Source organism: Condylostylus longicornis, unplaced genomic scaffold (assembly GCF_029603195.1).
Source record: "Condylostylus longicornis isolate FDR11 unplaced genomic scaffold, ASM2960319v2 ptg000153l, whole genome shotgun sequence".
Taxonomy (NCBI): domain Eukaryota; kingdom Metazoa; phylum Arthropoda; class Insecta; order Diptera; family Dolichopodidae; genus Condylostylus; species Condylostylus longicornis.
Window position 1 is genome coordinate 2,378,793 of NW_026578121.1, and position 144,179 is coordinate 2,522,971.

General features: G+C 26.3%; 2 protein-coding genes across 2 annotated transcripts; both read left to right on the forward strand.

Moving 5' to 3' along the window:
• The first annotated feature begins 7,824 nt into the window (after positions 1-7,824).
• On the forward strand, positions 7,825-91,669 carry LOC129615895 (transcription factor mef2A-like). Its single transcript, XM_055531304.1, has 4 exons — positions 7,825-7,961; positions 24,819-26,582; positions 90,245-90,454; positions 91,656-91,669. The coding sequence occupies exons 2-4, from the start codon at positions 25,307-25,309 to the stop codon at positions 91,667-91,669; spliced, it is 1,500 nt and encodes a 499-aa protein (XP_055387279.1). The 5' UTR covers positions 7,825-7,961; positions 24,819-25,306.
• A 14,547-nt stretch (positions 91,670-106,216) lies between these two features.
• Positions 106,217-137,881, forward strand: LOC129615912 (protein nubbin-like). The gene is made up of 5 exons (XM_055531329.1): positions 106,217-106,378; positions 122,584-122,634; positions 135,732-136,923; positions 137,046-137,545; positions 137,757-137,881. The coding sequence occupies exons 1-4, from the start codon at positions 106,261-106,263 to the stop codon at positions 137,344-137,346; spliced, it is 1,662 nt and encodes a 553-aa protein (XP_055387304.1). The 5' UTR covers positions 106,217-106,260; the 3' UTR covers positions 137,347-137,545; positions 137,757-137,881.
• The last annotated feature ends 6,298 nt before the right edge of the window (positions 137,882-144,179 follow it).

A 144,179-nucleotide genomic window follows, 5' to 3' on the forward strand; every position in this document is an offset into this window, starting at 1 on the left:
ATTAATAACATTTTTATTCTTATTTTTATTTTTTATTTTATTTAAAATCAATTTTTCAAATTTGATTATTTAAATAAGCGACCGCGCGATGTTACCTGTCAAGTAGACGTCAAACAATTTCAATTGTAATTTCAATACTCCAAATTAATATGTTCTATACGAATGTGCATACTGTAAGAGAATCAAATATAAACAAGAGAAAATACGTAATAAAAGAGTGTAAGCAGAGAAGGAGGAAGGAGAGAAAATCAATAAAGCCAATGAGGAATTCCTTTTCTCCATTGTTACGTCCGCTAAAAGAATTTTTTTGTTATTCAATTTTGTTTTTTTTTTTATTTAAATGCAGGAAATTCCTTTTCGGTTTAAATTTCAGGGTTTATAGGCGCCACTATAATATGCGCAAATGCTGAAATCCTTTCCGAAAGTTTTCGTTTCTATAGTCTAATTTTGATAATTACGGTATATTTAGTATGAATATTTCAATGCAAATTTCTTATATGTTTTTGTTTTTTTCTTTAATACACACAATATATTTAGTTTTTGGAAGTAAATTGAATGTTGCCATATATGGAATATACGAAACATAAATGCATAAAAAGTGTGTTATACTTTCAAACTGATAAAGAATCACGTGTTCATTTTAAGAGAGTAGAATAACTGAGGAAATTTTCTTGATGAGTAATTATTTAAAGTGAATTTTAAAATTAAAATAATAACAAACGAAATGACTTCAAAATTTAACAATAAATACAATTGCTCTATAAATTATGTAGTGTGTTTATTGCAGTGATGTGTATAACAGTGATATTAAAGAAAATGTGCATCTGTATCTTGATTTCTTTTTAGAATTAGTTTTAAAATTTAAATGAATTTTTCAATATAATATAAATTGATTTGTATACACTTTATAAATTATTGTTAATGACTACGCCGGTTTCATTAAAATTTACAAGATGATGAAAAGTTTAAATATTTTAAGAAAAGTGGAATTACAATTCCGGTATAATTATAAGTGAAATTATTTAAGAAATGCATTGTGCGCTAATCTAGAAAATCGTCCATTAAACGAAATAAAACCAACAAACAAAAAAAAAAATTCATTAGAATTGAACGTGTGTTGAAAACTTGTTAACGGTATCATTAATTGATTTCAAAAGTGCTTTACGATGACATGAATATTTAATTTAGTTTTCATGTGAAGATGAAGAAAATTATTTCACTTTCTGGCTGATTAAGATTGAAAAAAACCATTTTACTACGAAAATATTGATTGTTTTCATTTTAATTCTTTGAAAATGAAATTTTTTGTATAAATTTTAATTATTGCATTAATACCCTACATTAAAATCTGGGAGGCTATGTATAGATACTGCAGATTAATTTATATTTCAAATTATTTCTTAATTTTGGACTTGTTTTGAAAAACGAATTGTTTGTTATTAAACCTTTGTGTTGGTTGAACTTTCACCTGAAGTTCCAAAATTGGTCCAGAATAACAAAAGTCAAACTTTGATTAATTGGTGAAAAACAAGTTGTTTAATCAAAGAATCCCTAAGTTCGTAATTACTTCTGTCATTTAACTAATAAAATTACAGTTCAAAACGCTTATTAAAGAGATTTGCTGTATGCCCTTTCCAACCCTTAACAAACAAATGCCGCCATATTCGCGACCTTATAAATATTCTAAAAAAATCGAAGTCCGCCATACAAGTGGTATAACATAATATAATTTGTTTGGTTTGGCATTAATTATATATGCAACAATTAAGGGCAATCGGCAATTGTTTTCTATTGACCTATGTCTTCATATACTACCGTTTATTATTACTGTAATTTCAAAAAACCAATAAAATATTATTAATTATGCACCATTTACCGCTCTGGACATGAAGAAGCACTTAATTTTCTGAAAATCGGTTAACCTACTGGTCATAATTTTAGAAAAATGCGCTCGTTCGTTGAGGGTTAAGATAGGGTATAATTTACCTATGACATTTTCACTGACATAAATTATTTGTTTTAATTTGTATATGTTTTGAATGAAAATTATTTACAAATTAGCGGGAAATAAAGATTTAAAGTAAAGGAAACAATTTTTTTTTTTTTTTGATTTTCTTTTCAATTCCAACAATTCAACTAATTGAACATGTTATTATGTGTTGAGATATTGAGGGGGAAATAAATTAAGGAATAAAAATAATAATCGAGTAAGTGCCGACGAAGTGAGCAGAATTTATTAGAAATTTAAAATTTAAAATTTTGAATGTTTCTAGACAAAATATTAATAAAAGGTAGGATTTTCAAAAATTCCACAGAGAACACATAGTTGTCCTTCTTTCTCTTGTCGACCACATCGCTCCACATGCCAAAAGGGGGTATAACGAGTTCGCAGCCATCGCCCGCAAGGATTTACAGGTGATATCGCCCTCCAGATTTGAACCTCACAACTGCACCCCTCACGGGCGCCAATATGCGCTTAGTAATTACCAAATAACTTTTTGTATTTAAAATATTTGAATCATAATACATCATACACGCAGTTTAAGAACCTAATATTTTTGAAATAGTTGGCAATCGGTACATTAAATATTCCATTAATATTAAAATTGAAAATCATGTCGGCTGAATCTTTATAATTTTTAAAATTGAATTGATTATAGTGAATTATAACCAAGCCTATACTTTAAATAGGCAAGCGATTATCTATATATGACAATAATTATTTTGACCCTTCCAAGTTTATCGCGTATAACGTGATCGTCACAAATCATACGCGTATTATAAAAAATATTCAATTTTTTTTTTTTTGCATTTCTACTATTGTGTGACAACTCGCAGTATCCAATTGGATGATGGTTTTTTTTGAAATTTATTTCCATTTTATATTTTATAAACAAATAAATAATCGATTTCGATTATGTGAATGTATGTATATTATGTATGTATATTTGTACATATTGTATAAATGTGTGTAATATGTACATATAATCATTTTAATGCTTTTAAAGTCCCTCCCATCTATTTAAAAATTCAATTTTAACTTTAGTTTTCTTCTTTGCTTTATTTTTGCTTTGTTTCTTTTTTTTTTTCATCCCAAATGTATCTTTACATACCAAACAACATATTTTATTCAATATACATATTTTATACATACATACATACATACATTTAAATCTCTTTAAACAGGTTTTCATCATCTACTTTACATATTTTATAGTTGACTAATACAACTTTATATTTTTATATTTCCATAGGAATAAATAAGTAAAATAATAAAATAATAAAAAAAAAGAAATATCGAAAATCTTCTTAAGATATTCGAAAAACCAGCAAACAGAAAAATAAAATAATAAAATAAAAATACAAAAAAAAATATTCATTTTTAACGATCTAAGAATTCCATACTTGGAGCACATTATAATCACATGATATTCATACCTACTTACTTACATACTTACATACTAAGGGATACACACACGTTTGTAATATGCTAAATAGGCTCCGCTCATGTCAAATTATACAAAATTATTTTTTGTTGTTTCTTCTTTTTTTCTTTTCTTATTTTATGTAAAATAATTTTATGTTCGAATATATTTTTTTGTTTTGATTTTGTTATTATTTTTTCGTGAATTGAGGAGTTTGTTATGTGCCTCCCACTTAATAATTTAGTATAGATGTATTATAGATTCATTTACAAAAAAAAAAAAATAAAAATGAAAAGTTGGTTGATTGGCAAGTCATAGAAATTATGAAAAATGTGGGAATATTTTATTTGCTCAATTATTTTATTTACAGTTATTCCTCTATAGTAGCGGATAAAAAGGTTCCGACCATAATAAATATGAGTTCGTATAAATCAATGTTTCATTAGTTTTATATGATAGCATTGGATGAACATTCTATTTTCAAATATCAAACAAAGTTCATATGGACACTTGCAAATTAATTTTTCGGCAAACCAAAAGCCATGAACAATTTTTGGTGCAGAATGAGCTGAAATGGGTATAAAAAATTTTCAGTTGTTATTTCGTGAATGGTATATTTACTTTGATATGGTGTTTATTTAATCACTTGAAGGGGTCGCCTAAGGTATATACGTTTTTGCTTAACGTAAAATTCTGCGCTTATTTAGACATGTCCGTGCGATCGTCCGTCCGAACGAACGATAACTTAAAAACGAATAGAAAAAATTCACCAAACTCTCAAAAAAGAAATTTGTTTTTTGTCGGGGACGGATCTATGGCAATTGGAACGATTCGGACGAAGGATTCGGGTAAGTGCCACACAACCCTGAGAGATGATTTTAAATATTGAAAAAAATAATAAAGTTAAATTAATGAAACTTGGCAATTACGTGTCAGACCTGTTCTTGAAGCTTTTGTGGAAAGACTTAAAAGGTTCAAGTAAGTGCCATATAATTTCAAAAGCTAATTTGATATATTCAGGAAAATAATAAAGTTAGATTTATGAAACTGAACAGTCATGCGCCTAATTATTTGTCAGAAATTTTTAATATTGTCAAGGTGCAAGGCATAGGATATAATTCAGTCGGCTCAAATCGACTAAAACAGTTTAAAATGTTATTTTTCGAAAAATTTATTTGAAACGAACTTTCACTCAAAATCAAATTCGTATTCACTCAGAATTATTTTAATTAATTTGGTTCTTTGAACATTTTTCAACAAACTTGGGAATTTGTTTAGGAGCCTTAAATATTTTTGAACAAAAATTATGAATCTTTTCAGATAATGACAACGGGAAATCAATTTGAAAAGGTTTGTATGTAGATGAATATAAAAAATATATTGAACAGAAGTTCAAATTTTAATTAACAAAAGTTCGACTCAACTTTGACTATTTTTAAATTTAAAGAAACCGAATGAATTAGTGGACCACGCTCTTTATTTGCATAGTGAAAATTTTCGCTTTACTTTACATAAATTCGCCGCAAGTTCATAAGACATAAAAAACATAAGAAATGTGATTGGGTCACTATACTAATTACCCTATATGAGAAGCATAATATTTGCTTAATTTTAGTTTTGAATGGATTTCAAAGAATACTCCTGATTTTATTTTTATTTTCCACTATAATATCAATACATACTGTTGCCAACATCTTTAAATTAAAAAAAAATTTTTTCGAATTTTATTGCGTGTTTGTTTTTTTATGCCTGGTGCTGTGTTACTCGTTTTTTTAACTCTCGTTATTTTAATGAGACATTTTATTTGCTTTTGAATCGCAATCTTTTATACGAAACTATTAAAGTTTTATGGTATTGCTATATTGAATTTTTATTCGAAATTTTTTTTTTCTTCACATATTTTTATCTTATAGATATTACTTTTTGAGTTTACTTTTATTGTTTTTTTTTTTTTTGATCTATCATAATTGCTTTTATTTTATAAAAACAATAATAATAATTTCGATGATTATCAAAAGGTGAAAAATGTTCAATTAATCATGCAATTGTAATATTTATTGTTATACGATTTATTACTTATGCTATTTATTATTTGAATTTTTTAAATATATTCTTTTTCCATTTCAATTTTCATTCAAAATATTTAATATAAAAAAAAAAATAATAAATTTAAATTGGAAAATAAATAAAAATGGTGTTAATGATTTATTGACACACAATATATATATATATATACAGTGCATGTATATATATATTGGTTTTGTAAACAGAAAATGTCATAATTTTGAAATATAGCAAAGTCACGATAAAAATTTTTTCGAAATATTTCACGTGAAATTAAAATCGAATTTAGTTTTTTAAAAGAATTCATTTAAAATCTAATTTGCAGTTGAATCTAAAAATTGGAGGATTTAAGAATGAAATTCATATATACTTTTGATATTATACATACATTTTTATAAATTATTTCTCTTCTTTGTTCCAAATTATGCCCAAGTTTACATAATATTTAAGTTGCATGTCATTTCAAGAAACTTATTTCTGTCATACAACAATTTCCATTTCTTTCTTTTAGATTCAATTATTTTTTTCTTCAAGATGATTCAATTCAATTATTTATTTACAATTTAAATTATACATATTTGACTACCTGCTCTAAATAAGTTATTCCGTCGGATGAATTATATTGTAATCGAAATGAGGCATACACACCTAGTTTAGAGTCGGAAAATGTATACAATAAAAATAAAGTTATATGATTTACTCTTTTTATCTTCTATGCAGGCACTCTTAACATAAAAATAATTAATAATTTGCAAATATCATTGCATTTTATGTAACTCATGTGGAACTTAAATTTAAAAAAAAAACACTAATGAAAAAATTTATCTCACTAATACAAAGATCAATAATTAAATTTTAAAATCCATCATAATATATTTTAAAATTAAGTAATTTTATCAAAAATACTAAAGCAATGTCAAAAATCACTTGAGAGCATGAATGAAAAATGCACACAAAGCACATAAAAAGAAGAGAGAAAAACGATAAATAAAATTTTCCATATACACACTTTTTGCACCAGATTTCCCACTATAGAGTAAATGTGGATTTTCGAATATTTTTGATCTTTTATACTCTCACATGATCATTCGAATACCTTGATAATCTCTATTTAAATTCTCTTTTATATTAAATTTTTATTCCACTTTATTTCTCTCTTAATTTTCCACTGGATTTCAATGAATGAAAATCGTGTTTTCCTTTTGTACTCATCTCATGTTCTTATTCATCGCAATAATATTATTCGAGTAAATATTCGAAATTAATTCGAATTTCGAAGTGGGCTTGAAACTGTTTTTTTTTTTTTTTCGAATTACAATAACTTGCTTTGTTTTTTTTAATAAAAGTTTATTTTTTTTAATTTTCTTATTTTCCGTTTTATATTGTATTCGTTTGTAAATGTTGGCTTTTGGTTTGTTATTTCTTTTTGTAGTTTTGAGCCGGTGTTTGTTTCTGATATTTTATTTTCCACCATAAAAATCCAGTCTTACGGTAACTTTATGGCAATAAAGTATCATATTGATATTAAATACGCGAGTGTAATATTAAAATTTTTGTTTTTCTAATTATAGTTTGTATAGAATTAGGTATATGTAGATGGCGCGTGGATAATTTTTAATTATTAGAAAAATTATTTAAAAAAAATAAAAATATTAAAATTTAAAAAAAAAAAATTAATAAATTAAAATTTATTTCGGTTATTGAAAAACTCTTAACAATTTGATGTTTTATTAAAAGAGAAAGAAAAATTTTAATTTTAAAAAAAGAAATAAAATAAAATTTTCCGGCGGTATTTCGAAAATTTTCGAAAATTTGATTGTCAAATTTAATTGAATTTAAATATTATGTGGTGTGAAAAATTTTGTAAATTAAATAAAATTTAATATTAAATTAAAAAAATAAAACTTGAAATTTTTTTTAAAATTATTAAAAATAATAAAAATTTAAAAAAAAAAAATTATTTTAAATTTTTCCTAAAATGATGATAAAATTAAAGAAAAAAAATAAATAATATTATTTATAATATTAAATACATTGTTTTTTTATTAAATTAATGTGCAAATATAAATGTTACTTATATACACATACACCTATACTTATATAAATACTATATAATAGATATAATATAGGTGAATATATTTTATAAAATTCAATTTGATAAGGTTTTGATAAAATTGAATGATAAAGAATTTTTTTTTTTCAATAAATACCCCAAGTACTTGTCAAATAATTTCTATAAAGTACAGTAAAAGAAATTATACATACATATAATCATTATCACCACAAAATATTATTTTAAAATATATACCTACATAAAAACAAAAACAATGTACATATATAACTGTAATATTAAATTTTGTGTTAAAAAATATAAATAAAAAAATATGTTGAAATAATTTAGAGAAAAAATTTTGAAATACACCACACCAAATTTTTTTTGTGGAATAATAATCTAATTCAAATTGTTATAATGTAAGTTGTATTTAAATATTATATAAGGTCTAAATTTTAAAAATATTTTAATAATAAATTATTTAAAAATTTTCCTATTAGTAGAAATTTCTAAAATAAACAATAAATTAATTTTAATTAGGGGGAGGAAAGTACAATCTGCTAACACAAATTCAATTAGTCACAGTGGTGAATTTTGAAAAATGAGTTGGTTTTTAAGTATCAAGAATAGTAAAAATCCATTTTTTCATATGTTCAAATATTTAAGGGCTTGCGTTTGAATCAATTTAAAAGTTAATTTGTTTATTTAATGTTTAAATAGAGCTCGATTGAAATTGTGATTGTAGCGGCGGAGAGAAGATGTCTATAGTTATTCAAAATTACCATTAACTTAGTCTTTTTAAATAGTGCACTTATACCACTTTCAAAAAAACCAGCTCAAATATTACAAATTGTTAATAATTGAGCTGGTTACTATTAAAAATTCCAAAAAGAATATTTTAAATTATTTAAATAAATAATTAAAATTTTATATAAAATTAAATAAAATCACCTAAATTAAATTATGTAAACTAAAATGTAACAAACTTACATACTTGACATAAGTACTACAGGCTTGTACTACAAGTACGATATTTGATATATTTTCACTTGCCGAATGAATTAGGAGTAATTGTTACTATGCATATTTAAAAATGTATATAGTAACAATTACTCTTATATAGATCAATAGATATCGCACTTCTAGAATAGCACAAATATAATACAAAATATGGCAAAAAATGCAAGTATAACATACTGCTAATATAAACTATTCATAGTGAATTTACGATATTAAGTATTCAAGTTAATTTCGTTACAGTAAATTCTGCAAAAAGTTCTTAGAAATTAACATAGTAGATTGAAGATTACATAAGAATAATTTACATAGTGATTGTAAATTTGTAAAACCGAAATAACAGTGCACCGCGACCACTAAATTACGACATACTTTAAATACTTGAAACGTTAAGTCAATACTCTTTCAATATCATTAAAATTTCTTAAAACAAATATTTTGAGTCAATATAAACAGGTTCATTTCAAGATGAAAATGCGTCGAGTTTTCACAAATCAAAAACATTTTAGTAAAATCAAAAAATTACGAAATCAAAATTCTTGACGTTTACAATAGTCGGCCGGCCACACGGCATAATTTTTTTCTTAAAATAAATTTCTATGGAATTAAAAATTAAAAAAAAAAAGTGTTAAGCAAATTGTCACTTGTAAGTTAAATTTCCTATATCAAAACTCGATCGGGCCATAACTTTCATTTTTGATAAATCTATAAAAGTTTCGAACTTAATCAATAAACTTTTAAAAAATTCCATAATTAATCTTTGAATTTCTTTTAAATGCTCTGATAATGCAATAAAAAAAAAAATTTTTTATTTTTGAAAACCTGTTAAGATTACAAAAATTGTATTTTTTCTTCTTAGAATTTTGATTAAATTAAAAAATAGGCCTATCTTTTCCCCCCTATGGAATTCTATTAATACTTTAAATAAAAAATAGTACAATTTCGATTACGAAAACGTTCATGCGATCATATTTTACGATAACCGTTAGATAGACTTATTTCCGAAGACTTTATGACTGAGTTGAAGAACCTTACAAAAAGTGAGTGTATAATCATTTTCGATCCCGTGAATCATAAATACTATATTGTTTTTTTTTTTTTTTGGAAAGTATAGTGTTATTAAATAAGGTGATTTTATCAAATGTTTTCATTTCAAGGCTGAATTTAATTTTTTAAATCACAAATTTAATTTTATTTTATAAATTTTGATTATTTTTGATTAACATGTAATAAAATTTTTCTTCACACCTGCTAAATTATAAGATATCAAAGTGATGTTATAGATCGATTCCAATGAATTCCAATTATAATTCATTAAATACTCGTAATTCAAATTCAAAAATTACGGGGAAATATAAAAAAATGCGTATAGACCTATTTGTGTGCCTATATCGGAAGTAGATTCGGTATTTATTTGGAAATAATAAGGAATTTAAAAATGTAAGAAGGTTTTCTTAGAATTAGTATTCACTGTAAAAAATTTTCGTCGAATCGAAAAAGTTTAATCAATAAATAATCTTCATTAATTTTCAACAGTAACAAACAGTAACAAAAACTCTACGAGAATAAATAGTTAAGCGACCAAGTTGTCAATCAATATGATAGTAAATTTATTAAGAAAATAATGTTTCCCAATAAAAGAAGGCTGCCTCTTGAAAGAATGAGTTTATTGTATAGGGTAAATTTCACTCAATTGGCGAGTAGCTTTGAAGTAAGAAAATGAGAAGTTGTTGTGCTATAGGATTAGTTTTTGCTAAGAGAAAAAAAAATTATTTAATTAATTATAAACGTTGGGATTAATTGTAACAACTCTGTAGATAATTTATTAAAATTAAATGGAACTTTGGTAAATTTTATTAAAATAGAATTTTTAAGTGGTTTAAAATTGAAGGACGTTGTATTGTAGATGATAACGTTAAACATAAGTAATATATATGTATATGTGCAAATATAATTTCGAAAAAGATCTCCTGATCATTTTTATTTAGTGAAATTTTAATAAAAATTCTTTGAAATTTACTTGTAGAAAAAATTAACTTGGGGGCCTGACTAATTGTTTTTTGTTTTTTCTTTCAAGTTTTGAATAGTTTGTACAGCGTATCGAATGATTCTTAAGTGTTCAGGTGTTTTTCAGAAGTTGTTTTTTCGGAAATACATTATCGACAATTCTCTAATGTATGGTGTAAGTTTTATTTAATTTTGTTAAAAGAATTTTATCGAAATGTAGTAATATGCTTTTAGTAGCTATGATTAACAAAAATAAAAAAAAAAACCTTGAAGTCTAAGATTAAATTTAGACTGAATGTTGTCTTGAATATTTATTTTAGTATTTCGTGGAGTAGCCTAGGCTAAAAATAGTCTAAGCATTGGCTAAAAATTCGTACATTTTATCAATGGCATTTTATCAATTTATGTGTGCGCAATGGCGATTTTGTTTATTTGAATTAATTAAGATAAAACAAAACCCTCCTTGATACACTTTTATCAGTGCTGTTATTTATGTGGTAATTGCAGGTGATTTATGGCTTTTGGGAAACGTTTACTGCACTACTGCGGTTCGGCAATTTCAGAAAAATCTATTGGTTTTATTATTTTGTTGCTTTATCTGTGTAAAATCTTAAAAAATATTTCGTCGGATATCTACATAATAGGCTGCACATCCCATTCAATACATTTATGTTCGTCAGTAACTCAAAAACTTTCAGTATCAAGTCTTTAGAAACTCGCAAGGAAAATTTATACTTTTATTTCTCATAGTTCAAAAAAATTGTTAAAATTTAGTGTGGCTCAATGAAGAATGACTCAAGAAAACTGGCTCAACAAAAATAGCTCAATGAAGAAATGTTCTGAAAATTGAAACTTTTTCTATCAAGCCTATTAATCTTATTCCATAGTATAGTGCAACAGTTGAACGATTTTTTTTTTCCGCATAAAAATTTAATTAAAAACGAAAAAAGTGTTGTTACACCGAATACAATTAGGGCAGAAAAAGTGTTCTTAAATGAAACTTGTGATTCGGAATAATAAATGGAAACCACCGAAAACAATGTTATAATAACAAGCCCAAATAAAGTGTTATAGCAATTTATAAACATATTTTATATAAATAAAAAAATTGTTCTATTGTGATATTTACTGCAATTTGAATAAACTTGTTGCAACTCAAAAAAACCATTTATTGCAATTTAGAAAATGGAAACGACGGTACTGATCTAAATCTTTGAAAAACAGGTACATTACAGGTACATCTTGCTGTTAGACAACCGAAAAGAACATAAAGCCTCACCTAAATTCTTAGTCTTGAATGAGAAACCGCTTCGAATTGTGTAGGAGCTCAGATGTTTCATCCACTATCAACGAACAAACAACATTTCAGGTTTATTATGGAGGAAAAATGTCTATAGTAATAGATAAAAGCTGACAAATATTCTAATTTCCGGAAGTTCCAATGCCGGTAATATCCGTACCACTGATTTGGAGCGAAAAATATAATTTTTAGATTACTTAATTTTCACTTAATTTATTTATCACATCATGTGCTTAATTGAATATTGGAAACTTTTCCAGCAATACAAAAACGCTTTTCTAAAACTCTTAAATTGGGCCTTTATCACAACCATTTAGTTTAACAATAACGAAGGACAAAAGTATTGAAAGACCGATTTTTGTAACTGTATTACAGAATAGTACAGTTACTATAACTGTACTACAGAATAGAACAGTTACTGTAACTGTACTACAGAATAGTACAGTTACTGTAACTACTACAGAATAGTACAGTTACTATAACTGTACTACAGAATAGTACAGTTACTAAATCATTAGTTACTAATAGAACAGTCATCAGCTTTTTACAAATTTCATATGGTATATCCGTTCCGGTCATATTCAAGGTCATCGATTAACTTTCTTAACTTGTGTATTTATTCCAATAATAACACACACATTCACGTCATATTAATCAAATATAAAATTATTTAAAGTACATGTGTACACGATCGTAATGCCTAAACTAATAATGGGAATTTTTTTTTTTTAATTTTTTTACACACAACACGTACATAATTTTCTATTTATTTATTCATTTATTTGCATATTGATAATTATAGATAAATTAATAATAAAAAAAAAAAATAAAAATTGTTGGAATTATTGATAAGAAATTGAGAATTTCTTTTAAACTTATTACATGTGAACATCACAAGAAAATTTTTATAGAAAAGTATAAGAGTTTCTTGTAATTTTGTTATCTTCACCTGTAAATAAGGTGTATTCAAATATACGAGCTGTAAACTATAACGATTATGTAAGGTGAAATACAAACACATAAGAATTTGTATATATGAACTATAATTATGCATATCTTGATTTATAAGTAAATAAAAGATTATAAGTTAAAAAAAAAATTGAACTAGTTTAGAAATAGAATAACGAGAAAACGTGTCTAGTTCTTTAAGATTTTCTGGAAATATTGATTTTTGTAAAAAATAAAACAAAAATTCAATTCCACTTTCTCATATACAAAATTACAAATAGAAACCTTTTTTTTGTAAACCTTTTATAACAGTTTTTTAAGTGTACATTTAGTTGTTATACAAATACCGGTTCACTTTGGGAATATGCCGAATGTATTTACAAAATTTTTTACAATTGAAATTATTTTTATAAAATTTTTTAATATTTTCCCAAGAGGTCAATAATATTAAAGTATATGTATGTATGTGCAAGCATTACAACCAAATTTTAGTAATTTTAAAATCTCTTCGTTTAATTATTCGGCGAAATTCGGAAATGTAAGACGTTTGAAGTAGGGATTCCTTTAAACGGATTTTCTTTTTAGGTACGGAGCAGCGTTCCCACTTGGATACAATTGTATCCATTTGGATACATTTTTGCTTTAAAATTTAGCTTGGATACAAAGATACTCAAATCTGCTAAAATGTCAAAATTGGCTACATTTTAAAATTTTGCTGAAATATGGATACATTTCTTTCTCGAACACTAAATAAATATTAGAAAACTTTTAAAGTGCTGTAACTTTTAAGTGAAAAATCTTCCAAAAAATTTTATTTGCTGACTAAATAAAATTTGCCCGTTTTCATGCTGAATCGTTTTTACCGCATAGTTCAAAAGCTACAGAACATATATTTTCTGACCTTAAATTTTAAAATGTAATAAAAATTGCGTGTGATTTCTAAAAGAATTTACTACAAATAATGAAACTGACATTGTTGAATAAAGCAAATTAATATTATTTACGAGTTTATTGGTATAAAATAAGACGATTTAGTATAATAATTCTACTTTAGGAGGCTGGATACATTTTGGATACATTTTTTTCTCGAAATTGGATACATTTTGTTTTTATTGACTGGGAACACTGGTACGGAGGCTAAATTTTTTTATCGAAAAATTGTTGTAAAACATACACATACCATACTCGACATTATGTACATGGGGTTTTGGTAAAATGTCCGAGTTTTGGAACTACTCTTGCCTCTACTAAACAGCGTTAAAAAATTATGCCTAATTTTTAAGGGAAAGCGCATAGTAGTGCGTTTTTTCTGTCACTAATCGACTATTATTCAATGATACAAGTAAAAAAAAAGGGATTTCTAATTTTTGTCCCTCTATAAGTGAACAATTAAAGTTCAATTAGTAGTCAGATTACATCTGAAAATCCTACCGATTATTTTCTTATTGAAAGCGGCACATTTTTATGAAATTTTTAATTTTTTATTTTCTTGTTCCATTTACTATAAAATTAAAATCAAATTTGATTACAACACCTAACCTAATTTGTCTTTCTTTTTTCCCCCATTCTCAATGAATTAAAATCCCTCCAGAAAAAAAAACAATATTCAAAGTGGGATAGCAATGATGGAAAAAAAAAAATCTTATTATATGCACAATACGTAAATTTTCACCTCATCTAATTTCATTTTATTAAAATTAAGAAGCACAAAAAAAAAAAAGAAGAGAGAAAAGAAATTTGAACTGGATCCGAATATTAAGTGAATTGAAAATATTCATTTCATTCAAATCTACTATACTTACATAAAATAGAGAAATCATCACCGAATATACATAATTTGTATGTGCATATATATATATATATGCATGAGTATATATATATATGTCGTATATATGAAAAATTATTAAAATTCATCGCTTGTAATAATTCCTTTTTTGATTTACAACAATAATTATATTACATTTTTTGCTCTCATTGTTCAATGAAAATTTTTCAATTCAAATTTTAAAATTCTTATATACAAGTATACACGACACACACATACACTTTGATACCAACAAATGTACGTACATTATAATAATGATAATTCCTTTAGTGGTTTACCGCACTACCAAAAAAAAAAAATTATTATTATTATTATTGAAACCAATAAAGTCGCCGCCATTTATACCCATAGTATACCGCTGACAGTATTTGACTTAAAAATTTATAGATTTTGTTTCCATTTTTTTTTCTTTCTATTCAGATTTTTTGTCTCTTTCCACTTGTTTTTTTTCTTTTTGCTGTTTTTATTTTTGGTGGGCCATCTCAGCCAAAAAAATAACAAAAGAAAGTAGAGGAGAAAGAAAAAACAAATTAAAAATTTTGTGCTGCTGTGTAGGAAGTCTTGCTGACTTTATTTTCATTCATTCATCTCTAAAAAAAAAACAAAAAAAAAAAATTTATACCAAAGATGAAATGAAACGAAAAAGAGACAGATAGAATTGAATAATAATGAAAAGAAAATAACAGATCTTTTCATTAACTTAAACCAAATAATGTAGCATGTACCCTTCCATTACCATACCATAAAAATAATTATAATTAGAGGCAGTAGCAATAATTATTACGTATTTCACCTTGGTAAATGAACACCAGTTTCTGTCATAAAATTTTTTAAATACACCTGAACTATAGTTTACGGCTATCTTGTTGATAACTGAAATTTGTTGATATTCATAAAATTTTTAAATGTATTCCAATTGGATAGCATTACCCTAGATTGGTTCTGAAAATTACTTTGTCTAACTAAGAAAATTTGTTTTAATTTCCGTGCAGCTTTCTTCTTTTCATCAAGATTAGGAGGCAAAAAAAAATGTTTACACATTGTTTCCCTTATGGTTGTTCTTTCTTTTAAAATAAGTCATGTAAATTTCGTTCTAAAACTAGTTATCGGTTACCCTTTGTATGGTTAGAATTTTTTTGTCTCAAATAATTCTAGCAAATTTAAATTGGAGAATAATTGCAAAAGGTTATTAGCTTGTGCCTTGTTAATTATGATGTAAACTGTTGCAACGTAGAAAAGTTCCCATAGTTTTTTCATACATTCGTAGTCTATTTGATAAAATGTCTGTTTAGAAAACGGGAATATGTAATTAATTTAAAATCAGTTCGAAATGAAAATAAATATGCCGTCCGGTTGCATTCTTTCTTTCGCCATCTACATAACTGCACAGCCACAGTCATTCTTTCAAGGATATCTGAATTTTTCCGAATGTTCAGTTATTTTTCATTCTAATTGCGGCTGTTCTTAATCAAATTTTGTTCATATACTAAAATTTGTTGATACTTAGAAAATACAAATTAGAAGAATTAGAAGAGAAACACTGCGAAATTGTGATTCAATTTTTCCCCAAAAAAGAGGGGGCCATTTACCTGTTTATTGTGAATTTCGGGATTAGTTTCAAATTCATTTAGTATTACTGTCCTGCTAGTATTTGTATCGTATCACAGTAATGTTATTCGTGCAAAAAATAATTTTAATTTTAGCGATAATCGAGATTCAGGTGTACATTCAAGATAAAAGCGAAAAACATTAAAAAAAAAATAATTATTATAATAACAATCAATGGTATGACAGTGGTGCACTAAAAAAATAAAAAATAATAATGTCTACAAATATGACATGCTAGCAACTTACCAAATAAAAATAAAATAATAAAATTTCGTTGTCTTTTTATTCTCTTCATCCTTTTCTTCCCTACTCTTTGTTACAATATTATGTACAGTTAGTTTTTTTTTCACATTATTTATGAGTGTATGTGTGGTTAAGTTTTTTGACAGATCATCATCATCATCATTATTATTATCATCATCATCAGCATCTTAATAATACCTTTTGATGACGCTTAAAGTTTTTAACATTCAAATAACTGAATGACATGTAAATGTAAATGATTATTACAAAATCTCTGATATCGATGCTGATGATGATAATAATGACAGTAAATGGTAATAGTAGGTGCTACCACTATTTTTGATAATGCTTGATATTGTTGTGGTTGCTTTTGTTATTTTTGTTACCAATAAAATTTGTGGCCATAGTTTTGACTATTTTTGTATAGAAATAATTTGTCTAATCTTTTATGATTTTTTTATTTTCTTATGGTTTTAATATTTTTTTTTGACTATTGTAGATGGAGCCTTTGTGACTTTAACATTTTATTATTATTATTATCTTTTTTCATGTGTATTTAAATATGGACTTGTGATACGTATCTAATTTGAAAAAATGTTAAAAAAAGAATTCAAATTAAAAGTACAAGAGTGGTAAAGAAATCATTTATTTGTACAAAGGTAGCCATTTTTAAATTAACAAAAAAAGAGAGGAGAAAAAAAAGAGTACTAGATGGGTACATTATTCAAAAATTAAAATAATTTTTAAATATGAATTGAAATTTTATTGAAAGGTGTATTTTAATTGAGCAGGAGTTTTTTTTCCCCCGTTGGTCGTTTCCTTTTTCGGAGTTTTACAAAACAAAAATAAGAAATTGCTGTGAAATACCAAAAAAAAAATTCAAAGATCCATAAAAGATTTCATAATGAGTTTTTTTTTTTTTTGTAATTTAAATTTAAAGTCATTATAATAAAGAACGCGTTCAGGTGGGCAGCTATTATATTCATTTGTCAAAATTTAAAAATATTCAATAGAAAGTTGAAAATCGATTTGTTATCTTGCCAAATTTACTCTCAAGTTTTGTAATAGGGTTTATTTATCATTAATATTGTCGTTAATATGCGAAATTCGAAAATAGTTTTGAGAACGTTAGGTTAGGTAGATATAATGACAATGAAATGAATAAATCGAGCACATTAATTAAGTTCTCGAATTTAGTCGGTAATTAATAAGCAGATCAGTACTGTACTAGCCAAGTCGTTGAAAAAATTTAAGCCCTTTTTTGTCTTTAATTTAAGAGATGTCATGAAATGTCGCAATCTTAACTGTTATATTATGTAATTTTTGTATAACATTAAAACGCTAATTTTATAACTATTATACGCAAAGATACCATCACTCGAAATATTACATTCATCATCATTACCATCAATGGCTGGACAATCCTGTTTGGGTTTTGGCCTCCTGCAATTTTTGCTTCCATGTCGATTTATCCTTCGCTAAGATTCGCCAGTTTCGCACACCGATTGTTTCTGCGTCTTTTTGTTTACCGTCTATCCATCTTAATTTGGAAGGCACTTTCTTTTCTTGAAATCGCATTTCCCGTACACTGTTTGGTTTGGTGGGTACTCATTGGTAGCAGGTTCTATGTGGCTCGCCCAAAGTAATCTATCGATCTTTATTACTTGTATTATGTCGCTATGGTTATACATGTCGTACAGTTCTTTATAGTACCGTATTCTCTATATACTGTTCTCATTTATTGCTCCAAAAATTTTTCTGAGAATCTTTATTTCAAAAACTCCAAGTTTGATTTTGTCAGCTTTACTCAGTGTCCATGTCTCACTGGACTACGTCAGCACTGGTTTTATAGTGTTCGATAGATCTGTATTTTTGTTTTTCGATCGATAACATTGCTTTTTAAGAGTTTCCGTAAACCATAATAGCACCTATTTGCTGCCAAAATCCTTTGCGTGATTTCGGTGCTAATGTTATTTTCACTATTAATATCGACGCCTAGATATTTGAAATTTTTGACAATTTCGAAATTGTATTCCCCAATTGTAAGGTTTTGACCTAGACTACTAGCTCCTCATTCTCTGTATGATAGTACTAAAATTTTCGTTTTGCTTTCATTAATAATTAAACCCATATCGTTAGCCGCCCTCTCGATATTAATGAAGTTGTTTTTTACTTCTGCAATAGATTTTGTTACTATGTCAACATCATCAGCGTATGCTAGGACCTGTGTCGATTTATAAAGAATTATCCCTTTCACATTTATTTTTGAATCTCATATAACTTTTTCCAAGGCGAGATTAAAGAGTGTGGAAGATAGACCATCTCCTTACCTTAAGCCATTTATTGTTTCTAATTCTTGAGATATGTCCTTTTGTATCTTGATTCTATTCCTAACTTTGGCCATGGTGCACTTTACCAAACGCACAATTTTGCAGAAATATTGAATTGTTTCAAGTACATGACGTAAAATAAATATTTGATCTGATGTTGAATTTCCAGATAGGAAGCCGGTTTGGTAACTGCCTATAGCTTTGTCAGTAATTGGTCGTAGTTTTTCAAGTATGATGTTTGAAATAATTTTATAACTTAAATTTAAAAGTGTTATGCCAATCCTTTTTTATGGAATGGGCATGTAAGTCTAACTTCAATTGTTCTGGCGTGAGCTCATTGTTCCATACTTTAAGAATGAGATAACAAACACTTTGTAGAAAATTTCCTTCCATATTCTTAAAAAACTCAGCCTTTGTTCCTATATGAAGTCTTATTTGTTCCTATGAAGTTCTTTTATAGCGGCTTTAAAGTTGAAGTTCTTTATAGCGATCATCTAGTGTCGGTGGTTCAATTTCACTTACGTTTTCTGTTGTACTTTCTTGAATATTTATTACGGGCTGTACATCTTCATTTTTATTTAAAAATTCATCGAAATGCTGTACCCACCTCTCTAATCTGGGACTTATCTGTTAATACATTAAATACTAATAATTAATAACAATTTATAACAGTTTAATTATTTATAAAATATATAAGTACACATATGTATTTAAAATCAAATCAATTCAGTATTTCCCCGTTTTGCAACAATTAAAATTATTTTTATTTAATTTGAAAATATTTTAATAAAGTGACCGTATACACATTTATTTAAGAATATTGTAATATTACGTCAAACATGTATTTTATAACAGTTAATAAGCATATTTTAATAAGTACAGTTTACATATGCATATTAGATATATTTGTTAATTATATATCCGAATACATATTATACGGAAATTAAAATTCTCTTAAATATCATGAACGCGAGTATTTTATTCGGATCATTTTAATTACCATAAAAATTTTAATTATTTCAGAAAACAAAAACAGAAAAAAAAAAAAACAAAACTTATAATCTCAAAAACTTTTATAATTTCTATAGAAAATCTCATAGTGAAAAACTTTCCTATATATACTATGCCACTTTGGTTACGTACTTATACACTACATATATACATATATATAAATGTACAAGGTACATGGTACATTTTTTTTATGCAAGTCATTTTAATTAGAAAATTATTTTGTTGGGTGATCTTTCTAAAGCATCGCTAATAACGTAATTTGCGTTTCATCAGCCAGTTTAGTGCTTATTTTAATTTAAAATATTGTAAAAATGTTATGTAAATGTTATCTATACAATATATATGTATTACATAAATGTATTACATTTTGGTATGGAAATATAAGAAAAAATTATTCCATGTCCAAGCTGATTAGTTCAAGATGATTGTAATATGTAGATGAGTTGTTTATATATACACAAACATACATATATGTAACGTACTTATATGTAGAGAAAATTAAATTTAGTTTGAATTAAAAAGATAAGATGAGATTCAGATTTTTTCATTTTTGAAGAATTCCATTTAAATATTATTCATTGCGATGGTAGTATTTTTATCTACATACATATAGATACTGTATACTCTGACTGTGCATTGGATAGTTATTATACGGATAAAATCCCCATGATTACTGTAGGTTTAATGTTTCAATATTTTTCGGTTTTTTTTCTGTTCTTTCTTTCTGGCTGCTCTTTTCCTTTTCTCTTTTTTTTTTCTTCTTTTAAATTCATTGTAATAATTTCAAAGGTACATGCCGAAAGTTGTAAACTATATAAATAATATTAATCAACACACTCATATACCTATATGTATGTACACGCGTATATGAGTATTCAAAATCAATGTTTATTGAGATTTAATAGAAAATTGTGTTGACAATAAGAGTTGGCAATTGATTTTAAATTTTTTTTAAATATTGTCGCGTGTGAATTTTTCAATTAAAAAGAATTTTAATTATTTCTTGCAGAAATGTTGCAGAAATAATTGTATTCAAATTTTATTAGACTTTTATTTTGAACAATTATCATTTAGACGCACAAAATGTGGCTATCAGATTGCCTAGAAAAATTGTCATCATTTGATAAGATAGGAAGGAAAAGAATAGTGGTCAGATAGTAGGGACAGAAGTTATTTTACAATGGGTGATATAAAAAAATTTTTGGACTAAGTTTTACGAAACAACAGTTTAAAAAAACAAAAAAAAGCTGAGCCACAGTACCACTATTATATAACCCATAGTAAAATATATTTAAATTCCTGGAAAGCCAGAGAGAGAAGGATCTCGGTGCACCTTTTAAATGCCAAAATCAAAATAACTGGAGCTAGAATGACTACGCGAAACATGCTAATTCATTCCTACCATAATCGGTACTGTGTTGATAAATAGTGAAAAGCTCTCAAATCGTTCGAATTCTGTCTCAAAGGACGTCAGAACAAAACAACTTCAAGTTCAACAAGAGTAGTCCATCTTCATACGGCGGCCATCTAAGAGAATCGGACAAAACTAAATCATACAATGCTAAACAAAGAAATATCCTCTGGACGGATTCGATCCTAGAAATATCAATAGAACAATTGGGAACCTAAGCCTGACATGTGTACTCCCGAATCGGCCTAACATATGGTAATAGGCCTATGAACTTATGGGAAGCAAATTTATTACAACGTAGTCGTAAAATTAATTTGTTTCAGAGCTTTTTAATCCAAGCGCCTAAATTTATGCAATTTTCTTTAATTTGCAAACAATCTCATATTGATTTTCTTTTCTTTTGTAATTCAAAAATTTTCATTGGTTTACAACTTTCTTTAGTTTGGTATTTCTTTATTTCCTGCTCTAATTTTATACTTTTTGTTTTCTGTTCTTTTAATCTTGTAAAAGCAAATTTGAACAACTTGTAATTTTTTTGATGGAGTACGCTGTCGTCGTCAGTAGTTTTCATTGCTTTAAAAACTAATTTACGTACAACTAAAAAAAAACTCTTTGCTTGGAAAACATTTTTGCTTGGTCACTTTTTAAGAATTTCTGGCGTTTTTTTTTGTTCTTCTTTTTTGTTATTAGCTTTTTAGATGTATTTTACATTACCGAATGTTTTTCATCTCCCTTTTTTTGGGCATGTTCCTCTACATATTTGTATTTTTAGAAGAAAAATTATTCAAAAAGAAAAAAAATCATTCAAATTTTGAGTCTTTTTAATTGGAAAGTGATTTTTTATTGAGAGAAATTTTTTTTTATTAAAATAAAGAGGAGAAAAGTGAAAAAAAAATATTTTAGGGTTCCGAAATAATCAATGATGCTTTTTTTTTATTGTATGTATGTGTGAATAATTAATAATTGGCGACAAGAGATTTTATGTCTTAATTAAAAACATGTTTTTCATTTTTTTTTTTTCTTGAGTGTACCTGTAAGGTAATTATTTTAATTCTATTAAAGAAATTTCAAAAGTTCCTAATAAAAATGTTAATAAATTCAAATTTTGTTGATGGAATTGTCAATTTGGATTTCATACGAATTCGTGATAAACAATCGACATGTGGACTAGTTTCATTTTAGTGATAAACTATCGTGCCGTAAATACTTGCAAAACAAATTCTGTAAGTCTAATTTCCAAAACAAATTCTGTAAGTTTCTAAACATTGCTCTTAAATATCGGAAAAATTTCTGTATTGATGAGAATTGCGTAGCACATGTACTCTCTTTTAAATTCTGCAATATTCCAACTCAAAAATTCTAGATGAAATTCATTGTTGCTTGCCGTTTCAACATAGAATTTGTGTAATATTTAAAAATATTGAAATTTTCGCTCGAATTGATTAAAAAATTTTAATTTTGTTTTACATAATAAAAAAAAAACTTTAATTACTTTTTAAATTCAAATAATATTGAAAAAAAAGCCAATTTTTTTCCTCATTTTTCAATAAAAATTAAGTTAAAAGATTATGGCAGTTTAATAAAATATTTCAACAGGTGAACCAGCATGACATCTCACCTTTAAATAAAAAAAAAAACAAAAATTTTATAAAAAGTAGCAGAAATTATTTTACTAACACCATTCACTTGTCTGTTTTTTTTTATGTGCTACTATTAAATCGTATACAAAGATATTGAAATTTTTTTTAATAGTGAGATTAAAACTAAGAGAAGGTATGGAGCGCCGAATGAAGTTCATAAAATCAAAATTTACTTAATAAATGTTTAATTCAACAAAGGTTTTAACACAGTGCACCGATTATTTTAGTCCGGTATTGAAATTTTTTTCGTAAAAGTCAGCGGAACAAAGCTTTAGTCCATTACCCACACCTTCTCAATATACCAAAATCCATCATATGAATACATCTCGAAGAACTGGCGGCGGGAGGAGGAGGCCTTATTTGGTATGGTTAATATTTAAGTCAAATGATGGAACGTGTAAAATTTTGGAGGTTAAGTTGCACTCTCATTTCGATTTCCAACTTAATTTAATGTAGTTAAAAAAATGTATTCGTGTACTTTCAATGAAAACCTCTAAGTTGCTTACAAAAGCTTAAAAATCAAAAGAAAATGATCAAATTTATTTATCTGACAGTTCAAATCTAATGTTTCGTGGTGGCACTTTTCTGGAATTTGTGCGGCAACTTATTTCATTAAAGTTATTTAGAAAAGTAAGTTTGACATTAAATTTGACAGTTCATTATCAATAATAATTTTTTTAATGTCAATGATTTCTCAAGCTTCTGATCTTAAAATTGCCAATTTTCTTAATTATTCAATTAGAAAATTAAATTTTGTACTTATTTACAGCTTTTCGAAATAAAAATTATTTTAAAGAAATATTTTTTATTTAAATTTGTATGCCAAAAAAAAAAAAAAAAAGAACAACTGCAAAAAAAATAAAAAATTGCCTGCAGTTATTAACAATTTTACCCACCAGTCGGATTCAATTCGATTTCTCCTATGGTAAACGAAAATAATTGGTTTAATGTTCGCTAAAAATTAAAGTAAAAATAAGAGAATAAAAGTTGTTGAGATGTTAAAAAGCATAAAAAATACACAAAAAAATATTACTTAAACTGATCCATAAGAAATTGTGGGCGTTAGTAGTGTTATTGTTTAACATTACTTTTGTATATATAAAAAAAACGCAACAACAATAATTTACCATATTTTTTTTTTATTTCCTTTAAAATGCCTGCTAACTGGTTAATGATAATTTGGATTTTAATCTAGGAATCGTTAAAAAAAAAATGAGATAGGGAAAAATAAGAAGTAGAAAATGATTTTATATACGTACACATACACAGATGTGTATACAGATTCTAAAGAATCTTTATAAAGATCTAAAAAGAATTTCTTTTTATCTCTAGTTACGAATCTTAATTGTGTACCATATGAGTGTCTAAATTTATCTAATCACTAAATTAAAATTTAAAAGAATATACGTGGCGACTTCAATTCATTCATTTTTAAAGCTCATATCGTATAAACACTAGTATAGAAATTTTGGGCGGGAAATGCAATGTATATAATATAGCAAAGGAAGAATTATAGTAAAAATACGAAAATAAGAAGATATAACAAGTGACTATGATACCTTTGATTATATAAAACTATTAGAGATTAAAATAAAGATTTTGCTTTCATACAAAAGAAAATCTTGGTGTCTACATTTAAGAATGCATTTTTCGATGTCTTGTCTACTTATTGATTTCCTGTTCATGTCCATTAACTAAAGAACAAAAATATTGTTAACATTTTTAGAATAAATTAGGTATAGAATAAGTATACATGTACATAAAAATGTAGACACGTATAAAAATGTATAAAAATGCTCGGCTTGACTTCAATAAACTTTTCATCAAATTAAACAAAAAACAAACTTCACTAATTTTTTAAAATAAATTAATTTTAATACAATCTTCATTTTTTGCTTAATTTTCTTTCTAAATTAAATTTACTTTTAATTCACAGATCGCGTTCTTGTTGTGTTTGCTACTATAGAGAAATTTTCCTGGAGACAAAAAGCAGCAAAAAATTCAGGTTAATTAAATAAAATTTTACTTATACTTACCACACACAAAATTGAGAGAGAAACAGATAAACAAATAGCGGCCATTTAAAAAAAAAACTTAAGTATTTGTTTTTACTAACAATATCTTCCACGAGGGGGCCTGTGCAATAACTCAAAGCAAAACAAAAAAAAAAAGAAAACAATTCATTGAATTTTTAAGTGGATCGAATTAGTTAATGATGAAATTTCAACAACAAAAACTTAAACTCTCAATAAAAACTTTATTGAATAACACATAAAATTTTATACACATTTGTTTTTCAAAAAAAAAAATAAAAAACACAAGATTTCTTTTAAATATAAACCAAAAAAAAAAACTTTAACTTCACCATTCAACAACAATAAAACAACAACGAGTGAAAAAAAAAACTTTGCCATCATAATTATTATGCCATTACTGTTAACTAATTATCAAAATATCGTTTCATACGGAATGTTACTAGATCATAATAGTTTTAGAAGCAGAAATAGTTTCAACAATTTGGAACATCAACATCATCATTTACAGCAGCAGCATCATTCACATCGTAATCATTTATATCAGCAACCAATTGATTTTACAATGTCCAAATATAAAGAATCTTTAATTAATTTAACATCATCAGGAGTAGCATCAACATCAGCAGCATCGATATCATCAATAACATCAACCGGAACAACAACAAATACAACAACAGCAATTGCAGAAGCTGCAGCTGCAATTGCTGCTGCTGCTGCTGTCGCTTCTATAAATACAACAACAACAAATAATGGAAGATCAATTAATGATCAAACAAATTTTTTATTTCCAAATTCACATACAACTATGCAATTACAACCAACTGGCCATAATATACATCATTCACAACATCATCATTCTCATCATCATCATCAACATCAACAGCAGCATTATCATTCAAATCATCCATTAATACATCATCATTCACAAACATCAAATTTAAAACATAATATAACATCTCATTTAGCAGCAACAACACAACATCATAATTCAGCAACAAATAGTTTACAACAATTACAACATTTAACAAATTTACATAATACATTGCAATTGGAACAACAAAAATTAACTCATAGTCAATTGCATTCGAATATATCAAGGCATTATTTTAATCAACAACAACATCACCAAAAACAATTACAACATAAGAAACAACAACAAAATAATCAAGAACAACTAACACAACAACAACAACAACAAGAAGCATTTATTGAACAACATGGCCTTTCACATAATATGATCGGTTTAAGAACACAACAGTTACAGCAAATGTGCAATGAACTTTATGGGAATTTAAATGATTCAGTTACCGCAATTGGTAAAGATTCAATTCTACCATCTTTGGGTATCAATGTCGGCGGTAATATTACTGGAAATGTTACTTTAAATAGAAATCGTTTTAATAGTAGTGATAGTAGTGCAAGCAGTAATAAAAGTCGTAGAAGTAGTAGTGGTAGTATAACTGGCAATAATAGTAATAAAAACAATAATAACAATAGTAATAACAATAATAATAATAGTAATAATAATAATAATAGTGCCACGAAAAGTATTAATAGCAATTTTAATAATAAAATAACTAAAGAAGGGAATAAAACCGGTAAAAATGATTTAGTTCCTAGTAGTATAGCAACGTCGCCAGCTTTAATTATGGACGATGTCGAAGGTATGTTTTTATTATGTTTTTTAATGTTGTATTTTTTATTTAAAAAATATTTTAAATTCCTATTTTTTTTTAAATTTTTATAATCATAATATTTTCTGTATTTGTAATCTTTCCGATTAGCTTTAGTAATATTTTTGGTTTTATAGATATTTTTAAGGAAACAATGAAGTGAATCATCTTTAGCAATTATTGTTGTGCGGCATTTTTGATAATTCACTTTGATAATTTTGCACTGCTCGAACTGACAAAAAGTTTATGCCCTTGTACTAGTGAATTAAATTCAGAAATGGAGCGCAAATATATAACATTTCATTTTAAAGTTACATCATTGCTCTTTTTTTTACAAAAATCAAATTAGAAGTTCCGCTGAGGGTTGCTGTTAAAACTATTTAAGTTGAAGCTCTAAGTTAGAAAGGCAAAGTCTAACTGCATTATCAACCACAGCCATAATTTTAATTTATAGTAAGCTAGCCTTTGCAAATTGTATTGTATCAGAAAATTTTTAAGTGAACGGAATATTCACGATTAAGTACGCTAATAGTAAAGAATTTTTTAGCAAAATTCTTTTAATTATTGCATACCATAAAATTATATACGAACACGATATGTATAAAAACCAGTTTTTTTTTTTCTTTAGTCCACGTGGACAAGTAGGTGAAACCCTTCATGGGGAATGAGATGGTTCCGCACACCTCAATACTGTCGGTCCGTGCTGCTCTCTTTCATGATGAAACCTATCTTTATGTTTAATTCTCCTCTTTTTGATTTCTACGCATCCTAAATTATGTCGCTTCTATCTCGTCTGCTTCCTCCAGATATTTCAGCCTCTTCTTCTTGCGTAACAACATTTCTATGTATTTCGCTTTCTAGCACTCGTCTCACGATATTCTCTGGAGCCATTATTCCGATGGGCGTTTCTAAGCCTTGACGTTCAGTTTCTGCAATGCTGCATTCGAGAAAAGTGTGGAAGATAGTATCTTCCGCTCCGCCGCAGTGCCTGCATTCAGGGCTCCTCAACCTCCTCCTCCTGTGTAAGTAGCCGAAAAGATCCATGACCCGACAAAAACTGCGTAATGCAAAAATTAACTTTGCCAAGCCCACACCCAACCCACCGGGTTCAGGTATCAATCTAGCTGCCCATCTACCTGTGTGGTTGCTATCCATCGTTCCTCCCATATCTCCATCGTCTGTGCTCTCGCTTCCGCTGCCGCTTTTTTTTTGGTGATGTTTTGATATCTTGGTATAAGAATCAGTAGTCTTACCACAAACTGCAAAATTTCTTAGCTTATTGTTATTGGTTATTAGCTATTGACACTAATTCAAATTTTCATTCTGTGCTAACTGCAATATTGTACAGGAATTTTTCTAATTTTGAAAATTGGAAAGGAATATCGATTTCTAATGTGTTGAATTTTAATAATTTTCAGTTTATGTTGAACTGTAAGATTTTTCTATGTTATTGTATTTTGAAAAATAAATTTCATCATCCAGTCAGCCATTATTGTATATTTTCATTATGTTCCTTAAAAGCCTCAACGGAAATTAAAATTTTTGAAATGTAAATTTCTTGAATTACTTGTGTTTATTTTATTGTTATCGTGTTTGGTTATATAAAAACAACATAATATTTCTAATAAACACTTTACCGAGAGATGAAATCACTAAAAGAAAAATCATGTGTGTTTTATTCATTTTTACCTTATACAACAATATACCTTTAATAAAATCATTTCGCCTCAAGAAATAAAATTCATCGCGTGATAATAATCATTTTCAATAACTTTTCCGGTCAATTTATTGATAATTTATACCAACATATATACTCAACATATTCTATGAATTCTAATTATCATAAACACATATACTTACATATAAATACACATTTCCTATTTAAAATATACAAGATCTTGTCATATACATATTCATAAAAAAAGGGAGAAAAACACAAAAAAGCAAAAAAACAAAATAATTTTCATTCATCATTATAATGAGCACGAGTCATAATTTTAATAACTTACATAGTACCAAAAAAAAAAAAAACAAAAAAAAAAAAAAAAGGAATTAGAAAAAAAAATGCCCACAAGCTTCAAACTCAGAAAATTATTATAATGTATTAACAGTCGAAACAGATTTAATTTTCGAATCTTTAAAATTAACAATTTTAATTATATTATGTGTACAGTCGAATCCAGATAAAATGACGGTCATTATGAAATCTCTCAGATGTAAAAGATTATAAAACGAAATACAGCGTGGGTACAGCTGGCGTCATGTGTAGAGTAAAGTAGAGAGTTGAGTATAAGTTCAAGCAAAACTTCCGTACCACAAGTAAAATGAATTTCGGATTCTGTCTGCTTCTTCTATTTTATGATCAATATAATTATGATCCACTGAACAATTTGAACTATACTAGTAGACAAAGTTTCTTGCTAGTTTCGCAATATTCCATTTTACAAAAGGGAAACTAAACTTTATAATTTTTCATACACATTTGTGTTTTCCCTTCCTGAAAATATTTACAAAGTTTTCCCTTCCTTCGGAGCTGAAAACATAAATATCAAAAAATAAAATGTTAAATTGTTTTGAAATTAATATCATTTAAGCAAATACAATGTTCAGAAATAGAAAGTTATATAGAGATCACAGTGCCGACTTTTACCCACTTTTCCTTTGCTTCTTTTGGCGCTACATCCCTTGGTGAAATTTGGCCATCCTTACAATTTGCCCCCATTCTGTTCAATTTTCTGCATTTTTTTTCCATTCTCGAACCCCTAAACTTCGTAAATTACTCTTTACGCCATCTATTCCCCTGCCACTTCCCTTATTTAATAGCGACTTATACTCGAAGGTTCGTTTTTGTTTGCGGTCCCCAGGCATTCGTGCTAAGTGATCAGCCCATCCTATTCTTTGGGATTTGATGGTTTTTACAATATTCAACTCTTCGTTTGCACGTAGAAGTTATGTTCCATCTTCAAGTCGCTTGGCACCAAAAATCCTTCTTAATATTTCGAGTTCGAAAAGTTTTAAATTATGTCTATCACCCTGAGTTAAAGACCACCCCTGGCATCCATAAATCACTATTGGTCTGATGGCTGTTTTGTATAAAATGGTTTTTAAGTTTTTTGATAATAGTCGAGACAGGAATAATTTTTTATTTGCGTAATAGCTTCGATTTGTATTTTGAATTTTTTCGTTAATGCGACCAGTACGGTCATTATCATTATTAACTAAAAATGCCTAACTGCTCGAAATTATAGTCTCCTATGGTGATGCTATGTGGTGCTCTTCTTCTCTCATCTCGACTCATTTTCAAATACTTAATTTTTTTTGTTAACTAAATAACCTACTCCGAGTCCTATCTTAGTCAACCCGGCGAATGTTTCAACCATGGTTCGATAAGTTTTACCCATCTTTATATCACAAATATTATACCATCTTTCATTGTTATTAAAATTTTAAAGAATAGTGAACCGGAAGTTTATGCAAATTCTTAATTTTTAATTTACTAGTAGTTTTTAGAAATTTTCGACTGTATGAGTTGTTAAAGGTGAAAAGCTTTAATATAAAAATACCACAAATTACCTTGATCGTATTTCCGAAAAATAAAAATACAATCATTAAAAAATATGTTAGTCATAAGAAGAGCAAAAAAAAAAAACAAAAGGAACGACTTAAGAAATCATTAACTTTTTTTTTCTGAACGCTTTTTATACACTTTTAAAAATACAATGCGCCTCAACCTGAAATTAAAATAAAAAAATAAAAAACCGAAAAAACATATTTTTATTAAAAAATTTGTTAAAAAATGAAATAAAAATCACCAATTTCTGGATTTTTTTTCTCATTTTTCTTTTAGTTTTTTTCTTATTATTTTTTTTTTTTGTTTTGTGAGCTCGTCAAACGCCCCAAAAGTAATCAATCTTAAGTTAAAAGCAAAACATAAAAAAAAAATTTTTTATTGTTCCAAGATGCTCTGCATACATTTATCATATGCGGCTAATAATATGCAAATCACAATCGCTTGTTTTATACTATCGAACACATAAACATACAAATTTACTTATATTGGGAATGTACCAAAATAGCCGGAACATGTAAAACAAACTGGTGACTAATGAAAAATTTTTTATTCTAAGTTTTTTGATTTTATTCGTCCTATAGTTTTCTTTTCTTGATCTATAAATTTCGAGAAAACAGCGTATATGAACCTTTACTGCCCTTTTGACATTAAAAACACACGAATTTTTTAAGTTCAGCGAATGTAGGTACCTGGTATATTTCACAATTTTTCGTAAATATTAACTAATATTTATTTTGTTATTAAAAGAAATTCCTCTCTGAAAAATTGAAACTCTGCAGTCCTATTTATATTGTTGAGATGTGAAAGGTTCCTACATGTATATACCAGAATAATCGGAGTACTTACATATGTCAGAATAGCGAGAATATGAATATGCCAGAATACTTATAGATTCGATGTGGAGGTTTAAAAGATTTCCCCACACATTTGAGTTCTGTTCCAAAAGAGAAAATATTTGATTGCGTTATATCAGTCTCCAGAAAGTACTCGAGCATAACAGACGGTTATATTTGCATAATTTGATCACGAGGAAAAGGCGTGGTTCAATGCCTCGCCTTGAACCAAGCGTGGTTCAATGCCTCGCCTTTCCCAATGGCTCTCTTGCTCGAGTAAAGCGCAATAGTTGCCTTTCTCACTCGTTCCCTCACAGGTCGATACATATATAACAATTAAAAAATTTTAAAGATATATTGAATAACATTTCTCGATAAATTTAAAATTTAAAAGTTACGAGCCGCCTTATATTATTTTACAGCGCCGGTAACATTTCTTCTTATTATGTAAAGTTGTTTTTTAAACATCAAAGCGAACCAATAGATTGCAGTCGCCTGGTTTATAATCATTATTAAATTTATTTTTTTAAAATTAATTGAAACCTGATTTTCTGACCGACAACACTATAGTAGAAGATTGAAAGATAATTTGGCTACTTTTAATTGACATGTCTGTAATTTTCTTCTTTTTTTTTTGTTCTTGTATAATGAATTTGCTTAAAGCAATATAAATAATTTTTTGTTAATTATATTGAAAATATTTCTAAAAATTTGTAATTTATTTCTTAAACGTTTATAACACGTGTAAGTTTAAAAAATTCATATGACTTTTTATAATCTCTACTCATAGGATCTCTTATAAATTTAATGCTTGGGTCCTTCCTTGCACAATTTGTGTCTTTTCTTACACTTACGCTACAAAATCATATTGAAATTGACTCCTTTACTTGGTACCGGAAATTCAAGTTCGAACTGTATTGTAATGATTTATGGGACAATTTATATAAATATTACCCTATAGTTATCAGTTATAAATTAATTATATTTTGAATTAATTTAAATTTTTTCTCTTTGTTATGTGTTTGAGTTGCTTTAAGGTAATTTGAATTTGGCTTTTGGAGGAAAGTTAATGTTTATTACAAGATCGCGTTGAATGTGTTGATGAAAATTGAAAAAAGTTTAATTTTATCGGTTCATCGCAGGCTCAAAATTCATTCGATAAATTATACAAAATTTTTAGAAAAATTTTACGTGTTATGGACCAAAAATTTAATGTGTAATAGAAAGTAAATTTAATTTAACAATTATTTTTTGTTTTTGTCTTAAAATTTAAATCCTAAATTCTGAACACTTTTTGTCTTATACACACTTCGGTATTTAAAATTTTTAATGGATTTTTTTTTTATTTTTCAATTGATTATATTTTTTTTTTATATTTAATTGTTCATTTGTTTTTGTCAGTTGTTATTTAATTACTTGGAGTTTTAACTAATTTGTATAATAGATTATTATCTGGCTAATAAAACTGGTACTATGATAGTTTGTCGAAATTATCAACTCCATTCGGAATTCCCCGAATTATTACGAACAAAATTTTATTTAACTGTTCAACACAAGATCGCAAACTAAAATTCAGAAGTGTTATACTTTCGCCATAGTCAGATATGGAAACGCCATGCACAATTGAAGAGAAGCCAAATCAACGTCTACTTGGTTATTGTTAGGACTCCAGCCAAGTAATCGTCATATGTGACTTCCACCAAGTAACCAACTAACCACATTACTCTATTTGTTATAATATGTTATACAAATTAATCAAAACTCATAAAATTGTTACTGTTATACATATGAATATATAATATTAGTACGTACTTATACCAAAGATAATTGTTATAATCATTGACATTAAATTGTTTGCCTACCGTTTTAAAGAATAAAAGAGTTTAAACATTTTATAATCCGTCAAATACAATTGAATATAACACTTCAAATCAGAAAAGTATACCCAACAACTAAACGGAATAGCTTTAAAGTGTTATACACCCTTAAACTGGATGAAAGCATCATATTTTGTAATGCATTGGTCTGCCTGTGATTTAAGTGTTGGAATAATTTCAATTCGTGTGAAATATTTCTTTTATTATTGGTACTTTTGGGTATAGATCGAATATAGTATACAAAATCTTGATTTCGATATTTTAATCAGTTACTTAATGAAACAGATACCAAATTTATATTTGGGATGCAACAAAAAAATGGCAAAACTAATTTTCAATATGATTGACCAAAATTTTGCGGTGACTCTGTTATTGACTATGTTAATTTACTTATGATGTTTTTGTTATTTTGTTTTTTAATCAATTCTTTTAAGAATTTGAGGTGAAACCAAGGTCAAATTTAGTTAATACATATACTTATTATTAATATACATAAAATTATATTGTAAAAAATTTGAATTTCATTTAATTTTAATGACTTGACTGTTTTTTTCATTTTAAATTTGTTTTATATTTTTCTTCTTGTATCTGTTATACATACATATATGTATATAATTTGATATTGTAAGCATAAACATTAAAATACAGGAAGATTAACTCTATACATTAATATACCAGTATAACAATTATAACAATAACAATAATAATAATAATAATAAAACATAAAATAAAATCTATACCCGTATAATATTTTTGTTATGATTGAATAATACCATGTATATAAGATGAAAAATAAGGGGTAATTTGTTACACGGGGTATGTGGGGGGAATTTTTCTCTTTTGATTGTAATTTGCATGTTTAACCAAAAAAAAAAAACCAAAAGCGTTTAAGAATCACTCGTCATAGAAATATAAAAGAAGTTTAACAATAAAAATAAAAACAAGAAAAAATAACAAATAACTACTGTATAACAAGTATAAAGAAAATAATTGGAAAATAACCATTAAAAGAAAAAAAATGTAAAAAAAAAATTAAAAAAAAATTTTTTGTTAATTTAAACGAAAATACTTTTGTAATGAATGTACAAACATTTATCGTTGTTTTCAGAATTTTTCAAATCAAATGAGAAAAAAGTAATTATTAGTTTCAATTTATCCATCCGTCCGTCATTTCTCTCGTCCGTATGTCTATATTACACTTATTTCTCAAGAAGAATATTTTTCGCTACCTTCTCTCCTTTAAAAGACTTTTAAAATATTCTATAAATTCAGTTTCTTTCCACAAATGCAAGAAAGAAGCGGCTGCATGCTCTTACCGCAAAATGGCCGAGTCAATAATATAACAAGCTTTTTTCCAAATTTATGATATCGTTGTTCTTTTCAACGGTATGATCCGGAAGTGTAAAATTTTAGAAGCCGCAACAGTTTTTTGCTATTTTCCGAAATTTTTAAATATCGGGTTTCGGCGTCTTATATTTCTAGAACTGTAAGCTTTTCCGAATTTCTAAAAACATCGAAATCTAACTATGAAGGTTTCGTTTTCACCTATTCCATCTAATTTTTCGGATTCGGTCATTAGATTAACGCTTCTTTTAATTTTTTCTCTTTCTCCGTAAAATATGCAATAATTTAATATGTAAATTTGACATTAATTTCTTAAACGACTTCCAATTGCCCAAGTGAAATGTGCTATTTTACAAAACATTATTTTAATCCGAATTGGTTATAAAGTACCTATATATAAGTATAATTATACGCTTTGAAATATACATACATGGTTACATAGGAGAAACAAGTCACTAGATTTCTAGATCTTTAAGGTGATAATATTAAGAAAAAAAAAAGAAAAAATTTAATTAAGATAGAAAATATTTTTTTTTTTCTTTTTGGTATTTTAATGTGTTTGTTTCTCTTTACGAATTGAAAAAAAAAAATATTACGTCGCATCGAAAACTACAAAAATTCCCAAATGACTGGACAACTTTAAAACTTCTTCTGTTCTCTTTTTTTTTCAAATTTATATTTTAATTTTTATTTAATTGATTTCTTAAAAAATTTAAATGTGCCCTGACTATTTGGACTTTGAATATTATTTGGGGAACACTTGGTATATTTTTTAATGGTCATTATTAATTTTTTTTTTTCGTTTTTAAATAAAATGTTAGAGGAACAAGAAAAAAAATCAAATTTTTTTCGCAATTATTGATTAAAATGATTAAATCATACAAATGGAATCTTAATAATTTTTAGAAGAAGAAAAAGGTACTAAAATGAATAAATAAGATTATAAAAATTCTATTGAATTAAAATAAATTTATTTAAATATCAAAATAGGAATAATATAACAATTATACTTTGAAAAAATGCAATTGTAAACCAGAGGCGCGCCTATGTTTATGCAATAAATATTAAGTATAGCACAAAATTGAAATAATTTGCAAGAAAAGCCTAGAATTCTTCAGAGTTTTATTAAGAAATCATTATTGATTTTTTATTTATCCAGAACAGGCATCAATTGCGATAAGACACTCTTAAGTTTTCTCTTTAACGGGATATTATACTTAGAGAATCTTGAATTAAAATTATGTCGCATACGCGAAATGAAAAAATAAATCAAGAATTAATATTATGTTCCTTAAGTAATTTGTACTTAATTAAAAAAAAAAAACAAAAAATAAATAAAATCTAAGAATGAAATAGCGAATTACATTTAAAATACCCTCATTTATAAAACGTTTATAAAAATAAATTAATTTTCTACTCTTGTCAAAACAACATATTAAGGATGTAAAAACTTTATTAATTACTACAATTATCTTATATATCTATATATATATATGTTATCCTTAATCTGCATGGTCCTGTTCTTTTCTTCAGAATATACTGAAACACTTACATATAAACCTATTTATTATATAAGTTTTATTTTTATTATGATTGTTATCTTGTTATACTGTAATAAAAATTATATATATGTACTTAGTTTTTATGATTACATTTTAAGATTTAAACTCTTTATCTTTTATACTATATACTTCAAAATAAAAAAAAATTCAACTCTCATCTTTGTACATATAGACTCTGCAAAATGTCCAATTATTAACTTAACAATTATTCTAATAGTAGTCAATCATAGTTCGAAAGTGCGAACTAAATAAAAAATTAGTTTTTATATTCACACTGCGTTTTTAATTTTCATATATATTGTATATAGATTAGGTAGATATAAATTGCAGAAGATTTTTAAAATATACACACATATATACACATAAAAAAAATATATTATATAGAATGAGCAAAAAAAAAAAAAAATTGTTGTGGAATTGTACAAATGCGGGGTGAAAACATGAGATTAATAAATGTGTATAACTTTAATATTAACTTAACACCTTTAGTTACAACAATTATCTGGCATAAACAAGACTTAATATTTTTTTTTTCGTTTTATATTTTTTTTTTTGCTTTAAGTACCTATACCTATATTACAGAGATTTTACCTACACCTATGATTTTACGATAATGTTTGTATAATGTTTGATACACCATCACTTCTAATAAAGGGTGTTGCAATAGTGAGTCCGGTCTAAAATGTTATAAAAATATTTATAATGTAAGAAAATACCAAGACCTCAGTAGCTATTCTAGGACTAAGTTTTCGGGTTTTAGTATTGACTCCGGTATTGTTAAAAAATAATGGTTTCGGATGGTTTTGGCTCATGTTTGCTTCCGGGGCCGAATGGAATTGCTTCGCATCGCTGCCTGTCCCCTTGGCTTTCACTTTCAATAAATCACATTCGTCGGAAGTTTTTCCATCTCATTAGAAGGAATCGTTTACAAGGCCGATACATAAAAGGGAGTCTAGGGCTGAAGTAAAAAACTATAGTCCGATACCTAAGTTGTCTGCTATTCCCAAAGTTTTCGAATTGATATGTTATATGATTCCATTTACGATCATTGCACGGCTGTTATTGAAAAAAATCAATACGGTTTTGTCAAAAAAAAAATAAATTTGCGATTCCTAATCTGGTAGAGGAATATACAATTTTTACTTACCGCATGGAAGCTGGATTTGAACTGACGTAATTTATACTGATTTCGGTAAGGCTTTTGATATTCTTCCTCACGAAGTAATTATTTTAAAGTTAAGACTACTAGGTTTTCCTGACAATTTTATAAATTAGTTAAAATCGTACTTAGTGTGGAGGTTCTAAAAGGTAACTCTCGTCTCCATTTGTGGAGAGTTCGGGTGTGCCTCAAGTCTACCATTTGGGGTCATTGTTATTCATTATTTCTTTGAATGATGTGGTTTCGAAATTGGGAGCCAGTGTGGTCCTTATTTATGCTGATGATATGAAAATTTTTAAATAGATTTCTTCATTAATATTTAGGGTCTTTAAGAATTAATACTAGGTCTTTAGTAAATGGAAAATTTTCATATACTAAAGACCTAGCTCAAGTAAATGTATTAAGGCAAAAACCACTCCATGATCTTACGTGGTACATTAAAACTTTTCGGCGAAATCTCTTCTTTCTTTTTGAAAATCATATGATTCTCTGAGTAAATATTCGATAGATAAAAGTATTTCACGTATACCAGCTATGAACGTTGTACCAAACGACTGATACTATACAGTACACCTTTTACATATAAAATTTTAGTAATATTATTATAATAAACCTACTCACATAAATTTTTTTTATTTTTGTTTTTTTTTTTTTTTTTGTAAAAATAATAGCAAAAACGCAAAGAATAAAAATAAAAAATAAAAATTATGTCTACGTCAGTCACCTGTAGCGTTTATTCTGTTACATGTTTCATTTCTTATGAGTTATATGCATACACGTATAAGCGTCAATGGGTTTTATTTAATGATTATGTATAGTAAAAAAAAAAATGATGATGATATTGATTTATTATGATTATGATACTCGATGAAATTATTATATTTGTACATTTCGCCTCTATAGATTCTATTTTTTTTTTGTTTTTTTTAACACAATAAAAATTTTCCTTTTTTTTCGTGATTAAATGCTGTAAATGAGATTTTCTCACTTATTTTCTTGTGATTTTATCAGTTACATGTGCGTGTGTTTTTATATTATGACAATTATTATTTAATATAAAAACGTCTATTTTATTAGGATCGTCAAAATATTATAGTGATAGTAAGTATACTTAAATTGCACAGGAAAACTAAATACAAACGCTTACGTACATATCAAATCATAATGTACAAATATGTGTACTTTAATAGTGTCAGAAGTGTGTTTGATATTTAAGCACAAATCTCGCCTTATAATATTTTTTTTTAAATACTGAATTTTGTTATACTTATTTTGTATAAAATAAAAAAGTATAACAATAAAGTAGAGTTATTAAATATAACTTTTTATTAAGTACATTAACGTTATAACTGTACATATGAGTAGATTGAGGTGAAAAATATTTACACAAAACTTAACCAATTTGTAATTGTAATTACTGAGTTGAAAATGGTAAAATAAATAAACGAATTTATAATATCAGCACTTAAATATAATGATTTGGAGCACTAATCAGTAAGGAGATTTAAAGTTCCTCCTAGAAAAATAATGGTTGGGAGTCAAATTATATAATGTCGGAGGCCGGAATCAATACCTGCAAAATATGTGTTTTGAATGATTAGCTTATTAAACATTATACATTTTGAAGTATAATGTTCGGGCGCCAGTTTCTCGATAATGAAATCACTATTTAAAGCAATACAAATAATGCGTTTATTTGATATTTGTAACAAGTTTTTAGTAATTGTGTTAAAGATAATTGAGTTGAAATGTAAAATTTTTTTTATGAAAATTTAGAATATTTTTACTTTAATAAATAAGCTGAGATCTTCTCCGTAGTGTAAATCCTAAATAACTTTTCTTACATTTCTTTTTTCATAATTTTCTTATTATTTAATAAGTCATATTGTGTTCCGCTACCAAATATACTTAATGTTTATACGGCATTCAATTGTATCAATGAAAAAAAAAATAATCAAAAAAAGAGAAAACTTGTTTATTTTTTTATATTTAAAACCTACAACACTAACTTTACTGCAATTTTAATAAAACAAAAAAATAAGTTCAAAAATATAAAAATAAATTATAATTAAATAATACTTGTGTCTAATGATAAATTGAAAGGAATCACGTATCCACCAATATTGATGGTGATAATCAAAAGGTGATAGAAAAATTTTTCTGAGAACTGAGTATAACTAAATAGAGAGAGCTACAAGAAAAAAACAACAAAACAAATAATAATGAGAAGAAAACAATCATATTAAATTTTGAAGTTTAGTTCACAACTTTTCTGATATATGCAACATATACTTGCATACATATATTAGAGATTTTAATATTATATTTGTAAAAATAAAAATTCATTCATAAAAATTTTTATTTTAATAATAATAATTGGTTCAGGTCTGATGAATTTCTTTTATATATATACGAGTAGTACAAGAAAACTTCGCATTTTTTTTTAATAATTTTTCTGTGTGTTTTCTCTTTCTCTTAAATGTATTCTTCATATTATGATGACGATTATGATGGCCTCCGTACTACAATGCACTTCTGTTTTTTTTATATTTTTGTTTAAATATAATTTAATGTTATACAATATATTGGGTCTAGTCCATATATGATTATATAACAAAAAAAAAAAAATTAAAAAAAAAAATTTTATATAGCTATTTCATTCAATTTTAACACGTTCGTCTCATCTTCCAAGGCAATAAAAGAAAAAAATCAAATCAAATACAAGAAAAAAAAATGGAAAAAAAAAAATCGATTTAAATAAACACCATGTTTGAAAATGATTTTTTAATAACATTTGCGTGCCGAAGGTTACCTTTAGTCATATAGATGACTATGATGAACCGCCTCAGGATATTTTTAATATTATTATACTTTAAATAATAAAATATTCCAAAAAAAAAGAAAAAAATTATAAAATTAAAAAAATGAAAAATTGTGAATGAATTTTTTTTTTTTCTCTTTTAAAGGTTGCGTTCACTTACATACAATCATAATGCATTCAAATCAAATTTAATTGTGTTAAGAATAAAACATTATAAATTCATGTATTTATACATTTTTGATGGTTTTTTTCTTTATTTTTAAATAATTGTTAAGATTCAATGATAAACATCTAAAAATTAGTTTGCAACTGTGGCAATTTTATAAAATTAATTAATAATTTTATGATCATATACCCCTAAGTATAGGCTTTATAGGTAAACTTTCACATTTAGTCAATATTACGTATTATTTTATAGATTTATAATTTTTGGCCCCTCAGAAAATATGATGCTTACTATGAATTCCTAATAATGTTTAATTTTATTAACTCGAAATTTTTTGTAAAATATAATATTCTGGATCTGTACGGGTTGAAATTTTACTAATAAATTAATTTTTATGAAACATAAAATAAAATTGTTCCAAATAATATCTGCATTTCATAAATAAATTATCTTCACTTTAAAATCACTTCAATACTTTACAAATATTTGAGTACTTCACTAATGTGAAGGATAGACTTCATTTCGGACAACATCTTAAGATTGCATACAAATTTTATGTTAATGTAAAAATGTCAAAAATTTGGTTCTCACAGAGGAAAAGCAATCTCTTTTAAATAAATCAAACAAAAGAAAAAAACAAAATTTAAAACAAGAAAAAACAAAAATAATAATTTTCAATCGATCTTGGTAGTTATATAAAATTTTCAATCATGGTGATGGACTAACAATATACATACTTTATCAAATGATTTCTTCTGTTGTTCCTTTTTTATTTCTTTCTGCGTTTTTCCTTTGGTCAGTTCAATTTCAATTGCTGGAGCGCCTATACATAAAATGTATAAATTCGTATATCTAGAATATTATGTACAGCATACACACCATTTGGTATAATTTGACTAATATTAAAAACCTTTCAATTTGCATGGTAGAATGTACATTGTTATTTTTTAAAATTAAAACAAAAAAAAAAAAATTTCAATAAATATTTAAAAAAAAAAATCAAAATAACAAAAAAAATTTACTTACACTTTACATAACAGCAATAATATTTTATTTTGGGTTATTATGCAGAATAATAAAAAAATTGAATTGTGATAATGGGTAGAAAATCAAAATATGTAAACGTTAACCATATGGTGAATAAAAATTTAATATAAATAAGAGTGATCGATACTCAGAATGTGATATAAATGAATAAAAATACTCACCATGTGGTGAATAAAAAATACTCAACACATGTTGAATAAAAAATACTCACCATATGGTGAAAATATATTCTTCATACGTGCCTTTATAAATCCAATTTCTTACAGTTTGGTGAATAAAAATTAACTTTACTTTTTTTTATAAACACACTCTCTATTTGGAAAACAAATCATTTATGTGGTTCAATATAGTTTTCCTTATTCGATTTGCAACGTTATTTCAATAACTTTGCTGGTAAAAGCTCGACAACTTTGTAATTATGAGTGAAATAATTGAACTGACAATTAAATTCAATGATTCTTAACTAACCCATTTATATTGTAATGTGAAAGAAATCTAAATTATCTGAAAATATTTAAGGTAAAATATTTTTAATAGTTATTTTTTCTTTTTTACTCTCTCTCTCTCTCTCTCTGTTTCTATCTTTTTTCTTCTTTGTTTAATGTTTCCTTTTCCTTCTATTCTCTTCTTTTCCTAAATTTAATTTTATCATTATTATTATAATTTTTATTAAGCACAAAAAAAGGGGTTTTACTGCAGATTAATATCTAAAATGAATTTAATTTAAACATAAAAATAATGAAAAAAAAAAACAAAAAAAAAGTAAAGAGTATTTTTAACAAGGCAGACCAACAACAATAACACAAACGCTCAAATATCTATAAAACAAAACAAAATTAAATAGGAGAAAAATAAGAGATGAGCGAACAAGTGCTTTTTTTGTTATCGTTTTATTGCTAATTTTTGTTTATTGTTGATCATGTAATAAAAATGTACTCATGCATGTATATATATATACATATATATATACATATATATATAACAACATGTTGCTCAAGTAAATTTTAAAGATATTGTATATATATATATGCGATTTAACTGGACAATCTCTTTAAATTGCATAGAATTTATTTTGTTTTTCTTTTAATTTTTGACTTTATTTGGGATATTCATATTCCTTGAATGATTCTGCTTTATATATGCATTAATTTTCCCACAGGATTTCAAGTAAAAGAAACAAAATAAAAAAGAAAACAAAATTACAATAATGAAAAAAAAAAAATAGATCTTAACTAAATCGAAAATATCTTTTTGCAAAAAGTTAAAAATATTAGCGTGCATATTTAAAATTAAAACAAAAGTACAAGGAATAACGTATAAATTATACAAATCGAATAATGAAGAATCTTGAATAGATAATGTGAATACGAGATTATCTATTTTGATTGCCGTGGTTATTTCCTTTGTCGAAAGGGTAATTTATTAGACTCAAAACAATTGAAATGAGCAATATGACCGAATTATTTGCATAAGCGTTTTACAAACTTCAAATATGCTAAAGTCGTACAGAATTTTTATAATTACTCCTTACTGCTACCAAGATATCAGTGAATGTACTCTTTGATCTTTCCTCGTAATAAAAAATATATTTATATGGTAAAATTCGCAATTTTTATTTCACATGCAAAGCAGATCTTCAAGTAGAAATTTTAATCGCAAAATCTAAAGAAAAACAATAAAAACAAAAACTTGTACTCAGTATTTTTAAGAAAAAATAAAAGTAAATGGGTATTTTCACAAATAAAATATAAAATAAAATAAAAGAGAAAAAAAAAACACAAAAAGGTTCAAAGGGCGCAAATGGAGGAGGATACTCGAATGCAAAGTAATTTTATTAAAAACGGTTTCATTTGCGTGATACATTGAAACATTTTCTCTTATTTTGTTTTTTAATTTTTTTAATTTAGACTATACAATATAATATTATTTACCATTATATATCAATATTCTATTTGTATGTGTAGTTTTAAAATATATGCCACTTATACCACTTATATCCTTAATTATTAACAAAAAAAAAATTAAAAGGGAACACCATAAAAATAAAAAGTTACCCTTTTATAATTTAATTTTAATTTCACTCAATAATTTTTTCTTTTTATTTTTTTGGTTCATAAACTCTTTTGAATATTCAAAAGTCGAAACTCTATATAATATATAGAAAACAAAAAAAAAATAAAAGTAATTTGGCGCCATAATTTTAAGGAGTTACACGAAATATTCAAATTTTAATTATTATTATGAAGATCGGATCATAAAACCGTCAAAAAGAATAAAGAAATTTTAATATTATCCTTTCCAAGAATTGAAAATTTTAATTTTGAAAAAATTTTTTTTTTTGTATTAAAAAGACCTTGAAAAAAATTGTGCTTCTTATAATTAAATTCAAAGAAGATTAACATTAACTATATATATATATATATAGAGAAGATCAATCATTGTGTATAACCTTGTCAAATTACGTTTTCAATAATTAGCATGTTGTTTTCAGTGTAATTCCGGGAGAAATTTCAAGCTGTGACTTAAATTATTAGTTGTATAAATAAAAATTTTGACCTCACTTATTCAGACATCAAAATATAATTAAAATACATAAAAAAAATTTCGCTCACAAAATTTTAATTTTCGGCGAAAATTTTAATTTTTAGCGAAAATTTCAATTTTTAAGGAAAATTTGAATTTTTAGCGAAAATATTAATTTTTAGCGAAAATTTTAATTTTTAGCGAAAATTTCAATTTTTAGCGAAAATTTTAATTTTTAACGAAAATTTTAATTTTTAACGAAAATTTCAATTTTTAGCGAAAATTTTAATTTTTAACGAAAATTTCAGTTTTTAGCGAAAAATTAAATTTTTAGCGAAAATTTATAATTATGGCAAATTAATTCAAATTTTAAGCGTAAAGCAAAATAATGTTAAAATTAATAACGTTAAAAAATTTTAAGATCAGAGATCTGGTGCAAGTATTGAAAATGCCCTTAGAGTTTAAAAAGTTCAGCATTGCAAAGTAAAGTAATTGAGTATTATTTAAAAATTTTGCTATCCTAATAGTAGACAGGAAGATAATAATTTCCCAACGGAAAGAGACCTTTGGAAGTCGCAAGGTTAATACGATTGTACAAATTAATACTGCTGTAAAGATGAAACGTGTACAATATAATATTTTTATTTACGCCAATTACCCTACACATACAACAAGCACTGTACGGCTGTTACGAATATTATAAAACAAATACCATATTAAAATTTATGCATTCCAATTTATTTTAAATTTTTTCCTTATACATATATATTGAAATACATTTGCGTACTACATATTAAATATGCCATGATTACTGAAAATAAAACACTTGGTAACACCAAATTATTATAGCAATTTATATATAAAACAAATTTGAATATCATATACCATATTTTATTATATTTGAAATTTTAAAGTATATGGATGAAAATATCACGTAAATTAAATTAAAATTATAAAATAACATGCCTTTCAATTTTTAATGGTCCATATATATATATACTATATAGCATATGTATATATGAAATCAAGGATTTATTTACATATTATTATGTTATATATGCAATAATTGTATTATACATCCACTTTGATACACGTATGTCCTTCTTTTGGTCTTTTGTTTTATAACCATAATGATTTTAAAACTTAATAATATTCTTTAAATATAAGAAATATGATGGATAATATGGGCATCAGTGGACTCTTTCAACCTTATAAGAAAATTTTCTCTTCATTTCGTTTTATTGTTGTTTTGTATAGTCTTCATGAATAATAACTTGTATAATGTAAAAATATATCCAGCATCAAAGAAGTTAGTTAACATATTATATTCTTAAGAACAAGAAGATTTCAGGAACGGTCAAAATATATACAAAACAAAAGAATCAAAATAATTTGTTGTTTTTTTTTTTTTGCGAAAAAAAGAGGAAATGCTAATAACAGGTTGTAACATTAAAAAACAAAATAAATTCTCTCTTCGTATAAAATCCTCCGATCATTTGAATTATTATTAAATTTATGAATATAAAATGATTGGTAAGCGAAAAAGGGTAATTTTCGAGGATTTTTTTTCTCGTTTTACTTTTATCTTTTCAAAATTTTAAAGGTATGATAGTAAAATATGTTCAAAATATAGTAAGAAATAAAAGATATGTACAATATGGAGTCCAACAACTCCAAGATAAGACTATGGAGTCCAACAACTCCAAATACAATATCAAAAATTAAATTATGTAGACAGAGTCTACTCCATTTAATCTGACTCCGATTTAAAATGCCTTTACTGGTATTGAAATCACCTTTCTTCTGTTGGATTTTTTCATTTAGATTGTATTGACTACAAAGAAGAAAATAACAGTCATCATCTAATCATCTCGACCAGTACAAAAAGATATGTTGTGACTCCAATTAGATGTGGCATAAGCCTCTACAACACCCCCTCGAGATCCACACTCTTGTTAATTACTTGAGTAACTTGAAAGGTCCGACGAACAACAATTCCGCCGAAGTAAAAATAATTTTAGGCAAGTCGTTGGTTAACAGTTACATATTTAGACATATAGATAAGACTTCAAGCTATGTCATGAGTTAGTGTGAGTTATTTTGTGAATGGAATAATTTTAAATGAAACTTTGTCAGGACTAGCTTAAAAATTTAAAATATCAAGAATTTGATATTATTCTCCAGTATTAAAATAATGGAGCCATCTACTGGAAAAAAATTGAAATAACTGATATTTTATTGAATATACTCTGTGTTATAAATTGGAGTCTCGCTAGTCTAGTTAGTTTAGTATTCTTCAAGAACAAAAGAATGATAATGAAGTTTATAAACACAAGCTTTGGTTAACAATTAACGCATAGTTCACGTTATATAACATGCCTCATATATATATTTGTGCTTATATGAAACAAAATTAGTCAATACAATTAACTCGCTATGCTAATGACTTATAAACTAATCCCATAAATTATAATATAGTTCTTAATTTTAAAAGAATGAGAAGCAATATCATTATATAAGTAAAAACATAAAAAAGAGTGCTTGATCAACACTGAATCGAAATCAATCGTCATTATTTATTTGCACATCAGGCCCGGAACATTTTAATGTGTATAATTTAATTTGGATTGTGTGTCCTCTTTTTTTTTATTTTGACTCTTTAATCAATAATTGAAAGGATTTTTTCTTATTTTTTTTCTTTTGTTTTTATTTTAAATTATGAACTTAATGGATATTATGAGATGCAAAATTAGCTGAGGAGAAAAAAAAAATTTTTTACTGTGGCATATGTAAGAGGAAATTAAAAGATGTGACGTGACACGAAAAAAGAAATTTTTTGAAAATTATGTAAACAATTTGTGTGTTGTTCTTGATTTAAAAACTACATTCATTAAAATCTTTAATTTAAATGACTTTTTTTTGGGAATCAAAATTGACTTTATCCCGAGTAGTGTAAGTTTTTTTCTATAAATTCATAGGGTTTTAAATACTTTTGTTTTAGTAATTACAAATTCCGCATGTTCAAGTAATTTCAGCACATATCCTCCCGGGTGCATCTGATACGTGTATGTTAATATTACAGCATATCCCAGTCATCTAATCATCATCGTGACAAAATGTACATACAATCTTAGAAACAGTAAAGGGGCGCACTGTTTCTTTAAAAGAGGCTCTCTACTAATCTTAACTCTTGATTATGGTGATCAACTTCCAATTTTGTTATAGATACACCTGTAGTCGTGGTGACCCGCAATAGGACGCGTTTATACTTCGTTAGCAAGTTTCACCAGTGACCCTTTTATATTACAATTAAATTTTTTTTGTACAAATAAGGTGTGCGCATGACTGAAGTGTGAATGAAATGGATTCCTGCCAAACTATCTGATCACACTATAATGGTTTTATATGCATATCATCTACGTCATAAGTACTACAAGTATGATCTATATATGAGTACTATATATGTAAATACTACTTAAATACTAAAACTTGTAAAAAATGAATAAGAAATCATTTAGTTTCAAGTCATTTTCTTGACTACTGATGATCATTAGAAATTTATCATAGGAGCAGCAGTCTACATTATTAGTTAATATTTATTGTAAATATTTCACTAATTAATTAATAAACCTGTTCCTCAACCACATTGCAGAAATGAGAAACGGTTCAAAATTCATAAAAAATATTATTTTTAATACATACACATATACTCTTACCACAACCCACAACTTATATATTACCATATTATTAACTTATTTTAAAATCAAATCAGTAAATAGCTTAAGGCATAAAATCATTCCCATCATCATATTCAAGAATATTTGTATACATTTATAATTTATGTATAATATAGATCCTTTTACATAATATGTTAATAATTTTTAAAATTATTCATCTCTTTACCTGCATTCATATATATTTTCATATTATACTTTCTTCAGTTTCATTTCTAAGATCCCGAAATTTTCCTCAACTATGATGTTAAAATTTACAAATTTTTTTTTATGATCATTTAAAATATTAAAAATTAAATTTATATACATTCATACAATTGCATCAACGATGTACTCAATTTTATCCAGTAGATGGGGCAACCAGTAGATTCATAATACAAGTTGAAATTTAACCATAAAAATATTATTATGGTGATCACAACCACATCAACATACGCAGTCATGCATCTTTGGATGTGTGTATTGTATAGCGAATAATGAGTATGTAAACAAAATATACAATGAGAATTATATGAAAATTGACTTGGAACTGACTGGAAATTTATGAATTTCTCATCATTTCATTTTTGCAAAATTGTGATGGATCTATTGCTATGTATATATACATTGCATACTTATAAGAATAATGCGCTAATATAAATACTTTGGCTATAATGTTATTATGAATGTTACTGCTGCTAACTGATATTTTGATGGAATCAAAAATCAATGCGGGAATAACAAAAAAAAAAAATTGTGCACAAACTAAAATGAATGCAAAAGTGAAACAAAATGAAAACATGAATTAAAATACAACGAGCAGAAGAGATGCAGCAATGCAATGAATAACAATAATGAATGCTTTGTATACCTAAGTATGTGTGTATGTGAAAAAAAATATGAAATTTTCATTTGGTTTATGAGGCTTACGATTTTAAGTTCATCGGTTTTCGGCTTCTTTTCTTCTTGCATTTTCTTCTTCTTATATTTTTTTTCTTCGTTATATGCTTGTTTTCATTTTTCATTTCAATTTTAATAAAAATTTTTGCCTGTTGATGCTGTTGTTATTGAGGTTGTTGTTGTCGGCGGCAGTTACAGTGATTCACTTTGAGATGTGAATTTTCGTTTTTATTATTTTTTTTTTTTAAAGTTTGGAAAATGAATATTTTTTCGTCTCGAGATTTCTTATTCTTTTTTTTCTTTTAATTTTTTTTAATTTATTGTGAGGAATAAGTTGTTGGTTATGTTTAGAAATATGATGCACATTGTTACCATACAATATTATATAATATATATATATATATCTATATGAATTTGTTATATCTACATGTTGTTATCATTTTAATGTGATCCATTCAATTCGGAAGCTCCGCCCTAAGGGCTTTATGCTTTGGGAAGAATATTCTCAACACTGACGCTTTATTTTTTTTTTCTTCATTATTTTAATTTTTTGTATGATTTTATAGTTTTATGTACATTGGTTCCGTCTTTATTGTTTAAAGGCAAAATTAAAACTGATTTCTTGTATAAATATTGTTTGTTGAAAAAATTTGCAAATTGGTGAATAAATTCAGAGCGAAAACAAAACAAAAACAAGAATGAAAAAGTAGGTATAATGAGAGGATTAAAAGAAGAGAAGTGAGCATTTAACTTAGAAGTAATTTGGTTGTTGATGTTGTTTCAGGTAAAATTATGTGACTTAATTTTATTTGTTTTTTTTTTAATAATTTTTGCAGTGGTGAATAATTAATTATGTACAAAATTGTGTTTACTTGCAAATTTATTATATTTTTGTGATTTTTGGAAAATTTCATAAAATTTTTTATTGCACACATAGTTATAAAAATAATTTGAGGTTCTACCGTAATATTCGCATTTGGCAGCAGTGTTGTCAAGTAAACTCTTTTTTACTAAATTTACTACCTTTAGTTCAAAAATTCCCATTTTTGCCCATATAATTTCCCTTTGAGAAATTTTTTATTTATTTTAAGTTTAAGAGTTATCACTAAGACTGACTGATGGACGCGCGGAAGGACAGGTAAACAGACAAACCTAAATCGACTCAAAATTCGACGGTGATCAAAAACATATACTTGAGTCTATATCTCAGACCATTATTTCTTCGCGTTACAAACGGTAAGGTAAATTTAGTATACGCTTCGAACATACTTTCGTACGGGTATAAAAAATCAGATCTAATGTCAATTACTTGTCATTCAAGGCTAAACTATATTTAATATACAAGAAAAATATGCCTTACCTTATAAATATAGCTGAGTACATGTATATTCCGAAATTCTGAATGGAGTACACACTTTAAATTCCGTTGATTCAACGTAATCTCCTCAATATACGAAAACGTTTACAAATTTTATGCATTCTGGCAAATTTTCTTATTTGAATTGAAAATGAATTTAAATTTTTTCATTATTTTCATTAATTTTAATAAACTTGAATTTTTAATTTTTATCACTATTTTTAATTATCATCACTTTTTTTTTTTATTAAAAAAACACAATCACATATCTTTCTTAAAATCTATTTTAAGATTTGCACCTTTTCAAACTAATTTGTTTTCGCGGCATAATTCATTATTATTAATAATTTTATTGTTCTTTTGTTGTTGAATGAAAACGTAATAATTAAAACTGATGCACATTATATACTCTTTAATGAATGCAGTTCTTCTTAATGTATTCAATGTGAAATCTTTCTCATCATACTTACGTGTTTTAAAAATTTGATTTTGCATGTGTCTTAGACACTATAGTTATAGTTGTGTTTCTTTCCCTTCTTTTGATCCAATCATTACATTTAATAAATATCAATCCAATATTTTATTATATTTGTACTTGAAAGAAATTCTTAAAATCCTGAATTTGCCATTACATTTATACAATACTGTATACAATATTTATCCATATACCATTCAAATATGATTTTCAACGCAAATAAATAAAAATAATTCGCATATAACATTATTAAATATAGTTACTTGAAGTAGTAATTATCCTTCTGAAAGGCACTTAAAATTAAAGCAATTAGTTATGGCTACCTTTACAATAATGCACAAAAATCGCCCCCTAATGAGCTCACAAAAAGCTCATCATCATCACCATCAAAATTAAAGTGATGAAACAGAATGTATGATATAGCACGAGTAAATATACAAGTATGTACATCCATATAAAATTCATAAAGAATGACACACAAAAAATCTTTGTAAATGGAAAAGATACAAAAAGGAGAACAATATTGAATTATATTTTTTTATTTTTAAATGATCGGACCATGGTTTGCTCACAATGATTATCACCATCATCATCATAATAATGATTAATGATGATTATAACGATGTTACAATTATGTGAAATAAAGTTTGCAAATATTTTCAATTCAATTTTGCAAGTTGTCTTCTGATACCATTTTGCACAATGTTTGCATATTTGACAATGTTGTCAAAATTAATAGCAGTGATTTTGGTTTTAAATCAAGAAACGGTTAGATAAATACCAAATTTTTTTGAAATTTATCTATATTATACACTTATTAGCTCTAGTCCTAAATTCAGTTTTTGTTAAAATAATTTTCTCTTTAAGGGCCCTCGTAGATATACAATTTTTAGTTTTACAACTGTTTGATTGTTTATTTGTATTACTTGTACTCAAGCACATGGAACTGTATGATTGCATGCAACCCAGTTGTAGTTTTTTACAAACTGATTGCAATTTTTAGTTGACGCACTCGATTTGGATTGACGCAGTAGTTTAGCAACGATTTGACGTTCAGGTTGTAATAGCAATACTAAAAATTGCATGTCTGATATCTGAGCCCTAATTCTACTAAATGAAATTTTCTCATCCACCACTACTAAATCAAACTTTCTTGTTCTTGCTACTATCAAACATTAATTAATGTATTATGTTTGATTTAGGTAAAGTTTAATTAAAGTTTGATTGTTAAAAGTTTGTTCGAATCATGTTTGATGGACAAAGTGGAAAATCATTCTAATCAAAATGAAACCAAATCAATTGGTGAAGAATACTTTATCTGCCGATTGTGATACAGTTTAATTTTTAGAATTTTTGAATGAGGTTTTATGTGATAATAAACATAATGACAATAGCATGCATTCAACAATTCAAAATAGAATTCAGGTGGGTAACAAAACTAATTACGCTAATAGAAAATTTATGACTTCAAAGTTACTGTCAAGAAACTCAAAATTATCAATTCATAAAATATTAATATACGCCCAGTAGTATAGATACTTTGCCAATTTTTGATAAAAAAATACTACGGAAGATATTTAATGCAAGGAGACTAGCAAATGGTAAATATGAAAGGCAAAGCAACAGTGAACTTGAGCAGTTGATAGGGAGAGAAGATATAGTCAAATTTATTAAGTCCTAGAGGTTAAGATGAGCTGGTCATGTGGTTCACATGGGCGAGGAAAGGAATATAAAATATGACATTGTTGGATGACATTGAAAATGACGCAAAAATTACAGACACAAGCTCAAAAAATATCAGTATGGAGGAGAGTTATGACGAAGGCCCAGGCTCACTCCGGGCTGTAGCGCCAGGTGATGATGATGGTTTTATGTGATCTTCTATCTAAAATTTAGCTGTAAGTTGTACTAAAATTATGGTTTTACCGACGGTTTTTTTTATTATTGAAATGTATTAGAATTAAAGTTTGTTCTTTTCTTTAATTGATAAGCAATAAAAGTTTACTTTTGTAAAAGTATAATAGATATATGTAAATTAGCTATAAAATTGATTGCCATCTAGCACAACATCTTAAAATGTAAAAATTGAAAATATTAAACATTATGGCTAAACAGCCACGTGTACTGCTGTAAAATGGCCAATGAAACTCTTAATTGTTGCTAAATTTTTTCCTTTTTAGTTGTTAGTTGTGACAAAGATGTTGCTATAAATTCATCAATCCATTATTACTAATCTAATCATTATACTTAATATATGTATAACAGCTGCCTTTCATTAAGACTTTAAATGACATGTAAACTAATGTTAGTAGTATGAAACTTTTCTAGTAAGATTTAAATAAATACAATATTTTACATTGTATTTCATTCTTATGAATATCGTAAAAAGCCTAGTACTCTAGTGTATAATATTTTATGAGTGTGAGTATTTTACAAAATGAAAATAAGAAAAATTGAAGGTTAAAACTTGGTAATTCATAGTTTTATAATAATGTAATTGCAAAATACATACATATTATATGCAATTAAAAAAAATAATAATAATAAAAAAATTATACTAATATGAATTGTAATGGAACCATTTATGTGCGTCGGTGATAACTTTTTATATATGGTTAAAAATCATTGCAGTTATATACCATCAATGTCATCGTTATGCGGTTATTCCGTATTTCGCATTGTATGCCTATATACAAACATATAAGTATATATTTATATCAGAGGTTCTGAGCGATTAGTTAGCCTAAAGAATTAAAGAACAATTTAAAAAGGGAGAATTCTTTTGTATATATACGGAGTTTAAATAATGAGACCTGATTTTTCATGTATGTATACGCACATGTATTAGATATCTAGTTTGAGTTGCAGTTTACAGGGTTTTATATATTGAAATAAATGATATATTAGGAGGCCAGTATAACTTTAAATTTAAAAAAGATCAGCAATATCTGGAAAAAAAAATAAATGATCTCTTGTTAAAGAAAACGTTTTGTAAAAATTTTTTTTTTTTTTTATTGCCGGCAATTATTAAATTATCGTATACGTAACTTCTTTCTCCTTTGCATCATATACGACATAAGTAAAGCAAGAGTGGTAATTTTTTCAAGTGATTTTTATATTGTTGAGATTTCATCTTTTGATATTCCTGTTCTATATTAAGTGCGTATTCTAATGTGTCATTAACAATATATTCGATTGATGGTCACAGCAGATATGGCAGCAATTCTTTAATCGAACGGTCTCGGGTTCAATCACTGGACAGACCACTTTAAAGATTATGTTTAATATTACAGTGTAACTTGGAATACAATATTATAAAATAAAATATAATAAAAATGACCATATGTCCATTGCCCATAATATTCGATATTGAATACCAACGAAATTTCAAATTTTTAAATAACAGTTGAATGCACACGTACATTCCCTAAGCTGCCTGATATTATTATATCTGTCGTTAGTGTCTTTATCTGCGATCATATTATCTTTTGTATTTCTTTTGCCATTTCCACATAATTGTCCTTGAGTATAGCGTTTCCTTTCTTTCAGACCTATTTTTACTATATCGAAATCCTTTTGCTTCCGATGTAGATAGTTGAAGTATAGTAGGGAACCTTTTGCTTCTCCACTAACTTTTCTAAACGAAACCTGAACTGGTCTAACTTAATCTCCATCGTATACCTGTATAACAAATTACAAAGGTTAATTACAATAATATAATAGTTATAAAATTGTTTTTAATAATATAATAAATATTATAAACTTCAAATCAAAATGAGAACTCTAATCAAATTTTCATTGAAATACAGAAATTAAAACGAGTATAATGTGAATAACCAAAATAAAACATAGTTGTTATATTATATATAATTACATTTAATAGTGTTAGAAAACAACTACCATGTGAAATACAGAGATTACTTACCGGAAATATATCAAGAAGCGGAGAAGTTGCTGAAATAGGAAAACATTAATATTACTTTGTAATTTTGCATAAGTATTAAGATTTTTTCTAATCAAATACGGCTATTGAGTTACGGATTTTTCTCGTTTTAAAGATTTCATATAACAAGCAATAAGGAACAATATTAAATATTTTGCTTAAGCAACTGCAAAGTATATTATGTAACATTGTGGTATTGTTATACTGAATTAGAAATTGAGTATAGAATTTACATCATTATAATTAGAGACAGCGCTATCGTATTACTCTTAAAAAACTATTGCAAATAATTCACGAATATTCGGATTTTTTTTCTTTCTTATTTAAATTTCATACATGCACCTAAACACATAAAAACTGGGGTGATTTTTAGGAAAAAATATTATTAAAATCTCAAAATTTTTAATTTTCTTGTCAAAAATACCATAAACAATATTTTTAAATCTATAATTTTTCTTTCTAGAATTGATAAAGAAAATTTATTGTATTTAATTTTTAATATCATGTGGCTCCCTCTTTAACTGCATACGTGTATGCACATTGTTATTATAATTCATATGTATATGTATCATAACGTTATTGCGAAAGAAATTGCTTCAAACAGGGTTGCCGGGAAAGCTTTGATTTTTGATTCGGGTTTAATAGATTTTGCCACGGGTTGGATTATTTTATATGACTGTATTACACAAACATGTTTAATTATGATATTGAAAAAGGCAAATGCTTTTCCAGGTAAATTTTCGCATTTTACTGCTTGAATGCACTGGATTACAAAATTTTTACTACAAAAGAATTCACGTAAAATATATGAATTAAAAATATACTTAGGTATAAACACCGGGGCGATGCCGACGGCTCCGCTGCGTTGGAGGTGATGATTGGGCTGCCACCACTGCGCCTCTATATAGTGAAGTAAGCTCGGCTTGTGACTTTCCGACTTCTCTCTGACGAGGACAAGGCAGGGAGAATCGAGTTCGAGCGGGTGGTATGCAGACAGGTCCAAAACGGAGTCGGGTGTATACGGTGTCCGCCTGGAGACGCGTATATATGCGACCCTTGACCCGTATTACACCGTGCAATACCAAGCCTAAATACAGGCAATAGAGATCTGTCTGAGAGTCAATTTAGAAAGGGAGTATAAAAATCGTACTATCTATGTGTTCTCGGACAGCAGGGCTGTTCAGCATTGTCGGCTCAGGTTACATCCAAGCTGGTATGGGGCTGCCTTGCTACACTTGTGGAATTGGCATCGGAGAAAAGGGTCACGCTGATTTGGGTGCCGGGCCACAGTTGTCATGCGCGCAACGAGATTGCCGATGACTTTGTACAGCCGCTTCCGTTCTGTGATCTACTTTTTTCCGCTGTGGTGACCAGGTTTGCCTGCCTGCTCACGGAATGCCCCACTGGCGGCGTTCGGGAACTGCTGTTCAACTCCCTTAGGGATATCTCCGGCTTTATACTTGGGATAGGGATATTATAGGTGGCACCGTGGGGAGGCTACAATAAGTCAGGAATGGCTGCTGTGCCTCGGAGGTTACTCCTGCCACACTGTTCCCTTGAAATCTACAATCCGCAATTTACAAATCGGAGCTTTCTACGAAATAGTGGAGCACGGGAGCACACGGTTAACAGAAAAGGACGCCAAGCGCTCTAATCAGAGCTCAAAAGACAACCCTGGTTTCAATATTCATATTAAGTTCATATATGAACTTTCATTTACATATATATGTACATAAAAACACACTTACGGTTATGGTTAACGAAAACCAAAATTGCAATTACTTGTATGATACTTGTTGTATACCGTATATAGGTAAAACATACATGTAAAACATACATGTATAACATAACGTAACATATTGTATGTACTCGTAGTATGTACTTGAATACAGAAAAAATAATTTATAACATAAATTTAATATTTAAATTAAATCAATTATATTCATCGTATATTCGAATTGTGAATCAATCGATTTTGTGATATATGTAGAAATATATGTAATTATATTATACATATGTACATATATCGGTATATATGAGAAGAAAAAAAAATAACCTTTATAATGCGATCAATTTGATTTTTAGTTTTATACTTATAGTTGTAATATAAAAAATTCGGTAAAGAAGAAGAAAATGTTAATTTAAAAATGGAACCCCATTGTGAATATGATTCAGTGTACTCAGTAAGTAAAAAACTATTAACTTTTTAAAATTTTTTATAATATGCAAGAGATTTTCTTTTTTTTTTAAACAGTTGAATATTATAGTAAAAGATCAATTCAACATGGGTAACAATTGATCTGGATACAAAAAATGTGTAATTCCATAACACTTTTTTTAACTTGTCATGTATTCACAATCGACACAATAATGTTATAAAGTATATAGTAAACGAATAATAAGTATTTTTAAATATTTTGAGCAGTAGTATTTTTAAAAATGTTATATGAGTATGGGTATATGTATGTGAATATCTACATTATTATTATAACATCATCTATTTTAGAAAAATCTATAAAATTAAATTAAAAATTACATTCGATTTGATCGACTGACTATATATCAAAATATGTAATTATTAAGATGTCAAAGGTTTAAAACGTTGTTAAACAGTATTCAAACTGTAAAATTTGTAGAGTGGCAAAAGAATTTGAACTAGAACCGTTTTAAAATAAGTTTTACTTTCAAAATACATTCTGTAATATTTGGCTTGCTCCCTAGGTTTAGATTTTATAAAGACTATGCAAGTATATGAAAGTCAATGTTATTAGAAAATCTTATAAAACCATTCAAAAGTTGCTATATCAGCTTTTTCAAAAATATTATGCTGTTCCGGAAAGTATCACAGCTATAGTACTTATATCTTACAATAAACAAGAGAGCTTAATGAAAGCCTGTAAATGAACGTAATCAGACCTGTATTCCATTAGATTCTTGAAAGAAAATTTTCGTACAGGTACTAAATAGGGCTAGGTTAGCTATACATAGAACTTACAGTAAGCTTTATCTTTCTTCGTTTTTGAGTTAGAACCTTAACTTAATTAAATGACCTAAAGTATTAGTCTACTAACTAATTGAAATATATTTATATAACTGTAAAGGATGTCGTAATCAAAGGCTAATCCAGGCAGATGATCATGTAGATTATAGTATAAAACAGTACGAAGAAGAATTTGCAGGTAATTAATTTATACTACTCTAGCTCAGTTGTTACGGGTTCCGCCTAGAAAGCGGTAGGTCACTGGTTCGAATCCAGTTCGAGGAGAAAAATTTTTTAACAAATTTTTTTGTCTTAACTCTCGTTCCTTTGATTACGACATTCATCTGTTTTACACTATTGCACGCTAGTCTTGATAATTACAATAATTTTGTTGGTCTACGAGTACTATTGGATTTACATTTAACATTTTACAGATATGCAATCCAAATTGTGAATTTTCTTCTGTGACAATTTTTATATATTTACACTGTATATACCATTAAATATAAATCGATTTGAATTTTTTCTATTTTGGAAAAAGTAGATTTAAAAAATCAATAAAAAACAAGAAAAAGAAAAAATAGGAAAAATTATTGCATACTAAACTACTATTTTTCCCTTTTTCTTGATCTACATTTTTATAACGAATAGTCTTTCTTTGAGATCTTCAAGTTCCTCATCCTTAACTCTATTTGGTATACGTGCATAAAATAAAACGATTGTGAATGAAAAAAGAAAAAGAAAATCATTATTATTTCCGTGATAAATATTTCATCACCAATAATATATTGAATTACAATTACAATATATGCAAAATTAGTTTTTAATAATCACTTTAGAGTTTTTGTTTTAAAGTGATTTTCTTTATCATCTGAAATACTGTTGAATATACACGAATATCAAAGCGCTCAATATGAAAGTAAGTGACTGATTTTGTTTTCTTATTTTATTGATTTTATAAATTTTAAATGATCATCTCTGTTTTCTAAAAAATGAAAAAAATAAGTTATTGTATATAATCAATATTGGAAGACTTGTACTTTTTATTATTATTAAAAAAAATTCATAAAAGACAAAGAAAACTCCACGGGATAATGAAATCATATTTTAACGCTAAAACTTTAAAGACGAGAATATAAGAAAAAAAACGAGGAAATTTAGAGAAAAAAAATCAATTTGCTGAATAAATTTAAATTTCGTGTCCAGTAAATTTATAAAATAAAAAATAATAATAATAATGCGAAAATAAAAAAAAAGGAAAATCGATTTTTTACTTTGCTCATTGCTGCTTCATTTTACAAAATCGAATCAACAAAATAACTTGCATTGCAAATGGTAATGTTTCATATTTCTCTCTTTACTTATATGCACCATTCTTCTTCTTCTTCTCTTCTTCTCCTCCCTTGCATTGTTTTGCTGAGTTTTCGATTGTTACTCTTTTATCGGTTTTATTCGGAGCTTTAATATTTTTATGTAAAACAAAAATTATTGTTAAAAACAAGAATAACAATAATATAATATTCGATTAAAAAAAAATTCAAAAGATTTTACGTACTACTATTATGTGCAAAATTATTATTTTTATATATAAAAGAAAAATGTTTAGTTACATAACTTTATTAGTTACATATATGTATGTATTTGTGAACGCAAGCAGATATTTTATTTAATAATTGCATATACAGTCTGTTTTTTATATTGTCGGAGAACAATATTGTCGAATACTTATGTCAAATAATGTAGCAAAATGTCAGATATTTGCAGAATTGCGATATTTTTATAAGAATTTGAATAAATGCTGAAAAAACTACTCTTTTAACTGTAAAAATTGTAAAAAGAATGAAAGAAGTTAAAAATTCTCGGTTCATTTTCTTATATTCTGGTGAAATTTCTTAGTATTTTATTAAACTTATTTTGGAATTCATTCTATTTTATAATTTCAAAATTGTTAAAAAATTTTTCGAACATACTGTATTGTGTATAATTACAATACAAGTACAACGCCGTATTATGTGTACACTTAAATAATAATATTGGACATATTCGAGTACATATTGAATATTTTATGCAGTTACGCACATAATATTGAAATTTAAGACATGTGTTGCTGTTGTATTCAGATGTTGTTGATGAATTCAGTCAACTTCATGTTTGAAACAAAATAAAGCATCAATTGCATAATTTTTGGTCAAAACTACACTAGATAACTAGTCTACGATCTCATTTGGAAGAAATTAAAATTTTTTATTTAGTTATTCCAGCGCTTTTATAAAACGTTGGAATGCTTTAGATATTTACTCTTAATACACTCTTTAGGAATGCTTTAGATATTTACTCTTAATGGTCCCCTAATTATTTTCTTCTTAAATCTATCTACAAAATGTATCATAAAATTTGATTTTCGAAAAATTTTTCGAAACAAAAAATGTTGATTTAGCCCAAATATTTTCAAGATTACACCACACGATTGTATTTGTCGACTTTAAATTTTGGTATAAACGGGCTTGAAAAAGCTGAAAAAATTTCTCATAACTTTCGAAAACTATAATTTTTCGAACCAACTTTCGAAAACTGTCATTTTGATTATTCGAATTATCTTTCGAAAACTATCATTTTTCGAAACAACTTTCGAAAACTATCTAATTTTGATTATTTCTTTTCTATACTTGCAGAAAAATTATGTCACTTAAAAATTACATACGTTAGTCCCAATACTCAACAGATGGCAATAATCTATCACGCCATATTCTTTATTTTCGAAAAATTTTTATAAATTTTCAAGCTATTCTCAAATATTATTTTTCTTTTCTTTAAATATTACGCATACGAGTAGTTCCAATTAGAATCTATCGTTATTACTTAAGAATTTTTTCTAAGAAAAATTCTAATTGTTGTCTTCAGATTAGAATTTTTTATTATACCTACGTATGTATATCGTTAACGGTATATTCGAAGGTATTTATTAAAATAAATATTCCCACCTATAACTAATATTAATTGAATATTTTGTGATACCATGGTGTTATTATAAAACATAAATTAAAAATTTGATATTACGATTGACCTGTTTATATTAATTATATAAAAATTTATGAACGATGGATTAGTTTTTTTTTTTTTTGATAAAAATATCTGGTGATAGAGATCAGCCGATTCAATTTGAAAACATTTTTTTGAATTAAAAAAAAATATTAAATTTGATTGTGAATCGTGTAGTCTTTGATCACGTTATTGTAAAAAGCTAAATGTTCTTAAAATAATCAAAAAAATTTAAAAAAAACAAGGTCCTATTATGACATGTGCTTAGACTAACACAGAAAAAAAAACAATTTTTGTATTCTAAACCAATGAAAACCCATTAAAGTTTTATAGAATGGAAAAAACAAGTGTTATAGTTTTAAAAAGTTAGGTTCCCATAAGGCGTAATTTAATTGTGTTATACACATATTATATATGTAGGTACACTTATGTAGACGAATGTGGGCTTTCCAATACAGTTGGTATTTCCTCTGCTATTCTTGTTCATTGATATGAGTGCGTGTAACTCAAATTATATAGTTTTTTTTTAATCAAATATAAAATTTAATTAATAATTCCAAAACACGCCTTTTTCGATATGCATTTCCTATGGGTTTTTAACGGCGTAAATTGCCTTGATTTCAATATTTTCGGGGTGGGTATATTTTCTTTTACCGGCAAATTTCAAATCAGTAAAATTTTTAATACAACCCCTTCTCATTTATAAAAAGTATCAATTTGATTTATATAGATTTATTTACATGTTAAAGCTTTTTCAACTTCATCACATTATTTAATTTTATAATCTAGATTCTAGATTAAGATTTCTAAGAATTTCGAAATTATCAGAATAGTAAAAAAAAAAAACTTGCAAATAATATAAATACAAAAAAAAAATTCTCAGAATAACAAAGTTTTAGATCGAAAAACTTTCATTTCTAAGAAATTTAGTTTTATTTTTTAAAATATAAAAAAAAAAAAAGAAAATTTCTAGAAATTCTTTATCAAAAATTTTTTTATTAAATTCAAGGATTTTATTTGGTAAAATTAAAAAATAAATTAATATTTTTATCAATATTGAAAACATAAATTGTACATACATGTTCGACGTGGCGGTATGAAAGTATATTTATCAAATTATTAAAAAAGTTATTAACTAAAATATTTGTTGTACTAAGGTGAAAGTGTTATACATTAAATGTAACGAATTTTGGGACGTACACCATATGTTTAATACACATGATCAAATGTATGATTTGTTTCTGTACAATCTGAGTTGTTAGGCAGGGTTGAGATATCAAACATTGATAATAAATTTTGTTTGATTTGATATTTGGTGAGTTTGAATAGTGTTTGAATTTTTTTCATCAAACATATATTACGAACAATTACATACGAAAATTTAGGCAAATCAAATTAACGTTGTTCGAATCAATAAACTTTGACTTGTCTTCTTGTATAATAATATGCCTTTTAAGAAGATTTTAGGAGATTAAACTAAAATATTTAATATTAGAAAATATGTCATAAAATTATTGCTTTGTCACACGTTGAGAACGTCTTCAAAATGTTCTCCGATGTTGTTGTTTTGAATATACTGCTGGTTCTTATTCTCTGCCTTCGATTTGTTCTCCGAACCCTCTATAAATTTGTATAATAAGTATGTTAAATTAAATCTAGATTCTTTTATAAAATCTCTTTCAAATATTCCTTTTCATACTTGTGTTTGAACCATATACTTTAATACTTGTCTTTCAAACTTGTCTTTTCATACTTGTCTTTCAAACATGTCTTTTTCACAATTTATGAATGCATTTTTGATAATGTATGATTTATATAAAAAATTTTTATTAATTGTATGCACAAGTAAATTCGTATTTTATTGCACATCTCACTGTAAAAGAAGTATAATATATAATTTAATTATATTGCTATTATTCAAAAAAACACATAACAGTGCATTATTTTAAATTCAGTTTTTTAAATTATATATTAATATATATATACATAAGTGTGCATCAACATTATTATGAATATTTAAAATTTATATTAAAAATCCACTCTTTTTTTTTTATAATCGCAACTGAAACTTGCAACTCATATTATATTATGCATAAATGCATCTAGTTAAATATAAATTATAATTATTTTATTAGTACATTATGCACCTTCCAGTGTGAAATTTATAATAAAACGTTATATGCTATAACGTTTTACGTTCACTTTAATTAAAACTCAATAAGAGAAATATTCAAATTTTAATTATTACCTTATTATAATAAGGTAAATTTTACCCCATTTACCTAGTGAAAATTTATTGTTTGAATTATTGTAATAAGGAAGGTGTTATTTTTAAAATATAAAACATGTTTAACATATTATGAGTTTTTTAAAAGCATTATACAAACATACTTAATATATTCTTTGATATTTCTCTATAATTATTATAATTTTCATTGTTTTAACAATATTTACGTGTGTCTTAGAAATATTAAATTAAAATATTTAATTTTAATTATAAACTCACTAAGTTTTATTTAAAAAAAAATCGATCTGAAATTTATTTTAAGAGAATCTATTTTACAGGAGTGATGACCAACAGTAATGTTTTGTTGTGTGTTCATCCAACTCATAAGTCATTTACACTACATATAACACAGCTTTTTATGTTTTTCTACAAATAGAGTTCGATAAATTGTTTTTGTATATCTGGTGCTGTCATGTATTGGGCAATAGATTAACTGAAATTTCGGCAAAATTCTTGTTGTTTTCATTATTTTTTAGTTTTATCTGGAAATATAATTGTTCTATTGTGAAATTTACTGCAATTTGTGCAACACTAGGTATACTGTCCCCATATTAAAATTTTTATTTAAGTTGTTTCGGCATACACAAACATTTTGTTTTTAGTTTTGCAACTGTTTGATTACTTTTTTGTATTCCATAGGCTTATGTTCAAGCGCGTACACATGTAACTGTATGGTCACATGCAATTAAGCAATCAAACAGTTTTGTAATTTTATACTAAAAATTGCATGTTTGATATCTGAGCTCTATTAATTCTACAAAATGAAATTTTCTCATCCACCTCTACTAAATCAAACTTCCTTGTGCTTTCTACTATCAAACATTAATTAATGTATTATGTTTGATTTGAGTAAAATTTAATTAAAGTTTGATTGTTAGAAGTTCGTCCGAATCATGTTTAATTGTCAAAATGGAAAGTCATTTTAATCCAAATGAAACTAAATCAATAAAGAATATTTGATCTACCAATTACAGTTAAATTTTTCGAATTTGCATAACTAAAAATTGCATGTCCGCCCGCGTCATTACTTGTCTTAATATTTGGCCGGTAATACTCCAACAATTTGTTGAATATCAATTTGATATTGTTGTTACAACCTTAACTGTTCTGATATTGCAATAACTAACTTTGTCGAACTTATTTTATTTATTCGAAATTAAAAAAAATAATAAGGTAAAATCATAAGGACATTCTCTTCGTTCGTGTATACCTGTACAAAAAAAAGAACAAATAATCAAAAACTACCTTACACTTGGCATCTTTAGAAATTCATCTAAAAATGAGACAAAAGGATCAATCAAAAAAAGAAATTTCATGTAAATTAACAAAAAAAAAATTCTCACGATTTTTTATTCCAAAAAAATCTCATTTTATTTGATCCTATTTAAATACAAGATATTTTAATTCATTATTTGTTATTCAAGAAGGACCAAATAAAAATAATCAAAAAAAAACAAATCAAAAATTTTATTCAAAGATCCTTGTAAATTTCCATGAACCAAATTGCATTACCTAGAATATTTCTTTATAGTAGAAAAGAAAATATTTTTGTTCTCTCGCAATACTTCTGATTCTAATGATACGCTCTTCAAATTACATGTGCTATTGTAGACAATATTCACATTTTTATACTTAAAAGAGAATTCTTTTGAGTTCCTATTAGAAGAAAAGGCTGCAATGAATAGATTTACATATTATACTTTCAGTTTTAAAGAACCAAAAACAGGTATTAGGTTTGCATAATATGAAGAATTTTCTACAAACAAGCATAAAAGGTATTAATAAAAATGCAATCAAATCTATATGAGTCTGCATATTATATAAAAAAAATGGAACCCTTAACAAAAAAACAGGTGAATTTACCTGAATTTTTGGAAAAAAATTTAGTTAAAAATCGTGAGAAATTATGTACAATAATGTTTATGTAGAAATTTACAATAGATGATGATCTATTAATGTTAATTTGTCAAATTGATTTGCAAATAATTGCGATGTTCCTAAGAAAATTAGAAATTTTTGTTGCTTTTTTTTTTTGAAGAATGCAAATTGGTTCAGGTCTTACGCGTTAATTTTTGTGTATAAAATTATGTAATTAATACACAAGGCTGTTTTGAAGACACAAGAAATCTTAAATTCTAAAGTTAATTTTAATATTGTTCCAGAGGTAGACACATTTTTAAAGTTTAGTTATTTTTCAAATCCAAACAAATATATTTTCATATCTTAGTAATTTTTCAAATAAATATCGCTTCAGGCAGACAAATTTTTATAGTTAAAACTTTTTCACGTGAATTTCTGGACGTAGCCTCAAAAATAAATAAATTCAAGTATAGATTTTACAAACTGTTTGATTCCTTATTGATATTCAATTAGTTTATATTCAAACGCGCATACATGCACACTGTATGATCGCATCCAATTAAGCAATCAAACAAAAATAAATAAATTCAAGTATAGATTTTACAAACTGTTTGATTCCTTATTGATATTCAATTAGTTTATATTCAAACGCGCATACATGCACACTGTATGATCGCATCCAATTAAGCAATCAAACAATTTGAAATTTTTTCCTCCTTATATTTAAAAGAAAAAAAATTGCCAATGTATGAATAATTTAACTTAATGCTATATTCATACCTTTAAGTTTTGCAATTGTTTGATTGCTTATTGATATTCCATTGGTTTATATTCAAACGCGCATACATGCACACTGTATGATCGCATCTAATTAAGCAATCAAACAATTTTTTATAAACTGATTGCAATTATTATTTAACGTACTTGGTTTGAATTGACACAATAGTTTAGTTGGTTAGATGTGCGCGAAACTCTCTCAAATGCTGAACTAAAGCAAGGGTGTGTTTGTTAAGAAAAATGGAGCAATAAAATTCTTTATTTAAATTAAAAATTAATATTGTGTTCTATAGTACTCAGATGTTAGGCTGTTCTCAATAAGAATTAAATATTGAATTTATTTTTATTCAAATTTAATTTAAATTTAATATTTTTTTTTTGTTCTATACTCTTATAATATAATTGAAATATCATAATTAATGTACTTAAGCTCTCTGTTGGTTCTTAACCCCAGTTTAGTAGAAAAATATTCACTTGGAAAATTCATATGCGTAGTACAATACCAATTTTGTGTGTATATGAATTTATAATTTAATTTGTTTTTAAGTATTCCCATTATTTATTTAAAGTGAACCATAAATTTTTAAAAAATGCTTTTCATTATTAAAATATCGATTTCAAAAGGCATCAAATTTATGAATTTTTTATATACACTTTTTATTATATTTCCATAATTTCATTTAAAATTTTATAATATAAAAATTTTATTGTTATATCACAGGAAGTTTCCTTACGCACAACATTTTTTATAAAAAGGATGTTGGGAAAAAAAAAATATTCAAAGAATAAAAGTGAAATCATCTAAAAGGATATCGAATATTATTTTCTCATTTTTTATTTAAAAAAAAAAAATTTATAAAAAAAATTCAATTTAAATTTTTCTTTGACCAGTCAATCAAATTATTAAAAAAAATATTTTATTTGACGCTTTGAACACGTCATTATAAACCATTAGTTTTGTTATATAATGAATTTGTGTATATTAATGTAATGGAAGTGTAGTGGAGGAAGTCCTTCTTTTTTAAATTTTTTTATTCTTTCTAATAAAATTTTAATATTATTTTTATAAAGAATGGTATTTATTTTGTTATTCAATATTTAGTTTTGAAATATTATAATTGTTATATGGAAATAATTCAATAGAATTAGGACAGTAAAGTTTATAGTATTAAAACTTAAAAATGAAGAGAAAAATCGAATTTGACAGTCGGAACTGAAGCTATAGAACCCATTAAACAAAGTACAAAACTGAGCCCTTAGATGTGATAAAAGGTAATCGTTTTAATTCACTTTGACTTATGTGAATCACAGCGCTTGATCGTCTACAATTATGTGCAGAATCTGCTAGTCAATTGAATATACTGATGACTCTCAGAAAATTTTCTGACATTTATTTTAATCTCTCATTTATATGAGCATATTATTTGTTCATAATGCAGAATTTTCATAATTATCTTCTAACATGTTTCCCGAAAATCATATAATAGGCAACTTTTAGTTCATATCTACTAATTGTATTTATCAAATTGTACAAAAAAAACATCATGAAAGCTATTTATTCCAGAATCATAACATTTTAATTTTACGAGAAATGTATTTAATAAGGTCAGTGCTGAGTGACACATTTCTGTGTTCATTGTTATTAAAAATCTCAACTAAAAATTGATAAGCAAATCTGAATATCAGCTATTAACTGAAAATCTATACAAAAATTGCTTTTGGGTCTAGTTGTGCACAAAGTTTTTGTATTGATTGTTTTTGTTTTTGTTCGATGCAACTTCAAACTTTGTCCCAACATTTTGGTAAATTAAAAGTATTCAAGGTGTTAAAATATAATTATTTTTCTTAAATTTAAGTATTGCTTTCAATTTTCAATTCTAATATTTTAAATTCTGAGGAACGAAAACTAATCAAAGTTAAATTTTTAAAAATATATTTTTTATGACACGGCATTATTGTAAAACGATTCCTATAACTTTACAATTTGAAAACAAAAAAAAAAAAATATGTTGAAAACTTCTCTCAGCAAAATTTTCACATTTTCTCAAATCCAAAATGAATAGTGCATAATATTTATATATTTTTGTAGTTATATTACAATACATACGAGATATACTCGTATGTATAGTGACTAGTCGAACAGGGTATAAGAGTATATCTATATATACATATGTAAAACAAACATTCAAATGCGTTAATTAGTCGTCTATCGTTGAACAAAAAATTTTAATTGAATTCAACTGCTGTGTGGATATGTACAAATCATATAATATTAAAATAATAATATGTAATTGTAACTTTTGCATAATAAATTAACCGCTATATACGTCGCAAATGTATATACATATGTGCATATAAATTCGTTTAGATTTTATGAATGATAAATGAGAATAATGAAAAAATTACAGTGATTATAAGTATAATATGGACATTTGGTATGATTGATTTTAAAACGAGCATATCAAATAAGATTTATGTAAAAATTGAGCAGTTTATTTGCAAACGTTTATTAGAGTAGATTGTAGATTTCAAGGTAACCGAGTGGGCCTTGAGCCAGCGCAGCAATTTCTGACTTATTGTAGCCTCCCCACTCTGAAACCTATAATATCCCCGTTCCAACTATAAAACCGGAGATATCCCTAAGGGAGTTGGACAGCAATTCCCGAACGCTTAGGAACCCATGTTTAAAAAAATTGGGACACCGAACATCCAGTGCCTGTTTATTCCCAACAACTCTACGGTGAATCCACCGAAGCACGCCGAAAGAAACATCTTCACATGTCGACACCCTTTCGTGTCTCTTCAGTAAGGGTCAGTGAAGCGCTGTCCGAGAACACATAGATGGTACGATTTTTATACCCGCTTTCTAAATTGTCTCTCAGACAGATCTCTACTGCATGTATTTCGGCTTGGAACACCGTGCAATATATGGGTGTCCGGGCAGACAACGTATACACCCGAACCCACACGCGACTCCGTTTTGGACCCGTTTGCACACCACACGCTCGAACCCGATCCAAGTGCCGGGCCACTTCGATTCCACGTCCATGGATCGACAAACACAACTTCTACCTGAAGTACAAGTTGTACCGCGGCAGACAGGCATCCAACATGGTTATTCTTAGAATCAGATCGCTCTCAATGAAGTCTCTGTGAGTCCTGTGGGCCAGCTTTCCACGTCCTGTGGACCTTGTCCACGTTAGAAAGAAGTCGGTAAGTAACTAGCCGAGGTGCTAGTTCACTTACTATATGGAGGTGCAGTGGTGGTAACGCAATCGTCACCTCCAGCGCAGCGGTAGGAGCCATCTTCATTGCCAATCACTGGGTCACTCCCAGGCAGGCCAACCTCAGCACCTTTAACAGCTTGACCCGCACACCCGCACCATACAATCGACGCGTAGATGACGATGGGCCTAGCAAGAGTCGTATATAGCCACAGTGCTATCCTTCGACCGATCCCACAGGTCCTACCGATGAAACTCCTACACGTCCATAAGGCCGCTGGAGCCCTCCCGATAACTTTATCTATTTGGGTATTCCGGGAGAGGCGATAATCCAGGGTTACCCCCAAATAGTTCACCTCCCTAGAGTAACTAATACGTTTACCAAACAGAATTGCGCTTTTAGTTGAACAGAAATTGTAAATCAAACTTCTATTTAAATTACTTTGCAAAAATATTATTTTTTCTTCTTTACTCCTGGGATAAGCACAGGGCTATGACATCGGAGATAGTCACATCACAGTTTCATTGTGTCATAGAGTTTTAACTAGGTAGGTTGACTAACCTGCCGTAACTTGTTCTTTATATTATAAATATTTAAGGTTACTATTTTTTGTTCATTTTTCTTAGTTTTTTAATATCAATTATACTCGTATTAAAAAGCTAAGAAAAATGAATATTATGAATATATGAAAATTACTTGTATACTAATTTGTTATTATTTATAAGTATTGTATATTAAGGTACAATAATATTGAATATAATTTTTATAGTGACTTGACCAGGGTTTGCACTCGAGACCCGATCTCGGTTTATAGACCGGTGCCATAACCACTGCACCAATAGTGTTCTGGTATTTTGTAAAATCACTGTCTATTTATATTTTTACACAAACAATCTTAAAAACGAAAAAAAATTCTCATCTCACAATATTTAAATAAAAGTTGCCTTCAAGTCTTTTTACAGCTTTTTACAATTTTACTTATACAATTTGAGAAAAAAAAACTTATTATTTATGAAGTGAATTTACATGATACTCAAAACACAATTTTTATGCAATTGACTTTTTAAAATTTTGTAATGATTGAGAACAATTATTTTTTTTTTCAAGTTTTAATTATATACCTATATATATATGTAGAATAAAAAGAACAATTCTTAAAAAAACTCATAATTAAAATGTGATTTTAATGTAGCTACAGTCATTTGCATAGATTTTATAACATCGTGGCGGGTATGAGAAATTCTACATGATTTAAATTTAAATAGTCAGCGTGTGTATATATTTAAGAATGAAAATTTACTTTATAGATATATATAGAGAATTTTCTTATGTGTATCTATTTTGTATTTAATTAGCCTTTATATTTATATTATTGTATATAAAATTATTTTATTGCCAATAATGTATTCGTTTATCTCTGTTTTATTTAACTTTAAGCATATATTTATGTTTGTAAGAATATTAAATGACACTGATGTTGTAAGGTATATTAAATACAGGTATATGGGCATGCATATAATATGAAAAATTTTGAAAAAAAAAAATAATATATAGCTGTAATTTAACATCACGACAGAATTAATTTACAAATGTTATAGAAGAAGATCTACAATTTTGAATATAATTAATGTTTGGTATCATTAATTTAATAATTTATTTGTGTAAATACTCGTACAATTTAAATGAAATAATATCAAAACAATAATTAAATTTTGTTTTATAATAGTTTAAATATATGTAGACGTATCTACATTATGTTTAAGTTTAAATTACAAAATACGAATAAGCATAATGTTAAAAAAGATAAGATGTGGTCAGTACATAACCGACTGCAACGTATATTATGCAGTTTGTTGAAAATGCTAGAGAAGATTATGAAAATGCCTCCTAAACACTTTTTTCCAAATTTAAGGTCGTTAGTAAGATTTTTGTTAACATGCCTAGAAAAATGTAAATTTGTCTCTTAGTAGAGTTACTCTTTGTGCCATCTCAATGGCCAGTTAATTTCGGTAACAACCAAAACTCAAATATTAAATTTCAAGAAATTTCGTCAATTAGTTCCGTAGATATGGAAAAAAAGTAAAATTGGCCCTGATTTATCTAAAAAATTTACAGCATAACTTTCTTAACACCCCGAATTTAAACATTAAACTTCACGGTAATTGGTTTATTTTTTCTCTTTATATACGCAAAAATGTGAAACCGCACAGCAAACAAGTCCTGTTCCAGAAGCCTGATATATCCCAAACAGTATGGGACATATCCAAAACAAAGTCGATTCAGCCGAACATGAGCTACACCTAATACACATAAGACTGACGGACATACTTCAAAAAATTTTTTATTTACGCTTCCTGACCATGGGGCAGTTCAGTGGAATTTGTTGCCATCATATAACCTCCCTTATTGTATGCCATGCGATCGGTAATTAATCGTTTAAATTAGTATATTAGTCGATATATGGAAATTATAGTTGAAAATTGAAAAATATGAAATTGGCGTATGCAATATTATAAATTATAATTTTAATTAAACAATAAATTTATAGTACAAAATTAATAATTAATAAATAAGCTTATAAATTAGAAATTTTGGCAGTTTTTGTTAAAATTTGACATAGAAGGTTGAATTCAAATGTAACATGTTCGTGAATTAAAACCAAACGATTGAATTTGATTAAATTATAAAAAAATTTAAACAATTTTTAATAGGAGGCGATCTTATCTCAAAAAATTGAATTTGTTTAGTCATTTCAAGTGGTCGACTCATCAGACACTTATTCGTATAAAACTTTTATGAGTTTTAAGAAAGTAAAAGAAGACTTACTCCTTGTGCGTACAAGCCACACTATGCATAAATTTTACATTTTCTTTAAACAAAATTGTATTTAAATAATAATACACCCAAGTGATTACACTTATTGAAAAAAAAAAAAATTTAATACCAGTATAGGGTTAAAAATGAAAACATGTATAATGAAATAATGTGGTTTTTCCTATATATTTTCCTGTATTCAATCACCATAATAATATACATAACATCTTCATTGATATTGAAAACTCGTTACTTATGTAACATTTATAATGATTGTAATTTCATCTATATGTACAATATATTTAATGATCGATCATAATATTATTTTACAATTCAACAAAGTATAATTATCGGCATAAGATATGGTATTAACTAGTTGATTTTATTTATAATTATATATTATTTATGCAAATATATTTACAATAAAAATACAAGAGTAATAATTTACCGTGATGTGAAATGCAAATTAACTACTAATGTTATTTATTTGTGACAATCATGCAAAGCTGTATTAAATCAGAATTATGTCGAGTAAGTTTGGTTCAAAAACTTAGATACTTACTTTTGCTAAAATTTACAAAAACTCGAGGATTTATATTAATTTTCCCGAAAAAATAATATTATAAAATTTAATTGAGGGGCATTGCCCTCATTTGTCACTTGAATTTTCCGAAACGACTGAATATAATTAAATATTCTTGGATTATAGAATTAAATACAGAGAATTTACATATTTGTAAATTGCTTGGGCGAGATATTCTCAGTGTTAGGGGGCTCTCATCCAGCACATCGACGAATATCTCCGGGTATTTACTTGAAACTGGGATGGGGAGGATTGCTTTGCCCATATCTCTCTCCAGTAATCTAGAAACTACAATCTGCATAATTGTAATAATCCCGATTTTGTACCATGTCGACATAGGCATTTTCATGATATTGTCGCAATATTTTTTACCAGATATTATCAGTGAATTAATGAATTCATGACACCATTCACATATTGCTTGATTCAGTGTATAACAAAATATATAATTAATTTTATTATTATTTTTATAATGTTATTAACAACCATAATTTAACTGAAATGCATATGCAAATTTTTATTTTATTTTAATATGAAATAATCATGATCTCATTAAAAATTTTTTTTTTCGTCTGTTTATATGCAAATATATACGGTTAATATTTTGTATGAAGTTTTAGTAATAAATTTTAAAAATATGTCAGACATTTGAATAAGAACTAATCATTATAATTTACTTAAGAAATCTCTTACATCGTGAACTTGTGAAATTTTAAAATTTTTTATTTTTGAATAATAAATCGATTTTTAACATGTCAAAGTGACATTTAAATACTGTTTAGTTTATAATGGTGAGATTTGGTACAGAACGTAGACTATTTTTTGTGTTGTGAAAACAAATAGTTTCAGTCAGTAATCTTAGTCAAAGGTAGTCTGCATTCTCTTTGCTTCTGAGGACTTCAGAAAAATGAATCTTTCACCTAACGTGTGAAATGTGCATCGCCATTTCCCTTCAATGTTCTGCAATTTCTACAATAAATTTATCAAGTAACATGAGGAATAGCAACTGTGACCGGAAGTATTCTTTTTTTTAACTTTCTCTGCTAATAGGGTTAAGTCGATATAAACGATTAAGTTGAAAACTAAGTCTATATATACAATCTTTTGTCATATCTATGATTTCACAGTGGTTCTTTACTTATTAAATGTAGTCCGAATCAAATTACATTTAATGATATGTCAAAGGCACGGTCGAAATATGGAAATATGTGCATATGTGAGTGTTATATACCGGAAACTGCATTTTTCTATTTTTTCGATTGTTAGCGTTAACAAGTGCGTCAAATGTTCGTTAAAAAAATTTTTTGACGGAAGCATTAAAAACCCAACTATCATAAATAAGTCGGGTCTGTCAAATGACCAGCATAACTACCTAAGAGGGGGATCTGTGAAGACGGCGTTGCACGCAGTGGTCACGCAGGTGGAGGTGTCTCTGCAGTACAAGGAGTATACATTGGCTGCTTTCTTGGATGTTGAGGGTGCTTTCAATAATATAAAGGTTGAGGCCAACGTGGGGGCTCTCGAAAATGTAGGAGTAGAGGAAGGCATAATCAATGGACAGAGCAAATGCTTATTACTAGGGTGATTGTGGGCCAGTTGGGCCCAAGTAAGGTGAGAATGCTGTCGGTGAGAGGCACTCGGTGAGAGTTTTCTGACATAGGCACTTGAAATGTTAATGGATACGGAATTGGTTATAAGCACCCAAAAATTGAATGAACAAAAATCTAAATTTATAATTAATATACACTGTGGGACTTAATTTTAATATATTTTGAATATTTTTTTAATTAACATAAATAATTTTTCTCTCTTTTTTTTTTTTAAATTAAATTAATAAATTTGATTCTGTGAAAATAAATATAAAAAATATAGGTTTACAAAAAGAAAAGAAAAAATGAAAATGTCTTTTAAAATTAAAATTTTCCAAGCGCGGTATAAAAAGAAATCACACACAAGAATAATTATAAATTCATAAACTCAAAAACTGCATATAAATTTTATTTAACATTCACACAAATACATACATTCATCATAATGTTATAACAAAATTTTCGTATTAATTAAAAAAGCCTGAAAAAAAAAGTAAGCGAAAAAAAAAATATTCGCGATGGTTTGAAATTTTGATGGATTTATTTTCGTGAATTTAATTAAGACAATTGCGATGTAAATGTGAACGAACGAATCTACCGTTTTTTCTTTTTACTCTTTTTTGAGATTTTCTTGTTGTTTATTGTTTTTCTTTTAATGTAAATGATACGTAAAATACATATACAAATCATATATGAGTTCGCATAACGATTATTTTTTGATTAGATTACGGTCATTCATCTTATTTTGTTTTCTGAATTTAAACTAAAAATAATAATTCTCTTTTTCCAGCTACTGAATCATAATATTATGTGTATGTATGTATGTATATATTTTTGAAAAAGTTTTAATGGGAATTAGAATATAACTTGGGGGGCAATCATTTGTTAGTTCAATGATCATTTCTCCAATGCCTTAATGATACCTTAATGACCGTAGAAGTTGTGGCTTTATCCGAAAAGCAATTCGTTTGGACTATGGCTTCATGTTTTCTCATAAAACATAGTTAACATTTTTAATGAGTCTTGAAATAAGAATAATTCGCCGCTCACTTAAATCAATTCGCCGTATTCATCTAAATGCATCGGAGAAAATTTATCATTTACGAAATTATACTGTATACATATTTTCATAAAAGGGTAATCTTTTTTTCATAAAAGTGGCGAAAACTAGAATATTCGCCGCCGAAATCAATTCGCCCATAATAATTTTAAATATATTGAATATTTTCCGTTCATTCAAATTATTTTTCCGCGAAAATTAAATCATAAGTGTGCTGTAAATATAAGTTCATATAGGATTCCATGCTTATTCCCTGCTTATAAAATATTGGTTGTCCTTATTTTAGGAATCTCAGAATAAAGAATATTCGCCTCTTCACAAAATTGTTTTTGCCGAAATGGCAAAGTAATTTGCTTTTGAGCTAAAATTTTTCAAAAATAATTTATTATAGAAAACCTTTATAAATTTTGTTAACAACACTAAAAATTTGAATTAATTTGTTTTTCTAAAAACAAACAAAATATCACTTAAATCTCTTTTTAATGTGAGAATCGACTAACTAACTCGCAGTTTGTGTTCTACATAAAATTCACAACGATATAAAAATTTTATTTATTATCATAATTATTACAATATTTTTATATATTAAGAGTAAATATTGTAATAATCAACAACAAATTCATAATATTAAGTAATTTGAATATTCAAAAGAAAAATTCAAATAAGTTATACAAACAATTAAAAAAAAATTATAAATGTAAAAAATGTTGTTATATTTTTCATGGAAAACTCATATGAAAAAGAAAATTATATTTTTCCTAAATCATAAATCAGATTTACAATTTGAAAAACTTGTATGCATTCATACTTTTAATATGTTGCTCATTGCTATAATAATGTAAGATTTATAATATTCATTCGCATTCGAATACATTTTGAGCTCATTTCGGATATTAAAAATTAAATTTTTTTTAGAATATGAAATTTTTTTTCCGGCTTTAAATTTTCCAAGAAAAAAAAAAGATTTTTTTTGCTTATAAATTATGAATAAATTACGTGGAAATCAACTCATATTTTTAATTTTATAATGAAAAAAAATAGAGGTAAAATATAATGAGATTGTTTGATTTGCTACTCGTAACTATAAGGTAAAATTTTATGGATCATTGACGTGATATCGAAATTCTGTAGTTGAAATTAAAATTTCTACGATGACAAATTTTTCTCTATGAAAAAATTTCAGTATGCAAATAAGTAAGTGACAATGAAACAACGCTTGACAATCTAGCTAGTCTAGAGCAAATTTAATTTTAAAAGTGTATTTTTTTTTAATTAAGCTATTTAAGTTTTTAATGAAGATGAAATGACTTTGTTCTTTACATTATTCCTCTTCCGAAACACCAAACTATGCCTTTAATTATTCAGATTTTTTAATCATTCTAATAAGAATCTAGACTGTTGCACAATTTAGAGTGTTTCTCTCTTCACAGATGTCTAGTGTTTGATTCTAACATTTTTAATTATTCAGTATTTGAGAAAGGAATGCAAATAGGTATGTCTTACCTAAATTGTAGATTGTAGATTCTTTTTTAGGTGCCTACTCTTCCGCCGCGAGTAGGCACCTAAAAAAGCATGTCTTACCTAAAAAAATTCATATTGTGGTTTTATGACGCACTTTTGTTACACATTATCATTGTTACGTGCTTCTTCACTTGTAGAACATGATATAAGCCATTTTTTGAAAGATGTCACTGATCTAGATTTGCCAAAAGATGTCGCTGGTGTTGTTTTTTTAAATAATTCACTTTAAACATTTCAAACTTGAAATGAAATTCATAATATAATTTTTTAAATTGTTGATTCAACTAAAAACAAAAATTAAAAACAAGTTAAACAGTAGTAAAAATAAAAATAAAAAATAATAATAATAATTATAATAAAATAAATTATTAGGATTGTTAAAAAGTAGAGTATAAGTATAAAATGTATAAAGTTGGAATTGAATAATGAGAAAAAGAAATCAATTTACTTATATTTTTATTGTGAAAGAAAAAAACAAAAAAAATTTTGCAAAATATAATTTGAATAATAAAAAAAAATAATATGGATTTAAATAATTTAATAAATTTTGCAGAAATATGAAAAAAAATTCATAAAATATGGAATCGAAATTGTATAAAAACTTTTTTCTTTGAATTTTAATTTTGTTGTAAAGTAGACTAATCTCTAAAATCACAAAAGCTTTCAACTTTTTATAATTTAAAAGCAACTAAAATGGAACAAAATTTTTATTTTAATTCCAATATTATTATTATTAGAAATTATGAATTAAAAGAGAAATCTTAAAATAGAATCAATCCGAAATCGGAATGATTAATAGTTGTGATACCCTTTGTTTCAAAGCAATTTCCAAAGGCACGACAAAATAATAGTTAAGCAATTTGGAAATTTATACATTAACTTCCTGTTCCTATATTTTCTAAAATATTTTGGTAACTAATGGCCTATAAAATAAAATTGTACATACGTTATATTATAAGCGGTCTTTAAAAATAGAGAACATAAAAACAACGAATTACAATTTTGGATAATTGATTTCTTTTATGCTTCTGTGGTTTGGTGGAGGAAGACGTCCTAAAAAACGGCCAAGGAAAAGCTCCCACAACTATAAAGAATCGCGTGCCTGGGTATCACTACTACAATGACCACGACGTCGATGGCTGCAATGAAGGTTCTGTTAAATTTTCCTCAAACGCATCTTCAGGTTAGCGCCCAGGCTAGTATTACGGTGCAATCGGACATGTGACGAGATGGCGAACCATCCCGCCGTGAGGGGGGCCCTGATAGACTCGGGCTTCCCTGGTATGCCCTTGGACGAATGTGAGCTAAGATTTAATTTCGACAACCCATTCAAGATGTTGAAGGCTGGGAGAGGGAAAAGTCGGGACGGACAGAGATCGAATGTTGTACAGACTGATCCAAAACTGAAGAAGGGGCTGGATCAGGTATCTTTGGGTTGAGGCCGCGTCTTAAGCTATTCAGAAGTTTAGGGCCAGAGACGACTGAGCACATTCTCTTCTTTTGTCAGGCACTGGCGAGAAGGCGATTGGTTCACTTAAAGGGTTCACTTGAAGAACTTCGCACTTGTGGGATGTGGCGCTTGAATGAATCTATAATAACATGAGATTGGCACAACAAGTCTTTGGCACAATCTATGAGTCTAATCTATGGTGCTGGAAAATTATCCCGCTATTGATGAAAATTCAGGCTACATTCGCCGTAGGTGGGAATCAATCATTAAGGATTGTTCTTCCATGTCGACACTTATTTATATGGAAACGTAACCGAAGAAGTTGTAAAAACTGATTAGTGTACTGAGAGATCAAAGCATTTTCATTGTATTTAACATGAGAAAAACGGAGATGACATAGACTTTTTAAATTATGGGACGTTATATTAAGCCTTTATAACTTAAGTAATTTTGCTGGATCTTTTCAATCTACAATTTAAACCAGTGAATTTTTAATTATGTGAAGTTTTTGAATCATTTTTTTTTTTTGCTAAGGAATACGCTAGAAATTCTAATCTTAATCATCTATATTAGCTGAATTTCAATACACAAATATTTATCGAAAAATCGCAATTATTCTAAGGAAATTTAAAACATCTTGGCTATTAATTTCTCACGAATCTTAAGAATTTTTTTACAAAATTTATAAATTGCTAGCAAACAATTTTTTCATTGCACCTTAAACATTTATTCTTCTAATAAAAATTAACCTTTTCCCTTTTTTTTCTTAAGTATTAAAAGAAAGGTAAAGATTTTTCAAATTTTTAAAGAAATTACGTAAACTCGTAAAAAATTCATAAGGCAAATCTTTTATAGACTGCAATTGCAAAAATAAGAGGAAAAGTAAAATAAAAATTTTATAAATTAATTTTTGCCAAAAACCTGGGCCTCATTATCGAAAATCTTTATCGTATTAAAAAAATTTTTTTTTCTGTGCCTATTAAAAGAAGAGAGAACCTTTTCTGTTTTTTTTTTATTAATTTTTATTATTTTTTAGTGATGGTTAGACTGAAAAATTGTGCACATTTATTCAAACTTACAATTTATGTTGGTGTTTGCAAGTATAATAATTGTCAAGAATAAATTATTTATTATTTTGTGGACTCACCTGAGTATACGATTTTATGCACCTGGAAACCTTTTTTTTTTTTACCTTATATTATCATTATTTTTTTTTTTTCACTTTTATTGTCTTCTAATGATTTTTCTTGTATAATAATTGAAATTTAGAATTTTATTATTTTTTATTTATTCTTATTTTGTTTGCTAACCTTACATTTAATATTTTACCGGTTTAAAGTGTGGGAAAACCTTGCAAAATAGGGTCAATATATAATAGATTAGATGTGTGTAGGAAGGATATAAAATTTTTAAAAAATTGTGCATAATATACTCAACATACTATACAGGTATTAGGACATAATAAATTTTTTTTAGCAATGAATGTTAAGTATAGGTGTGTGTAAATATTCATGCACTGCTTATAATTCATATAAATGTTTATTAAAATCTTGCATAAATTGACATACGTACATAAATATTCGTAAACATAATATATATGTAGATAATTAAAGGAAAAGAGCATTACAATTTCTTTTTTGGATGTGTGATTACTTAACAATAAAAGAACATTAATTTTCATCTAGAATATTGCCTATATATGAAATCCTTTTGATTTTGAAAAGATGTATATGTGCAAAGTATTCATGAGATAATTAAACATCCGTTTGCTATTATCCTCGAAAATAATTTTTAATAATATATTGGACTATATGTATATATCGTAGTATGTGGAATATAAAAAATAATTATGTAAGTAATTTTTATTTATTATTAATGCTCATCTATTCTGCAGACTGTAATATGCTCGAACTATACAATATTAAATTGAAAGGCTATTTGAAATTAAAAAACTATTATATAAATACAATAATATACTCCGAAATTTTAATATGAAGAACACAAATAGTTTGAAAGATTAGTCGGTCTACTCCATTGACTATTGATTTTTTATATTTAATTACGTATATTACATAGTCTAACTCCCCCCTATTGGAACATTTTATAAATTTAATTTCTAATAATTTATTCGATTTTAATGATTCCAATTTAAGAAGAATTAACTTAAAGGAATAATATTCGTTTCGATAAAAAATTTCGAACTTGTCCCTTGCATTAAGAACAATTGCCAATCATCTTTGGAATACTCGGTTACAGTAAAAAATTGATTCTTGCGTAAGAGATACGTGAGCAGCTTAGTTTACATAAATATATATATATAAAAAAATAAATTTGTAATTCTAAATATGTAATGTATAATCTATAAAATATAAAAGGGTCAATGAAGCTCAACAACCTTTAATTAAGCATAATATATTTTGGGAAGCCAATTTGATAGGGGGAGAAGCCCTATTCCCGAAATAGTGCTGGCATTTAAAAAATCCAAATTCTTTCAAAGTTTTCTCATTTTGGAATATTTTTTTGATTTTGAATACCATTCGGGCACTGTGCAACAAGTCAACTCTGTGTTTTTATTTTTGAATTCCAAAATTAAACTATTGTAAGTGTCTTACGTATTCCTAATTTTTCTTTCGTAACAGGCATTTACTATTATCTTATTCTTCTTATATATATGTAGTAGATTAATAAAAGTATTATCGTTTAATGTATAACGATACCTGTCCACAAATCACATTGTTATTACAGTATCGCACTATTTTATATCAAAGAGCAGGTAAACAAAAGGAACATATCTCCATTCACATAATATATGAAAACAACAGTATCCTGCAAATTCTTTTGTAAGCCTATATACAACCAGTTTCTATGTTAAAGAAACTCAAAATTTGTATAATAGTGCGAATGGTTCTTTGATCTTTGATTCACTATATTAACTTTTATTCTTTTATACCTTTACATGTCAGAATCTTATATGTAAGGTTGAAAAATAATCAACAAATATATTTTATTGAATTCGGCCGAATCCTATTGGTCATAAAATATAAAAAATTTTTTGATTGTTTAATTTTACAATTTTAGTTGCGATATAATTGCCTGCTATAAAGAACCATTCTTTGGATAACCTATATTATATTCGTATGTGTGAATGTTCGTTATTATAAAGACAATATAAAAATTTTAATAAAAGCAATTTTAAAGGTGAATTCAATGTTGGATTAATTTAGAAAAAAAAAAATATTGTTTGGGTATATTAAAAATTTGGCAGATGCATTTTTTCTGTTATTTTTAATAAAAGAAAATTATTTTAATTTGAAAATTTGGATTTTTGCAAGTGAATCGTATAAGAAATCCAAAAAATAAATGTTATAATTGCAGATTATTGGGTGTTCAAATATGAAGTTTTGCTGAATTATTTTGTTCGGTATTGGTACATTGTTTGGTAAGGTCTTTGAATGCATTTAAAATTCATTGACACTATAAGATATTTTACATTCTTCAATATTTTGGAAGTTACAGTTAGCATAATGTCCGATTTTGTGTAATGAAAAAGAACAGAACGCCATCATAAAAATCTCACAAAAGAAAATACATGAACAGCAATGTTTGATATCTAAGCCTCTCTCTCTTTCTCCCTCCTACATAATATTGCAGGCGAGCTATCGTCCGGTATTCGCAAAAAAGTGCTATGCTCTTCGGATCCTCTTCAAATGGATTATTTAGAAAAATGGCAACGTCCAAAGGGTGTACTTACTAAAAACTTCAATTCTAGACGACACAACGTCGTCAGTGCCTGTCTCTGCGATCTTAAAGATGGTAATGGTAATGGTCGATCCTAAATCACTTTTCACTGTGAACAGGACCGTCGTTTTTGGCATCTCAAAGCGTGGCTCCGGGCCTTTAAATGAAATTATTCCTATCTTCTACGAATGTTCTAGTATATTCACATCAAATTAACATTTGTTGCATTTAGCCAGCACGTTAACAACTTGAACACATTGCGTTAGTAATTTAGACCCAACCACATCATACGAGAGGGCGCAAAACACTGGTCTGCTGCTCGACATACATATACCGATACTAACCAGCACTTTTTTTATTCGAAAGATTGGGATGAATTCCCGCATAGTATCTATGACTTGTGGAGTATTGAGTTTTTAAAATTCTTAAAAATGATAATTTTTTTATCAATTGAAATTGTAATATTGTTTTATCAAAAATTTTAAAGTCTCAAATATTATACCTTCCCTCCATAGCTATTTTCGTTCCCTTTATTCAAATTCGAATATTCAAGTAAAATATCGCAACATTTCAATTTCAATTAAAAGTAAATTTTTTTTTTCCGTACACAATATACAAATAATTTAATTTTATATTATTATTTTTTTTTCATACCGTACAATTAAAGTTATAAAGTGAATTTGATAACGTAATAGACAATAAAATTAATTTAAAAAGAGAAAAAAAAACAATGAATTCGCGTGTTAAAACAAATAAATTTGCATTTGTTCTTCATATTTAAAACTAAGGTTTTACGGTAACAACCAGAATAGTTGCAATTTAACCAACAAAAGGTTTTAATTTCAATTCATTTGTTTCAACGTCATTACAAGATGAGTACAATGGAAGAATGAATGATATTTGAATTTTTTATTCCATTTGTAATGTCTAAAACTAGTAAGTCTCGGAAGGTCACATTCTTTTCCCCAGTAATCCCTGTCTCTTTCTCACTATTCCCACAAAATTTTCATGTTCCCTCATTTTCAAAATTGAGTTTTATGAGGTACGAGTATTCCCTGAGCCTGAGTTTCAAGAGGCTGGTGTCCGAAAAAACCCCTGTGAGAATGTTGACCAGACATCATAAAAACGTACCGTAACATTTTTTTAAAGAAAAATTAAGGCCAACCGTCTCGAAATCGATGCTTCAACGCATAGAGCTGCCTTGTCCAAGTAACAAAATTTGATTTTTCACTGAGACTCACCTGTCGCATGTTAATCGTTATAGTTTACAATAATACATAATAAGGTAACACTTTACTGTATTAGGGTGTTAAAATTGTACAGTACAATTGAAAATTATTACCCTAATATTAACTGAGACAAAACATTTAATTTTATTTGCATTTCTTTCCTGCTTAAAAATATAATTCAAAATTTATCATAAAATATGATCATCTTACAATCATATTTTATTCAAATTAATTCATAACTCTTCGGATATATGTACAAAAAAAAAAAAATAATAAGGAGAGGTGACCAAACAATGTTGCATGTTTAACACTCTTTGATTATTTATAAAAAGCACCATAACAAAAGAATAAAGAATATTTTCAATTTTAGATCATAAATAAAAAATATAACATAATTTAAAGTATACTCTTGTATTATGTACTCGTAAATATATTTAAAAACTCATTTAAGAAATTATTAAATAGCCGCGTTAAGAATGAATTAGATATAGATTCATATACAAACACCCAATCATATTTTCATACAGACCGAATGTAAGAATAAATATTAAAGGTAATATTGTTAAAGAAGCTTATGCATAAAATTACAAAAAAAAAAAAATGTAAAAATAAGTAAAGGATTAACGTACATGTCTGAACAGATAAAATTTATAATTAACTTTTATTCCAACCAATTTTTAATTTTGAATTTTATTTTCTGCGAAATTTTCCCTTATATCATGTTTTGCATGAATTATAATGCAATTAAGAAAAAGATTATCACAATTTAGATTAAATATTAATGAAAATTAATTGTTATTACAAAACAACCCGATTTTTCTCTTAACAGAAAAAGATGATGAGTTTAACAAGGGGTTTAGAAATCATTTGTAACGGTAATAATTTTCTTTATTTTTAAAATGAATGCCTCACTGTTATAAGTATCTCAATCGATCTTAGGTTTTCTCACAAAGTAACAGATCTGCTGAAGCGTCATCACCCACAATTCCAGAGGAAGCAGTACACATTCCCCAATCTACAACAGATATTTCAGTTTTCTTGTTTGTAAAAGATCTACTAATAATTTCAATAAGACTATAATGATACCTAATCTTAAAGTGGCTTACTTCCTGATAAATCAAAATCATATACTTATCTTTTAATGATTTGAACCAGGAACTAAGAGTATTGCCTGCCTTACTTCCTATTTTTTCATTCCATATATCAACCGGTCGATGTAAAATCTTGAAAGTAAACACAGATGATCCAGTTGGCTTTTTCATTTCTATTAAAGCTGATATCGAACATATATAAAAAGTCACTGTAATACAACATTATTCTTCCAACCAAGTTCTATTCAAAGATTAGCATTTTCATAGTCACTACCCGCGTTCATTGTGATAAAATCAAATATGGGAATTGCCGCTTTTTTGTACCAGTATCTGTTTCCGCAACCATTCATTTATATAAGGTATAGTCTAGGCCTACATAGTCTGCAGAGCAAAACCTTCCAAACCATTATAAAAAAAAGCAATTCTCTGGAGTTTTGCAAGTTGTAATCTTCATTTAAATGCACAAAATCGAAAGTGAAATTAAAACCGTTTTTTTAATAAAAAAAAAACAAAAAACTCAAGTAAATTTTTTTTTAGAATGCGCGCAATTTACACCTTTTCAAATAAAACCGAAAAATCCTTTCAATTTCGTTTACATACTTTTATTATACAACAACTAGAATCAGACATACATACATGTATTTAATAATGGCAATACGCCAAAAATTTTTTAAAATAAAGGGGTCCTAATGATAACCGAAATTCGAAAAATTTTAAATCATCTTCATACTACAAATAAAGTAAAAGTGTTATACTATCTGCCATATAAATAATATGCCATTATATTCTAAAATTTTTGATATATTTATGTAACGGTAATGAACATCATGCATGCCGTCATTGTAAAACGTAGAAAAAATAGTTATATAACACTGATCACATAACTATGTACACAACATAAATATATTATTATGTATAACAAATATATTAAAAAATATATGAAGAGTTATTTATGTCAGTTATTACACTTTTTTACATACATATTTTTTTCATTTAATTCAACATACCCGAATGTAATAGGGTTGCCCTATTGAAAATTTTGAGTAAACAATTGGTTATCATGTGACTTCAAGTTTAAATTCATTAATGTATGCAACTTAAATGGAATACCGGTACAATATTAAAATAAAACGATCGACAACCGAGAATATACGAAGGTAATTTTACATTATATTCGTGTTTTATATGATGTAGATAGGGGGAAATTACGTCAAGGTGCAGATTTTTATAAAATATCATTGCAGTTTTTTTTTTTTTGTTGTAACCAACCATATCTACTTATATAGTGAATGCAAGAATATGAGAAAGAATAAACAAAAGAAATAAACTAGATATATAGAGGAATGTTATACACACACGTCAAAAATAATAAAAAATATCCTTTTTTTTTTTTGGATTCCAACATCTACTCGACATTTACTCGATTCTAATATTGTATATAGTTTTTTTGTTTATACAAGGTACACAAAATAGGGTTGAAATGAAATTAGTTATGTAAGGTAAAGGTGTAGAATCACGGTTTCACTTTTTTATAGTTTTTTTTTTCTGCTTAGTTTTTGTTTCTTCCTTGTTTCTACTAAATAACTGATTTTAAAAACTGATGACGGTGAAATCAATTTTGAATATACCTTTTTTTCGTTATTGTTATTGTTCATTCACTCTTTCGTTATTTGTTTCATCCGCTCTCACTCTTTAATACCACCGGTTTTAATGCAAAAATCTGAAACATTTTATTCCTTTCTTTTTGGTTTTTGTTTTATAAATCCGGAAATGATTTCTATACATTCGATATTATATAGGTATATAACTTGAATCCTTATTATTAAAGGATGTCTAATGTTAATTTCATATATTATGTATTTGTACGATGAAAGGATAAAGGAATTCATTTTGGAATAAGAAATTTTTTATTGTTAAAAATGAAAAATTAAAAAATTAAAAGATAAATTAAGAAAAGGTTTCAAAATTTCTTGGTTCAGCTTTTAACGATATGTAAAATTACAAGATTTTATGTTTTGTTAGAGTATAACATTGAGGTTTTATGTGCTCGTCTATAAATAAAAAGGGTTAAAAAGGGTTGTTCATATTGATAAAAGTGTGCTACGCTCATGTTTAATGTTTTAACATAAAAAATATATTCAGGTAAAAGTGAGATCTTTTTCTTGATGGCGGCATTATGCCCGGAAATATGGTTTTATATAATTTGATAAATGAAAATTTTTATAATAAGAAAAGTTTAAACCAATCGTAAAATTAATTCGATAATTTTTTAGCACGTGTTAATTGAAAGCTAGTTTTCTATTTTTTAATAATGAGATTTTTATTAATTAATTTTTTTAATTGTAATTTGGGAATTTTGGTTATACTATGTATTTATGCTGATTGTAGCTGAGGGGTTGTAAGTTGGACAAGTAACCTCATTGGAAAAAATTTCATAAAATGAGAATTAGCAGAGGTATTACTTAGGTTATACTGTACAATGTCTCTCATAATAACCCTGTATTTATTAGAGAATCGCAATTCAATCAGAAAAGAAGTGTGGTATATATTTTAGGCATTGTCAGTGTATGGAACATGTGAACTTATTAAAATTATTGCTTGAATAATTAATGAAATGGAATAAATAACTGTATCCAAGATGCAAACACTTAGAGTGGAAGCCGAAGTTGAGAAGAGGAAAAAGTTTTTTACTATTCTACTTATTCAATTTTCGGATTTATATTTCGGCTTAACAGAGTTATAACTTTTGTGTTGAAAACATAAATCATCCAAAATGTCATACCGCAATTTATTTTTTAATATTTAATTATTATAATATTTTGATATCCTAACACTATCTCTTCCCATTCGGCCTAAAATATAAAATTTGTCCGCCATATTATTTTTTGTTCTAAATCTAATGCTACGTCTTCAGGGCATCTTCATTTCCTACCGGGAAACTATCATTATGATATACCCGGAACTCCGGGTATATCATAATGATAGTTGTGTAGATTTCTAAATGTAGACCGCAGAATGTCAAAGGGAAGTGGTGATTTTAAAAGATGTAATCAAAAATTTTGTAGTTACTATAAATAGTATAAAAAATGAAGACTTAAGAGACCTTAAAATAAATAATACGAAATCAAATAATAATACGAAAACACTATAAATGTTCCTGAATAGGTGTCTGAGAATAACATGTCCCATATATTCAGTTAAAGAATAAAAATTAATAAGCAATTGTGGGTAATATCAAAAACAAACACAATATCATTGCCGTGCTAAGGTGATCTACAACACTATTGGAGCGCTAAACTTTGGAGTAGAAGAATTCTTAATAAAAAAATAAATAAATTGGGAGATCAAAAATAATTCAGAGTAAAATTATTAGAGCCAAATGGGTGGGAAAATATAAGGTTAGAAATAAGACGAACGGCTGAAAATACAGAAATTTAGAAAAACATATACAAACCTTATATTTTGTAAGAAAATAATTATTTCTAAAATTTTAACTATTTATCATTAATATAATTGGAAAATCTAACCATTTATTTAAAAATTCAATTTAATTCGAAATTATAACACACAGTTTTCATTACTATTACAAATATTTTAATTCATAAAATTAAAAATTATAAAATTAAATATCAATAAATTATTAAATTTGATTTCACATCAGAATTACAAAAAAAAATAATTTCTTGATATTCAAATCTGTTATAATTTTCTCATAATAACAATATAACAATTTATTTTTCATCATTGAGGGATGCAAAATTCTTATAAAAATATGAAGAATTTTTGCAAGAATCAAGGAAACATAAATTATTATTAAAAAATTTTATTGCAATATTGAGCCATTTACATTGAGCTATTGAGCTCTGCCTGCAAATACAAGCTTATTCGTAAAATTCAATTAAAATACCTTAACATACAAAAGAGAGATATTATTAAAGAGTATACGAACAAATTATAGTATTCACCGGGTTTTGTTAACACATACATAAGTGAGTATACTATAATAAACCTAATACCTAAAACCATGGTGGGAATTTCAATTAAAATTCCTGCATTATCGTTATTTGTATACGTACCTATGTAATATAAAAAATCATTAAATTTTTATTCCAATATTCTACCCTGTCTTATATACAATCATTCAATACCAGTTTGTTTGCATAACGATCTAATTTTTTTATATTTTTCATTTTCAATATTCGTTTTTTACATACATTATGAAAAGAAAAAAGCAAACCAAAAAAAAAAACGTATAAATGTCCTTTTTAATATCCTTTGATTTGCGTTTGCTCAGCGCATATCCCACTGAGTTGATGTTATGCATACGTTTCCTTTTTTTTTTTTTTTTAACATTCTCGTTGTAGCTCGTTTTTTATAAAATATAAAATTCAGGATCCTTAAATTGTTTTTTTTTTTATTCCTCTATATTTACATGTGTGTTTGTGTATATAGAATTTGTATATTATTCTTCTGATTTTTTTTTTTCCAAATTCACGATTTTTTTTTGTTATATGCTTATTTAGGGGTGAAAAAAAATTTTTTTGTTTGTATATATGTATGTGCGTTTTATTTTTATGATTTCATCGTGCCGTGAATACTGGTAGATATTATATAATATAAAAATAAGCATATTAAAAAAATGAGAGTTGGAAAAAAAAAAAAAAAATAGTCTTAAAAAATAAAGGATAACAAAAAAATGTTTATTCTTTTTTTTGTTCATTTTTTTCATTTTCTTGGCTCTCGAACCAATCCCCTAAGGGGAAAATTTATATTGTTATATTGTTATTCACATAATACTCATAATATGTATATTACAATCCTTCATAATATCCTTTTTTATACAAAAATTTTGTATACCAAATTTGTATACAGACCTAAATGCCTATGTTTGTTTGTATGAGTTTAGAATAAATAGAAATCCTTTCGACTCCTTTTTTTTTTTGATTATTATTTTCTTCGTTTATCGTTTTAATATGCAAAATTGTTTTTTTTTTTATTCAAAAATCCTTTCATTTTGAATTTTTATTTTATATTTGTGCCTATATGTATGAGAGAGATGGGCTTATAAAAATTATTGTAGAGATTTTTTTTTTGTTTTATTAATGCTTATTAGAATATTAAAGGGTTTAGAATAAGGGGAGCGAATTTAATTTTTTTTTGTATAACAAATGAGTACAATATGAATACAAATATGTAGAATGAAATAAAATGAGAGAGAAAACTATAATATTGAATAAAAAATGAAAGAGTTGAATTAGTTATTGTTGTTTTGTTTTCTGTTTTGTTACTCCTATTATGTAGTAAGTTGTAAGTATAGCAATTTGGATTTGAATTTAAAAAAAAAAAACTTTACTCTCTCAAATTGTTATAAAAAAAAACAAAAAATTTTTTTTTATTTAACACTTTCACTCATCAATCCGTCGTGAGTATTTTATGTGAGAAATTTTTAGTAAGGCATATAATATTTGTAAATGTGTGTACATGTATGTAGATTTATGTATGGCGTGAATATATGAGGAGACTTGATGTGAATCAATTGGTTGGAATTTGTATAATATATTTTTGGTAGAGAAAGGATTATGCTAATTTGAAAATATTTTTTTTTTATGTTTGTATTTTATGATTGCATGATTTTTTGTTTTTTACAAAATGGTGATTTGTAAATTTTTTAATAGGCATATTATACACACATATGTATGTACATAATGTGCATGTAAGAGGTGATTGTGTTAGCAGAAATTTTAAAGTGATAAATAAATTTTCAAATTTATTTCATGAATTATAAATTATGGAAATGAAATTAATTGAAATATTGCAATCCTTGATAATAAAAATGGGCAAATGAATATGAGAATTTGGAAAATTTAGAATAAAAGAAATGAAGATCTTATTGTATTTTTTCAATGTTTTCGTTCATCGGGCGAGAAAAAAAAAGTGATTTATTTTAAATAATACACAGATGAGAATTATTTTTTTAAGCTTCTCGATCTTTACATGTTATAGAGGTGTAACGATGTGAATAAAAATATCAAAAAATTCAATCAGTCTAGAAAACGATATTGTAGCATTAGTCGACATATTAAAATTCTTGAGCTACTTATAACACAGAGTAGTAGAGGTGGTAGTAAGAGAGGGGGGCTCCATCCGTACATCCGCGCGAAACCCATGCACTAGGCCAACAGAAAGGTCCCCAAAACCAACACCCAACAACCCCCATGCAATCCGATCCACCAGACTCCCTATCCAAACCAAGCCATCTGGGATAGGTCCCCCAGGCCATCATAAAAATAAGCCTCCAAGACGCGTTTTCTCTTCCACATTAAAAACGGACAGGCACAGCGAATATGCTCTACACCATCAACCTCTGCCACATACTGACATCCAAGACATACATCCGTCGTAGCGATTCCGAGTTTCCTGGCTATTTTCCCCAAAAGGCAATGCTCCACAAGACCCCACTCCTCCTCCTACAGTCACCATCTATGACGTCAAGATACACTCCTAGCGGCAGACGCACCGACTCATCCACAATGTCAGCACCCCCGCCTGCCCCAGCTCTCGCAAGACGATCTGCCATCTCATTACCCCGTATCACCCTGCACATATTGCAAAGTGCCCCCGCATCAACCCACCAAAGCCGACCCAAACGAATAGGACGCGAAGGTCCCAATCGCCGCCCTACTATCCACAAAAATAACCAGCTCGCATCCCTCATAGGTTAAGCGGCAGACAATTCCGCCGCCATGAGCACCGTCAAAATCTCTGCCTGGAAAATCCCACAGCCATCAGGCAGCTCAATCGGCAGCTCTATTCTCAACTCCTCGGAGAAGACCCCTGCCCCGAACCATCCATGGTCCTAGAACCATGCGTATAAATGAACCACCCCTTATGCATGCATAACCCTTCAGCACTCATTTTTATCGAAAATCTAGGCTGCTGCGCGCTTTAAGTTAAATTCACGTTCAATATGCTTTTTGAATCAATTCTCTCCCTTGAGAACCAACTTGAGACCAACTTGTGTTACACTAAAAAAAAAAAATTATTACTAAAAATAATTTTAAAAAAAAAATTATGAGAAATTTCATACATAATTTTTTCTTTTTTTTTTAATATTTTCAGCTCTTGAAAAATCACCATCAAATAACACTAATAATAATAATTGGATTGAAAGTGCTTCAATTAAATCAAATTCACCACATGATGATTATTTTAAGAATGAAGAAAATCAGCCAAATGAGTCTTTAAAACTAAATAATGATGATGAAATGTCATCGATAAAACAAGATAAAAATGATAGAAAAAATTCATGTGATCATAAATCAATATCAAGTATTAATGATGAAGATCCAATAAATGAAATAAAGGATAAAATTTATGTTAAAAATATTAAATTATTGGATAATAATAATGAAATTAAAAATGAAAGTAAATTGGGAAAAATTCGTGTTGCTGGTAAGTTTTTGTTTTGTTGTAATATTTAAAATATCTATAAAATTTTATAATTAACTGCGACCGTATCATATATTTCTATAATAACAGTGATATAATCTGGTTAATTTACTCTTACAATATTAGCCTAATTGATAGAAATATCAGAAAAATTCTGTAATAGTTCATAATAGTCGAATGTACCTCAAATTGAAATTAATTTATTAAATTTAATATACAAAAAATAGTTATGATTATTATGAATTATGATTAATAAGGAGTCCCCCACCCTACACGCCAACTGAGATTTAAAAGTTCACAAGCCGAGTGATAGTTTAACAGTAGAATTTGGGAAGTAGTTTATTTGTGTTCTCCTAGCATCGAAAACAGCATTCCTGTTAAAAGGGAGCACAATGATTCTTCTCAAAATTGTAAAATATTGGATCTATTCGGGTGCATCTCTGATTCTCAAACTCATCAATTGGGTCCTTTAAAGAAATATCTCAAATCTTTTAGGCTATACGATGCCTGGTAATCCCGAAAATCCATTAAAATCAATGTAACAACACTCCCGCCGACCCTTACTATATGAACTAATTAAATAACCAATATAATTTTAAATGAGTTAGACGAAAAAAATAATATATTTTATGTAATCACCCATAATTCATTTCATAATTTCGCTATAAACTTCATAAATGTAGGGCACTAGAACTCATCAATTTATTCTTATTTTTTATACATACTTATTATACTCTTAATAGAATACATACAATTATAGGTGGCATGACATCAAATCATTTACATTTTATACAAGTATTCTCTCCCCTTATCAATATAAAAAAAGAGAATTTCATTTAAAATATTTTATAAATGCACTATTTTGTAATTACAACTAATTATTCCCCTGGTTTTTATAGAGTTGCAATAAAATACGTTTATTTATTTTTATCACTCAACTGATTATAAGATTATGAATTTATCATTCACTGAATAAACAATAAAATTCAATGAATTCCAAAAAATATAAAAATTCAACTTCGGGAAAAAAAAACTACGGTCATTTTTTTTTTACGGTCATTTTTTTTTTGCCTTCTTTTAGAAGTTGATCTATAAAACGGACCCTTCATTAGTTGTAAATTTTATTTAATTTTTTTTTCTCATTTATTTTGGTTATCGGGGTCATGTAATAATTTTTATACCTTGAATTTAGAAAAAATTCTCGGATTCCCATGCAAATATATATGTACTTTCTCTCTTTGGAATTTAATTATAATATATATATGGGTATATATATGGAATGTGCAGGTAGATATTATATATAGGGTGATTCTTTAAGTGTTTGATTTGTAGTTGTAAAAAAAAACTCCGAGCCTATGTAAATTTGTACGTTATTTTTATTTGAGCCAATGAATCAGTAGAATTTCATGTTAAACACTGTTTTTAATCCATTTTTTAAATATAGTTTAACAAAGATTACGGTCAACATTATACATTTTAAATGGGGTACTTGAAATGTTTAAGTTTTCGCTTACATTTCGGCAGAAATATCAGCGGCTATCTAATATTCTTCTCTAAAACTGTAATTAATGCCAAATAATTGATTCAAACAAGCGATTTGACGTTCCCCAGAAAAAAAAATAATCAAAAGGTGTCAAACCATATGACTTTGACAGGCCAAATAACAGTTTCAAAATGTAAAATTAACTGGTCACTGAATATATTCCAAATCCTAAATTTTAATAAAACTTGAAAATGTTGCTCAGGCGCCAGCATCCTCATTATAAAATATCAAAACTAAATAGAATATATTTGATTGTTTGAATCAGGAAGTGTCAAAAAACGAAAATCGCAAATATAAAGAGAAAAAAATCACCCATTATAATTAAATTATAACAGCGCACAAACTGCATATAATGTAAGCGTTTACTAAAATACGAGTAGTTATGCAATTTGTTATTTATCGTTTTTTTCATTTTTGCCCTTCTCATACTCAATATACACACATAATCACTAGATTCGGACAATGCAAATTTATCTGATTTGAAACTGATATAACGTAAATAGGGATATAATGATATTTATGGGGTGAAAAAGAATGTTCTTGTATACAAATTAATATACAGGTATATAAAATATGATTTAGGTATAGTGAAATATTACCATGTTAAAAAAAAAGGTATAAAATATTATAAAATTTAAAAAAAAAAGGAACAAGAAAAAAGTGTCAGGTTTTAAAGGTTAATTTTCAAATGTAGTTTCAAATGACCAGAATGGTCAGTCATGTAAAAAATGAGAGAATGGGAAAACAAAAAAAAGAAAATAAAATAATTATAATAATTACAATGAAAGAAAGACAAACAAAAAAAACCAACAAGAAAAAAAAAGAGCAGAATTTCAAAAAGAGGGTGAAATTTTGTGTGATGCAAGTGCATTGTAACTGCCAATTTAAAAAATGCTGCTATATTAAAAGATTAATAATAGATTATTGAAGGGAATAGTGTGAGAGAGACTGAGAACACAATATTAAATTGAGAAAATTTGAATTTTTACACAAGTGCCTTAAAAGATCATTATGGAAAAATTCTTGTTTTTAATATCCTTATTTATTATTTGCGGTTATTCTTTTAATAATCGTTGTTTACTATGTAAACAGTTCCCATACGAATAACGTTCTGTATCTCAATAAAGAGGAGTCTAGAACAGTCTTGATTTGCATAAGCATATGAGCATTGTTCGAAATCAAAGAATCAATTCTCTTTAGATGACGCCATATTTCCGAGAGTTTTTCTTTGGTAAGAAAGGGATCCTGTCAGTGTTATGGTTTTATTACTTTCAAGATTATAGATTCCTGGATTTAAATATGAAATCATACGGTATCTAGTGTAAATTCATTAATAAATCTGAACTGTCCTACTAATCCTTTCGAAGCTTGTTATTGAAGACATTCATTTTTCTTATTTTTATAGAGAAATTTCCATAGATTTGTTCACTATTTTATTGAATCAATAATGAATTCAACCGGAATCCTTTTACGCAATTTTGTAAATGCATTATGGGGTCTTTTAAAAAATTTTTCCCGAAATTTAAGCTAACATCAAATTTTGCAACTGGAATCAAATTACTTGCTTATTGTGTTTCATATAAAAAAAAATAAAAAATCAGTGACTTTACAGTTTCTTAACAAAGTTTAATTGATGACATCTGCTGGTATACAAAAATTTAAAGTTACAGTTATTTTCCATTTTCTTTTTTTTTTCCAAAAAGTTTCAAATTTTTTATTGAAAGGGGTTTTTTTTGAATTCTTAAAGAATATAGAGAAAATTCAATGAAAAAGACAAAACGCGATATTATTATTTTGTAACGGTTTTTAAAACCTCCAAAATTCTTCTTTTTTACACACAATGTGCTCATAAATCCCTTCTTAATAAAAATTGTACTCCTTTTTTTTATCGCTCTTCACTAAATCTATCAATAATAAATCTAAAATATCAGTTATGGATTAGTGATTTTATTCTTTTCATTTATAACTTAACGGTTTCCTTCAATATACAAGAAATCTTTGCAATAACAAAAAAAAAAACAACAATCAAAAAAATTTTCAATTTTTTTTGAAAATTTTTGGAAAAATTATACAATTTAACTCGTTTTTTTTCTATTGTTTTTTATTTTTCATACAACAATAGCTTAACTAAAATGAACAGTTACTTTATCGTAAAAAAAAAAAAATATCCTTTCAAAAGAAAAATCCTTTCATGACCTAATGACCTTATTCTTAACGAACAATGCAATTTTTTTTGCAATCGATCGCATATTTTTCTGATAAATTCCAGAAAAATGAAAAAAATCCAACCAATTTGAAATTTTTTTCCATAACTTCTAATTTTTCTTAATGTTTCCAGACAATCTTTACAAAAAAAAAAAAATGATTAAATTTTTTATCGCATATTTCGCGTGAGAAAGTCCGTTAAAAATCTTAAAAATCCAAAAATACAGAAAAAATATCAAGGATTTTTTGTTTTTTGATTGAAAATTCTTCAATTTTTTGAAAATTGAAGCCTTAAAAAAACCCGCCAAAAAATCTTTATTAACTAAAAATCCTTGTATAACATTAAAAAAATAGGGATTTCAATTTCTTAAAATTTAAGATAAGAAAAAACAAAAATAAAAAAAAAACTTCTTTTTTTTTTGTTAAAAAACATAAAAAATTAAAAACACAAACATAAGAGAAAAAAAAAAATCAACCCCAACAAAGGAAAAAAAAATCAATAAAAATTACCAAATTCTTTAGAAAAAAAAAATAAAGCAATTGAAATTATATGAAAATTGGCAATTTTTTTGTTCGATTATATTTATGTACATGAGATGAAAAGAGAAAGATAATGTTCTAAAGAAAGAGACGAGACAATAAAATTTACTGTATTCATTAAAAAAAAATGGCAAATTATGCATTTTTATTAATGAAATTCATATAATATTCATTTACATTTTTATTTTCTATCGTTAAACTATATTTATATGCTATTCAGCTTATTAATAATAATTGCTGAATTGTAAAGCAACATCATACTATTATAATTTTGAAGTCAGTGTATTGTTGGGATTGACGCTTACAAAGTTTTATAACATAAATGTATTAAAATTAAAGAAATTTGTACGAAATTTTAAAAAATAAAACTTGTTATTTTATTTTTAAGCGTATCATAATTGCTTTCTTGGAACGGATAAAAATTCGTCTGTTGAGAAATGAAACAGTGTATATGTATACAAACTATATCGATCATACCCTATTTTATTTCTCAATAGAGAAATTATAAAATAAATATAATTCATTTTATTCATACAAATAAATTAAAACTATTACTTTAATCGAGATATAATGTTTATCTGAACTATTCAGCAAATATAATTATATTGCTGAATAATTTCATTTGTCATATTTAATCAGTATTCAAGAAATTAAAAACAAGATTCTATTGTATTAGGCAGAAATAAGACTCATATACTATATTTAGAAATAAAATGCCGAAAAAATGCATTAAATTGTTGTTTCGGTACAAAATTACAATCTTCTCTAACTCCCATTTCAATTAGACCTTCGTGCTATTAATCAAAATTCCAATTTTTTTGTATATTTTTTTATAAACGTGAATTATAATTAAAAATCTTTGAATATATTATGTAAAAAAAAATTATATTACACCATCCTACTAGGGTGATTCGATTTTAGTTTCCAAAAATATGTAAAAAAAAATCTTCAAATATCTTTGTACAATTTCAAAAGCACTTCATCAGCAATCAGTAAAAAATTACGTGTACCCATGCATTTTCTATTATAAAAAACGATTCGTTTTTTTTCTTCTATTACAAAAAAAGAATGTAATAAAAATCGTCCTTATCCAGGATAAATGCGTTTTTTACCTTATCTTACCGGTGTTATTTATTTCTTTCTTATTATTTTTTCTCCTTTTCTTCTTCTTATTTTTCTTCTGTTTTTTTTTTTTATGTTCGTTATTTATGTTCAATCGGGTAATAAAATATGCGTCTTTACATTGAAATTTTTAATGTTTTACCTGAAAATTTGGAAAAAAAATAAAAAAATAACAAAAAAAAAAAATGTAAGCAAAAAATTTATTTTTTCTCTTTTTTTACCAAAAATCTAAAAAAAATCAAGTCATTGTTTGCTGTTGCTCCTATTATGGTGTACTAAAATTGAATTCAAGTCGATAATATTTTTCGGAATTTGAGTAGACTCACAATTTATATTGGGAAACATCAGATCGTAAGAATTGAAATTGTTTTTGAAGAGCATATTTTTATGCCGAACAAATCAATCCGGAAAACAATATAGATTTAAAATCAACATAACAACATAGTATGGAAATTATATTACAAAACTGTTCCTGTGATGCATAAATGAAATTCAGCTCATATTCAGCTCTTAATTATAATATAATACGCTGAATATCTCTATAAATGCAAATTTCCGACTTTATTTATTCAGCAATGCAATTTTAATTGCTGAATTAGTAAAAAATTTAAGATTTTGAATTTAATTATACTATATTTAAAAATGAGAACCACAACTATTACTAAAGTGAGTACTGAACTGAGTACCTATTCCAAATGCCTCCTCCATATAAAAGTAATTAATTTATTTGTTCGAGGTACAATTTTGAATGCAATTAGAGACTTGATAGAAAAGAACAATCAAGGATCAAAATATACATGGAGAGAGAGAAAGAGACAGGATTGTTTATTAACAATAACAAGATTAATATAATTTTATGATATGGTTGTGGTTAAAGCATTTAACGCTCGTTTATCTTATAGAGTTCAGTAATAACTCTGATTGAAATTCTAATTTTTTTCATAAATTATTTCTTTTTTTTTTCTTAATTTCATACTATTATTTTGCGATTTTTTTTTTTTTTTATTTTCTTTGCATTTGAGATCCTTTTCACGTTCATTAGAAATAAAAAAGAACAGAAAAAAACAAGAAAAAATTGAACGATCCTTAAGAAATCTGTTCGCGTCTCACATTATCCTGCGAGTAATAGAAAATTTTATGTACAATTGTGTGTGTATTTACATAAGTGTATAGATAAAACATTTATTTATTATTTTTGTTTTTTTTTTTTTTTTTGTAAAATTTACTTCTGTTTACCTTTTTTTGTTAATGTAACGTTACTCTCTGCTCTGCATGATTAATGATTTACGGTGTGTGCGCTCTTTACGTATTCTTTGGTTCTTGAGTTTTTCTCTTCTTAATTTATTTTATGTACAAAAAATTTTTTTTTTTTCTTAAAATATTTAAAAAAATTCAATTTTTTAAGGTTAAAAAACTGTTTTTCGTTTTTTACGTTTTCTTTTTCTTTGAAAATTGTTCAAATATTAAGCATGAGATTGCGGTGTTAAACGGTGAAAAAAAAACCAGACTAAAATGCATAAATTTTTGAATTTTTTTTTGTTTTTTGAATTTTATAAGGATATCAAATATTTGGAAAAAAAGAGGTTGATTTTTTTTATTATTGCGCATTACAACAACAATTACAAAAGGCTTTTTTTGACAGTATACCGCGTTTATTCAAATTTTCAAGGTTAAGGACAAAAAATACCCTCTTTGTAGCCTAAATTTAAAGATGCGTTTTTTACTTTTTTTTTTAAATGCAAATTCAAAAGAATAATTGGAATCTCATTTTTTAATCTCAAGCAATAAAATAAGTTGAACAAAAAAATATTTTTTTTTTATGATTTTATTGCACTCTCGAGTATTTTTTTTTTTTTTTGTTCTAAAATATTTTAAAATTTAATTGCATTGACTTGATAATATTAAGAAAACAAAAATATTTTTTGTTAAAAGTAAATATTTGCATATTTGCATAAATTAAATGAAAAGTTACGCTGAATATGGGGAAATTTACCCTTAAATGTATTCCCGATATATTTTGGATTAGAAAGTAAATAAGAGCCTTCAAAAATTTATAGTCATAGTTGTTTATTGAGTCTTTTTACTTAAACGTTCTGAAAATACTGCATACTTATTAAGATTCCAAAATAAAGATTGCCGTTTTACGAGGTGCTTTATTGGCATCGAATCTTATCACTACGTGACGTGGACAAGACATTGTGACATGCCATTACCGAACGTACACCGAGGTTTGCTGTCAAAGTCAAATAAATTTACTGTTATTCTACGCCTAGGCAAGTTCAGTGTGAAACTAATTGTACAAAACAATTAATATTGCCATGTGTTCAAGAGAAAAACGATCATATATTTGACAAATGGCTATAAATTTGGCTTTGGAAATAATAAAATTAAACGCGCCCGGTTTACGACTGGTTCCCAAAACAAGTTAAACTAATGTGTTCAACAGAATCAAAATCTCATTATTTTTCGTAATTTACTCTTTACCTCACTCCTATAAAAATCGGTTGTGTAAACCAATTTTTAAAATTTACATAAAATGCATAAAATCCAGAAGTCAAAAATATTTTCATTTTATACAAAATTTTTTTTAATTTTGAATTTCTAATTTAAATTTTAAAACCATAGTTAGGTGATTGTAATTTCATTTTTTAACATACTGGTGTTTTTTGGTCCTTTTTAGTTTTTATTGCATTTCCGAAAAATGAATACAAAATTATTTTATTAGTTTATTAGTTTATTTAGTTGTGATTACAGTAAATTTTTTACCACAAGGTTAAAAAATTTTAACTTTAAAAAATTCATTAAAAAAAATAACCAAATAAAAAATTTTTTTTTTACTGTTTATGATCTAGGATAAAAAACAAAATTTTATTAAGAGTTAAAAATTTTCTGGTTAACAAATTCAATACGGTCCTATTCAAAATAGTCTAAAAATTAAGAATTCTAAAGGTCAAAATTTATTTTATTTTTTTATTTGTTCATAAAATTTTTTGTGTAAATTTTTAAATTCTTTGTTATCCTTTTTAAAAAGATAACTAGAATGCCTTAAAGGATAATTTTTTTAATTCCAAGAAATTTAGAGTAATTTTTTTTTTTAAATTTTCGTCACAACCAAAATTATACCGAAATTCAACCATGCAAATTAGTTACAAAATAAGAGCAAAAAATAAAATTTTTTAGCATATTTTTTATTGCTATAAACAATCATTTTTTTTTTATGACCATAGATTGTAAAAAAATGAAATGCATTTGAGTAAAATATGAAGTTTTATAAAAAAAAAACGAAAATAATTGCATAAATTTTTATGGTATTTTTGTAAGGGTTTTTGTTTCCTAATTTGATAATTTTAAATTTATGGAGGGCAATATGCAAAAATTTCAATTTTTTATTACGTATCTGCCCCAAAATTTCCAAGAAAAAAAAAATTTTATTAATTCTTTATTATTTTTTATGCAATATTGTAATAATTGAAAGGGAGTAATAAAAAATATTGCGGGGAATAAAAAATGAAATGTTTTGCATATCAAAATGTAAATTTTACTCACACTCATAATGCGCTCAATTTTGTAATCCAGAGTTCTATTGAATTTTATGAAAATTTATGAGGAATATTATTAAAGGCATAGCGTATAACGTAATTTTTCCAAAGCACCATAAATTCAAAAACTTCTTCTTTTACTACAATTCGAGCTGAAATTCTAAAATTTTTCAAAAAATTTTTCCAAATACATGAATTAATTCTCCAAAATACCTTAATTTCTCCAAAATACATGAAATTTTCGGACTATACACTCAAAATATTTTATATGGTAATATTGGCTCCAATTTACGGTTTAATTCAGAAAAATTTCGAAACCAAAATTTTTTAATATTCAATCAGTTGTTCCTTGAGCTTATCTATAAAAAATTTAGAGTTCCAGTTTTTGTCTGATTCAAATTGAAAACTTGTAACATGAATCTACAAAGAGTGCGATTTAATATTATAAATTTGTAGGCATTGTAATTTTGTTATACGTTACATATATGTATATAAAAACAATTATATTTGTGTACGTTATACGCTTGTAAACTTCATACCACCTATACAAAAATAATAAAAATCTGTTTATGTATTTTGTAATAAAAACATACTCTTGTGTCTATATAGTCTATAACCTCATTCTCCCGACAAATATGAAATTTATGTATACAAATTATATACTTATATTGTAATTTACATATTATATTTTATCTTATATAATATTCTTATACATTTAGACAAAATTCTATTCAAATATTATATATAGCTATAGAATATTATTAATATGATTTGAAAATAATCAAAATCACAGACAACATGGCACTCAACTTGAATAAAATATTTAGAATACTTTATTATGCATATTGACATACAAATTTTGTTTTTATAAATAAAATATAATATGAAAATAATATTATACCTATACTATTATTTCAAGAAATCATAAAATTTCGCTAAATATATTTATGTATACAAAACAGTGAAATCTTTATATTGCGAACACACAAAATGCTATACATTGTCTTCTCAGTACAGAAATTTTATAAGAATAGAGTGTTATCAGAGTCATCAGAGAGTAGGAATAGAGAAATGTTACTGTCAAGAAAATTTTTTTTACAAATATAGGCATTTTTATGATATGTGGATAATTCAGTATATAGAGATTCGACTGCATATATATTGGAAATAACGTTACTATATATATGTATATTATGTATATTATTACTTTATAATAACATTGTTATTATCATACTATTTTTTTTCTCCACGGGGACCGAGACCCTTAGGCCCCTCTCACATCGTCCTATAGGATCTTTTGTGATTCCCATCCCCCTACATTAGCTCTATTCCTAGGCCCCTGACAAGCCGCAGTATGGCAGCTATCATACTATTTACATTTGTGTAAATTTGTATATAATATAAAAATATCCCTGTATAATACACCAATGTCTATAAGTGTACAGTATGTATATGAAAAATATAGTAATGTTGTTTATAATTTTAACAAATATCGAGTCCGTGGAGGCCTAATTTACTATTTGTATGCAATGATATTTGTTTTATTATAAACTACATGCATATAAATATAAAAATAATAATTGTATATATAAAAATTTAGCATATGTATGTATTATATAAAAATTAAATATTATGCAGATATTATACGTCAAAATGATATTGTATAAAGGCGATGCATAAACTAACATTTTATTAGATCGAATATGTATAACAAATATAATATTATGAATATAAATAACAGTAATAATTGAATCCACCCTCCTAATAATCACTTTCATCTCCACCACAATACCAACGAATTATTATCTTATATGATTGTCTTAACAGTATATTTTGCAACAGTAGATTTTCAACAACAAATCTTATATTATTATCACAGAGTAGTATAATGTATAACACCCATCATATACCCATCAACAATATAAAAAATAGCAATAATAATAAAAATATAATGACAATAACAATTTCAATAACCCTTTTATTTTTTTGTTTTTCTCTTCATATTTTTATATTATCTCGTTCTCCCGCACGAGTACAATAAACAAAATAATAAAAATGAAATCTTAATATACAATTTTATATTTGTTATACAAGGAAGTAGTATTATGGGATAATATTAATTTGTATATCAAAAGTGTATATTGTCCTCTTTTTTTTGTTAACTTTGTTTATAACTGTATGTTATGGGTATGTAGGTTTGAAAATATGTGGATATTTATTATGTGTTTCCATTTTGGTCACATTTTAATAGTAATTTTATCCACCACATTAATATTATAACCTCAATAATTCATATTAAAATTGTGTGTTTAAATAACAATATTAAAAGTGTTATTTTGTGTAGATTTGGAAAATATGTCCTACTATCTTATGATATTTTAATTAAAAGTGCAAATTTATTTATAAGTACAGATTCGCGTACACAATGCTAAAAGGACGAGAAATTTTTCTTTTAACTATGCTAGATAGTGCTACTGTTATACCAATATACTGTACATAATATAATATAGGAACTTTCAAATTATACTTTCTTAGTGACATACATACCTATACTACATAAATATGATTTTTACTATGTACAAGTACTAATATGGTTTACATTGAGAAAAACAACAAACCAGCTAACTCGAAAAATCGAATTCTTCAATTTTATCCATATAGCATTTAAGGTACTTATGGAATTATTAAGGAATCATAAGCTATTAAACGCTATAGTGCTATCCTACAATAAATGTATTATTTAATTGACAAGAAAGTCTTATTTTTATGTATATAGTAAAAAAATAATTAAAGCGAATTTGTAACTCTAATTTGGGGCTTGTGACGTAATTCTCGCAAATGTATACGATTTCAGGTACTATAATGCCATACAAAAAAAATTATATGTAAGTTTTTGAAAGCATTCTTATCTTTTGCAACATTCTAATTCTATTTACGTTTGCATACGTAATTGTATGAACATTAATGTAAGCAACATTTGCATTCAATATTTTTTACGTTCTCCGAGTGCACATTACTCAACTCTTCCACCTTATTGCTCCTTCTTTAATTTTTCACAATTCTCTGTATATACATTGTAAATGCAAATAGTAAGTCACTGAATTTCTTCTTCTCTCCCTTCGCCGTCTCTTTCTGTAAATATATTTCTATATATAAGTATACATGTGTATACGTATATACATATGTATGTACGTATATTTATGTTAGATATTGTTCGAGAGAAATATGTACAGTTATATATTATATGTATATTAGTTCATATTATTTGCATAAAGAATATTCAATTCGATTCCATAAGCTCCACAAATATTTTCTCTTTCTTTCACACTTACTTCATGTCTCTGTTGCTCTTCATCTTTTATAACAAAAAAAAAATTTCCATATACAATTTACTGTTATTTTTTTTTCAAACTCAATTTTATCGTTTTTTCTGTTTTCTTTTTTATTATTTTCTTAGTTTTATTGCTTTTCTATGCTAAAATCATATTACGTTCCACATCTCATATTCTCTCCTTCTAAACAAAATCGAATTTTAAATTAAAGAAATTTGTGTATGCAAGAGAATTTTAAAAATAAAAGGAAAAAAAAATGAATTAATTTTAAAATAGCAATAAAAAATTTAAAAAAAAAACGTACAATTTTTATAGCCACACCCACTCATGTTGAATGAATAAAAAATGAAATAAAAAAAAAGTAAAGAATGACTTCGTTTGTTTTTTTTCGTTTTAAAATGAGAATTGAAAGAAATTGAAATTGCGATTTCGCTCAAACAGTAGTTGCTCCAAAACTCTCAAAATTTCATCTAAGCAACAAAATAAGAAAATAAAACCGGTCACATAAGAAAACAATACGCAACAGTAACCGTTGCTTTTTTAAAGTATTTTATTTTATTTTATAAAATTTTAAATGTGGAATCTAAAAGAGAAGAAGAGATAAAACAGACGAATTTAATGTAGCATTTAAAAAATTTGCAAACCGAATCATTGCAAATGTGATGATTTCGTGTTCATTCAAACGTGAAAATCTATTGCATAAGTTTTGTTCCAACATGCATAAGTTTCATTATGACAAATGTTGTATAGTGGAATTTACATTCATAGTGTTGCTAACTGAAATAAATTTAGAAAATATACATACGTAAAACTATTTGTAATACTAGTTGCCGTAGCTTCGAATTCGAATTCAAATTCTAATATTATGTTTAACATTTTATTCTTATTTTTCAAAAGTAATCTTCAATTAAAACCATTCCACAGCAGAGAAAGTTCTTCAACAATTTGTTTATTTTTTTTTCAAAAATTTTTAAATTAAAAATTAGATTCCACATTTTCTCTCCAAATTATTTTAATAAATAAAAAAAAATTTAACTCTTTCAATATCCTAACAGTAACAGTATTATAATTTTATTGAAAATGCGAAATTGATGGAGTAATGAAAAATAAAGTCAATCCACAAATCACATTCCACAAAATAAAAACCAATATTATATAAACTAACCCATACATTACCTATATGAATGAATGTGAAAAAGAAAATGGAAATAGATGATAAATAAATTAATAGAAAATTCAAAATTTTCCCCTCAATTTTATATACTCGTAAAATTTCAAATCAAAGAGAGAACTGATTAAAAAAAAATGTATATAAAATCAACAATGTGGATTTCATTTTATTTAGTTTACATATTTTCTCTTTTATGTTTTCTTTAAATGAAAAATGAGATATTCAATTGGAATTTTTAAATCCATTCCATATTGGAATCAATTGAAAAATTGAGATATAAAGAGAATTTCTCTTTAAATTTTTTTTTTTTTTTGTAATTCTTGCAATTTATATGCTACTCTCGTAGTTTCATCTCTTTTCATTATATTTTTATTCTGTTCTTCCCCTCAATTAAATAAAAAATTTTTTAGTGAGTATTTGTGTGTGTGTCATTTGTTGTGATATCAATATGTTTACATACCTTTATACATATACATATACATATTTTGTTATTATATTGAGTAATTTATTGTTATTGAGAAATCAGAATAGAAAATGAAGTAAGTAGAAGAGCACAGTAGAACAGAGAGATCAAAAGAATATTTTTATTATTTTTTATTTATTATTTTTCTTGTTATTCTATTTAACATTTTACTGTTTATATTATACTGTTACCTTTATGACAGTATTTGTATAAAATTTGAATTGTATGCTTGTGTTTAAAAAGCATTTTGTAATAGTATTCTTATTGTGTGGAAAAATAAAATGTCATGTAAATGAATGCCATAATAATTCTCATGGTATGCTAAAATTTTTTTATACATAAATATATATGCAAAGAAGGGCGAAAAACTAGTAGAATATTATTTTTTTTGAATAAATTTTTATATACACACACATGCACTTATATTAAGTATATTATATTATTACATTATCTACGTTCTACAGTGTTATTATAATTGTATGTATATGGGTATTAAAATTTGATTTTGTGGAACATAAAATTTTTTTTTCGAAATTCTATTTTTGTTTACTCATTTTCATATTCTTATTTTTTTATTGTTGTCTTCGTTTTTATTCAATGATTTTTGATAAGTTTTTTTCTCTGCTTTTTTTTTTTTGAAGTTAAACAAAAAAAAATTTTTTCATATATTCCTTTTTGCATCCTTATTTTTTAGCTCAGAGTATAATACGACATATACGTGTGCACACATAAAATATAAGCTAAGAAAGAAAAGAATTTTTTGTTTTTTGTTAAAAATAAAAAAAAATATATAAAAAATATTTTGTAATTTTGCGAGTGTAATCCGCCTTTGATATTTTTTTTTTTTATTTTTTATAATAAAAAAATTTTTTACATTTTTCGTACTTACTTTTAAAATTTATGGTGGACAGTAAAGTTCGATTACACAAAGCAATAATAAACGTATGTACATAAATAGTAAAAAAAAATAATAATAAAAACGTAAAAAGAGAGAAAAAAAAAGGATACGTGAATTTTTGTTTTTTTATTCTCTTTGATTTTTTTATTCAAAAATTTGTTAAAAAAATAAAAAGAAGACGGCAGCAATAAAAAAATAACAAGAAATTTTTGTAATTTTTTCTCTTTTCTTCTTGTTTTTTTTTTGCTTTCATTATTTGAAATCTGCTTTTTTACTATGTAAAAATTTTTATCTGAATATTATAATATGATTTTGGTTACCCTGTGTCGGAAAAGGTATCCTATCGGTATTTTAAATTTGAATTTTTTAGTTTCATATGAAACACGACACTGATAACATTTAAACCATAGTTATAGCCTGTATATGCAAAGCACATAACAGTTTTATATATAAGAACCATAATATATGCAAAAAAAAAAACTTCATAATTTGAATATTAAAAAAAAAAAAAATATTTTGAATATTTAAAATTAATAAAGTGAAAATTATTAAAATAAGAGAGAGAGAAAAAAACATTTTTACGGGAATTTTAATAAAAAACAAAAACACACAAACTATAATCAGCAGCAAATTATAAAAAATAATTAAAATAATTTTTATTTTTCCTAATATTTTACAAAATTTAAATTTAAATTCATAATTTTTTTAAGTGACTCATATGTGTATATAAAATAATTAATAATAACGTAAATATATTTTTAATTACAAATTTATAATTTATATAAAAAATAAAAAATTATTTTATTAATGAATTGAAAATTTAAAAAAAAAAAAAAAAAAAGAACAGAAAATTAAAAAATTAATATTGAAAAAATGGTGATGTCGGAAGTACGATGGAACAGTAGCCGAACTGAAGATAATAATAATTCTTTTAAAAGAAATTTATTAAAAACTTCACATCAAACTAGTTCACATTTATTACCGAATCGATGTAAGAAATTGCATTTTTTTTTTCCAAAATTTATTTTTAATTTTTAATAAGTTTTAAAATATTTTTTGAAATAAAAATATAATTAAAAAAGTGAATTTATTGAATTCTATATTATTATTATTATTGTTACGATATTATTACGATATTATGTTCGTTCAGTCCTTGGAATTTATTGCTATTCTGGAATTTTTTTGAAATTTTTTTTTTTGAAATTATTTTAAATTACATGATATGCATTTATTATAATTTAAATTTTATGTTAAATTGGCTCAATTTTCATATAATGTACGGTACGTGTTTGTATACACTGAAAAAAAAAAATACGGATATCTACTCGTAAAATTGTTATAAACGTTATTAACTCAATAGAAATTTTTTCATATAATATTGTAGAACAGATGGGTGATATAATCAAATGAATGAGTTTAAGACGAAAAAATTTTTTTTTCTTCGAATTGTACTCGAACCAATGACCTACCGGTTTCAAGATGGATGATTTACCAAATGAGTTATAAAAGTATGAAGAAATTTCCGATAAATTGATTATTTATAGTATAATAGGCACAATATACTTATTAATTAAACAACTAAGCGTTGTATTATTAATTTAGTAATCTTCATAAATAATTTTAAAGACTTTAATATTTACTCAATTTTAAAGACATTAATATTTCTACTCAAAGTTGAAATAATTTTTTATCGTTTTTATAACATTAACATTATTTCAATATACCTCTTACAAACGAGCTAAAATTTTTCTAATTATATGGATTATATGGAAATTATATTAGGAAATCGTGTATAACAATTTTATTGACAATCGAATTTTTTTTATAATGAATGTTGTAAAAATACGGTAGGCTCGTCATCTACCTAGTAAATTTAATGACGTGCAAGAAACTATGTGTTCATAATTATCTATTATTTCATGCACTAGCCCTAAGCTAGCTATCAGGAGCGAAGTAGGATAAAAAATATATTAAAAAATGTAATAAAGATATATAAATAGTTCTTTTAACAATAACCACTTTCTTGTTTTTCAAAAATAAAATTTAACTGAATTAAAAAATATTTTGATGGACACAAGTTTATCTGTATTCAAAACATTACCAAACAATAAGAAATAATTTATTTTATTTGTAATATGCTATAAAAATGCCTCAATTCCTTAAAAAAATGTTTTAAATTTGGCTAAAAAACATATACAAAATTATTGTAGCTTATTCAGAAATTAATTAGATAAATTATTTTCATAAACGGATCAAAAGTATAACTAATTTGACAATACTATATTTCTAAAACTGTTAGGAAATGCATTTATGTGAAAATTAGTGTGGTTTTCGGATTGTGTCTATTATGTTTATAAAAAACATCTAATTTAGATAAAATTTCGTATATTCTCAGTATACGATATTGTGTTCATTCAACTCTTATAACCTTATTTAAATTCTACTAAGGCTAGTAAATGTAGACCACAGTACAACTGTACAAATAATTCACTTAAGAGATTGACACTTGCAGAATTTATTAGCTTGAATAATAGCACGGTATATTACGATATATACTTAATATCCTAGCAACGAGGTAACGGTAACACAAAATTTGTGCTTTATTTTGAGATCATTACGATATTTTACTTTTTAGTCTACAGTTAATTACGTTTTATTATTTTTGTCAATAATAAACGTAATATTTTTGAACGAAGAATTCTAAGAAAATGATTAACGATATACGAATTTAATAAAATAATTTCAATATAAATTTGCATATATATCTATAACAGTAAACCCATAATAAGCACCTTAATCTATCCACAAATTTATGACTAATCTTAGTAATCTTAAATAAATTATTTTATTTAAACTTTTTTTTTTTTCTTTCAAAATTTATTGATTATCTTGAAATCATTATTTTTGTAATTGTTAAAATTTCATTATCTTTGACATACTCCAGTCACACCTCCTTTCACCCCACGTATACAATATTATTGTTCTTATCATTTCACTTATAAGACCTTAAAATAAGACCTAAATTATTTTGAAGTAATTTTCTATAATTAAAAAATAACTTACAATCAGATTTAATCATCATACTAGTTTTCTCCCACATCAATGTAGGTATGCCCCTCTAAGTACTCTTCGAATTGATAAACTTCCAAGAATTTAATATACATAAAAAAAAATTTGATAATTGAATTGAGGTTCTTTAAATTAATTATAATAAAAAAATTTTTTTTTTATTAAATTTTAAGATTAATAGATTTTACTTAACCGGTTTTAATTTTTATTATTTAATTGCGTCTAAAATGTTATTTCGAACTTTATTAAAATGTACTTGACATTTGAATATAATTTATATTCATGTCATATTATGTATAACAGATAATGTATATATATAACAGAATTTTTGATTGATATAAAAAATTTTTTTGATAATTGGTTATCAAAATTTGATTAATTCTGGGAGGAATAAAAAAAAGATAAAATAAAATTTCTTACACTTTTTTCTTTAAAAACCAGGGTAGGATTAAGTGAGTATGGCATAATTCGATATTATATTTGTTACATATTCTAATATGCGTTATATTTCATTTGATTGTGAAAATTTAAGGCTGATCAGGAAGGTATTAAGAAAATATTGAAATTGGTGCTCTAAAACATATTTTTCTGCAGAGAATGGGAAAAATAGAAAGCGAAACAATGAAGAGGGTATCGACAATCTAGAGAGCGAGACCGTGACTTCGATACAATGACTCAATTTAGATTTTCGAAAAGTGATTTTCCTAGACTGTTATATGATGCCTGACTTTATCTATATGTGGTCCCTAATATAACGAGTACTCCGTATAAGTTTCAGAAAATTTTATAGATAATACCAAGTTTTCGTATTATAGACAGCCTTTATATACTTACAAAAAAATTTCCGTCTAGAAGTAAAGATGTTCCTTTTATATGGAGTTCTCCTTATATTTAGCACATATCGTTGTTGTTGATTCCATTTAAAATTAATTGCCATTTAAATTATTTTAAATTTTTTAATTAAATTTTACAATTATCATTTTCATATAAGTATGTCACAAAATATATTCACAATATCATTTGGATCTTAATAAAATAATTTTCTAATCATTTAATTAAAAAAAATTTTATAATTTTTTTTTAATCCTAATTTTCGAATATACCAGAACTATTTTCCTATAGAAATTATTATTTTATTTTATTAATGTACGAATTTTTAGGGGACTTCCCATTCTTGTTTCACTTTATTTTATCAGTACATAGTTTTTATAAGTACATAATTTATTTTAATTACAGGAAATTGAAAAAAAAATTATTTTAATTAATCAATGATATTTGTTAATACAACATCACATGCCTTCATACATATCTGATTATATACAGGCTGTTTCTCATAATTTCTGGGATAAATCTTTGATCAATTTTCAGCTCCAAAAATTGTAAAAATTTAAAAAAACAAAAATAAACAAAAATTTTAATTTCGAGGAGCTCTATCTAGAAAACTGTGACTTATATAAAATTGATTGTCAGACTAAAAATAAAGAAAAATTAATTGCCTGTGAAGCAAGTCCCGTTAAATACTATATTTCCCGGGATTTCGAAGTTATAACAATTTATTTATACACAGAAAAAATCTGGTATCTTTTTTTTCAACAGACTGTAGCTCGAAAACGAGTATATCTGCCACCTCCGCCCATGCAATTGTTTACTGGAAATTGATCAAAGAATCATTCCTAAAATTATTTGCCAATTTATTCGAACACACCCTGTTTATGTTTATAGAAATACAATTTTCAATTTATTTAATTTGTTTAAAATGATTCACAATAATATTTTAATCATTTTTAATATTTTATCAGTGTTTTAATTACACAATCGTTTCTGAATGACTAATTTTTGTTTTTTAATTATGATCTAAGAATATTTTTTATTTGCTAGCATAAAAAAAAAATTTTTCATTTGACTATTGAGTTACGGGAGATAGTAAAGATAGTGGGGCCAGGAAAGGACTTTGTATTTAAACATATGAAATGTTATCAATTTAGGTTAATCGAATTTTTATAAATTTTAATTTTTTAACTATATGCTTATAATAATAATTTTCATAAATTTTTTTTCAATTTGATTTCATAAATTTTTTTTTTTTTATCAGTAAGCAAAGTCAATACTTTTAAATTCTTTATTTACGTATAGAAAGTGTGTGTACTGAAAAAAAAAATTATTTATGATTTTGAACACATTATATAATAAATACCTATATTACCGGAAATACTTATGAAGCATGTCACTTTGGAAATTTTAATAACTCTTAAGTGTTTATTATATGATAAAACCGGGATTTCGAATTTTAAATCTTAATTAAATAAATTCATTTATAACACTATTAATTTTAATAAACTACTATGAAATGTAATTCCGAAATTCCTTTCGATATTAATAGCCAGAGTTGGAGTAATTATTGGCATTCACACTATTTCTATTGTTTCGTCAGTTTACACTTTACATAACAATCAGTGACTTCAATAATGCCCTTACGACATAAACTTTGGAAAGTATCACATTCCAAAAGTTCTTGACATTATACACATTTCCCAAATGCATTCTATACGTAATGGATACGTAAAATAAAAGTAAATTGGGTAACGAAAAAATCGATTACGCTTTTCTTCTACATGTCATATGAATATTGCCAGAAATAACCAATTAAATAAACTAGCATATATTTTCAGCAATAAAGTGCTGAAGTTATTAAATTTTTTTCTTAAACTGCACCATAAAAATGCTATGTTTTTAATGATGTGGTAACAACGTTTGTTAAAAACTAACATTTATATAGAACTTTCAATTGAAATTTTTAAACAAACGTCAAAGTATATAATAATATTGTTAAAATTGTGTTCCAAAATGTATCAAAATCTTAAGCAGTTTTTTTTACAATGTAAGGGTATTGAAAGCTCTGAGCCGGTACTACAATCGTATTAATACCGTACTCAAACTTTTTATAAAGCATTATTGAAGTCACGGAATACTTACATATATTGAGAAAGTTTTGATCAGTTATTTGTATTTTATTCTCTTATTATACCACTCTCAATTGAGCATTTATCTATAATGTTCTATTCTCATCTCTTGTAAACGTGTTACAAGAGTACATGATATATATGCAGTATTTCTTAAATTTTAAAATTTCACAAAGTGTTTTTTTAAATTATAAAACTAAATAATTAATTAATTAATAAATAAAAACTAATTCTTTTAAAAATTTATAATTACATTGTATACTACTTCTACGCTTAAAATCGAGTGTCAAATGTTGAAGAACCTTTTAAAATAATCTTTAGTATATTTTAATTAAATTCACACTTAAAAAATATAATATTGAAATACATATGTACATATATGTAATTATCAGTGAATCACTTGAAATTAATTGATTTTGTAATTTTAATAAATAATTAAAATATTTTATTTATTATAAGAAATTTGAGAAATTTCTCAGATTTCAGCGTTCCACTATCCAATTGATATCCGAAAATGATATGATTTTCGAATATATTGCTCAGGAAATTCACATATACCACCTTATCCAGAAGTATCCCTAAAGTACAAAATGTACCAACGTTTTTTCATATGAATTCCTCTTCCAATTAATATTCAAATTTACCACATTTACATTTAGATATACTAAAAAAATCCAAATAAAGGTTATTACTTAGCTTTATTAAGTGATTTGGGAGAAGTTAAATTTTCCAAAAAAATTGATAAAAAAAAATTTTCGAGGAAAATTGTCTGGTACATTTTGGACTAGTTGGAAAAATGTTTGGTACACTTTAAATTTGTACAAACAGATTTTGAACTTAAACCATTTTTCAACTCCTAAAATGCATGATTATGCGCAGATACTGGCAGAGATTACGTGATATCTTCAAATCAATTCGAAATAAATTTTAAGAATTTGAAAATTTATCACTCGTTTCAAATTTATAATCGAGTGATTTTACACATTAATGATAATAATCAATTGAACTCATTTTAATTTTAATAAATAAAATTTTTAATAAAAATTAATTTTAATAATAATTAATTACAAATATAGAAATTACGTGATAAAATAGATAAGAAAATTTTATTATTGTTTTTTTTATATGGAAATTTTATACTTTTCACCTTCATTTCATAATATTTAAATATAAAATCACCACTTAAGGTCGCAATATTATGGCGTACGTGTGTTCAACTTCTTTTTGTTTTGTTGTTGTAAATTGTCATAATTTTTTTTTTTTTTGTTTAATGATTATTTACGCGGTTATCGATTTTTTATCTAAATTCATTATTTACGTTAATTTTTTCAATTTTTTTACCTGTATCTGAAAACAATTGCGCATTTTTAATTTAAATGAAAAAAAAAATTCAAATTATTGAATAATTAATATTTAACGGGAAATTTTTTTTGTCATATTATGAAATAATTTGAATAAAGATAAAGAGTGTCAGAAAATATTTTATTCACAGATATTAAGTGAAATTTCGGTAAATTCAGTGAATTTAGACCTTTACTTATTAAAATTTATGAAAATTTAGATTGACTCATTTCTAGAGGGGTCTGAGCCTCGTACAGGGTAGTACTTGTCATTTTGATCTTTGCTCTCTCTAATTTCTTTAATTTTTCTCACTCTTACCAATTAAAAGGTTATGTTTAGGCGTTAAATGAAAATACACGGTATTAAAGTTATTTAAAGGTAGGAGGCATCCTCAAAATGAGCGCAAAACTATTAAAACCTTTTCTAATTTACTTTATTTGAATCATAATTATCGTTAAACGAACAATCTTCTAGCACTTGAATGGTAGATGTTAAGTTGTTTCATTTTCTTCTAAACACAACAGTTAAATCTCGTTCTTTATCTCGATTATTCTTTCTCAGTTGGCATTTGGTAACAGGCTGAATTGTATCGTTCTTTCTCATTTTCTGGTATGTTTCAGGTTTAGTTGTACGTCATTGAGTTTTGTGTGCAGTTCAATCTTGAATATGTCAAATGGCAATTTAAGGAGAATATAATTGTTTCGGAAAGCCGTGCTGCAATTTGAAGCGCTGAATATATTTTCAGTATCCTCTGGAGTAGTTTGAGGCTGTCTTGCGAAACTCAATTAATTGAGTATAGGTACAATCAGGTCACGTTCACAATGTTCTAGAAAAAAACGAATCAGTTGACATGTTGGCGAGGATAAGAACTATAACATTTCTTCATGGTTCAAAACCCTTCTACAGGATCCGGCCACATATTGTTTTTTGGGAAACAAACGAATTAATTTTCATTTCATTTTAAATTCCAATTTTGATTAAATTTTCTTCTTCATCAAAATCTTTTTTACCTAATTTATTTGTTTTGATTTTTACACATTCTTACCTATGAACATTTTATTAAAGTATTTTTACTATTATTGTTTATTACAACAAAATTACTATTTTATGTTGTCTATACTAATAACATTTATACTTGTACTATACAATAGAATTGATGGCCAAATCAATACAAATAAAAAAAAAAAGAAAAGTAGCCAGAAATGATGCCAGATTTGAGTGTGTGCGTGTGTGTATTTTCAGACTAAAAATAAATAAATCTTTATATATGCTATCCTTTTCTTTACATTGAACTTTTATACTGCGTGTATTTCTTGATGAAAATCGATTTTTTTTGTTTTGCTCTTATTTTATTTTATTTGATTTGATTACGTTTTGTTTCTCTTTTTGTTTTTCATTTGATTATCCTTGTCATTGTTTCTTATTATACGCTTTCTTTAGTTTTAATTTTTTGTTTTTATTTTGGCTTTCTCTCATTTCTTATGTACTCCAACTAACACATGAATAGAAAAGAATAAAATTCTTATTTATTATTTTGTATACAAAGCTTTTGTTCAAAGCATCACACGTTGTCCTTAAATTATTTTGTTAACATACATTTGTACATATACACTGGTACATTTTATTCATGTATTCTTATACGACATATATATAGCAAAAGGTTTTTGCTCTCAATTAATAGTTTTATTAAATAAAATTCGATAAGTTAATTTAAATTCATTTTCGGTACATATTGCATAGCAAATCAATATGAATTCAATAACATTACAATACATATAAGGAAGGAGCTTTAATATTCCTAGAATCCGATAAACCAAACATTTAACGATTTAATTGAAAATGTCCTGCAAATATGCAGTTCGCACAAATAAACTGAACAGTTTTAATACTACTTGAGCTTGGAATACTAAAAATATATAAAAATTTAATTCATGCTCAAGGTGGTAACTAACCATTGTCACATTTTCTGACATGTCTATATTCTGACATATTTTATACAATTTTTACTTTAGCCAAAAAAAAAGTGGTCAAATTTAATTACTTGCTTTTAACACTGTTCCATTGAATTGAACCACAATTTTAAAGGTTTGAATAGTCTTTCCTGTAGAAAGTCGTAAATGTTTACGAGCGGGTTGAAGATTAAATTGATAAACCGATTTTTGAATTCAATTATAATGTGTCAAAATGTCGGTTGATAGGGTAACACACACAGTTTTGATCTCCTTTCGAATTTTGAACAAATATTTGAAATTTAAATTTGCATCTGATAGTAAATAGCTATGTGCCGTGCTTATGATCTTCATTTAATATTATTAATTTTTTATATGAACCAAAGTTTTGTTTCAAGATTAATAATATTTCGAGAATTTTATTGAAGCCTTACAGAGTTTAAATTGAAAAACAAAATGCAATCGTAAACTAAATACATGAAATACATAGGCCCATATTGGGTTCCCTCTACATTTCTTATCATTTCTAATTTAATAAAATAATTATAAAACACAGAAACTACCCTTATATTGATGAAATGCATATTATTTAAAGTCTTCGTATGCTCAACCACTTTTTTTTTGTTTTATAACAGTTTGACCTAAATATAACCTTTTTGCAACACAATTTTGTCACTATTTCATATATACATACCTACATATATAGGTACTTATATAATCATATATCAGGGGTCAACACAATAGGTAACTACTATAAAGGACATTATATATAGGATATACAATACAATAATTTCATTTCTCAATTATTATTAGAATAATATTGTCCTACTTCTAAAAACAGTGGTCAAAAAAAAAATCAATAATTCTTTACTCTATTTCAAATTATTTGAAATGCGTGGGTGATATTATTTATTGACCCGTAACCACTATATCAGTTATCTACATTTTATTCACTTAAATTCATTTTTATATTTAATATACACAGTTCAATATCAAATATTTTCGAACAGAAAATCAATTATTCACTCCATCGACGTATAAAATTGAACTCATAATTTAAAAAGTATTGGAAGCCATATGTGGTTGTATACGAACATTATAAAAATGATCGTTTAAAAAAATGTTCGGGATATTAGTGTAATATACGTTAGGTACTGTTATCGATCCGATTAATTCTTTTAATTTAATACTTTGTATATGTGATCGGGTTTTATTCGGTTTTTTTTCTTTCTTCTGATTAAAAATAATGTTATACGATGTATGTATGTATTGAAACAGTTGAAATCCGAATTTGTGTTATTTTTAAACGAACATTAATTTAAATGAGTAAGTCGTAAGAGTATAATATGTATGTATGCCGAAACGAAATTCACCGAAGGGTGACAGATGTTAATGTTATTTAATAAAAGAACACAATTTTTTTTTTATTGGAAAATTGTTCTGTTGGAATACAATTTTATTAGAAATTGTTGTTTTTTTGCCTTCATCGTCTTTTGATCATAAAAAGGTTTATTACTACGAAAGTTATATCAGAAATTAACTGTTAATTTTCGAAAAACAAAAACGAAACAGAAATAAAAATGAAAAAGGTTATTTATTTTTTTTTTTGATTTTTCTTTTATTTTTTATAATTGCTTTGTTTTGACTATAAAATTTTTCAGTGGGGATCATTTTAATTCTTTGTCTTCTACAAAATATAAAACTCGTATACTCGTATTTTGTGATAAATGTTTAAACAGTTAATTATGTCTGGTGATACTAGGGTCCTCTTAATAAATGAAAATTCTCGATAAAAAGAAGGTCAATTTATAATAGAAAGCAATACCATATAGTTAAGAGCATGTATAGCACGAGACAAAATATATGTATAGTAAGGTCCTAATATATTCTTTGTATTATTTATAATTATTTTAATTTTATAAATTCAAAATCAATGGGAATAAAATTATTGAATTGAATTCATTAAAATTGAAGATAAATTAAAATTAATTAATTGAATTCACATATTTCTTGATGATGGTCTAAACTCTAAAGAAATTCCATATAATTATGTATGTAGTTTTATTCGATGTCGTAATAATAAAGTATTTGGCAATATACAAAAGAATGATTGATAAAAGACGGGTAGAAGAAATCGGAATTTCATGAAATTTTTGCGCCTAATATTCATTTTTTTTGTTTTTTGTTAATTTACTCTATTGAGAAATGAAATTATTTTCAAGATTTTAGTGAGATTTTATGAAATTCGGAACATTATTTACTCCACTTGGAAGTCAAATTTTTTATTTCATATTGAAGTCATTCCCGAATGAATCACTATATACGAATTGCAATATAAATAAAGTTAATTTCCAAATTACTTTAATTTTTTTTCTGCAAGTTAAGATGTTCAATTTATTACAAAAATCCGATTTGTACCAAACAATTTTCCACTAATCCATGTTTTTTTTTGTGTTTTTCCTTTTCTACAACCTTTGGGAGCATAGGGCATTTACAAAGCTTCACCATCTGACTCTGCTCTGCGCCATTTCTTTTATTTCATTCATTCTTAATGTGTTAGCTTGATCGATACAGTTTCGTCCCCTTCTGAAGCCCGCTTGCATCTCCCTGAGGTCCGCTTCCATTCTACTTTCTGTTCTTGTGTATATTATGAGTGTTAACACTTTGACAACAGAGTTCAATATTGTGATACCTCGGCCAATTTCGACATTCAGATAGGTCACCCTTTTTTGGAATTTTTATTATGATGCCACTTTTCCAGTTTCTTGGTATATTCTCCGTCCACCATATTGTGTTGAGCTTCGAGGCATAATGTTGGCTATTGTGTTAGCGCCCGCCTTCAAGAGTTCTGCTGGTATTCCATTGAGACCTTTTGCTTTGTTGTTTTTCAATTTGTGAATAGCATCAATTATTTCTTTTTTGCTTGCTGGGCCCTGATTTACTCTATTGGTGCTGCCGTTGCTTTCTTGTGTTTGTTGTTAATCCATGGTGTATCAACAAATTTTCCTCGAAAATTTTTATTACAATTGTTTTTTTATGGAAAATGCTGTCTTGGAAAATTAATTTTAATCGAAGTACATTCATGATTTGCATAACAGCCTTTATGGGGAAAAAACCTTTTAATTCCTATTATTCTTTCAGTACCACAATATTCAGTATGTACCATATCTAATAGAAAGTTTTCCATAAAATATATAAATTTAGAATTGTTATAAATGTGATCAAATAATGAGAAGTTCTAAAATTAAAACGAACAAAACAAATAAAATAAATTCCAAACAAAAATTATTTATTGACAAAATCTTAAGTCATTGTTTTCTAAATCAAATTTAATCAAATGGACACCTTAATCTTAATGTCTAATATTAGTTGTATAACAGTTATAATAAATAATAATAGCCGAAACAGAAGGAAAATAACAAAAGTTATATACCAAAATTCTTCCATAGTATGTGAGCATAAATTCTATATAAAATATTTTTATCTCAAGGTCATTGAATATATAAGGCGAATAATTTATTTATATATATCAATTTTTGGCTAATTTCTCTACATATATACTTACTTATATGACATCATATAATTACATACGTTTATTTTCATATGACCTTACAATATTTTCCTTTAGCATCCGTCCCACATAATTAACAATATTGTTTATAATTTCATTTCATTTTTACTCCTACAATGGCTACATATACAAATTATTATACACACACAGATATATTTATATATATATTGTATGTATTAATATAAAAAAAGCGACTAACTAATTCGCACTTAATAAGAAAAGGTTCGTTAAACCCACAATATTTTTTTTGATATATATACAATAATATAAATAACACTGGGTGTAAATATAATTATATATCTACATAAGTCTATTTATATCTAATTATTTTTCGACTTGGCCGTCTGTATCCTGTGTAGAGAACCTAGTATATTGTGTATATACATATAATATGTGTGTGTATGTACAATGTGTTTATCCTTATATGATTCTTTATAAATATGAAATAACAAAATTATATATTTATAATATATAGAGAGAATAGTTGGGGTATACATAGATCTATCGAGTTTTATTGATGTTATGTGTAGAAAAATCCTCCTTGACTTTCATTTTCATCTTTAATGAACCCAAACAAAAATAAAAAAAAAATTTACAACTACAGTATACATATATCCAACATATATATATACATATATATATGTTATATAAATAATTACACACATCTCTAACATGTGTATGAAATGAAATGGAGAAATAAATGAATAAATGAAAAAAAAAAAAAAATACGCTGAAAGAAAGGAAAAAACAAATTTCGAAAATCAAAACAAAAAAAAAATAAATAAATAATCCTTAAATATAAGTAAAAGGATCACGCATATCCTGCCATTCATTCAACTATAATATTCACCAACAAGGAAAAAAAAAGTGAATATTTTGAATTCTTAGACCCAAAAGCAAAAAACAAAAAATAAGAAATCATTGACCATCCACAAATACCACATCAGAGATGTAGAAATATCGATTTTTTTTTTCCAGTATCAAATCAATCAATGGTACGCTAGTCAATCATCTCCATTTTAATTTCATCATATAATTTAAACTATATTTTCATCAAAAATTTAATTGAGAACAATTCTATATGGTTAAGAATAAGGAATGAATCGGATATATTGTAGATTGTAGTATATAGATCATGAATTAGAGTAAATACATTCATCTTCCGCAATCGGTGTTTGTTAATAAATTTTAAAACAAAAGATGCTGCAAAATTCACAGTTCAATGATAACACAAGTGGACATTTTTTTTCCCGGGAATTTTAATTTTCTATTTAAACATTTTGTAAGATAACAAAGTTTTCAATAGTCTCATGTGTTAAGCAGGACCACCTTTACGGAAGTGAGACATGGTTGATTTTCAGAACTTAATATACAAAAGATACAAGTCTTCGTTAACAAATGACTGAAAATCATATTTTGTAGAATATTCTGGCCAAGAAGGATCATACAATTATGAGTTGTAGGTGAAGACGAATCAGGATCCAAATAGAATAAGTTGAAGAAAATAAGTTGAAGAAAATTGAAATTCATGCTACATTCTAAAACGGGTTTGTAATATCGACCACACTTTATGCTGGATCCGCATTGATGAAGACATGTAGGAAGTCCGAAAAGAAACCTGCAGGTGAAATATCCCTAAATATGGGATCAAATAAAGAGATTGGCAAAAAACAGAGAAAATTGGAAAGGCTATGTTGAAGCCTCTCAAGTTTTCAATAAATTATATACAATTTTTGATTTCAGTTTACATTATGAAAATATTCAATGAATCAGAATATGCCACACAATGTAAATCATTTAGGAGCATGCTCCGGAATAAGCATTTAAAATATAACAAAATCAAATTAATATTTATCAAGGATGTTATTCTGTTACATTATATCGCAATAATTCTAATGATGTCCTCGTAAACACCCATAAATGTACTAGTATTTATAATAGCGCAAGTAAAGCAAAGATCTTTCAAAAAACTTAATTTCAATGTACAACAATATAAATTTCTTTTCTATTCCATTTCTATAGCTATACTGAAATATAGCTACTGGATCATTCCGTACAGATACTGCCGCAGTTGACCATATAAATTTCTGATGAAAACTTATTTATGCTATTATTTATGTCCTTTATATACCACCGTTCCATATATCCTTTAATTTCTCCATTATTTTCTTATTTTTTTTTATTCTTGTAATTATTTTAGGAAAAAACAAATTTCTTCCTCCTGTAATATCCAAGAATAGTTTCAATGATTTTAAGAATCATTGGACGTCTACAGACTAAGTTTTTATGTCGATAAATATATCACATATTTTCGAATGCACACACACTATATGTATATAGACACAGATTTACAATAACATTGTATTTAAATATTTACTTTTATATTAAATTGTAGTAAAATTATGTGGAAATTTATTTTTGTTACTTATTTGGACTGCACCCACATATTTTGTTTATTAGCTATCCATATAAGATTAAAAATAACTTAAACGTAACATACATTTTATATAACTACATGCATACATTCTGGAAGATTAACTTATTTATTTGCTATTTTAAGAATATTTAAAAAAAAAGAAAATGTCTGTCTAATAATAAAATGGAAAATTTTTACGTTCTATAATAAATTATTGGACGAATGTAAAGGAAACTTTGTTGTTACTTTGAATAAGGAAATTATTGGAAACTATTTGCATTCGCATAATATCAACTTTAGTTGTAGTTTAAGAATTGAGTGATTCCAGTCCGGGACCGAATTATCTTTTATAGTGACGACAATGAAAGAGATATACGCGGGGGCGTTTATTGATAAATATACAAAAAAATGTTGAATATATGCTGGTGCCCCACCAGCAAATTAATTAAATCATTGGTGGCGCCTCTCTTATGCAAGAGATATGATTTTAACTGTATTTTGTCCAACTAAAATGCTGCCGTGTTTTTCTCCAACCTAATATGATTCCACCAGTATTGATTTGAAAATTATTGGAAGTTCGCCATTTATTCTGGGATAAGTTTTCCGGCCGTTTCCGAAACATTCTCTCGAAATATTCAGTTGTTATAACTTCATTTACATGTTTCCCTGAGCATAGTTTGCGCAAGGTGAGTAGTCTTCTCTTCGAAAAGAGGGATGGAAGAATAAATTTTGTTGGAAACCACTGATTTAAACTAATTATTTAAATCAGTGGCTTCCAAATTTAATACTGAGAAATTCGCCAACAGGATACATACTTTGCCAACATTGGAATCACCCTCGCATACATACTTTGTTTTTTCTAAGAGCTTATGCAACAAAATAACTTTTTATATTCCCATGCTTATTCCATGCATTTGAATGTTTTTTTATACGGTACTTTTGTAAAACAAATTTAAAACATACACATAAAACATTTCATCCTTCATCTTCTTCCTATTGAATTATGTTTACATATATATGGATATTTTGTGATGAGGAAATGTATATATGTATGGCCAGGTGGTCAGTTTTACATGGAACATTAAAAATAATGCTATAAAAATCATCATACCATATTTAAAAGGCCATCATACATTAAAAAGATATCCTTTATTTTTTTGTTAAAAACTCGTATATAATTTGGATACAAAGTTGAGAATATTAAAAATTTGAGTATATTTAGAAAATTTTCTTCAACATGCAATGTAATTTATGACCTAAAGTAAAAAAATAAAATAAAAACAAAACTCGTTTAATTTTTGCTTAACAATGCCGATGAAAATTGAGAAATTATAAAAATTAGCTTACAAATTACGCGTTGTTGCGATCTTGCAGTGGAAGAGATGGTTCGGAAGAATTTATTAATTTATAGTGCAAAAAATTCAATTGGCGTGTTTGTCAAAGTGTTTGCTCTCTTAAGTTTCTGCTGGGCGTCTCCCGAAACATGCCGTTTAAAAATTGAAAAACGGGAACCGGCTCTTTTAATAATGCATGATACGGCAATATTTACGAATTATTTCGAGGTATGCCAGGAGCTCCTTTTAGGAGGAGAAGAATTCCGCGAATTATTCTACAAGAAAAACTAGTGTTAAAGTTGGTTTGGATATCGGATGAGTGACACATTATAACTTTACATGTGTATTTAACTGCGTTTTCTAGCTATGAAAATTTTTTGAAAACCATCCATGAAATTCATGTTTCCCGACTACTATTCTAGTGCAAAATGTAAGAAGGATTAAATTCTTCTGCTAGAACTAAATTTTTTGATAAATTTTTTTTCTAAACCTTACATTAAGAATTTGAAAGAAATTATTAAAAATTATTCGTTTTTCTTTTTATTTATATTTTCAGATATAAGTCGTAGTCGTTTATCGAGATCACCATCACCACCTCATTCAAGTGGTAAGTATTAAAGTTAAATTATACTCAAATTTTAATTATTCATCAACTTTCAAAAAAATATTTAAAATTACCAAATCTAATCTTTTATATTGTCAATAATTGTGTATTAGAACTCTAATAATTAATATGCCATAGTTTTAACCCTCAACTGCATTAAATTTTTTTTTGTCTTATCTTCAATTTTTGTTAATCAATTAATTGGGTGGGGTAAAATATTCACTTTTATTTGAAATTTCAATTAAAATCCAATTAAATCCTTGTATTTCTCTTTTTTTATTTATCATATGTGGTTACATACGGCTCACGTCTTAACCCATTCCTTTGTATACCCACTCATATTCTATAAACCCTATTTATACCTTCATATTTGTCAACATTTTTTTTAAGCATATTTGGATGTTATTGCTAAAAAATGATATTTATTTTTATTACATTAATTTCCCATCATTCTTTACATGTAACGTTTCCCTTTTTCTAACTAAATTAATAAACATTTCAAAAACTATTTTACTTAAGATTATATAGAAGAAGAAGAAGTAAATCTGAAGTGTGTAATAATGCAAAATAAATATTTATTATTTAAAATGACAAAATAAGATCTTGAGAAATGATCCTTTTTCTTTTCTTCTTTAAATAAGGATTTAATTTAATTTTTAAAGTATTAGAATATTGGTAAAGGTAAGGTAAGAAGAATATAAAATAAAAAATTTCAATCACAAAAATACTTTTTTTTTCCATTTAAATTAGGCTATTTAGGACCCTTTAACCCTATACTTGTACATTTATATAGAAAGGTAAAAAAAAATAATAAGGAAAAGGGTGACAAAATAGGAAAAAAAAAAGAAACGAAAGAGTTAAATGATTATTAGGATTAGATCATCATTTAAACCCCAACCAAATATTCCAAAAAAAAATCAAGAAGGATATTTTACTTCAATTTCTAGATTATTACTGAAGGATTTTTACTTTTAGTTTTTCACTTTTCATTTCAATTCCGATATTATGTAACTACTCTTGATTATCCTTTTTTTTTTTAAAGGGATACAAAATGTGTGGTAATAATGTGTAAAAATAGTTTCTTATAACTTGTTTTTTTCCTATTCTATTTTTATTATTCTTGGATATTCAACTTACATCTAGCATGTTGCCTAAAGTGTGATCAGCTTGTTCTTTAAATACAAATGGTTTGGTATATAAGTAGACGTATAACACAATATTGTTGTGTATTATAAAAGGATGCTTTTAAGATAATATTTTTGTCACAACTACTTTCTGTATATATGTGTGTGTATGTAAACAACTGTTCTATCTTTACTATTTTGAGAGGTAATGTAATATTTTAAAGATATACAATGTACATATGTTACGACGTGTTGATAACAAACAGAAGAAAAACAAAAAAAAAAATGAAAAGGATCAAATTTTTATATCATCAACTTGAAAAATAAAAAAAAATAAGAAAACATGAGAATAACACATAAGATTGGATAATATAGAAAAAACAAAAAAAAAAGTGAAAGGGAAAAGGGCAAAAGACTTTAAATTGTTAGGGAATATTTTTTTTTTTGTTCTCTTCTTCTTATTGTTGTCGCCTTCTATATATATACCTCCTATACGTCCACAAAATCAGCGACCATCTGCTTTTATACTCTCTATATTGTATTGTGTTTATTGTTCTAGTCTCCTACATATTTTATTAATACACACTTATAGGTATATTCATATATATGTGTATATTACAATATTTATAATGTATGAATTAAGGACAATGAATTAACAAAAACAAAATAATAATAATAATAAGGATATAAGAATTTATTTTATTAATTGTAAGAAGAATAGAGAATTTTTATAGTTTTTAACCCTAATATAGTCACAATTCAATTCTTACATTGTGAATTCCATCTTATGATTATTGATTATGTTCGACATACTTATGTATAATTTAATTGTACAGGGTGATTTGGTTAATAATTTGATTAGATAATTGATAATAAGTGAAACTGATATTTAAAAGTAGATATGAACGCTCAACAGTTATTTGGGAAGGTGTTGTTGTTCAGATCCTTGTTAAAAATTTCATTTCGGATTTAATGGAAAGTAAATAGTGAGTGTTGGAAAGTAAATATTAAAATGTATTGTGGCTTTATCTAGAATGGAATGAAATGGCAAACCACTTGGTTTATGATTGGTTTTGACGTCTATTGGTTTTGACGTCTATTGGTTTTGACGTCTTTTGTTGTTCTTAAAATGCTGTTATTATCTCAAAATGCGTATAATACTGAAGCTTATCAAGTGTCTTGGAATAGGACTCATGTAATTTAGGATTGGAATTACAAAATTTGCCATATTTCGACGTGAGAAAAGTTAATTTGCATCTTCTTCTACCATAAAACTTTCAATTTTTTTTGTAAAATGAGTACAACATAAAATTAAGAAGCGTCAGAATTTTGAGTTCTGGTTAACCCTTTCAAAATATTTCATTAAATAACATGAAGATCTAAACAACACTGAAATTTTTTCTTTCAAATCTGTGTACAGTGGAATCCGCTTATAGTCACTACTGTTTATAGTCATAATTCGGTTACAGTCAACAATTTCGTTGTCAACAACTTTTTTATTATATTTTCATGTATTTTCATTTGTTTATAGTCACAAACGTTTATAGTCACATACGGTTATTGGATCGTATTTTTTGTGAACCATATTACTTAATTCATATATTTGCCGCCGCTTATAGTCACATACTCTGAACGCCTTTTTTTTTTTAAAGCGGTAAGTAGTTTTACTACCTACTTTACGGCAAATAGTTTAATTACAATATTTGTTGTCGAATTTGTAGCGGCAAATTTTGTAACTTAAATATTTTTTTCTGTCACATTTGTGTACTTAATTTAAAATTAAATAAAAAAAAAATAAAGTTTTGAGTTTTATTTATAAATTTTTTTTTTCTACTGACTCTTATAGGCATATGATGCTTATAGTCACACATTTTTATGAGATTTTTTGTGTGACTATAAGCGGACTCCACTGTATCTAGAAAATTGAATTTGTTTTAGTATCCTGTTCCGATCACTACTTAAAAATTTTACTTAATTTCAATTCTGTAACCAATAGTTCAATATTGTGCACATTTCATAGAATCACCCTATACACATTCATATTATGTAAAATTGTGTGTAAATAATAATGTCCATATGCTATCTAATGTAGAACGAAGTATTCATTACTCCTTGAAAAAAGGATTCTGTTGTTAAATTAATATTTAAAATAAAACACTTTCATTTACTCATTCAAAAGGTTCCTTATACATTTTGGTTCAAATTGGACACATACGGTATAGAAATTCCATAATTTGTCTATATATATACAACAAGTATATATATAAATCCATATGCGCTTCCTATATATATACAACATATATTTAAACCGTTCTTATGATCCTTATGTATAGATCCTTAAAAAAAAAAGAGAGAAATAAATAAATTACTTAAGAACAGATTAGCACACTTATACAATATATTTGTTACCATTTTTAATGGATCTCAACAATTCGGTGATATTATATTGTATGTAGGCTAGTTCGTTTATTTCTTTGTTTGCGTTATAAAGCACAAGTTGGGCACACTTTTAGGTCATTTATATTACATGATACCGTTCAATATAATGTAGGCAGTTCTCCCTTTTTCTTTGAAGGGTTTAGATGACGGTTTTGAATTTTAAGTAAATGAAGAGAGGGGAGAATCTTTTTTCATATAATACAATTTAATTGGTAGGTTGTTTTATATGATGGTCTTTAAGATATTCGATTTCAAAGAGGCATTTTAATGGAATCTTTTTTTTTTTTTTTGTACATTTTAAGTGCGTTCATATTTATAAATTGTGTTAATTATGAAAATGAAGTCATAAAAGTACAAATATGACTAGAAAATATTCTATAATTTGTGAAAATTTTAATTATAATTTAAATTATAGTATTCCTTAATAAATGCAATTAATTGGCTAGTTGAGAGAGAGAGGCATTGCTTCCCAACATGATTAAACGAAACCAAGTAGACAGCAGGTTCAGTCTTCTTGAATAGACTATGCTGGAGAGAATTTAAGGCTATTGAGTTGACCTGAAATTTTAAACAAAAGTATAAAGCCCCTATTATGTTATGTGTTTAACAGAAAATAGTTAGGATTTTACAGTGAGTTTTAGTTTTAATTTAGTTTATGTTTAAATACTTCTTTCATTATATTCAGTATAGCACCTTATTTTCATATAGCCTACAATTCTTCCCTTCCTCCTCTTATAATTACAGCCTATACAATTCTTCTCTTCCTCCTCTTCTTTCGGCTCTATAGTTCGGGGTGAACTTTGGCCTTCTTCACGATCTGCCTCCAACTGTTTTCCATTTTATGATTGTTAGTTTTGCAGCATCATTTTCAATATTTTCTTCCCATTGTCTTCTGGGTCTTCCACTGTGTCTATTTAGAATTGGTCTTGTTTGCAGAATTTTGGCTTTGTGGTCTATGTTCGTTAATTCGAATTACGCTACCTGTCCATTTTAAACTCTGTCACTTACTAAAACTTATTACATCTTCGCCTTTAATTAGTTCGTTAAGCTCAGCATTTGTTCCTTTCCTACATTCGACGTTTTCTAGATTTATGGACCCAAATATTTTTCTTAATACCTCTCTTTCAAATATTCTAAAATTATTTTCATCTATTTGATTCAGGGTCCATGCTTCGCAGCCATACGTTACTACCGGACGAATAATTGTTTTGTATATTAGAAGTTTAACTTGTAGCGATAGCATTTTTGATTGTGGATCTCTGACTTCTAAATCCCGCTTGATACTTTCCTATTTGCTCCTCATAATAACTTCTCAACCTGTTACATAATATTTATGAGAAAATTTTATAGAAAGTGTTCAAGAGTGTAATTCCTCTATAATTGTCATACAGTAACTTGTATCCTTTTTTATGAATGGGATATAGTATTCCAGTTCTGAATTCTTTCGGCATTCTGGCAGTTTTCCAAATTCTACATAATATCAAGTTATGTATTCTTAATTGGAGGTGCTCACCTGTCATTTTGAATAGTTCCGCTGTTAATTTATCTTCTCCAGAAACCTTACAGTTCTTTAGATCTAATATTGCACTTTTCACTTTTTCAACCGTTAGCAATCTATCCTCAGTTCCCGCAGTAAATAACTTCACATTTCTATTTTCTATATCATCCTCATGCAATGTATTTAAAATTTCACCGAGATCCTACAATCCCAGAAGATTATTTTACGGAAAAACTCCGTTTCTACGTAAATTTATAAATTTAAATTTACATTGTTACTCTACTAAAGATTTTAAGCAATTCTATAACATTACAAAGGAATCTCAAAATAGTCCAGAATTTAGGCAATATCTTTTGTGTCCTACTTATGTGTTTGCATTGCTCACATCATCATCACAGCATTGAAATTATCATAGATGCCTCAAATGAACATTCATTAAGCTTCTGAAATTTTGTACCATCTTTAATTTTCAAACATCATCAATAAAAAATTTTTATTTCATAACTTTTATCCTTTATTCCCATATTTTTTCACTTCTTTTTTATTAAATATAACAAAATAAATTTAATATGCAAAACTGATTTACTCGAAATGTTCCCGTATAACTGTAAATAAAAAATAAAACACAAAGAATCTTACCCAAAATCAGGGCATGAATTATCCATATTTTGACCACAGGTCCACCATTTATTGTATATTATGATTTTTTGAAAATTGTAATAAAAAAAAATTTCACATACATTCATTTTAATGCTCTACTGGTTGAATTTGAATAGAATATCAATTTTTTTTCTGTTTGTTCGTTCTACTTGTTTGTGTTGTTATTTTAGCTTCTCAGTTTATTGAAACTCACCCCTTTTTATTATTATTTTATTATAATAACATTTTCATATACATAATTCGCCTTTTCATTTCCACACATTTACATTTCCACTCAATTCTCTACGTATACATCCTTCGACATAATGATCTGGAATTCATATTCAAAAATGAGCATACAAATATAAAAAGTATCCTTTTTTTTCCTGCGACTTTTTAAATAATATAAAAATTTTATTCAAAAAATTTTGTATATAAATATTGAGAACAAAAAAAAAAAATTCGACCATATGCAAAAGGCTTCTAAAATTTTACAGAAAAGGGTTTGGAAAATGGAACGAAAGGAGTATAATGTTTATTGTGTACATGTGTGTATGTGATTTTTTATGAATATTATTAAGAAACGTTCCAATTTTTGAAATGTGAAAACATGCATAAAATATGAAAATCACCCAAAAATAATAAAAAAAAAAATGAAGAGAGAAAAAAAAAAAAATTTGAATTTGATCATTTCAATTTTTTTCAGCTTTGATTTTGTTTACATTCTCACTGATTCTCAAAGTTTCAAAAATAAAAATAAACTTCCCGTCTATTATTTTCTCACCTAAGTATTAGGAAGCGAACATTTACACAAAGAACTCGAAACAAAGTGGTAAAGAATTCTTCAAGTACAAAATCTCTTCGATTATTTTCTCTCCTATATTTATGACTGAGAGAACATTCAACAAAGAAATGACAAACGTTTTCAAAGATAAACAAATTTGGTGAAGCAACACTTATATTGTCGAATTTTCTTTTATTACAAACGCTTACAGAAAAAAAGACAACATTTCGGCAGTTGTGCAATTTTTATTTTCTGTTCGTGAATGAAGGCAGATACCTTTTCAAGGTGGTCGTGACAAGATTTTCAACTTGAATTGAGCAATGCCATCTGAAGCTTATGAAAGAATAATAGAAATTCCGAATTAAAATTCCGGTATTTAAATGAATAAGTTTTTGATCTTTCGTATTTTTGTTAAGGCGGCTGCCCATCCGTTCGAATACAATCGTTAATTGCAACATTTGTAAACAATATTTAATCGGAAAATTCCAGTAACGAATTAAGAGCGGAAATTTTATTTTCATGAATTGTAGGTACTTAGCATTCTTTCGATGTTTTTCTGAGTATAACTCAGATTTTGAGAATCTCTTTTTATTATATTGCATGCATACATAAATAATAAAGGCTATACTGTGATTTTTCTCTTCAATGTTTTTTTTTGCATTCTTTTTGACAGTGAATATTTAATGTAAACGTGAATTTAAAAACTGTACACGAATTTTGCCTTGAATTTTGAATATTTTATAATATTCATAAGTAATTTTTTATTATTTCTTATTCGGAATTGATGAATTTAAACATAGATTCGGACAGTTTTACGGACTGTGAAATATAAAAAAAGAGAGAGAGAAAAAAAATTAACTAAAATATAACAGCTTACATACTTTTCGATAAATCTCAAATATCTCTAAAAACACACGTTTACATATACAAATGTATAATATGCATAAAATCCACTTGGACCTTGTGACTGTTCGTTTTATTTTTGTTATTTTGCCGAATGATGGTTGAATATTTTGAATATTTAAATTTTTTTTTTCTGTGTTGTGTTCGGTTTTTGTTCATATGAATATTATGAAAGGTTATTTTGAATTTGAATATTAAAACGAGGGTTGAATTACCAATAAAAGGAAATAGCTATATATGTAAAATAAAAATGTGTATATTTAATTTTGCTATGCTTATAAATAGCATAAATCCTGGAAAAAAAAGGATATTTTTGTGTTAAGAAGAAAAAAAAAATTTTTTTCCATATCCCATTATAGACCAAACACGTGCAAATTTTTTTCCATTGCCTGCTCCTGTCATTTATTTTGGTATTAGATTAACAAATTATGGTAAAATGAAAAATAATATGCAAACACATTCTTCTTCTTATTTTTATTTCCACATATTGTAGCTGTATGTGTGTGTGTGGTTAAGCTTGTATTTATAGGTTTATTCCTCCTCAAATATTAATTTAATTATTCCTTATATAAATACTCTTATTAAAGGCATATAATAAATCTCCTACACACACAATATTCAAATATTAATAATAAATTTTAATATACATACGAATTTTGAAATAAAACGTTAATAATATTTGACTGGAGTTTGTTGATTGAATAGAATTCCAGGAAAAATAGCCGACACTCCGAATAGTAAAATCGTGCCGTGTCGCTAGCACTATATCGAGCACTCCGAACATAATTATTGGTGAGAATAGTGTCGCCATATTAGAATAACAATTAATTATATCAGTTAGAAATTCAAATAATTTATTCAGAAAAAAATCTCCATACAAAAGAAAAATTCACTGTTGTACCAATATTGCCGGCAGCAAATTGTTCATTCCATCTTAAGTTCTGAAAAATTAAGAAACAATGATTTCACAGTCTCAGGGTTTATTTTACTCTCAAAAATTAAATTATTGTAAAAATTGTATGTCAATAAATCAATAGTTGGTATCGTTCACGTTGTCATATAGTTCGAATGTCACGTATATAAAGAATGATAATGCTTGAAAAGTTTGCAATATACTAAACTGAGCGGTTTTCCCTCCTTGTTTCTGATCTCACTCCATTTGAGGCAATTTCGCTTATTAACAAACTTGGGAAGGTAATAAACAACATTCATACGAGTATAATATTTTTGCGCGAATAGATCACTGATTTTTAAAGTAAACTTAAATATTTTGGCAACTTTGTTAAATTGTGAACCCCTTCTATGATGATGTGGCTGTGCATTCGCCATAAACGTCAGATGAGCGTAATATGACTACCCTTTTAACATTTAATTTATTTTATCAGATATATAAAATGTCCTGTTGATTGTAATGTTGGGAGTCTATATTGGTAGAACTTTTATATTCAGAATACTAAGCAATAATTTCAATGAATTTCAATATAATGACCTTATTATACATGTATATAGTTGCCTTTTGTACGTAGGGCTATTTTAATATTACAAAGTTTAAATTTATTTTCATCCACTTGCTTATAACCAACTACTTTTATACTTTTAAAAGAGTTCACCTCTCTCAAAATCGAAAAAAAAGGTTAAAATTATCATAATTGAAAATTTTACTATTATTTTTGTTGTAGTACCCTTAAAATATTTAATCGTTTTCAAAAATATAAAAAAACAGACCCACTCAACTAAAAAAAATAACATCAAAACTCACTTAATATCCTTAAAATATTCTTTTAATATCCGTTTTTTTCATTTCTCCCTAGTTTTAATCCTTAAAAATTTAAATGCCATGTAAATGTAAAAATTTATAAAAATAAAAAAATAAGGAGGCACTTCAGGTAAAATTAAAAAGAAAATTGAATTCATTTTAAAAACAAATTTTAAAAAAAAGTTTTGCAAAAAATTATTCAGGAAGTGAGAATTTTTCTTTTGATGTCCTTTTTCTCTTTTGTTATTTTTTTTTTACATACATACAATTTTAATAGTATTTACTTTTGATTTTAATTCTTTCATTTTTTCTGTCAGGGACTCTTCAAATATTTAAAATGTGTTATTTTTTTTTTTGCTCTTTACATGTCCGAATTTTTAATGTCGATGGTTTTGTGCTTGTTTCTCTCTTCATGCTCATTCTAATTTTTCCATTATAAATAATTCAGTATTCCTTTTGGAATTCAATGAATTTTTAAAATATTTTTAATAATATATTTTACCAAAATATTACCATTTCAAAAGGATTAAAGTGTTAAATTAAAAAAATCAATTCGCCTTAAAATTTAAATCCTTCCAAGCTGCTGTCACGCCCGGTTGTGACTAGATTGGCGCCCAAGGTGTGTTTTCAAAAAGTGCGCAAAAAATTGGAAGAAACTAAAAAAAAATTTTTTTATTTTCAATAGCGCCCTTGTTTTTTGGAGCCCATTACAAATGATTACTTTGCATATATGGTAGATTCGGCGCTGGCTGCTGTTATATTGAATTTGATTTAAAACGATTTTATTCATTGAATTGTTGAATTTTCCACTAATTTGTTTTGATTTAGTGCGGCATAGCATATTTTACGAAACAATATCTCATAAATCGTGTAAGGCTCACCAGCGCTTTATACAGTTAATATGTGAATGTGTTAAAATATCACGGACGTAAATTGAATTATTCAGACTTGCCTCTTTGCCTTGCTTATATAAGTAAAAATATCAAATATAATTGAAAACGACAACACTGTTTGCATTTTTAGCCAGCTAAATTTGAATATTTTTTTTATTTTCATCCCAACTATAGTCCCCATTTCCATATTTTATGAGAAAGGAAGTGGCAATACAACGTAATATATAAACTTTCAAATTCAAAATTACCCACAACAAAAACAACAATACCATCAACGAAATTTTTGATTTACTGGACCGTGAAATTACTTTTTTCTATTGAATCTTTGATCTTCTAGGACTTTGTTTTGAATATTATTTTTAGCAGTAAACTTAAAGGAAACCAAAAATTTAAATTTTTCAATTTATAAACATTAGCTTACACTATGATTTTGCCAAAAATTAATTTTTAAGTGTATAGGTATAGAAGGGATACAAAAGACTCATATGTAGATATTATTTATATTGCATTTGCATATGTACATTAAGAAAATTTTCCAAAGGTCCTTCAAGAAAATGAATATTTTGCATAAAAATGAATTTTTTTTATTTTCTTTTTCATTGTTACTTTCATCTGCTTGCATTTTATTCTTTATTTGCATATTTCCCACATTTACATCTATAAATATCCGTATGTATATACAAACACACTTTTGGCAAATATACATATATATTTATGCAATATTTATAAAACATTACCATAAAGAAAGAAGTAAATTTTGATATAAGACTTTATTAATTCACCTTTTTTCTTTACTCTGTTTTATTTAAATTTGAAAAAAACAAAAAGGCTAACAATTTTTTGAATATTTGAAATTTTTGCATCCTCTTTACTATCCTTATCCTAAGTACACATATGATATTCAAATATTCAATGTTGGTACATATATGCAGACTAAAAGAGTAAACGAAATAAAAATAGAGAAAAAAAAAACACAAAATCTAAAAAAGGTTATTCGGACTTTGAAATTATTTCAGTTTTTATTCCCAAATGGAATTCCATCGTTACCTATATGTATAAATTTAAATTATATATAAAATAACACACTGTGACTCATTTAAATAAGTCGATATGAACTGAAGTGCTGAACAATGTTACTATGTTTGTAAATAAATTTTAAAATTCGTGCTGTTATGGTCTTTTTCCCCACAGAAAGACTGGTGTCCGTCGACTCTTCTCATTTCGACCCATAAAAGACTTGGTTATTTGCGACCCCGTATACATTAGTACTATCAAATCTTTTGATCAAATGCGTGCGAAGTTGTTAGACCTCGGAAGGAGTGACAAAGATCTGTTTGAAGCACCTGAAACATTAACTTCTTGTTTCTTATTTTCGGTTTAATAGATCAGCAAAACAAAATTAATGTTATCGAAGACATTATTTAAATTTTCTCTGGAATGGAATATTGAGAAATTGTTTTTTATGGAGAGAAAAATTGACAAAATATTGTAAAGGAGAAAAAATTTCGTGCAGATTTCGTGCAAAATGTATGATGGCTTAAATTCATATTTATTAAGTATAACCAAATGCGATTCCTACTATTCCAGATTGCAATAGTCTAAATTAGATTGTTAATAATACTTGAGTGATTTTAACATTTGGAGTACGATTACGGGACACTTTACAGAATTTTGTGTAACTGTTATGTTAAAAGAATTTTTTTTTTTTTCAAATTTTCGCAATTTTCTTGTTTTGGTGGAAACCGAATATTCGTGCTTTTCGAATATTTTGTTATTATTAAACTGCAATATAAAAATACAATATTAAAATGCTATAACTAAACTCGGACATTATAATAAAAAAAAAAGAAATAAAAAAAAAAATAATGTTAAAATTGTGATCTGCATATCAAACGATGCATGAAAGGAAAAAAATATGGGTTTGTTTGTGTGTGTAGTTCAAAAAATTAAAATAAAACATTCTTTAAAAAAAAATTTATATATACTCGTATATATTTTTTCCTTTTATCCTTTATGGTCAAACATGTTTTTAGCATAATTTTCATTTATGAATTGGTTCTTCTCTTCTTCTGGTTACTTCTGCTACATTTTATTCCATTCGAACATTAAATTTCAAATGGGTTATAAAAATTGGAGAAAAAAAAATTGCATTTCCATATCCATAAATGTGTCGATGTTATAGAGTACGAGTACAATTTTATGAAGTCCAATGGTGATTATTTTTCATCTTTTTTTGTTTTTTTTCTTAAATTGTAAAATATACACACACATGGCATTGTGTTTATATTAAATAAAAAGCGATACATATTGAATACATTTTTTCTATAAAGCTTCCGAATTTCTAGGTTTGGAAATTATTGAAATATGGTTTAAGCAATATTTAATATTCAAATGAAAAAAAGTAATCTTGTTAGGTCTAATAGGAAAAAGTAATTTTGACGTAAACAAATAAACGTCAGACCACCTTAAGTTAAGAAGAATCAAGGAGGCGTTTGAACTTTAATGAACTGAACCAATAAGTTTACAACTGTTGTGAATGAGCCCAACAAGGTTATATGAACTGATTTTATATAAAATTTTTCGATGTTAAGCATACGTCTATTTTAAGAAAAATTATATCTGAAATAATGTCAAAATATTAGGTGATTGGGATGGTCCGGACATTTATTTAATTGCATTTTTATTTAAAAAAAAAAAAATTATACACTTGAGAGATTAAAAACGATAAAAATTTGGTAAAAACTCTTTTTAAGAAATGTTAAACTCTCCCGGTTAAGAACGTATGGCAACCCTAAAACGTTTACATTATATTCAAAAAATGAAAAAGAAAAGTAAAATATCAAAAAATTTTAACATATTTTGGGGTTCTTTCAATGAAAAGAATTTATGTTAAACATGAAAATTGACCATATGTGCGCCCCGCATAACTTTATATTCATTCATGAACTCTTTGTTGATTGAAGTTTAAATATTTAATAACAAATTCGTATATTTTATTCGACTTCATTCAAATTAAGTTTTAAATTTTATTTTTTTTTGTTTTCTTCATATTTATATTTTATAGTATCGGAAGATGGTGATCGTGATAGTACTGGTCAACATAGTGATCGTTGTCAATCGAATAGTCCAGAACTATTGGCAACTGAATTAGATAATTCAACTGCTTTAAATTTAACAAATGATATTGCACGTAATACACCACCATCACCAGCATCTTCATTACATCATTATCATCATTTGCCGTATAGTCATCGAACATCATCACCATCGCCTTCTATACCACCACAAGGTGTTTGCCCAATACCAATAACAACATCGACTACAACATCAGTATCAGGTTCTGGAACAATACCACCACCATTAAATTTACAGCCAGGTTTAATGCCAAATGCATTAGGATCACTTTTTTTACAAAGACCATTATTAGGAGCACCACCCGGTATTAATCCATCATTATCACCACAAGAGTATACGTCAGCGTTACAATTACAAACACAACAAATTTATTTAGAATTACTTAGAACAAGTAGTCTTGCAGCTACTCCACCATCATCATTAGGTATTGTTGGTGCAAATGGTAGTCCATCTCCTGGTACAATTAATTTATCAAATCAAGATGATGATTCAACAATTAAAACGGCACAGTTCCTTATACAAAATCATGTACAAGTATTACAACAACAATTACAAGCATTACAAAAGCAACGTGAATTTAAATCACAGCAACAGCAACAACAGCATCAACAACAACAAAATATTCTTACAACACCAATTGCAACAACAATTACTAATAGTCCAATTAATAGTCCCGCAAGTAGTCCTATTCATAGTGGTTCAACAGTATTACCTTTTACTGCAAATAGTCAAACAACGCCACCTAATAGTAATATTGGGAATTTACAACAAGTTAGTGGAATTTTAACGCCAAATACACCTGGAAGTGGTATACAAACACCACAGATGGCAAAACATTTATCGGGGACACCAAGACCCGGTGAACCATCACCTGAAGAAACAACAGATCTCGAAGAATTGGAAAAATTTGCAAAAACTTTTAAACAACGTCGTATTAAATTAGGATTTACACAAGGTGATGTTGGATTAGCAATGGGTAAACTATATGGAAATGATTTCTCTCAAACGACAATATCAAGATTTGAAGCATTAAATTTAAGTTTTAAAAATATGTGTAAATTGAAACCGTTATTACAAAAATGGTTAGAAGATGCCGATAGAACAATTCAAAGTACAGGAGGGTAAGTTCTTATTCAAAATATTTAAAGCTTATTAGACTTGGCTTTCTCTCTTTTTTCGCTTCTAAATCTTTTCATTTCTATTAACAAGTTTTTAATAATTTTTTTTTTTTATTTTGGTATAGTGTATTTGATCCTGCTGCTTTACAAACAACTGTAACAACACCTGAAATAATGGGTAGACGCCGAAAGAAACGTACATCAATTGAAACATCTGTACGTGGTGCACTTGAAAAATCATTTATGCAAAATCAAAAACCAACTAGCGAAGAAATTTCAACATTAGCTGATCAATTGTGTATGGAAAAAGAAGTTGTTCGAGTTTGGTTTTGTAATAGAAGGCAAAAAGAAAAACGTGTTAATCCTGCTCTTGATAGTCCGACAGGTGCTAATGGTAGTGAATCACCTTTCCTCATGTTACATTAGAATATTGAAAAAAGAAAAACACAAAAACAAAAAATTTATGACTCCTTGAATTTAAAGAAAAAGGAAAAAAGAGCACAAAATAAGCAATTTTTGTTATATTGTATAACACTAATTAAATGCGAACATTTTTATATATATATATATATACTTACGTGTGTATAACAAATATAAACATTTCGACATTGATTATCAATAACAGGTGAGTTGTTTTAGAATAATTTTTTTAAAATAAAATCGCGAATATTGTACAGCATTAGTATAACAGTAGTTTGTCACAAATTAAAATTTTAATTTTCATTCATAATTTTAATTAATTATTTTTCAAAATAGTTTCACTCTTATTTTAGTTTCACTCTTATAATTTCACTCGTATTTCAGTGTAATACAAATTCCTCTTCTCTATTTTACAGGTATTTGAAAACACATCATCATATAGTTAAATTTTTAAGGTAAAACAAAAACACAAAATTATTTAACTATTTAAATATTAAATTTATGTTAATATTAGTAATTTATTTCTTAGGCAATAACAAAAACAAAAAAAATTGAGAAATATTAAAAGAATTTTTTAAAGTAAATACAAAAAAAAATTGACAAGGAAAGTCTAGTTTTTAAGATTAATTTAAAATATTGTGTATTAAAAAAAAATTAAAAAAAAATCACTTATATTTTTAGTTATTGATTTGTAGTTCTTCCAAAATAAATTTCATATTATCACAATTTTATTTGACATTTTTCGAAATTAAATTACGAATGACAAATTTCATATGTCAATAATATTATAATTGTCATATTTTTAATTAAGTAATATCGGCAATACGATTTATGAAAACGTCTTGGATTTTGACTGGTAGATTTTTACTGTGATTACGTCTGGTGGTGAATTGAAGCAAATATTAATACAATATCTGTACTACCTCTAATTTTTGTTTATTTTTTGTTATTTCCGTTCCGACTGTATAATCCGAATAAATTCTCTCCGCAATACGCATCGTTTACAATTTTTTACTTATAATCTTGTTCTGATTACATACATTTCCCTATGGTTATTAAAGTAATAATATAACAGTCGCTGAAATGTTATTCTATAACATTAACCGTAATATTTTTGACAACAATTTAAAATGTCATTTTGATTTTACCAGAATCTTATTATAATTATGATAATATGAAATTCATTTTGTAGTGCGTGTTTACAAAAAATTATGTCAAAAATTATGTGTACGTATTAATCAGTAATTTTAAAAATAATTAAAAGAAAAAAAAACACTATTTATGTTATTATTTTTTTTAAATTTATTACATAAAAATTAAAAGAAATTGCGAAAAATAAAATTGAATTTAATTTAATAATTTGAAAAAATTAATAGAAAAAGAATTCAGGTTAATTTATAAAATATAAATTTAATTTATGATTTTTGGAAATAAAAAAATAATTTTACCATTTTTTATGAAAAAAAAAAAAAAATTTAAATTTTTTCGACTCTGTCAAAATAATTTGAAATGCTCAAGCTCAATTTGTTCGAGATAATTAATTTCGATCTTATTACCAAAAATTTTTTGATTCAATAATGAAATTATTGATATTTAAATAATAAATTCCGATTAAATTTATATAACGGAGCTTATTCTTAGTTATTATCGAATCACTAAGGTGATAGTGATATTTATCATAAAAGTGTCAAAAACTTTATTATAGACACGAATCATATGTATGAATTGGTTTGTGTTTAGAATATTATCAAATTGTTTTTAAGATAAACTATCACTATACGTAATTTAGCTGCAATTCGATACTCAGAATAAGACCCCAATATTTTAGAATTTTCTTTGTTGCTTAATTAAAATGTTATACTGGTATGGTTATACTGGTATGGAGTTATACTGGTAAAATGTTATATTGGAGATTAATTACAAATTACACAAACTCTCTGCTTTATTCAATAATTATTAAAATATTCTTGCACATTTATTACAATTAAACTTTGCTACAAAATAAATATTTCATAAAATTTTTGCAGTAATTCAATTTTTTTTTTTTTTCATAAAACATGGTAATAAAAAAAATTAATTTTGTTTTTATATTTTATTTTTTTTTTGTAATATTTTAGTATAATTTAACATAATTAATTTAATTTGAAATAAAAAAAAATTTATGTACATTTTATAAAAAGAATCCAATAATTTCAAATACAAAATGTTTTATTCCTTATTTTTTGTGCCCGTGTAGTATTAAAAAAAAAAAATTAAAAATTAAAAAAATTAAAAAAAAAAATTATTATGTTGTATTTTAAAAGACAAACAAAAAAAAAACGTATTGAAAAGTAAAAAATTTAGTTAATTATGAAAATTGTATAAGCATAAAAAAGACACACAATGTATGAAATAAAAAAAAACTATAATTAGAAATACTAATTTAAATTAAATTAAATAAAAAACAAATAAAAAAAAACTTAAATAATGTAATGAAAACACTAAACTATGTACTGTGATAAATTAATAAATTTGAAGTATAAATAAATGAGAAAAATTTGAAAATTTAAATTTAATTGTGGTTGATTATTTCGTTTAAAATAAATATTTAATACAAGACTTTACGAATTTTGAGAATTTGTACCGTAGTAACTGAGCGGTCGGTTGGAGCTGCTGGATGGATGGTCAAATAAATAAAAACAAAAATTACGTACTGGGCTTCTGAACCAGAGTTTGAATTGAATTCATGCCGGACATTGATTTACAATTTTAAAACAAATTTGTGTCGAGAAGTCACATTTGATAAAATAAAAAATTACTATACCGTTATTATGATCCTCTAAGCGAATAACTTTGAGGAATCGAATAAACTAAGCGATAATCGAATGACATTTCGAATTATGATAGGAGAATGATTTTTTTCGCTAATTCTTTAGAATCTTTTGACGTTGCTAGCTCAAGTCATAAAAAAAAAGACATTGTCATAACATAAAAATAGAATTCTGTTCACAATATCTAAATTAAGTTTTTTGTTTACAGTATCAGGATTTTGTAAAACGGTCAAAGTTCATGCCAAGTAGGAAATAAATTTACAATTTATTGAAATAAATTTGACGGCCATTGCCGAAGTTGAACAACTTTTGGATTGTATGTATTTATAAATTAGTTCAAATTTTCATACATTACACCTATATTTTCTGCTTCGGTATATACACAGGACCGAGTTCAAAATTCATAACTAATGACTATTGAACATTCTGTTTTCTATATGATTTTAAATAGACCTTTTTTTTTTAAATTCAAAACAGATTTTTATCCCCTAAATTAATTTAAATTAGAAATCAATTTTTAGTGCCATTAACAAAGAAATTTTAATATTCCATATTGTGGCTACGGCGAAGCATATTATGCAGTTTTGTTCGCATAGTTCTTAACCTCAAAACTAAACCCTGGAAACAAAAATCTATATTAAAGTTACAATTTTATACTTCGATAATTTTTCAAAGTGAAATTTTAAAACAGTAAACACGATTTTTTTTTATTTTTATTTTTTTTTATATTACGAGTATATATGAGGCAGTTAATAATTAAAATTGTAAATATTAAATAAAAAAAAATTAATATTCACTTAATAAGCCTAATACAAATTACCATGACACATCTTTACAAAAAAAAAATAAAGTAGACAAGCATATTACACAATGCACACTTTTTTTTATTACTTTGTACTCTTCATAACATGCTCAATTCATGTTTAAGAAAAGAGTTACTTAACATACTAAATGCACTGAATGGGGCAATGCTTCAACAATAAAATTTATTTGAAGTTTTCCAACAGTATAATAAGAATAAAAATTGAAATATATGAGACACAGAGAAAAATTTAATTGAAATGAAAGAAATCGCACTCTTTTTTTTGTGTCTAAAATTGCGAAAACATGCAAAATTATAATTAATTTTGAAAAATTTATTATAATCCGAATTCAAATAAAATTTTGTTTAAATTAAATTACAATACAGGTGCATTTTAATAAAATATTGGACCGATTACAATTCACAATAAATTCTTATTGATTAAAGTCCTCGACGTTCATTGGCTTGCAATACATTTGTTGGCCGAAATTGCATTCAAATACAGTAGAATTCAAATTTTGTGCTGCTGTTTTATTAATCTCATCTATTTCTTATTAAATTATCAGCGGAATGCTAAAATATTTTCCAAAGATGATCATTGAGAATTTTCCTAAGAATTTTGTTGCAAGCACAATATTCGATAATTAATATTCGATTTATATCCTGTAGCTCTATTATGTAATTCGATTCTAAAATGAATTTATTCGAAAATGGACTGACTGTTTGTATCTCGAAATTCAAGTATTTTTCTCGACACTCGAATAATTCCGTTTTGATATTTTTATTCGTTTTGTTGAATTATGTATCTCGAAACTTGAATCAAAAACTGCTCGATTTTAGATTATTTGGTTCGATAGCAAAATTCCGAATGGTGAAATATGCAAATACAATTAAAATTAAAAATGTAAGTGCCTTTTGAGTAAGTGACAATATTAAAGTAAAATATATGAGTATTATAAAACAACATTGAAAATAATTATTAAATTTAATTTGAATTTAGGGAAGAAGTTGATCGGCTTCAATATCAAATTTAAAATGGCGCATATTTCATCAAGTATACATCTAAATGCTTCTTTATTTAATCTGAAGTTCTTTACGAAGCTAAAAATTTTACAAAATAAACACGAACAACGTAAAATTTTAAGTTGATAAATAATTCCAATTAATGTTAGACTCGATCTAAATATGTATATTTATTCATTGTCTTTTCTCAAACAAACATGAACAAACTCGAGGCGTTTGAAATGTGGATTTTTCGGAAAATGCTGAAGATATTTTGGGTAGATCACATTTCAAATGAAGAGGTTGCATACAAATCGAGAGCTTTTAACAAATGTCAAAAGAAGAAAGATCTCTTACTTCGGGCATGTCATGAGAAACGACAAATATGAAATTCTTCAACTCATTGTTCAAGGCAAAATTGAAGGTAGAAGAGGAGTTGGCAGAAAACAATTATCATGGCTCCGTAATATAAGAAATTGGACTTTTATAACAAATGCGGGCGAATTGATACATCAGGCAACTGATAGAGACAGATTCAAAAATTTAATATTTAGCATCATATGATCGCTAACATCCAGTAGTGGATATGCAGTGCAAGAAGTAATTTTGATATAATCACCCTGTTCGCAAATATACTTAAACTCTCTAATACTATCAAATGAATGATATTATAAAATTTGAATTTTTTTTCCCCAGATTTTATTTCTTCCGTTGCATTTCTATAAAATATATTACCACCGGCAAAGATAATTTATGAATATTATTAATTAAAATATGTTTGTAGATGAATCTAATATAGAAAATACGGAAAATTTATAAAATAAAAGTATGAAATATTACTAAATATGGGGAAATATGAGCACATATTATGAATTTACATATATGTACATATATTATGCAATTGTATATCATTTTAACAAATTTTAATTGTGAAAAAGGAATAAGAAACATTAAAAAATATGAATGCATAACGTGAGTAATAATTTAAAATATTTTTATAATATAAGAACGTCAATTGGTTTTTTCTTGAATAACACGAATACAGAAAAAAAAATGCACTTTTATTTTAATCACATAAAGCATAAAGCCGACACGCAGCCGCTTATAAAAAAAAAGTTTGTATTCTTGTAATATTTTTTTCGCGCGTCGTTTCACTTACTACTAGCTTGTATGACTATTCTAGTATTAGAGTATATTTGAGAAAAAAGAGAAGATTATGTAGAAACGTATGCAAAATTTTATATTAATTTAAAATTCAAATGCAAAATATCAGGGTTAGATGTTTTAAAAATTAGATAAAAATCAAGAAAAATATTAAGAAGCTAAAAATTACTTATAATAATTACGAGGGCTGTCCCAGAATTAAGTAGCCTAACCAAGGAAACACTTATCCAAACAAGAAAAAAATTATCCCACATGCATCCCAAAAAACGGACGCCATAACTTTTCCAGCCGATAAAGTTGTTTTTGCCTTCTTTGGAGCCGGTTCTCCCCTACTGGTCCATTGTTTCGACTGCTCTTTTGTTTCAGGAGTGTAATGATGAACCCATGTTTCATCCATTGTTATAAATCGACGCAAAAATTCGGTCTTATTTTTAGTAAACATGGCCAAACAGTTCATTGAAACATCCTCACGATGTTGTTTGTGGTCGATTGTGAGTAAACGCGGCATCCATTTTGCGCAAAGCTTTTTCATGTCCAAATTTTCGGTCAATATCCGATGTACAGCACTTTTTGATAAGCCTACTATATCAGCTAACTCACGCACTCGACGGTCGTCTAGTATAATTTTGTGGATTTTTTCTGGCGTGGTGACCTCATTTGTTCGAACAGTGCGATGTTCATCTTCACAGCTCGTACGGTCACGTTTAAACCAATTTTTAATCATTGCATATGAGGGAGTAGAGTCCCCTAGTGTAGAATCTAGTTCACTTTTGATACCGGCTGGACCTTTCAAATAAAAATATTGAATGACATAACGATGACTAATTTTATCCATATTAAAAATTTACTGAAAAGCTTCACTATTAATAGACGGTAATCTGAAAAGAAAAAAAAAATAAATAAAAGTCTGACAGTTAATTCTTAAAATGATAGGGCTTTGTGCCGGGCTTATTTTTTTTTTTCAAAATTTTTGTGTTGTCTTCGTTAGGTTACTTAATTCTGGGACAGCCCTCGTATTGTAATATTTTAATTTGTAAATTTAACAGAAAGTACAGTAATTC

Coding starts and splice junctions, on each gene's coding strand:
- LOC129615895 (XM_055531304.1), top strand. CDS start 25,307: ATGCCATTACTGTTAACTAATTATCAAAATATCGTTTCATACGGAATG. Junction 26,583..90,244: donor AATTATGGACGATGTCGAAG/GTATGTTTTTAT, acceptor TAATATTTTCAG/CTCTTGAAAAATCACCATCA.
- LOC129615912 (XM_055531329.1), top strand. CDS start 106,261: ATGGTGATGTCGGAAGTACGATGGAACAGTAGCCGAACTGAAGATAAT. Junction 106,379..122,583: donor ACATTTATTACCGAATCGAT/GTAAGAAATTGC, acceptor TTATATTTTCAG/ATATAAGTCGTAGTCGTTTA. Junction 136,924..137,045: donor ACAATTCAAAGTACAGGAGG/GTAAGTTCTTAT, acceptor ATTTTGGTATAG/TGTATTTGATCCTGCTGCTT.